This window comes from Vigna unguiculata, chromosome 3 (assembly GCF_004118075.2).
Source record: "Vigna unguiculata cultivar IT97K-499-35 chromosome 3, ASM411807v1, whole genome shotgun sequence".
Lineage (NCBI taxonomy): Eukaryota > Viridiplantae > Streptophyta > Magnoliopsida > Fabales > Fabaceae > Vigna > Vigna unguiculata.
In genome coordinates, this window is record NC_040281.1 from 58,467,322 (window position 1) to 58,609,740 (window position 142,419).

At 31.3% G+C, this 142,419-nt stretch overlaps 17 protein-coding genes across 29 annotated transcripts in view; 8 read left to right on the top strand and 9 right to left on the bottom strand.

The window, feature by feature from the left end:
- The first annotated feature begins 3,397 nt into the window (after positions 1–3,397).
- On the top strand, positions 3,398–8,449 carry LOC114177464 (CBL-interacting serine/threonine-protein kinase 21). The gene is made up of 15 exons (XM_028062829.1): positions 3,398–3,705; positions 3,792–3,854; positions 3,953–4,024; positions 4,117–4,224; positions 4,307–4,378; positions 4,469–4,522; positions 4,606–4,731; positions 4,829–4,918; positions 5,008–5,133; positions 5,224–5,331; positions 5,415–5,534; positions 5,677–5,742; positions 7,807–7,881; positions 7,954–8,063; positions 8,152–8,449. Exons 1-15 carry the CDS (start codon positions 3,418–3,420, stop codon positions 8,207–8,209), a joined length of 1,536 nt encoding a protein of 511 aa, XP_027918630.1. The 5' UTR covers positions 3,398–3,417; the 3' UTR covers positions 8,210–8,449.
- A 631-nt stretch (positions 8,450–9,080) lies between these two features.
- On the top strand, positions 9,081–10,041 carry LOC114176520 (pathogenesis-related protein PR-1-like). The gene has a single exon (XM_028061586.1). It carries the CDS (start codon positions 9,189–9,191, stop codon positions 9,774–9,776), a length of 588 nt encoding a protein of 195 aa, XP_027917387.1. The 5' UTR covers positions 9,081–9,188; the 3' UTR covers positions 9,777–10,041.
- Positions 10,042–17,848: 7,807 nt separating this feature from the next.
- LOC114176791 (pathogenesis-related protein PR-1) lies at positions 17,849–18,666 on the bottom strand. Its single transcript, XM_028061952.1, has one exon. It carries the CDS (start codon positions 18,575–18,577, stop codon positions 18,071–18,073), a length of 507 nt encoding a protein of 168 aa, XP_027917753.1. The 5' UTR covers positions 18,578–18,666; the 3' UTR covers positions 17,849–18,070.
- An 11,413-nt stretch (positions 18,667–30,079) lies between these two features.
- Positions 30,080–32,272, top strand: LOC114179701 (flavonoid 3-O-glucosyltransferase-like). The gene is made up of 2 exons (XM_028066116.1): positions 30,080–30,988; positions 31,106–32,272. Exons 1-2 carry the CDS (start codon positions 30,493–30,495, stop codon positions 32,083–32,085), a joined length of 1,476 nt encoding a protein of 491 aa, XP_027921917.1. The 5' UTR covers positions 30,080–30,492; the 3' UTR covers positions 32,086–32,272.
- Positions 32,273–34,833: 2,561 nt separating this feature from the next.
- On the bottom strand, positions 34,834–36,449 carry LOC114178935 (transcription factor MYB36). The gene is made up of 3 exons (XM_028065087.1): positions 36,111–36,449; positions 35,884–36,013; positions 34,834–35,701 (listed from the first exon to the last, which is right to left on the bottom strand). The coding sequence occupies exons 1-3, from the start codon at positions 36,244–36,246 to the stop codon at positions 34,882–34,884; spliced, it is 1,086 nt and encodes a 361-aa protein (XP_027920888.1). The 5' UTR covers positions 36,247–36,449; the 3' UTR covers positions 34,834–34,881.
- A 5,057-nt stretch (positions 36,450–41,506) lies between these two features.
- LOC114179807 lies at positions 41,507–48,296 on the bottom strand. The gene is made up of 9 exons (XM_028066269.1): positions 45,246–48,296; positions 45,025–45,129; positions 44,760–44,912; positions 44,279–44,442; positions 44,000–44,147; positions 43,800–43,922; positions 43,624–43,711; positions 41,994–42,495; positions 41,507–41,897 (listed from the first exon to the last, which is right to left on the bottom strand). Exons 1-8 carry the CDS (start codon positions 47,667–47,669, stop codon positions 42,329–42,331), a joined length of 3,372 nt encoding a protein of 1,123 aa, XP_027922070.1. The 5' UTR covers positions 47,670–48,296; the 3' UTR covers positions 41,507–41,897; positions 41,994–42,328.
- A 1,736-nt stretch (positions 48,297–50,032) lies between these two features.
- Positions 50,033–61,695, bottom strand: LOC114178303 (FGGY carbohydrate kinase domain-containing protein). 5 transcript variants are annotated; one of them, XM_028064134.1, is made up of 16 exons: positions 61,420–61,692; positions 61,213–61,280; positions 60,406–60,485; positions 59,241–59,345; positions 58,965–59,143; positions 57,755–57,837; positions 57,476–57,660; positions 56,341–56,402; positions 56,031–56,133; positions 55,825–55,944; positions 55,127–55,246; positions 54,405–54,525; positions 54,158–54,314; positions 52,378–52,450; positions 51,109–51,236; positions 50,404–50,526 (listed from the first exon to the last, which is right to left on the bottom strand). In XM_028064134.1, exons 5-16 carry the CDS (start codon positions 59,067–59,069, stop codon positions 50,404–50,406), a joined length of 1,380 nt encoding a protein of 459 aa, XP_027919935.1. In that variant the 5' UTR covers positions 59,070–59,143; positions 59,241–59,345; positions 60,406–60,485; positions 61,213–61,280; positions 61,420–61,692. The 5 variants fall into 5 exon arrangements, with proteins under 5 accessions (XP_027919932.1, XP_027919931.1, XP_027919935.1 ...); XM_028064132.1 differs by having other exon boundaries at positions 59,241–59,358; XM_028064130.1 differs by lacking the exon at positions 61,213–61,280 and having other exon boundaries at positions 50,066–50,526; positions 59,241–59,358; positions 61,420–61,695.
- Positions 61,696–65,847: 4,152 nt separating this feature from the next.
- On the top strand, positions 65,848–75,776 carry LOC114179514 (bifunctional dethiobiotin synthetase/7,8-diamino-pelargonic acid aminotransferase, mitochondrial). 3 transcript variants are annotated; one of them, XM_028065878.1, is made up of 14 exons: positions 65,857–66,638; positions 67,734–67,904; positions 68,782–69,043; positions 69,485–69,565; positions 70,105–70,225; positions 70,855–71,003; positions 71,861–71,955; positions 72,507–72,622; positions 72,705–72,842; positions 73,232–73,365; positions 73,469–73,600; positions 73,895–74,029; positions 74,697–74,809; positions 75,353–75,776. In XM_028065878.1, exons 1-14 carry the CDS (start codon positions 66,004–66,006, stop codon positions 75,531–75,533), a joined length of 2,463 nt encoding a protein of 820 aa, XP_027921679.1. In that variant the 5' UTR covers positions 65,857–66,003; the 3' UTR covers positions 75,534–75,776. The 3 variants fall into 3 exon arrangements, with proteins under 3 accessions (XP_027921682.1, XP_027921679.1, XP_027921680.1); XM_028065879.1 differs by having other exon boundaries at positions 65,858–66,638; positions 69,491–69,565; XM_028065881.1 differs by lacking the exons at positions 74,697–74,809; positions 75,353–75,776 and having other exon boundaries at positions 65,848–66,638; positions 73,684–74,020.
- A 1,796-nt stretch (positions 75,777–77,572) lies between these two features.
- LOC114177356 (calmodulin-binding protein 60 B) lies at positions 77,573–84,660 on the top strand. 7 transcript variants are annotated; one of them, XM_028062664.1, is made up of 10 exons: positions 77,573–77,857; positions 77,959–78,018; positions 78,202–78,338; positions 79,577–79,652; positions 80,845–80,903; positions 81,930–82,423; positions 82,532–82,692; positions 82,769–82,972; positions 83,216–83,450; positions 83,705–84,660. In XM_028062664.1, exons 3-10 carry the CDS (start codon positions 78,241–78,243, stop codon positions 84,283–84,285), a joined length of 1,908 nt encoding a protein of 635 aa, XP_027918465.1. In that variant the 5' UTR covers positions 77,573–77,857; positions 77,959–78,018; positions 78,202–78,240; the 3' UTR covers positions 84,286–84,660. The 7 variants fall into 7 exon arrangements, with proteins under 7 accessions (XP_027918465.1, XP_027918463.1, XP_027918466.1 ...); XM_028062662.1 differs by having other exon boundaries at positions 78,193–78,338; positions 83,705–84,285; XM_028062665.1 differs by having other exon boundaries at positions 77,605–77,807; positions 77,925–78,018; positions 78,193–78,338; positions 83,705–84,285.
- Positions 84,661–85,299: 639 nt separating this feature from the next.
- On the bottom strand, positions 85,300–86,715 carry LOC114178587 (xyloglucan endotransglucosylase/hydrolase protein 22-like). Its single transcript, XM_028064587.1, has 3 exons — positions 86,245–86,715; positions 85,959–86,152; positions 85,300–85,861 (listed from the first exon to the last, which is right to left on the bottom strand). Exons 1-3 carry the CDS (start codon positions 86,653–86,655, stop codon positions 85,462–85,464), a joined length of 1,005 nt encoding a protein of 334 aa, XP_027920388.1. The 5' UTR covers positions 86,656–86,715; the 3' UTR covers positions 85,300–85,461.
- A 729-nt stretch (positions 86,716–87,444) lies between these two features.
- On the top strand, positions 87,445–88,899 carry LOC114178588 (xyloglucan endotransglucosylase/hydrolase protein 22-like). The gene is made up of 3 exons (XM_028064588.1): positions 87,445–87,814; positions 87,918–88,111; positions 88,262–88,899. The coding sequence occupies exons 1-3, from the start codon at positions 87,539–87,541 to the stop codon at positions 88,665–88,667; spliced, it is 876 nt and encodes a 291-aa protein (XP_027920389.1). The 5' UTR covers positions 87,445–87,538; the 3' UTR covers positions 88,668–88,899.
- A 3,108-nt stretch (positions 88,900–92,007) lies between these two features.
- Positions 92,008–93,314, bottom strand: LOC114178589 (probable xyloglucan endotransglucosylase/hydrolase protein 23). The gene is made up of 3 exons (XM_028064589.1): positions 92,987–93,314; positions 92,676–92,869; positions 92,008–92,593 (listed from the first exon to the last, which is right to left on the bottom strand). Exons 1-3 carry the CDS (start codon positions 93,251–93,253, stop codon positions 92,191–92,193), a joined length of 864 nt encoding a protein of 287 aa, XP_027920390.1. The 5' UTR covers positions 93,254–93,314; the 3' UTR covers positions 92,008–92,190.
- A 1,892-nt stretch (positions 93,315–95,206) lies between these two features.
- Positions 95,207–96,431, bottom strand: LOC114175582 (probable xyloglucan endotransglucosylase/hydrolase protein 23). Its single transcript, XM_028060337.1, has 3 exons — positions 96,103–96,431; positions 95,826–96,019; positions 95,207–95,735 (listed from the first exon to the last, which is right to left on the bottom strand). Exons 1-3 carry the CDS (start codon positions 96,364–96,366, stop codon positions 95,345–95,347), a joined length of 849 nt encoding a protein of 282 aa, XP_027916138.1. The 5' UTR covers positions 96,367–96,431; the 3' UTR covers positions 95,207–95,344.
- A 5,004-nt stretch (positions 96,432–101,435) lies between these two features.
- LOC114176427 (probable xyloglucan endotransglucosylase/hydrolase protein 23) lies at positions 101,436–102,782 on the top strand. The gene is made up of 3 exons (XM_028061469.1): positions 101,436–101,783; positions 101,889–102,082; positions 102,191–102,782. Exons 1-3 carry the CDS (start codon positions 101,499–101,501, stop codon positions 102,588–102,590), a joined length of 879 nt encoding a protein of 292 aa, XP_027917270.1. The 5' UTR covers positions 101,436–101,498; the 3' UTR covers positions 102,591–102,782.
- Positions 102,783–108,317: 5,535 nt separating this feature from the next.
- On the top strand, positions 108,318–109,436 carry LOC114177106 (CASP-like protein 2C1). The gene is made up of 3 exons (XM_028062355.1): positions 108,318–108,717; positions 108,800–108,932; positions 109,021–109,436. Exons 1-3 carry the CDS (start codon positions 108,560–108,562, stop codon positions 109,273–109,275), a joined length of 546 nt encoding a protein of 181 aa, XP_027918156.1. The 5' UTR covers positions 108,318–108,559; the 3' UTR covers positions 109,276–109,436.
- A 10,553-nt stretch (positions 109,437–119,989) lies between these two features.
- LOC114177376 (zinc finger protein 2) lies at positions 119,990–121,207 on the bottom strand. Its single transcript, XM_028062695.1, has one exon. It carries the CDS (start codon positions 120,872–120,874, stop codon positions 120,377–120,379), a length of 498 nt encoding a protein of 165 aa, XP_027918496.1. The 5' UTR covers positions 120,875–121,207; the 3' UTR covers positions 119,990–120,376.
- Positions 121,208–138,568: 17,361 nt separating this feature from the next.
- Positions 138,569–142,419, bottom strand: part of LOC114177559 (4-coumarate--CoA ligase 1-like) — a 4,960-nt gene continuing 1,109 nt past the window's right edge. The window contains exons 2-5 of the mRNA XM_028062953.1: positions 141,304–141,499; positions 139,311–139,524; positions 138,986–139,088; positions 138,569–138,905 (exon numbers count right to left, since the gene is read on the bottom strand). Of these exons, the coding sequence (XP_027918754.1) occupies positions 138,780–138,905; positions 138,986–139,088; positions 139,311–139,524; positions 141,304–141,499 (639 nt within the window). The 3' untranslated portion in view covers positions 138,569–138,779. The remainder of the gene's footprint in view (positions 138,906–138,985; positions 139,089–139,310; positions 139,525–141,303; positions 141,500–142,419) is intronic.

Below are 142,419 nucleotides of genomic sequence, written 5' to 3' on the forward strand. Positions count from 1 at the left end.
ACACTACTGTTGTTTTGATATTTGTAATTTAAATTAGTATACTTTATAATATTTATAATACTAGACAAAATTATTCATTTTTTAATATTATTTTTAATCCAAATATTAATTATAATTGTAGAATCGGACTACTTTAAATATATATATATATATATATATATATATATATATATATATATATATATATATATATATATATATATATATATATTCACAATTCACACATTTTATTGGTTCTATGATCCACACATATTATTCGTGTGACGCAGGGGTTAATGACGCAAAGTAAATGCGTATGTGGTTTTAAAAAAATAAAGCTTTACGTAAAGTAAACATTTCAATTAAACTAAAATTACCATATTATCCGGAAGGCACAGGATCTATCGCTAAACCTAAAACACAGGTTGCTACTTTTGCACCCCTTTTTTTTCTTGCATCTCCTAATTTATAATATACCTGTTCTACCCTTGAGTCGATAATAAAGTGAACCCATAATTTTTTCCTCCCCGAACCTTAAGCTTGTGTCGCAGTTAGGAATGACAACGGGTCGGATCGGGTAAGATAGTGCCTACCCGCAAAAGAATATCCGTCTGTTATCTGTCTGTTTATCCGTCGGGTACCAATTTAAAAAATATTCATAGATTTTTTAAAATTCGTGGATACCCGTAGATACCTGCATACCCACAAATATTTAAATATATATATATATATATATATATATTATAAATTTTTTAATATAAAATTATAAAAATAAAATAAAGTATAATTAAATTAAATTAAATTTTAATTAAATTTAACCTAATAAAATATAATTTTAATTTTAATTTTAGTTAAATATAATTTAATAAAATATAAATTAAATTTTAATTTTAATATTTTATGGGTAACGGATACCCGCGAGTACGGATAGTGTGATACCCCGTACCCGACATGTTTATAAATATCCGCTACCCGCTATTTATAGATAATAAATATTCGTAGATATTAACTATCCGTCACGGATTTTATCAGTAAATATCTGCGAGCGCGAATATTTTTGCCATCGCAGCTCCTCCCTCACCTTATCACCTTATGCATCCCTGCACCTATGTCTTGCATCCCCTTTTTCCATCATATCGGATACTTCATTCTCCTTCTCACTCACCATTCACCATGTTTTGTAGCATCTCCAATGACTTTCATTTTTGTTAGAAGGGGACTCCACTAAAACATTGAGATAAAATGAAATGAAGTCTTAATCATGCATTATTGTATTCCAGAACAAGTCTTCCAAAAAATAGCTTTCAGAATTTTTATTTTTTATATTTTGGAAATTATTTTCAAATATGAAAATACATTAATATATTCCAGAATTCAAAAAAATAAATGTTGGAATGGGTAATCGGAATGTATTTATGAATTTATAAATGTTTTCTGGAATTTGGATTAGTTGTTTCAGAATTTATAATATATTTCGGAATAAATACTCTGAAAGGTAATTTCGAATTTAGAAATACTTTCCGGAATACTTAATTTATAAATTTCTTTTTTATATTTTAGATTAGATATTTTTCAAATTTAAAAATACCTTTTAACATTCAATTCAAAAAATATTAAAAATAATGAGGTGGAGGGATTGTTATTATATTTTTGACGAGGAGTAATTTAGAGAGTATCATTTCTAATGGGAGTGTAAAAGAAAAATATGGAGGTACATGAAAAAACTGTCTAAAACACATCATTAAAAGTTTAATATGAGACCAGGTAGGCTAAAGGCTCAAATAAGTAAAGTCTGAGAAAAAAATCTAAAAAAATTGTTTTAGATTTTTAAGAAAAAAAAATCTAAAAAAATTTTGTTAGTACTAATTGTTTTAGGTGTTTTAGGTCTAAACAAATCTCATTCTTAAATTTATTTAGTTTTTTCAAATCCTAGAGTAGTCCTTGTATGAAACTTAAGTTATCCTGTATTAATATTAGCACATAATAGAATTCAAATAATAATAAAAAGAGTGAAAAGACAATTTATTGAATCGATTAAAATAATAAAACAAACAGAAGATATTCATTAATTTTTGGGAAAATTGTATTTATTTCTTTTGATATAATGATAAATCACTCACACCATTTATATATTTACATGTTTTGTGTACACCCATCTTCTTCACATTCTTAATAAATAACATTCTCTTTTTTTTATTTGTATATTTTTAATCAATTGGCACTCCGTTCTCTTAATTTATTTGAAATAACATTCTTAAATTTAAAAAAACATTGTGAAATTAAAAAATAAAAGTTTGAAAATGTAAAATTAAAGATTCTTTTTGTAAAAAAGAAAACGAATGATTGAATGATGGATGAACTGCTATCATACTTATTAAGTTTTTCTTAAATAGGATTCATATATTATGGAAGGATTCAAGCACTGAAAAAATTGATCTCATCTTGTGTAAAATTAATCTTGTCAATCGACTCGAAAATCCTTACAAGATAAGAAAAATGTCATCATGCTAATTTAAAAATAAATATTAGCTGTCCTTGTGCTACTACTAAATTAACAATCACTTTTCTTATTTTATTTATACTTATATTTGCATTAAAATCATATCTAAATGTAATATATTTTGTATCAATTTATTTATTTTATATTAAAATAGTGTTTTCTAAAAAAATATAATACATATTGTCATATATAATAATTAGCTAATTAATTTTTATGCTGTTTATACTTTAAAACTTTAATTTTAAAGTTTTATAATTTTATTTAAATTTTATTCATTGATATTTTTAAATAAAATAAAAATGTGTGTTAGATATATATATATTTTTTTTTTAATTTTAAGATGGTTAAGGTCTATCTCTTTATTAAGATACTAAGATATTATTAAGATATAATTAATTAAGATATCAAGATATTATTAAATGTAAAATAGATGTCATTTTTAATTATAACGGATTAAGGTCTATCTCTTGATATTTTTTTAGCTATAAATTGCAATTTTTCTTTATACTTATAATGAAAAACTAAAAGAAGAAAGTAATTAATTGATAACAAACTAATTTAATGAGGAACTAACAAAAAAAAGAGCATTTCATAAGTCAATAATTTATCGGTAGCGATATTGTCATGACTAAGAGGACGTCAACCTAAGGAAATGAATAATAATTCAATATCAGCACCTCTCCAAATATATGGTTCTTAATTTTTGAGGTCACTACCAAACTTAGAGGGACAATGTTTTTCTCTTGATTTTTTTTGTTTTCGGTATTTAACTACCATTCAAATCACGTTCGTTACTCTAAACAACTAGCCAACCTACTCCCGCGCACACTTCTACCTTCCTTTCCAAGTTTCTACGGAACCACAATTTTTCTGTAATTAACTTCTCCATTAAAACTCATATACTTCGCCATTTTTTGTGGTTCTACAAGAACCAGCTAATGGCGGAAGATATTTTTCAAACAATATCATTTTCCAATAAATTGGACTCAAGTCAGCAAAATGATATAGCAGGCATTCAGGGAGAAAAAAATTCAAAAGAACCAGTGTCCTTGGCAAGGGGAGCAATGGGGTTTGAAAAAAAAATTGGGAAGTATCAGCTTGTTAGGACCATTGGAGAAGGTAGCTTCTCTAAGGTTAAGCTAGCTGTCAATGGCAACAATGGTCAGAAGGTTGCGATCAAGGTCATTGATAAGCATATGATCTTAGAAAACAATCTTAAGACTCAGGCAAAGCCTCACCCTAGTACTTTCCCTTTATCAACTAACAACCGTTTATTTAACTTTCTTAATCAAGGATATGATATATGTTTCAGGTTAAAAGAGAGATCAGAACAATGAAACTTCTGCATCATCCCAATATAGTTAGCATTCACGAGGTGTATATCATGCATATATATATACAATCTGTCGACAGAAAATTTTAGTGAAGTTTATTTAATTAATCCCTTTATTTCCAATGAACTTCTTGAAACAGGTTATTGGCACGAAAACGAAGATATACATCGTGATGGAATATGTTACAGGAGGACAACTACTAGACAAGTTGGTGAGAATCAACATCCACAAATTGAAAAACTGATACTATATATATGTGTACTTTATTTTCTGCAATTTTCAACTGTGATAATTGATTTGCAGTCCTATGGAGAGAAGTTGGATGAACGTGAGGCAAGAAAACTGTTCCAGCAACTCATTGATGCCTTGGAGTACTGCCATAACAAAGGGGTTTATCATCGAGATCTCAAGGTAAGTTCGCATCAACCTGCATTTTTGTTTCTTTGAAATGGAGTGTTGAAACGTATAAATGAACGTTGACATGCTATTGTAGCCAGAAAATTTGCTTCTTGACAGCAAGGGAAATCTCAAAGTGTCTGATTTTGGATTAAGTGCATTACAAAAGGTAGCATTAATTGTTCCTTTGAATCTTATCCTTATTAGTTCCATCGCAAGTACTTTTTGACTGATTCCAATTTTGATACATGATCATTAGTGTAATGATGTCTTGACCACGCGGTGTGGATCCCCATGTTATGTAGCACCTGAGGTAAGGTTTAATCTCTTTCCTCGGAACATCAGAAGAAAAGGTCTGGCACGTGTGTATTGATTCTAGAACTCCTACACGTGCAGCTTCTACTGAGCAAGGGGTATAATGGAGCAGCTGCTGATGTCTGGTCGTGTGGGGTGATCCTTTTTGAATTACTTGCAGGCTATTTACCATTTAATGACCAGAACTTGATGAACTTATATGGAAAGGTATGGTAAACAGTCAAAGTAATAAAAATTACAGAACACCTTGTTTCTGATACAAACATTACACATTTTCTAATGACTTAATTTCTTTTGTGAAAAGATATGGAAGTCAGAATATAAATGTCCCACATGGTTTACTCGGAGTCAAAAGAAACTAATTGCCAAAATACTTGAACCACGTGCTGCAAAGGTAAAAATTCAGGAACTACTACGACACTGTACTTAAAAAGTGTAATTAGTAGATAATATGGTTTCTTACCATTCCTGTGTCTCATTCAGCGGATAACTATATCAGATATTATTGAAGATCCGTGGTTTCAAAAAGATTACAAGCCTGTTTGTGCATCTGAATTTGATCAGAACATTAACTTGGAGGATGTTGATGTGGCTTTCAATTCAATTCAGGTAATTTGTTGGCAACTAGCACGTTAGAAAATGTTGTAGAAAAACTCACTTGGAGTGACGCACCAAATTGTGTAATAATCTGTGCTACAGGAAAATGTCAGAGAGACGACGGTATCTAAGTCCTCAAGTTTCATTAATGCGTTTCAACTAATAGCTATGTCTCAGGATCTTGATCTATCGGGTCTTTTTGTAGAACAGGTAATCTGGAAGAGGATTCAACTTATTTGTAAAACTTATTATTAAGCCATTAAAAATGCTAATGTTGTGAGTTTCTGGTTTAGGAGGAAAAAAAGCAGACAAAAAGGATGGGATCCAAACACACTATCAATGAAACGATGGAAAAAATAGAAGCTGCTGCAACCGATGCAAGACTGTCGGTAGAGAAAATTAGCAACTTTAAGGTATAATATAAACGATGCTACTCGGATTCTTTAATGCATTCATGAAGTGTGGTACTTTGATTCTGAAATGAATGCTTGTTAAAGTGTTCCTTCTCTTTTGGAAATGTTACCAAACAAAACCAATTTTCAATCCTGATGCCAGATAAAATTGCAACCGAAACAGACAATGGCCACGACCAGGTGTTCCAGATCATACTTATCAGCTCAGGTAATTTATTCATAGATAATGATACGGTGATTACCATTTTTTTATTTTCATTATTTTTTTTTATGTATTTTAATAAAAATTATTGATTAACATATTATTATTTTTTTAGAAAGAATTTTGAAATCCGTTAAATTACGTCAGAAAATAAAAAATGATAATAAAAAAATAAAAATCATATTATAATTTTCTTTTATTTATTTTATGACTTCAATGGAAATAAGAGTATAAGAAAATTAGACTCGTATAAATCAAATTAAATTATGCATCTTAATTTTTTATATTTTTGTATGAGTTATTGCAAAAGAAGCTCAGAGCTCTCAAAATGGATCGAACCTGCGAGTCAACCCAACTTATTATGGATTCGGATCGTGTTGGGTTGAAATTTTTTTACAAATTTTAATATGGGTTAATTTTTGACCCGGCTCATTTAGAATCCGACTCACTTGGGTTGAACCCGTGGTGAGCCGGGTTGGCTCACCAACCTGTAGATAAAAGGGTCACACAAGTATTTTTTATTTGTTTTATTAAGTTGGGCTTTACAGTTGGGTCATGTTAGGTTGTTTTTTTTATCCAACACATAAATAATTTGTATTTTTTTATATTTTGGTTTGTATTTGGATGGTATTAAAGTTTATTTAGATTTTAATTAGAATTACAATTTAGTTTTGACTGAAAAAAATAAAAAAAAATTATACTTTTTTTTAATTAAGTGAACCCGTGAGCCAACCCGTTTAACTCGTCAATCCGTGATGGACCGGACCGGGTTCAAATTTGGTTGGTTCAATAAAAAGTGAGCCGGGTTGAGTTAGCTCACTAAATCATCAACCCGTAATAGGTCGAACTGAATTACCCGTTTTAACAGCTCTCAAGAAGCGAATCAATTTTAGCCTATCCTTTTGACAAAGGGTGGTCGAAGGATTGAAATGAATTCAGCCCAAATTTATATAAATGGATTAGAATTAAATCCAAATCTATATTTAAAAAATAAAGTAAAACTTTTATAAACCTAAATCTAAATAAATAAATTGAATTTTAAATTTAAATATATATATTTTTAAAATAAAATATTTCAGATATTTCAAAATTAATTTCAAATTTATAATAATTTAAAATTAATATATATATATATATATATAATATTATATTATATTTTAATATAAAGATGTATAAATAAATATAAAACTAACATGTGTTTCTTAAATATTAAGATATATTTAGTTAGGTTGATTCAACAACTTTTATGTATATGTTCCTCTAAAAAAACATGAAATAAAATATTATAATATCTCTATGTTAATGTATTTCTTATCTTTGCATTAAATTAAAGACATGAAACACGTGACGTGATATGAAACATAATATAATATATGAACATATTATCTTTAGAGTTAATAATTATGAAATTGAATCATCTTTGCTATAAAGATGTTTTACATTAAATATAATTATTATTATTTTTATATCTTCTTGTTGCTGTGTTGAATAAAGTTTGTAGTGTACTAATTTTAATACATAATTGATGTATAATATTCTTAATTCCTAATTTTTATATGTAATTTTAAATTGTTTTGAAAGGAAATACCAATTTTAAAATCTGTAAACATTCAAAGTATTGTCATTAAAAAAAAATATGAATTATAATTTAATTATTTAGAAAAAATGATTTTTCATCTAAATATAAGTTTGGATTAGTTTGTATCCAATTATTCAGATGTATGGGTACATACATCCCTAACATAGTTTGGTACACCATTAAATATAGGCCTGAAAAATTAGAGGAATGAGCAATTTTCCTTATTAAAATTTGTTACCACTAAAAAAATTAATAAATTTTGATGAATTTATTTTTATTTTTTCTAAATTCAAAGTCATCATAAAGAATTTAAAAAGTGAAAGCAACAATTAGTTGCTTTGAATTGAACAGAATACCGACGTGTTTTTTAAAAGAAAAATGAGTAAAAACTAATTTTATCAGAAATAGGTCATAATCTCCCTAATTTCCTTTCTTTTTTGTTCATTGTTAAAGAAAGCTCAATTGTTGTGTATATTTGTGAGAATTATCAGGTGATTGAAGTTGCTCCAACTCACTGTGTTGTAGAAATATCAAAATCTACTGGAGATATAAGAACGTACAACAAAGTAAGAAAATTTCTTCTTGGCTGAATATGCAAGCTCATGAATTTGGTTACTGATTTTAATTTTGATTATCAGTTTTGTGAAAGTTTATCAAATCTGGTGAAGCAAAAACCCGGTGTGCCATCACAGAGCGAAGATTCTGTAGATCAATGTGCCTCTGAGAGAAAAAAACACGACGCTGGATGGTAGTTATTAGCTTATAACTCAATGGTGATTATACTGTCCACTGCCACCATATGCTGATTATTGGCCATTTTCAATTATCAATTTCAGCTATGAAGAGCCAAAAAGTGAAGATAGAAAACTTTTTCGTGGCTACGAATCTTCTTGAAGGTGGAGTGAATCCATGTCTCCCTGTTTTGGTGAGTTCATGGAAGTTCAACAAGAAGGATGAAACAAAGTGTTTCATTTATAGATGGAAGCAATAAGTACTTTTTTTTCTTCTTTTCTCCTTTTCATCTATCTTCTTGTTGGAAGCAAATTTCCTTTTCGGTTTTCTTTTCTTTTGTTCTTCTTCATTCATCTTCATTATATAAAATAACGAAAAATGCATATTGGCATTTCCAGAGCACATCCTGTAAAACTAATTCACTTGCTATAATTAATTCAAAGAACTAAAACCAAAATGGCCACTTATGAAAATCACTTATGAAAATCATTAGTATACTTAACAATTTTTCATATAAAAATTATAACAAATATGACAATGTCACATTGCAACAGACACAGCATAAACAATGCCACATCGCTGTTCTGGTTTGTGAGCTGCTAGTTTTTTTACAGCAGAGAGAGATGTGGAGAACCGATTTAGGAGCTCACTCGTGACAAAAATTTCCTTGAAGAATGTAAAACTATCAGCTTTTTACATTAGACATGTGGAAGTGCTTTGGGGCTTGAGTTGTGACACGTGTCACGTGGTTAATTCTAGAACATACCATGGTGGGCACTAACGTCGTATAATAAGGACAAGAGAACTCACGGGCAGAACAGAAACCTGGCTCACGGGGGAACCTACAATCATCGATCACACAGCATAATCTTTGTCTACATTTCTCACTCCCACACTTCACTTGCGTTTAGCTAACGCTCGATATCTCAACAATCTACAGCATCTAGAAGTTGTAGTTAATAGTAAAATATTAAGCAATCACTTAAACAATCGGCGATTATTCCTCACGGCACCTAAATGGCAAGTGATATAATATAACCCCTTCCAACACTAGCTAAACTCCAACCACATTGTTAAACCAAGTTCACTCTATAAATTAAGCTGCATAGCTAAAAATTTGTGCCACACACCAACCCAAGTGATGATAATGAAAACCCGTTTGGTCCTGTTCTTGCTTCTAGCTCTTGTCACCTTCATCAGCAATGCTAACACTCTCCCAATCAGTCCTCAATTGAGCCAACAGAAAAGGCCTGATAATGAAACCATATACAGGGTGTCGAAGCAACTATGCTGGGGTTGCATGGCGGAGTCGGTAGAGTTCTTGTTCAGGCACAACTTGGTGAGAGCAAGCAAGTGGGAGCTTCCACTGACGTGGGACTTTGAGCTGGAGCAGTACGCGAGGTGGTGGGCCGGTGAAAGGAAAGCAGATTGTAAACTGGAACATTCTTTTCCGGAAAATGGTTTCAAGCTTGGAGAGAACATTTTCTGGGGTGGTGGCTCGGCGTGGACACCTTCTGATGCTGTGAGAGTGTGGGCTGATGAAGAGAAGTACTACACGTATGCCACTAATTCCTGTGTTCCGGGTCAGATGTGTGGCCATTACACTCAGATAGTGTGGAAGAGCACCAGAAGAATCGGATGTGCACGGGTTGTATGCGACGATGGAGATGTCTTCATGACTTGTAATTATGATCCCGTGGGCAATTATGTTGGAGAGCGACCCTATTAAATTATATAAACTATGTGTGCTTGTATATTAGATTTATATAAACTATGTGTGTGCATGATTATGCATGTAGCTAGAATGAAAAAACAGTGGTAGATTATGTATTGCTGAACTGCTTGCTATTGTGAGTGTGAATTGAGTATAAATTGTACTAGTATATATACATGAGTGGGATAATTTTGTGGAATTGATTAAATTAATCATTAAGCAGTACTTGGGGCAATAATAAATCAAAGTACAAAAGAAGTGAGTGTTGCTTCTTGTTAAATTTGGAGTAAAAAGTGACATAAAATATTTATCCTGCCATGTGATCTGCTTCTGATTTGTCAACTATGGCAGCTTGAGTTGTCTGATATGCATGGCTTACTTGACTGCATTTTCCAGTGCTTTTAGTTTATCGGGACACCCAACACACAACCCATTATTTATATAACCTTAACCGCTCACTTTATTAATACCAATTGAAGTTGTTAAAAGTTATTAATACCAATTTCATTTTAATTTTGTACGCAAGTTTATGTCCAACTCAATCAATCTTGGTTGTTAAACATTCTCTGTTCAATCACTGAGTTAATAAAAAGTTAATTATATAAGTGGAATCAGTGTTTGAGCAGCAAATGTGAGAAAATATGACACAGTAAAAGAAACACGCCATTTTAGTCGTAAAAGATCCACGCATCATTAGCAATGTCATCCACCGGTTAACAGGGGTGGGTAAACTCACCGGTACATTTTTTGTTTTTTAAATCGGTCTATATGCCATGGTTTTTGCATAAATCAAATATATCAAAATGCAGTAGTAATTTTACAATTTAAATGAACTTTTATGTTTCGATTGTCTTAATAACTTAATAACAGAGACAAAAAAAAGTTTAATGTTTCGATTTTTCGAGAACAAGTCTAATGACTCTCAAATTTATAAAAAAAAATTTAATATTTTATTTTTGTTTAATTTGAACTCAAAGGTTTAAATTTCAATTCTTTCAAAATCAAAGTATTCGAGAATAGTTTAAGTATGAGTCTAAAGTTTCACATTAGATATAGTAGACAAAGTTAAATACTATATAAAAATAAAAATCCATCACACAATTGTCTTAAAATTTTATGATAAAAATAGTATCAAATGTCTTATATGTGTAAGATTAATGTCATATATATATAAAACTACCAGAATGACTAATAACATAACTATAATTAAAAAGGATCACCATTCTCTTAAAGTTTTTGAATTAAAAATGATGTCAAATATTTTATATATATAAAACAAATGTTTTATATATATATATATATATATATATATATATATATATATATATATATATATATATATATAAACCCAACCGAATAAAACCTATTCTTATTCAATTTCTTTTTGCCCAAGACCTATAAATTGGTTTAATTTAGGTTTAATTATGTTTTTGTCCCCATTTTGGAGTCAAAATCTCAAAATGGTACCCAAAATTTTAAAAGTCTCAAAATGGTCTCCTTTTTTGTTGAAACGTCTCACATTTGCCCTTCCCGTTAAGTCAAGGTTGACGCCGTTAGAAGGAGTGTCACGTGTCAGTTCCTCAATTTTTTGAATTTTTTGATTAATTTTTTTTGAATTTTTTTTTTATTTTTAATTTTTTTTTGAATTTTTTTTAAAAAATCAAAAAAATTACCACGTGTCAAGCTGTCATCGTGCCACGTGGCAGTGACAGTGACATGTGTCAGTATTACGCCATGTGTCATTTTGTTAGTCTCAATTTGGTCCCTTTATTTTAATTTGTCTCAATTTAGTCTCAATTTTTGTAAAAATGAGCAATTTTGTCCTCCTTCAAATTGAAACAAAATTTAATTTTATATAAATGTTATACAAATATTTTTATTCAAATTGATATTTTTATTATATATTTTTAACATAGCTAAGTTTAGTTAAAATTATGTTTCACATTCAACTTTACTTAAAATTGTTTTCAAATTTTAGATTTATATGTGTTTTATTGTAACATGAACTAGGTAATTTATGATTTTTTTTCCATTAACATTATTTTCTATTAACAACTTTTAAACCATTTTAAATAAAGTTCAATGTAAAATATTAATTAAATGAACTTAATTTGGTTAAAAATATTTACTTGAAATATCAATTTTGATGAAAATATTTGTGTACATTTATACAGAAATTAAATTTGATTTCAATTTGGAGAGGGACAAAATTGCTGAATTTTTACAAAAATTGGGACTAAATTGAGACAAATTAAAATAAAGGGACCAAATTGAGACTAACAAAATGACACGTGGCGTAATACTGACACGTGTCACTATCACTGCCACGTGGCACGATGACAGCTTGACACGTGGTAATTTTTTGATTTTTTTAAAAAAATTAAAAAAAATTAAAAAAAATAATAAAAAATTCAAAAAATCGAGGAACTGACACGTGGCATTCTCTCTAACGGCGTCAACCTTTGACTTAACGGGAAGGGCAAACGTGAGACATTTCAAAAAAATGACCATTTTGAGACTTTTAAAAATTTAGATACCATTTTAAAATTTTGACTCCAAAATGAAGAACAAAAGCATAATTAAACCTTTAATTTACAAATGACATTTTTTTAATTATTTTATACGCTAAATTGTCTCGATTCACGTAGAATCGAGACATGACGAGAGCATATACTTTGATTTTATTAATAACCGAGATAGATTAGACTTTAGGTCCGATTTTCGAAGTAACTGAGGCCTAAAGAACGTTATTGGATAAAAATTTTCAAATTTGGTGCAGAGTTGACCACTCTTTTGCAGTTTTCTCTTGGACTTACTCCTTTTTCTTCTTCTTTGAGAAACAATGCCATCCACCACCACTTCTGCGTTGCCTCATTCCGCCACCACTTCCGCCAGTGTGGTCGCGCTGCGCTTATTGTCTGTCGCTGAACCCCGTGCCTTGGATGGTATTTTTTTTGCATTTTTCTTTCTTTTTGTTTTCATTTTGAGTACATTCTTCTTTTGCGTTTTTGTTGCAGTCTAACGAGGTGCATATATATATATATATATATATATATATATATATATATATATATATATATATATATATATATATTTAATTTGTTTCTTATTTTATTTTAAAAAGATGTTGACATGTTTAATTATATTTTATCTATAATAATATATAAAGAAGTATTTATATTTTATAATATCAATTTTATTCTTTATAATATAACTATTTATTAAATTTTTAAAAAATATTTATTTTTAAAAAATTGTTTTTTTTAATTCATCAATAATTAATTTTTCTATTCATTTTATTTTATTTTTAATAATTAATAAATATAAATTTATTTTATATATTAATTTAATAATATTAAATTATTATCAGTTATTAATACATTATCATTTATAGTTAATAAAAAAATGTGTAATAACATTTGTGTGTACAAAGGTCTATAATAATAAAAAAAGTTTTACCTTCATTTGAATCCTTCATAATAGATGTTTGCTTTGATGGTTGATTTTGAAAGTTAAAATGAAATTATTGATATTTTAAAATGGTAAAATATATAAAGAACCTGTTACTATCTAATGATATTTATTTACTTACAAAATTAACTTTGATTTTGTACCCGACTGCAGTAATTGAAACATGTTTGTATACAACAAATTTGTAAATAATGAAATGTATAGTTTTATTATAAATCAAAGGTTAAATAATTATTAGATTACATCTATGGTATAAAATTCTGGAAATTGGACTGACCTCTTTGTAGCATGTTATTAATTTATTTATAAATTAAAAATATAATTATGCATATGAAATTGGTCGGCATGACATGGTGTGCACTATCTAGTATAATTTATCAACCAGCATGCTCCGAAATATTATTTAACTCAAGAAACCTACTTGTTAAATTGACAGGAAGCATTAAAACATTTCATAATAAGCATCATAGAACATTCTTAAATTTTTTATGCGTTAGTACATTGCATGGGTTGTTGGGCATGCGTTGATGAGATAGTTAAAGATTTAAGTGAGTTCAAGTCTTATATTAATTAAATATAAAAAAGTTGAATATTATATAAAAATGAAGACATAAATTTATTGTTTGAAGGTGGTGTCGATTTTTATGTGTAAGTTGAACTTATGTTTCATTGATATTATATCTTTTTCAGTGGTGGATCTTGAACAATAATTTTGGGAGAACCAAAATAATATACTCAAAATTTATATATTTAATTATTGTCACTAACACAATAAAAACGAATAAATAATTTAGTATAAATGTACTTACAAAAGAAATTACACATATACAAAGGATTATCTTTCGTTTTTTTAAATTTTTGAACTCATCAATAATTGAACTAAAACTAACATTTTAAACTATTTATTTTTCAATGTAAATATAAACATGTTTCAAAGAATTAGTATAAAACACATTCTTCTAATTGAACAATATAATCATTTGTATCATGATTCAGGATACGTAAAGATAAGATATTGAATTCGTATTGTTTTCATCGTCGCGGATAACTTTCTTTTAATCACTTTTAAAAAATACAAATATTATTTTATTCTTCATCAATATACCTACTTCTTTTTGAAGTTTAAGACTAAGAAATTATTTATCATAATTTAATTAAAAAAAATAAAATAAAAGTTACTAAAAGAAAAATCAATAACAATCAAGTCCCAATTAAAATATGGTTATGAAAAAACACATAGTATAATCATTTTTCTCCCATACCCATGCCCCAATGAAGCTCCACCGCTGATCTTCTCGATGATCCTGATTCCTATCCTAAAAGACCCATCGAAAGGTATGTATGCTCAATAACTTATTTTGTTAGATCTTAATGTGTTGATCTTTGTGTGTGGTATTGAGCACTCATCATAAGATTTTGGACCGAATGTGGTGTCAAACTTTATGTGTGGGTTGATTCATATTACATTGGTATTATATCTTTTCGGTGATCCTCTTTCAACAGATTTATCTAAAGGTAGGTATGCTTAGGAATGACAAAAATATTTGTGCTCGTGGATATCTGCGGATAAAATCGATAACGGATAGTTGGTATCCACAGGTATTTGCTACCCGCGGGTAGTAGGTAGCGAATATTTTAATATCCGCTTATAAACGGGTCGGGTACGGGTATCATATTATTCTTACCTATGGGTACCTGTTACCCGTAAAAATTAAAATTAAAATTATGTTTTCTTAAGTTATATTTAATTAAAATTAAAATTTAATTTATATTTTATTAGATTAAATTAAATTTATATTTAATTTAATTTATATTTTATTTTACATTTTATTTACGGGTATCTGCGGGTCTTAAAATACTTGCGGGTATTTTTTAAAAGGGTACCTGCGCGGGTAGCAGGGCAAGTAACGGGCATAATTTTTTATTGCGGATCAGGTTGCGGATAGGCACTATCTATGCCCGACCCGACCTGTTGCCATCCCTAGGTATGTTTAACAATTTATTTTGTTAGACCTTCGCTGGGTTGACCTGTGTCAATCCTTATGTAGGTTGATCTTATGTGTGAGTTGAGTTGAGCACCTATTACCTTAAAGTTTTGTGTTGAAGATGATGTTAATCCTTATATGTCGGTTGAACACTTATCTTAAGGTTTTGCACCGAATTTTATATATGAGTTGATCTTATATTTTATTAATATTATATCTCTTTGGTGATTTTTTATGAAAAGATCTGTAAAAAAGTAAGTACATATGGTCAATATATAACTTATTTTGTTGGACCTTTATTAACACTACCAATGCTTCCTCGGTTAAACCCACAACTTGTGGGTCTGTTCACTTGAGGGTAATTATTATTCACGCGGAAGAGAGATGACTGATTTTTAGGTGATTTCACTTGTTCACTTTGAGAGAGGAAAAAAGGAAGGAATAGTGGGATTCCTTTATTTTCTTGTCTTATCTCTTCTGCAAAGATTTGATGGTGATATTGTCCAAATTACAATTATGTCCTCCATTAACTTTTTCGTTTTTTGTAATTAAAGTTAATTCACGCAAATATTTTATACTGTACACATTTGAAATTGTCACGAAAATTTCTTCTCAATAATAGTAAAGAAACTACAAGTAATATTAATTTTAAATTTTTTTATTAAAATATGTTATTTTAATTTATTCATTTTAATATTTTTGTAAAACAAATATAACTCATCTAATTATAATTTTACATTATTTCTAAAATCAAGGACAATTTGGTAATCATATTTTTCTTTTCACTAAACTTAATCTTTAATCTATCACATAAATCAAATCACTTACGAATTTTCAAAAGTTTTACTTCTAAATCCACTCACTTTTACCTTTAAATCATTTTTAAGTGAACAATACAAAAATTACTGTCTAATCTACTTAAATTCATTCATTCTCCTCCTCAATTCGATCTTCAAAATTAAACATATACAGTATCTTGTCTAAACAACTCAATAGAGAAAGGTCTGATAGTGAGAACATATACAGTGTGTGAACCCAACGATGTTGGGGTTGCACTGCAATGTCACAAGAGTTCTTGTACATTAACAACTTGGTCAGAGCAACCAAATGGAAATATTCTTTCCAAAACATGGTTTCATGCATGGACAACACTTGTTTTTCAATTTACTTGTTTTTACGCATTGTGTTACTTGAAGAAACACTTAAATCCCAGCATTGGAGTCAAGGTTGGAATAAAGTATTTATCCTTCCATGTGAAGTGTATCTGATTGTCAACTCTGCCAGCTCGAGGTGCTCGGAGTTTCTTTTTTTTTTTTTTTAATGAAATTTAATTTAAATAAGATACCAAAATGATATTTCAAAACTTAGGAAACTAAAAAATAACAAGACACGATGCAGAGGTGTATTTTATCATAAAATCTTTATAACTACGCAAAATTGGGCCTATTCGTGTAAGGAATTAAGTACTCATGTGACAAATAACTAAAATCTAAACTACCACTATTATGCTTTTCACATACTAATACTCATACTCTCTAGTCTTTAAGCATATATATAAATTTATTTGATGGTTTTGAAAAAAATGACACTCATCACCTCCTTAATTATAGCTAAAGTTAACATATTTAGTATTAAATAAAAAAATTTAAAAAATAAAAATTAGTTTTAAAACATTAAAAATATTTTTTTTATTAAAAAAACCGAATGATGCAATTATTATATATTTACAGTATAAAAAATATAATCGCTCAGTTATAAATTATCTTATGAAAATATAAAAAGTCATATCATTCAGGAAAATATTATTTTAATATAAAAATAAATAGTTATAAAATACATACTTAAATTTATTAAATAATTATTTTAAAGAAAATTAGTGGGTAGGCATTATTTTATTGAAAACATAACTTCCTGAATGTCATTTATTAAAAGTATTTATATATAAACTTTTGGAAGGTAATTACAATTTTTTATTTAATAAAATCATTTTCTTCTTTAAACGTATGAGTTCATTAGAGTTGGGAGAATTTATTTTATATTCTTAATTAATTTAAATAATTTATGTTTATTAAATGTATTTTTTTAATTGATAAGGGATAAGACTATCTTTTAAAACTTAAAAAAAGAAGGATTTAGTTAATTTATACAGTTCTTACTTTAAAAAATTGTAAAACGTTTTTGGGGTATCTTAACCTAAATTTTCTCATTTGATGAAGCATATGCTTCTTTGGTTTTTTAATCAACTTTTATGTCAACTCATTAACAATCGGTTTAGTCCAACACTAACGGTATTCAAACATTATATATACTAAATTGCTAACTAATTCAATTGAAAATAGATTAAATTAAAACCACTACAACAAGTCACAACTTTATCTTCCATTTTTATCTGTGCTTACCACCACTACCACCACTTGGCCTTTACCTTCCATTCTTTCTATTTTGATAATTTGATTTAATTTTTTGTATCAAAAATTACATTAGCAACATTCTTTGAAAGGAAATAATGAGACCAACCAGACACAAGCTTATGATGATCATAGTACGACACAAATCTAGCTAGAAGCAAAAAAAAAAAAAAACTTAAAATGCTACGTGGGACTCGCTTAAATAAAAACAAAATCCGAAAAAGAAACGAAAAGAAAACATATTACTATGAGACATTTAGATTTGATATTAGACAAGCAATAAAAACAAGGATACAGAGTAGCTAGCTACACGATTGAAGACACGAGAGACAGAGCCACAATTAAACCCACATGGCAAACAGACAACACTAATATGCCAGAGGAGAACATGGGCAAGATCCTAATACATTATTGACTTGTCTCAGAGCTTATAATTACAGAATTTTCAGTAAGGTTTTTCTCCATAGTAATTACCGGGAGGGTCGTAGTTGCAGGTCATGAAAGTGCCCTTCCCTCCAGAGCAAACAACGCTAGCACAACCAACCTTCCTAGTAGTGTTCCACACAATCTGGGTATAATGTCCACACATCTGTCCATCCGCACAAGAATTGTGCCAATAATTGTACCATTGACGCTCCTCAACCCATGCAGTAACAGCTTGTGCTGGCTTCCACCCCGTGCCACTGCCCCAGAATATGTTCTCACCGTAAGGTCCATTCGAATGCTCCAGCGCACAATCACTGCGCCTCTGGTTTGCGTACCACTGGGCGTAGCGTACCAGTTTGTAGTCCCACACCAAGGGACGCTGCCTCACCGACGCACGTGCTGCATTCTGGGGGATCAGAAACTGGTTTGCGAAGCTTCTGGGTTGGTTTTGGGTTGGCACAACAATGGCATGGGTGGTTGTGGTTAGCAACAGGAACAAAGCTAGTGTGGAAAAACAATGTTCCATTTTGATGTTGTGTTGGAGATTTGAGGATGTTCTGTGGGTAGGAGGAAGGGGTGTTATATAAAGTGGTGGGGGCTGAGATTAGAGTTTGAGAGTGGTTATGTTGTCAACTGTTTTGGCCTTGGTGGCATCCATGTTCGACCATGATTGCAATTTTTAATTCTTGGTTAAAGGAAATGTAGTTAATTGAAACCATAGTCAGTTACTCTGTTTTTTCATTCCCTAGATTTTCATTGGCCAGCTATTCATTAGTTTCCACGTTTGTAGGCCAAAGACGTTGAGTTGAGTTGAGATTCCCTTCTTTTTGCACATGGGATACTTTTATGGTCCGAGTGATTGGATAATGTGTACCAATTTTATTAACCTTTCAAGCAAATTGAGCTCCACTATTGGGAACGACTTTCGATTTGAAAATAATAATGATCTCATTCAAACCATAGAATAAAGGGCTTGACTAGAATTTTGGTTCTTCATTATTTTTTTTTTTCAATTTAACGAATCGATTTAAATTTCCCGTGGCTTTATCATTTTTGACATAAATAATTTGGCCTGACATGTGATATGATATGTTAGTCACATGATTAGTTAAAGGGACTCATTTTGACATGTGTGATTATATTACATAAGTTACGTTTTGCTATCTAATTGCATTATTTAATCTATTTTAATCTTGTATATATGTAATAATATTGATGAATTTTGATGCATTAGTAAGTATAATTTTCTTTTAAAGAAATTCAAAAGAAAAATATAAGTATATACGTAGGGGGAATTTAAAGTATTTCAAAGTACAAGTCGTTAAAATTTTAGATATGAAAAAAAATGTTGTAAAAAAACTAAAGCAAATAAATCTTAGATTAAATCATTTCAAAAACAAATTTCATATAAAATCTATACATAATACAAAGATTATTTTTAGATGAAATAATAATTTAGGAGCATGTAAGGACACAACAAAAATGTAATAAGATCTTAAGAAAATACTTTAACGATCCATGATGAATAAAGAAGTAGTACAGTGTATAGATATGTGCCTAGTTTGTTAGAAAGCTAAGATAAAACATCAAATATCAACAGAAATACTACAATCTTTGGATATACCAGAATGAAAATAGGATAGTAAATAATTGAATTTTGTAGTTAGCTTACCACGAACTATTCAAAAGTTTAATTCCACATGGGTTATTGTTGATAGGCCAACAAAGTCTACTAACATTTTACCCATTAACATTATGTAGTCATTGGAGAAACTAACTAAATTATACATAAGAGAAATTGTAAGATTGGATGAAGTTCTAACTAGCATTGTATATGATAGAGATCTTATGCTTACTTCAAAATTTTGTGAATGTATGCATCAAGTCTTGGAAACTAAACTCCATCTTAGCTTGGTTTATCATCATGATGGACAATGACAAAGAATCATTCGATCTTTGAAAGATTTATTAAGAGCTTGTTGTACTAGAGGATTCTAGTAGTTAGGATCAATACTTGCTCTTGATTAAGTTCACTTATAATAACAGTTCCCATTCTAGCATAAATATGACGTCTTACGAGGCATTGTATAAGAAAAAACGTAGAACTCTTTATGTTGGTTTTATATGAAAAAAAAAATCTTAGATCCTGATATAATTCAATAAATCACATAGAAAATCAAAATGATTAGAGATGAATATATATATATATATATATATATATATATATATATATATATATATATAATAAATAAAACTATGTCATGACTTTTAGGGCATAAATTGTTTAAGGAATTTTGTGTTCTTATATAAATAAATGGGTTAATCTTTTTATACCAATGGTATCAGAGTTTTTCAATGAATCCAGTGTTTTGAGTTCGAACCTCCTCCTCTGAAGGAGGGCGATTATAAAAGAATTTTGTGTCATTGTACAAACGGGTTAACCTTTTCATAACTAGGATTGACACTCCTCACATAATATATCTAATAGGTCTCGTTAATGTCACTGATCTCTAACTAGAAAATGTTATAATTATGGTTATAATTCTTATAAGATACTAATGTAGAATAAAGTTATGAAATATATTTAATGAATAATTAAAATTTTATACGTAATTTATAAATTGAATCATTGGATTATAAATTAAAAAAAAACTAAAATAAAAGTTTTACTTATAATCTAATCAAAATTAACTCAAGTTATTAACTACAAAATAATGTAATAAAAACATCACAACTTTCATTTTAAATTAACAAAATAATCATTTTAACTTCCTTTAAAAACATAAATAAAAGACGGACTAAATTTAATCTTTTGAAAGATAAGAGATCAAACTCAATACTATCTATAAATGATCAATTTAATAATTTATTTTGTAAAATATTTAATTATAGTATTTATATGAGATCTGTAAGCCCCCATTTTCTTTCAGTTTGTGAGTTTTGGGCCTGGCCTTTTCGTAGGCCTAAGGCCAGCCTTGTAGGGAACCCCTGCCTTCTACCAGCTCATTCACTCTCACTTGTCCCTTTTGCAGAAATGATTTCCCCCCTCACTCTCCCTTGAACTCCAGTTAAGGCTCTGCTAGGGCATAAGTTCCCTTTCCTTCCAACTAGCTACTCTACTTAATACTCTCGGGTAAGTTGAACCTTGACTTCATCCTTCCTCTTTCCAGTTAAAAGACTCTGGGTTCGTCTTAGGTTTTCCCTAATACCCTTTATGTAGGTTTCAGTTCTGTAAGTTGCTCCGGAACTCGTTTGCTCTTGCTCTGGTTGTTGTTCTCTGTGTTAGTACCCAAAAAGGTAAGGGAAGCTAGAAACTTGGTGTTTTAAATTCTTTTTTTTTGCTTATTTCTAAACTGTCTTTGGGTCTGTGATGCTGGAATGATGTATGATGGTTGTGTATGAATGTTTGGTGCGTGAGTATGTTGGTTGAGCGAGGAGTTGCATGTGCTAACAGGTGAGAAACATGCTAATCTCGCCCAGGCGAGTGACCTTCGCCTAAGCGAGAGTAGCAGGGACTCACCCCTGGTTTTCAGTTCGTGTTGTCGCCTAGGCGACTGGTTTTATAATTGAGCGAGGTGCAGTCTCGCCTAGGCGAGACGCTGTCGCCTGAGCGAGAACCCGCTGGAACCTTGCAATGGCCACTGTTGCGCTCTCGCCTAGGCGGGGAGGGGTCGCCTGAGCGAAAGGAACCCTTTCGCCTGGGCGAGGACCTTTAGCTTGGGCGAGATGTTGCGATAGGGACTGGTGTGTTGGCTGATGTGACTCTATATTTGAGTTAATTATTTTCTTTGCTCATAGTATTTGGCCATGCTTGGTGTGTATGCCTGAATGGGTTTGGAATGAAAGAGCTGTTAGGTAATAAGCTATGATTTTGTTGGATTGAATGCTGGTATGCATGTGATAAGTATGAAATGAGAAACATGATATATTTGTTGGTGAAATTTCATGAGAATTGGGTGATTGTAAGGCATGTGGAATGTGTTGGGGAGGGAGTTTCATGGGAAACTCTTGGTGACATATATATATATATATATATATATATATATATATATATATATATATATATATATATATATATGCCTAGTGTATACCTTGATATAGGAGATGTCTAAATAAAGGAGGGTATCCTGAACTCTAATAATTGTTCACGTTCACGTAGAGCAGAATGGTTAATGTGGTGAGAGTAGCAGGAGGTCCTAGTCTTGGGACGGTTTGGGCCCAAGATAATAGAGGATTAACCTTGTGTGTGGTTGGATGAATACCCCTTGCGTCTAGACTCTGCAGAGTTTAGAAACTGGCACAGGCGCATACTTCCTTTAGAATCCTATATCAAGTGTATGATCCGGATACCGAGTCGTAGTAACTTGCATTTGTCTGCTCTCTTATGATTGAAATGTTTATGAGTCGATTGTTGATAATCTGCCTGGTCTTGTACATGTTGTATAATATGTTAAATGTTATTTTCACTAGCTTACCCTTTCGTTCTCTATGTTCTTGTTCTGGCTATCTCTTTTGCGATGATCACCTCTTGGTGGGAGCAGATGGGAAGCACGCTGAAGGTCAGTGGCGGAACTTGGACTAAAATTATAGGGGGGCCAAATTAGATTTGTCATATATAATTTTTTTTAGAAGAAAAACTATTCATTTTTTTCTCTTCATTTCCTCTTCTTATAACAAACACATATAATAGTAGAATTCAAAAAATATTACTATCATTCGCTATTATATCATGATATCAATTCATGAATACCATTTTAGATAAGACATTCGTATCTCATCAATTTGATTTGGTGGTATTGTCAAATTTGATGTCGTTTTTTCCAGATCACGTTCTATTGAATTGTTAAATTCATTATATGTAACTCTGATAACTTTAGATATTTGTTTTATATTGTCTTAAATTCTTGGTTCTTATTAAATTTCTCAAGCTTAGTTAACGTAAATGCATTTCTTTTTCATCTTCATCACAAACCTTTCTCTTTGAAAAAAATGAATCAATTTTTTTACTTTTTATCATAATCTTTCTAATATAAATTTATGACCTCTTACCTATTTAGAAAAAATAAAATTTATATTCACAAATCACAATTATCACAATGCAAAACATAACAAAACTCATACTACTTTAATTAAATAAGCAATACTGTATAAATTCAAAACTTAAAAAAAATACCATAGGTAGCGAAAAACACAAAATCCCTAAATTTCATAATTAAGGATTATAATAATTTAGGAAAAATTATAATTAGGGTTCATACCAATTTCATAAAAGAATCCCTAAAATCATAATTAGGGGTTATATTAATTTGGGATAAACTTAATTTGGAAGAAATATCCTAAAAAGAATCATAAACTAACATACATAAATCATAATAAGATACTAACCTTGATTTGTGATAGATCATGCAAGAATGTATACATGAATCTCAATCTATGTGTTTCCAACCTCTATTTCCCAATCTTTGTATTTATCTCTCTTCACAGACTTTCATGATAATTTACATGATGAAAAGATCTTATAGTCAGAAAAAAACCCTAATCTCTTTTATAAATTAATGTCTCTATTAAAATTTTATATTTTATCTTTTATTATAATTTTCCATAATATAATTTTAATATAAATAATATATAATATAATTTTATAAAATATATAAATATATATAAAAAAAATTCAAAAAAGAAAAAAATGGGGGAGTCGTGGCTCCCCCTTGTCACGTCCTAGTTCCGCCAGTGCTGAAGGTGGACCTGATGGTAACAATGGTGCGACATAGAGGGTCCTAACACCTCTGGCTTTCAACAGAGCATTTTAAGGCATCCGTGTTTTTTTTTGTTTTCCGAGCTCTAGAGCTTTTCTTTTGTGTACTGCTGAACCCCTGTAATGTATGTTTTGTTAGAGGCATGTGTGATAGACATGCCTCCTTTCCTTTAAGAACTTTTTGAATGACTGTAATGGTAGTTCTTTATGTGTACTGTTTCATCTGATAACTCTGCAAGATCAACATATTCAAATATTAATAAATTGTAATGAAAATATTAAATGTTTAATATCTATTATATATTTATTGCGCATTTGGAATAAACTGAATGTATCATATTTTAAACACAAACATGTAATCTAATCAAACTCTTAAGTTAAAATAAAGTCATTGTATGTGTAATTGTCGGTAATTGTTTTGCGGTGACTATTTTACGAGTATGCGGTTGTGGTTTAGTTGAAGGATGTTTTACAAGTAATTTTCTTTTTTTGGGTTGGTTATTTAGTTTACGAAGTTTTGTTCAAGTCTTTATATAAATGATTATTATTACAGTTGTCTGGATGATTTTGTATGATTTGGAGAATTAGAAAATATAGTAAATTTTAGGTTTCAATTATTTATATTTTTAATATTTTTTAAAATTAAAGAGTTGATGTGTATGAGAGAAAATAAATTTGAGAAACATATGAATAATTGTCTTTGATTTTTTGGTATCGAAAGATTTCAATATTCAAATTAGGGAAGATATGGTGGTTTTATTTATAGATATAACGTGACCATTCTCATTTGTAAATGGACTTAAGGTAAATATTGATGGTATAACTAGGGATTGTCATGATTTAATTATGCAGCAGTATTTTTAGAGAAAGTAGGGGAGGAAATGGGATAGTTTTCAACTTTTTTTAGGATGCAAACTTTTATTTATGTTGAATTTATAGGAATTATTTATGCTTTGGAGCATGAATGAACGAAGAACTTTCGAAGGTTTTGATTAGAAAATGATTTTACTTTAGTTTATCATGATTTATTCAACCTAACAAGTGATTTTTTAGAATATTAGAAAGATGATGATAGTGCTTGATTTTTTATTTTTTATTTTACTAATTTTTTTTGTAATAATAAATAATTAATGAGTGTCAAAGTTCATGCTAATAGTTTATTGGAAATAATATGTACTTGTTTCGGTCTCGAATATCAGGGAGACGAAAACCAAGAACAAACTACCTTTATGGCTCTTACACCGATAGATATACGTTTTCCATTTTTTGGAGTTCAGTAGTTATGGTTCCAAAAAAAATCTACCTATCTCTTCCTCTCTTCTCTTTTTGTATAGAGCTTCTACCTACCTGATATGTAAGAAGACGTGTTAGCGTGACAAAATATCAGCAACTGATTCCTATTTTTCCGCTGGATATTAAATCCCTTCCTTTTACGAACGAACTAACCATCTCAGCCCAAATCTTGCTCGGCCCAAATTCTGGTTGGCCAAAATCCTACTCAGCCCAAATCCTGCTCGGCCCAATTCTTGCTTGGCCCAAATCCTGCTCGGCACAAATCCTGCTCGGTCCAATTCCGGCTCGACCCAATTCCTGCTTGGCCCAATTCCTGCTTGGCCCAATTTTTGCTTGACCCAAATCCTACTCGTATTCCTTACTCGTTACCTCGGTCCATGACTAAAACTCGTCGCTCTATAAAAAATATTTATCGAGTCAAAATCGAAATGAGCATGTTGAGGTGGATCATTTACACGTTAACTAACTAAACTAATATCCATCCAATAATTCAGCCTAAATTGAGGAAGTTATTTTAACTACTTTTGCGTGAAAGTAATAATAAGCTAAACAATATGACACGAAAAATGTGGAAGGGTGTGTGATAGATGAGTGCTATTTTACACCACATGTATTTGCAATTCCAATGATCTAGGATAAAGAAAGAATTCAGTATTTAACAAGGGATTAGATTAGGAAAATAAGTATAATATTTTATAAAAGAGCACAAGACTTTCGTAAAGCAGAGAATTGTCGTGTGTGTTCATGGACATTTACGCCTTGATCTTCGGACTCTCAATTCCCGCCAGAGTTATCGGAAAAGAAAAAAAAAACCTAATCATTGTTACTGTTACTTGTGAATTAATCAACTAACATTCCCCATCCTCCGGGAATGGAACATGGATTTGAACAAATAATTTTAACTAGTATAACTCAAATATTAACTCTTTAATTAAAGATAAAAATATTTCTGTTACTTTGATCGTAATTTTTAATTTATCTTTATTATTTTTAATAAAAAACGTATTTATAGGAATTGATTATCAAGACTCAACGTAAGTACCTATATAAAGATTCACGAGTCCCGAGAAAAAAGGATTAGCATAATTTATGCAAGTTACCAATGTCTTTGACTAACGTTTCAGCATTAAAAACGCGCGCCTAAAGGTGAAATTATTATTTATTGTTTTGGTAAGAAGAAAATAAAACGTAGTATAACATAAAATAAAGTACTTTTTGGAGATACTTAGTTTAAAAAGAAAAAAATAGGAAAACATAATCACTGGTTGAAAACAAGATCGAGAGACAACTCTTTACAAAAAACATGTTATTTTAGTTCTACCTGAATAAATTCTTTAACACATAATTAATAATTAGTTTTTCATTCATTGTGATTTTTTTATCTTTTAATTAATTTTAAAAATAAAACATATATTACATTAGAAAATTAATTATAGTCGATTCTACATTAATTTCATACATAACTAAACACACATTAAATAAGTAATTGAGGAGAGATATATTATATGTGAAATATAATTGAATAAAATGAACTTATTTATAATATAAAATTAGTTTATGTTTATATAAATTTGAATAACTTTTATCCAGTTTTCTCAAAGTTTTGTTTTTAATTTATATGAATTAATATTAATTTCTAAAAGTAATTTTGTATACTGTAAATACTTATAGAGTATTTTATTCAAATATATCTTTTGTATTTTTAAGTAAAGTCAAATTCTTTGTTAGATTTTAATGATTGATAAATACTTTTCTCACTTTCTTATTTTTTCCATCATTTTTAATTTACAACCAAAACGAACTATGCACAAACTAAAATAATATAAAAGGTGAATAAAATTTCATTTTCTAAAAATTAAAAATTAGTGCTACCGAGATTAACTAAAAATATTTTCTACACACATAGACAACAAGAAAAACCTACTACAAAGAAAAAACTAACTAAATACATGAAAGAAAATTCTTTTAAGAGATTTGTCATTAACCCTATCAATTATCAAGAAAAGTTTTTATAATTTTTTAGAAGTTGATATTTTGAAATATTTAATTTTACCTTTCGTTCACCTATCTCTATCATATTTTCATGTAATTTGAATTAATTTATCGTCCTTTTTAGTGTTAAAATATTTCATAAAGAAAGTTTCATTCCACATTAAGAATTAGAAAATGCCTCAAAACTACTATGAGGTGAATCTAGATATTATGAATACTCCAAACTATTTATGAGTGACATCTTTAAAAGAAGATATACCAAGAAATCATATTATAATGGCTCCATAAGAGCATAAACATCTAAATTCTTGATAAAAAAATCATTTAGAACATATATTTTATCATGATTCACCATCATTAGTACCACAATCTCCACCAAAAACTTCATTACATGCCCTACACCGAGTCTACTAGAGGCTTCACAGGCTATACCACCATATAAATTACTAAATTACTGAAATCAAGTCAAAATAATTTCAATTGGTTTTAATTTAAATAATTACGATGAATATTAACTGAAAATAATATTAATAAATGTCAATCAATTAATTCTATTAATATTAAGCGAAGAAATCTTGATAAATTTTGACAAAAAATCATATAAACTAAAATAGACTACAAATTTATTAAAGAAAGTTAATATTTTTTAAATTATTAATATTTTTTGCATTTAATGATAGCCAATTTTTGTAATCAAATAACAAAATTTATCATTTGAATTATTTTGTTTGAATAAATATTTAAAAGTATCAAATTTAAAATGGATTAGTTCAAATATTAACATATTTGAATGTAGGATAGTGTTAAAACTTAAAACTTAAAACTGAAATTCTACTGAAAATTACTTTCGAAAACTTAAGACTTTCTCAGTAGTTGTTTTTAGAACAATAAAGCCAGAAAAATATCTCTATTTTGCACATAGAAAATAATTTCTTCGATAGAAAAATATTTCATATGAACAATTTCATAAAACATCCAAGAAAATAAATAAAGATTGTGAAGATCACCGGAAGGGTAAATAGTAGGGTTTTAGAGTTTGTAATTTATTTAGATAAAAGGGTGTGTTTGGTAAAGGAAAGGAGAGTGTAAATAGAAATTAGATGTCTGTAAATAGCAAAAGCCTTGACATATATTGTTTAGGTTGGTAAAATTTGAGTACCTAGGCTCCTTCCAAATATTTATTATCGATTAAATGATATTGAATATGAATAAAAATACGACAATGTTATTTTTAATTGTTAAAACAGTTCAGTGCTCTCCTTTCTCTTTCTCAAATGTATATCAATGGTTAGGTGTTAAGGGAGAAACATTTAATAACAAGATATAACATTAATTAATTTAATTTATATAAGTTATTGATATCATTCTTAATCTAAAATATTTTAAAATGTTTATAAATTTTTATCTTTTTAATGTAAGACTTTGATTTATACTTGAATTTTCAAACGTTAAAAAAATAAGTATTTTTCTTAAAGATTATAAAATTAAAAATTAATATTATATTATTATTAAATTTCAAAGAAGACCCTTAAAACATTGTGATCCATGGCCAACTCATAAAAATAAGTTAGCCTAATGACCATTACAAGGTAACGCAAATTAACTGAGTGACGGTTCTGTTGAAAAATTTATCATATTTGAATCAATAGGCCTGGTATGTATGTCTCTATAGTTTACCACAAGTTAGTGACCGTTAACCTATAAAGAATTATCTACACTTTTTAAAAGTAAGTTGACTCCATTACACTTTTTAAAAGTAAGTTGACTCCATTAAAATGGATCAAAAAGATTAACTTGAAAATTAAATAAAATTAAGAATATAACTGAAAATTGTAAAAAAACAAAAACATATACTTTAAAGCACATTTTATTATTTTTTGTTTTTATATAAAGGACGCGTGTCTTTCACGGCGTAATTTTGTATTTCAAATAATCATATTTCATGGAATGTTATATATTAAAAAAATTGTATTCTCGTAGACGTGAGTAATTTGCAATTTAAAAAATAAATTAAATGTTATTTAATTAAAATTGATAAAAATATAAGAATGTAATAAAAGCAGATGATTTATGGACAGAATAATTTCTATTTTATTGGAAATTGAGATATCCACCCCTCCTTATATAGAAATCACTAAAAAAAATCGATAGTGTAGTTTTCTAAAATTAAAAATTCCTTTTTACATTGGGAATAAAGATTCTCAGGAATACATATTTTCAGGAGCTTCTAAAAAATATGAAAATATATTTTCTTATTCACATTTTCAAAAAAGAAAGCATATACCTCGAGTAATTCACTACCAAAGGGGAAAACTGAGATAGTGCTTTTCTTGTAATTACTTTTTGAATCTTCTATTACAATTTTGTAATGTTGGTCATAATTTGAATATTTTTTTATCACACAATCTTATTTATTTTATTTGATACTTCCATCTTTCATTTATTTGAGTTTCAAGGTATTGAGGGGTGCAAGGGTGTACGCACAAACAAATTAAAAAGAAATGGAGTAAAAGAACAAAAGCAAGAGTGATTATTCATATTTAATACCGCACATATATTACATTGATTTTACTATCGAATTCATTAAATAGAATTACTAAAGATGATAATGATACTTTAAAATACTAACTGTTATAATCTTAATAAAAAAATAATTATAGTTATTTGATATTTATCTGTAACAATGGTCAACAAATCCATGAACCAATTACAACACAGTAGGCCTGAGATGCTAAATGAAATATTCTTGGAGAGTATAGAAGAGCAAAAGGGAAGGCCCAAATTAATGTTCATTCAGTGTTGATGATTATTCTTTTTTACAAATTAGAAAACTTAAATGTATGCCATACAAATATTATGGTAATGTATGGCTGATATATATAGGAAGTTTTAAGATTGAAAAACATCCTCTTCACTTATGAAGAAAACAGACGAATGAGATAAATTCCCGCCGTTTTATTACCATTGTTATTTTTGTGGAAGCTAAGATTAGGGTTTTTCAGTTACATGCGGAGCTACGAATTGAATACACGAAGGAAAGGCAAGTCGGTGGTTCAACACAACCAACCCAAGTCACTAACCGGAAAACAAACATACATTTACCGGCCGTTGTACCTCACTGTCAACAGGTAGTCTCCGCCGGAGCACATGCCGTGCACAAGAAAAACTTGTTCATTATCGTCTTCAAACATTCATGCATGCATGCAAGCAGTTGAGTTAGTTACCATGTTCCAACAAACCACGTGCATGTCTCTCTCTCTGTTCCCTAACCTTTTGCAGGCAACCTAACCAATGGCTTATAAATCTAGCTACAAAAAATCGTCAAAAGGAGAAGAAAAAGAGAACAGAAATATTAAAGGTAGAATAAGCGAATCATAGTGTCGAAATCAGACCCGGCCAGAATGGCTGTTTGCCCTACCGACGACAGGCATGTGGCCGTTTTGGCATTTCCCTATGGAACACACGCCGCTCCGCTTCTGAGCCTGGTGCGTAGGGCGGCGGCGGAGTCACCGGAAGTGTCGTTCTCCTTCTTCAGCACCAAAAGATCCAATGCCTCCGTCTTCGCCGGGCTCGACGAGGAGCAGCTTTTGAACATAAGGCCTTACGACATTGAAGATGGGTTGCCGGAGGATTTTGTGCCCTCGGGGAACCCCCAAGACCCCGTTGCCTATTTCGTTAAGGCCATGCCCGCTAACTATAGGACTGCCATGGATGAAGCCGTGGCGAAAACCGGGAGACAGATCACTTGCTTGGTTTCTGACGCTTTCTTTTGGTTTTGTGCTGACATGGCTGAAGAATTGCATGCCAAGTGGATTCCTCTGTGGACTGCAGGGCCTCACCCTCTCCTTGCTCATATTTCCTCCCATCAAATCAGGGAAAAGCTTGGCCCAGATGGAGGTATGTATATATGACGTTCTTCCCCCCTAAAAAAATCTTCTTTTTCTGATAAACATTTTAGGAAAGATTGAATTGATTCAGGAGACTAACTAGAAATATGTTTTTGTTGTTTTGCAGTCCGAGAAAACAAAGAAATCGATTTCCTTACTGGTTTCAATGGGTTGAAGGCAGGTGATTTGCCTGAAGGATTGGTGGAAGTGCCAGAAGAACCATTTTCAATGATGTTAGACAAAATGGGAGATGCTTTGCCCCGAGCAACCGCAGTTGCCATAAACTCGTTCAGTGCAGTACACAGTCCTATTGCGCAGGAGCTAGAAAGCAGGTTCCACATGCTTCTGAACGTTGGTCCATTCATTCTGACAACACCACAATCTGTTACTCTAGATGATGAAGGGTGCTTACCCTGGTTGAACTCGCAAGAGGAGAGGTCAGTGGTGTACATAAGCTTCGGAAGTGTGATAATGCCTCCACCAGATGAGTTGACTGCATTGGCAGAGGCGCTAGAAGAAGGTAGGTATCCGTTTATTTGGGCGTTTAGAGGTAACCCTGATAAACAATTACCAGATGGGTTCATGGAAAGGACAAGAATGCAAGGGAAGGTTGTAGGGTGGGCCCCCCAAATGCAGATCCTTAAGCATGCAGCGGTTGGTGTCTGCATCACACATGGTGGATGGAATTCAATTTTGGATTGCATAGTTGGTGGTGTGCCTATGATTTGTAGGCCATTTTTTGGAGACCAGTCGTTGAACACTGCTACACTTGAGCATGTATGGGAAATTGGTGTGGGGCTTGAAAACAATGTTTTCACTAAAGAAGAAACTGTAAGAGTTCTGGAAATAGTAATGTCAAGTGAGCAAGGGATGATGATGCGGGAGAAGGTATTGCAACTCAAGGATTCGGCAATGGAGGCCGCGGGACCTGAAGGTGACTCTACCAAGAATTTCTGCACTTTTGCAGATATTCTTTCAGGTTTACACCATGGCAAATCGCACCATCCACATGGTTTAAAAGGTATCCGCCACAAAATTGCAGGTGCATTTGCTGCAGCACATCACAAATTACGTCGCCACCACCATCACCACCATCAAAAGCACTAAGGTTTTAGAAGTTTTTTTCACCCACAATTGCATCGTTGAAATCTATTAAAACTAGTTGGAACCTTGGATTTTGATTTCCATATGGTAGCTAAAGGAATATACACTTGGCTCTAGGTGTAGATTTTCTAAAGGTTCCTCGTTATTCCTCAACTGCAAATGTAAACATTAATGAAGACTTCCATTTTCTCCGGACACTCTGATCTTAAATTAGATAATATTACTTATATATGATATTTCAAACTACACAACTTTAGAGTGATTCTTAAATTTTCCGTCTAAAAATTGAGAAAAATCTATTAGTGGATAGGGGAGGAAATGTATAGCTATAGTTGATTAAGATGCTATTAAAATGAATATTCATTTTTATAAATATATCTACAGAAATAATTTGTAATCTACAACTTATTAAAAATGTATGTTTTCTATAGATTAATCTAGATCTCTCTTGTTATAAATAAAGCAAGTAGGAGTTCTCTCTTCTAAATCTTTTCTTTCTCTCACAAAGTAACATTTAGAGCTTGATAAGCCTTAGAATCTGAGAAAATAATACTTCATTCTTACATTTTAAAAGTATTACTTATAACAAAATCATTATAGATAAAGGAGAACGGTGTGGAGGATGCCTCTTTCTAAAGAAATATCATCTTAATTAAATATAATGCTATTAAATATAAAGGTATAATTTTAATTATTCTTCTTATAGAATTATTATTAATCTCCTGTTGGCAATACATAGAAAATATGTCTGTCAAGTTTGATTGAGAAAATGAAAAAGGTGTATATTAAAAAAACAGTGAATATAGTAAAACAGAAAAAGAAATGTAATGGTTAGTGTTGTCTCAAGTGAAATAAATAAAAAAAACTTTATTCCTCAATTTGATTAATTTATTTGAAAAGTAGAAAAAATTTAATGGAGAAAACTTAAGTATAATTGTTTCCATAATTTTATACTGTTTTCTATTAGAATGTTTTACATATAATTCATACAATATATACATAACCGGTAAAAATATGTTTGATATACACATTAAAGTTATTGTGTATGGGCAATCTTTTCCTCATTTTCTTTGGGTGGGCTTCTGCGTCTGCACCTCTTGTCTTGGGCCTAGTCTGCGTCTATTTTTTTTTCTTAAAAAAAAAGCGTTGAACTTCCTTACTGCTGAGAAAGATCCCCCCAACGCTATTCTATATATCAAGCAGAAGGAAATTTAATTTTGTCAAAATTAAGAGTCCGGTTTTTTCTGAGTTTTTTTTTTATGTCTTCTGCTAAACATTAAAAATACATTGTTTTGATATTTAAAAGATAATTTTAAATATATTTTAAAATTTTAAAATTAATGGTCATCAATGTATTTTGAAGATACAATACAAGAACAACAAAGAAAAACCAGTAAAAAATCCAAATTCTAAAATTAGCTATAGATACATTTTCTAAGGAGAGAGAGAAACATATAACCACAATAAAATAAAGAAAGTAATAAAATAATTTTATAAAAAATAGAATTGCCAATATATTTGAGTTTGAATTTAAATAAATGGATAATAATTTTTAATTTATGTAATTACTACATTTAAATGTTGTCTTATTCTTAAAACTATAATCTAATTTTAAATTTATATGGATCTTACAAATTATAGTTGGCGAGATAGTGATGTAGTGTTCACATTTCTCTGCATCTAATATCAGTAAAACTATACATATAATTTTAATCATAGTTAATGTACTATCTACTTGCTCCACTGAATACAATTTATATTTTATCAGTTAAAAATAAAATAATAGTATAAAACCATTAAAAATCTCCTTGTAATCAAACAAGCGAGAAAATTTTTTTTTTTTATTCAGCATAATGTAATTTTATTCCTTTAATAACAAGAGTAAGAAAGAACTACATATTTACTTACAAAGCTCTCAAGGTTGAGAAGATTGTAAATGATCATCATAAAATTGTCATAGATTACAAATAAAATAAAATTATAATATATAAATAAATTAAATTAGATTTAAATTTTATTCTTTTAAACTATATAAAAGTCATTTAGAGTTTATTTTAATAAAGTTTGGTAGACCTTGTGTCAATTATCGAATTATTTTTATTCCCATGATCGAGATAAGATAACTAGTTTTTGACACAGAAATTTTTATTAAAGATTTCACATAACATAGAGGAAAACTATAATATAAACTTTTGAGAAAATTGGGTGGTTCGAATCCATGAAAATATCGTTTTTGTTACTACAAGTTTTGACTAAGAGTACATGGAACCTTATTTCACATCCCAATTAACTTGGCCTCTCTTGTGTAAGAGCTAACGAAGCCAATGGAATCTTGTTATCTTTGAAATTTCTATGAGAAATCACATTATGCTAATCTTAACTGTGCAAAACAAACAGAAGAAAGTGATCCCCTTTTTACAACCCTAAAACATTTGGTATATATATATATATATTAAATTACCAGTATAACACAGCAAGAAGTACAGTGAAGTTCTTGTTATACTCTGGCAGAGTCAAAGGAATATAAATGGGATCAAATGCATTAGAATCTCAGTTAGCACCAAACTAATAATGGAACAATGTTTTAAAGTTTAAGAAATATATATTTATATCAAGGACAACGTTGGTTATTGTTTAGAACAAACTAGTAGTTTCTACATTACTCAGACATTGATCGGATTTACATTATTATATTCACGATGTTGTTTACAAGACCTGCTACTACTCATGCTCCTCGTTCCACACCTTATGACTAACACAACAAATTAGCATAACTAGAAAGTTAAATCCTTGTAGTCACTACAGACTGTAACCCAGTTCATAATCTTGGAACATCCCTTGTGTTAAAAGGGCTGGAGTAGTAGATGATTCCCAGGAATTTGAGGATGCTGATCTGGTATCAGAATCATTGGACCACCAAATCAGGCTGTCCTTGGAGCCATTCATCTCTCTGAAACAATCAAATTCAGCCATCTGATGATCTTCCTGAGGCACATAACCCATTGTTCTGTTGTTGAGAATGTCATCTAGTTCAGTTTGCAGTGCACCAAGTTGCTGAAATCCAACATTATTAGTCTGTTCAACAGCCTCAGCTCTCGGTGCAAGACTCGAGTGCATTGGATTATTATTGCTCTCAGAAGCAACAAAGGGAAGTCCACTGTTACTTGAAGGAATATTGTCCAAAAGATGAAGCTGTGGGCTGTGGATCTTTGCAGCATCATGTTGAGGTTTGTAGATGAACTCATCTTTTTGTCCTTGTTCAACATGGGGTGAAGACAAAGCATCTTGCACCACAGGGTTAGAGCCCTCATTCAAAGATTGCAGACTCTGGATCACCTTTTCTTGGAAAGGATGCAACCTAGGCCACAACGCAGGGTTATTATAGAAAGAGAAAGGGTTTTGAAGGCTTTGAAGTTGCATGTGCAGTTGGAGTCTTTCAAGTGCCGAGCTGCTTAGGGCATTTGAATAAGTGTTCTCCTCTATTCCATTATTTGTGTCCTTTGCGTTGAAGTTAGATTGTTTGCGCCTCCCGAGCAGTTTCTTCTTCAATCTAGTGTTCCAATAGTTCTTGATGTCGTTATCTGTCCTTCCAGGTAACTGAGCAGCAATTATGGACCACCTATACATACAGATTATGTTGGAACATGTTTGGTTATAATTTCTAGGAATAACCAAAGAAATAACATGTGGAGCTAGCTAGACATATTCCAGTGACAAAGAAAAAAGACAAACAGTTATGTTGAGAAAAACCAGCACAGGCGCGAAGATAGAGATTGGGGGGGTTTTGAGAGAGAGAATGACCTGCTACCAATGCTAATGTAAAGGTTGCAGATGATGTTGTCTTCTTCTTCAGTAAATCCACCATGTTTGATATTAGGTCTCAAGTAATTTAACCACCTAAGTCTACAACTCTTTCCACATCTCTTGAGCCCTGCGAATTATTTGTATCCATCAATAACATCCATCACTCTCGGTCTCAATAAACTCTCAAGAGAAAATAAATAAACATATATAAGAAAGGAGTGTACCAATTTTCTGAGGAAGAGCAATCCAATTGCCACCAGTTCCGTTGTTTTCAATGTAGGCCTTAAGTGCAGCATCCTCTTCAGGAGACCATGGTCCTTTCTTGACGTTGGCCTTGTCACAGCATGGAGCTCTACCCATGATGTTGTTCTGTTGTTGTCTCTCTCCAATTAGGTTTCTCTTTATGTTTTTTGATGAAGCAAATATGAAGTTTGCTAGCTATAGGATTGTTGGGAAACTACGGCGAAGGAAGGTTGTGATTTATAGGTAGCCAGGTATGGCTGATGTGAATCTTAAAAGGACAAAAAGTCTTACACACCTCACCCCCTCCATTCCCTCACTAGCTATTTTCAACTCCATTTTTTTTCTTCTAGGGTTTTTTCATCTCTCTCTTTCTCTGTCTTCCTTTTTGGATTAGTTCGGTCACCCGCGTTTAATTATGCATGCAACTGGACAAACGTAACATAAATTTCCTCTTCCTTTTCATAAAAAATTGCACTGCTTTTTCATACCTCTATTACTTTAATACTTCAACCCAATGCTACAAGTATTTGATCAATAGAAGTCTCCATCCTCTTAGTTTGTCGGCATTATCCTTCAAAATGTTCCATGTCAAGCCTTCCCAACACATCTTTTTTTGTATTCAGGGAAATGCACTGCTACCTTCCTATTGCTAAATTATTATTTCTTAAAAAAATTACCCCTGCGTAATTCATTATTTAACTCAGGAATTCTCGTGGAAAGGACACACATATCGCTTTGATTCAGTCAATAACGTGATCAAGTAAAAAACAAATACATTTTCAGAGAAAACATGTAAAAGTTTAACTTCTGGTTTATTATGTTCGCAGGTAAGTACGTATGCCGAATCAAAAAGGGCAAAAAGTAAAACAGAACTCTTTTTTTTCATTTTGGGAAAATGTCATATTTCTCATGAAGATGGAATATTTTCCTTCGTAAGTGAGACATGAATTTCAGATATATATTCCATGATGGTTGCTTCTAAATCGAAATTGAAAAAATATTGCGACAAATATAGGCTCATCTTCATGGGATTGTACGGACATGAAACTAGGTCATAATTAGGCAGTGATATAACTTTTTCTTATAAGGTCTGAACATAAGCACTGTAGAGTTTAAAGCGATTGAAGTGTTTGTCAAAGCAATATATAGATGTTGACGAGCTGATGATGAAAGTTAGAAAAAATAGTCAATGTCTTGAAATGTGCCCTTGCTTTGCGTTCACCACAAAATCATAACCGACTCGTTCTTATTATTTCAAACCACACACCAATAGAAACTGGTATTTCCGTCGTATTGGCTAGTAATTTCTAACTCAAGTTCGTGTTATTCCACTCTCAAGTGCTTCTCCTCTCTCGGCGTCAAAAACACAGTTATTTAGCTTCAATTCTCCTCATCACACGTAAATTAGAGGTCTAAGTTACTTGGCAATGTTCTATATCATAACCCTTCATCGATCGGGTGTACCTTTCTTCATAGGGGTGTAGATTATATTCATTTCTTACCAGATATATATACTTAAAATTTTCTAACTTTCAAGAATAAATATTGTGTTAGGAATCAAGTGTAAGTCTAAGTCTCACATTAACTAAAAATGAAAAAGTAGAGCACTATATAAGAATAAAGATCCATAAACCTATTATCTTAAGGTTTTTGATTGAAAGTAATGTCAATATCTTATGTAGTTGGACTCAGGTCTCATTGGTGTTTGTTCTTCCCAGTGAAACCCCCTCTATGATATTAAGATTAATTTTATAAAGGCTATTTTTTATTTTTGTTCTTCAATTTTTTTAATCTAGAGATGACTTAGGCATTAGATTAAAAGAAAATAAAAGTGAGAAAGCAACAAAATTTGAAATAATTTCAATATATGTCAATATGTTATATATCTAGCAACAGAAATTTATTTTTAAGGTAAATGATACGTTATTTGTTAAAAATAAATAAAGTATATTATTATTTTTTATTTCCAAGAAATTTTATAAACTCAATCTACTAATGAAATTTACTTATGCACATTTTGACTAAGAACTCCAATTATGCTAATGGAACAAAGTTTCGTGAGGAACATCAATTTAGTAGTGGAGAGAGTTTTGCTTCATATGAAGAAACTTATGGAAATAAAATAGGTCTATAAATTGTTTTATATATTTTTTTAGTTGGGAATGCTTCTCTGGTGAATATCATGATTGTCTTTAGACATATATTGTTTTGTTGCTGAATATGTTATAATTTTTTCATCTTTTTTCTTGTACGCGAGATTTGGAAATAATCCTATTATTCTTATTCAATATATTTATTTTTGCTGATAAAAAATTTGAATCGATTAAAATATTATACAAAGAGATTTAAAAACAACACACCAAGTGACAATTAACATGTGAGTAGGATGAAAATAAATTGAAGATTATAATTTACATGGGAGATTCATTAAAAGCATCTATAAAAGTTTGTGATATTTAATAATTTTTAATTAATATATAAAACTGTATAGCTTACTGGTTTATCCAAGTTAGAAGATGAAGACACGTTATAGCTCTCAAAATAGGTTATTATTATAATTCAAAGAAAGGCTCTTTCACCAGCCTTGGAGTTGGAGATCGGGTTTGATAGGGCAATAATGTAGCTATGAGATTATAAAAGTAAGAAAATGAAAAAGTCAAACATTTGTTAAATTAATTGCTATATTTTTTTTTGTAGTCCTTTTTTTAATTTTTGGCTATATAGGAATTAGTTGGGTTAATATCAAACAAAATCGCATTTAATTTAATTTTTCTTCTTTGTTCCTGTTTGACAAGTTGGGTAGGAGACGTTAAAAGACAATATAGGAAACTGTATGAAAACAAGAAAAGATGTAAAACCAAACAGAAAGGTCATTGCAATTCAATATTTTTGAGAAGAAAGAAGCACTCATTGACCTTGGTTTTCTAATTTAATACTTCATCTAGTCATTTTTTTAATCACTAAGAAGGAAAATAAAGGTCGAGAACCGCACTCACTTAGAAATATAACAAGGAGAAACCATCAAATTCAAAAAGCACTTATAGCTCCCAAAATTTATAAATATTCATATCTTTATCATCAAATAGTCTCGGATCTTTGGGACCAACAAAACATGTTTCTCTTTGTCTTTCTCCTTAATTAAGAATCTTTAAATTGACGCTCTGTTTCTTTTTCAAGAAAAAGGTGAAGCCAAAGAACAGTACATTTCATCATCCAGAAGACCAATCTATTGTAACAACTGCTGAGTACAGTTTTCGTATGAGGTTAAAAATGGAAGACCAATCGAAAATTATCTTTCTAATTATGAAAATTACTTTATTCTACTTAATATAAAACTACTTAAATTTTAATACTTGAACAAGTTTTAAGGGCACTTTCAAGCATCCACGCCCACCCCATCAGAAAAACACGATTTATTCCAAATTGAATTGTTCGATTTTGCTTTTGGCAGATGATTATAGCTTTTATGTTGATCCGAGGAAATATAAGTTTGCTATCATGACACCTGTGATTCACTTAGTGTTTTAATTAGTAGAGTTAAGATAAGCGTGAGATCGAAAAAAGTGGTTTTAGTATAAAAATAAGCATCGATTGGCACAAAGATCACAGTGTTGTATATGTCGTCACTAGGGTTGACAAAGATGCTGTTAGTAGACTTGGACGCTAAACATTTATTTATACCAACACAATTCTTCTTTAAAATCACACTAATCACAATTGCAGAGCTACGTATACGTGTTATACTTTGCTAATAAACAAGTATAAATCATTAAATAAAATTCAAACTGCTATTATCCCCGTTTCATGCACTTTCTGTAAAATATTACTTACACAACACACGTTAATGCAATAGTTACGTTACCGAGTTCTTCCCTTTCTCGAGTCACGCCCTTAGGTTAATTGTTTTATAGTAATGCTTCTAAACCCATATGCTTGGATCATATATATAATCAGAATTTTACAACTTCGGAGTTTTAGAGTTTATGCATATTGTTACCAACTTTTAAATTTTGTATTTGATTAAAAAAAATAAAAGGACATGGAGTGTAATAAGAAGTTACTATGATTTACTGAGTAGGTTAAAAGCACTGTAGACTGAACAGCAATGTGAATTATTGAGCATGAGAAAGATTTGAGTTGTGTGGTATTTATTTATAGAGATGTTGTAACTAATTAAAAAGGTGGTGATTTAACTAAATTTGATTTTGTTGTGAAATGAAATTGTTACGTAATGCTTTTGGTGGTGATTCATGGGGTAGAATAGAGACAAGTGTAAGAAGTGAGGGTAGTTTGACTTTTATGGAGAAGTCTAAGGCGTGTGTTAGGTGGTGAATGGGAGTAGATGTTGATGCTGTCACACAAATTGACCTTCTGGATTTTCTTCGCATTCAGAGTTGGTGCTACCACCATTTTTCTTTTCTTAAAACTTCATTCTATAATCATTCGAAACCCATTATCATCATCCTTTAAATTCAAACCATATATATCAGATTTGGTATAGGTACAGGGAATTAATGGAGTCAACCATGTTAAATTTCTGATTTTGTCATTTACTTCAAGCTTTATCAACATAAACATGTTCTCAACCAGTTCTATCTTATTCCTGAATATCCCCAATATCCTCATAAATGCAAATAACGTTATTTACTCAGCCTAAAAAATGTCATTTACTCATAAACTTAAATTGAAAATTTAATTAGTTTAAGTAAAGAATTTAGTTATTTTTATTTAATTTAATTGTCTTTTTTAAACTCCACTGATATTTGCCATTAACATAATAACATTTGGTAATTCAAAAGAATACTTAACGTGAAATGAGTTTGTGATAGAAATTTGTAATTGCTTTTAATTCAGCAACTAATGCCACAACTTACAAATTCAGAGTTCAGATCAATTCACTGTTTACTTAACTTATTTTAGAATATTTCATCGTCGTTATTTTGCCTCTTGTTGTTGACTTGTGCTGAATGAGAAAGTTCACCTAATTTGATTTGTCAAATTTTAATGTTCATTCTGTTTATCAAATTATTCAAGTAATTTAAATTAAATAAAATTAAGCAACAGAATAAATTAAATTAAATAATAAATTTATACATTAAACACAAAATGTAAACTTAATTAGTATTATATGAGAAACTAATTATTTTCAATCAAACAAGTGATTAGTACGTTGAATCTAAGATCAAATATTAGGATTTGTGTGAAACGAAGTCTTGAAATATTGGTGAACATGTCCATAGTAAGTTTTTCAATTGAATCGCTACAGAAATATGTTGTGCTTTATAATTCATACAGAGATATCAACCCAACTGCAGAGTGAAACTCATTTTACATGTTAAACAGAAATATGCAGCAAAAATTAGTCTCACAAAAAAAATAGTCCCAAAATAAAAAGGGTATTATAGTAAAGAGCGAGGCCCAATACATGTTCTTCCTAGACATTAGCACACAATCTGCAAAAAAAAAAAAAAAACATTTGACATTATTCATATAAAAGAAGTTAACTTTATTTATGTCATTAAGTATGCACATTCATGTCATTAAGAATATATGATATCAATATAATAAGCAATTCAAACAAAAACATCGACGAGAACTTGAATTTGTTCCATCAAAATGGGAAGCAGAATTCGTCATTATCCTCTCCATGTGAAAGCACAGGAGACATGTTGGTGGTTGATTTATATACACATCCCTCCAGAAGGCATGGTTCCTTAGTGATAGTAAAGCCACAACAATTGCTTCCATCACCATCATCACCTGTAAAACTGCAAAAACCAAGTAGAGAAATGAAAAATTACACGTTAAGAGAAGAAAATATTTTTGTGTCTGTCTGGTATCCACATATTAATAAAATAACTCACACTGTGACATATTGATGTTCCACCACATGTAGCATTTTTCAGAACACCATGCTGCTTCTGGGAGAGAAACCATGTTATATAGTGCAAGTTACTGCACCAAGGAAAATATCATTAAAGGTAACATTACAAAAGACTTTCTAGACTAAACCAAGGCATGATATCTCGATACAAGCTATGCAAGCTTGAATACTCCTTTCAATTATTTTTCCCCTTTATAAAGCTATGCATGATGGTGCCTTGAACTGGAAGAACCATGCTTCACCTTATTTCCCTTTAACCAATTCTAGGCTACATACAACTTGAGAAGTTCAATTAACTGACTCAAGATCAATTGACTATTTCACATTCATTGAAGCAGCCATAGTCCTTAGCTTCTTTGAAATTTCTGAAAATGATGGTCTTTCTGCAGGATCAGAAGCCCAACAACTTTCCATTAGAGACTTCCACTCAGGATCACACCATGATGGGATTTGAGGACGTAAACTGTTGTTCACGATACCACCTGCAAAACAAAGTACAACAAAGGTGAAACTTGATATATGGGCAATTCTACCAGAATATTCAGAATCCCATTGGTGCTAGATATGCCCAAAGATCAAGACACTCCGTCCTTTTGTCTAGGAATAGCTAAGTTTTGATTCATTTTCCAGTCAACCTGTCTGTTACCTAGAACTTTGTAGCAAGGATACCTCAGGTCAAGTTATACACAACCTGTTACCTTCCAGTTCTAAAAAATTAAGTTCCTTACCAATAGTAGAATGATATTACAGCAGTACATCAGGTATAATTCAAGTAAGCACCAGAGCTTAAAAAATTTTAGTCATAAACTGACCAAAATATCATCACTGGCACCTGAACTTCAATTTTACAAATAATATATAACAATGTTTTCTTTTCTGTTTTTTCTTCTTCAAGGGAATGTGTTCAAGATGAATTCTCAATTTCTCCAATCTCAGTATACATCTTAACAAGGATTCAACAACAGCATTGGAAGTCATATACTATGGTTCTCTCATCTGCCAAGCTACAACAGAAAATCAGAAAAAGAAAAAACAAAAAAAACTGTTGCGACAGAAAAGCCGGGCATTCTTGTAATGCTGAAGCCCCACTTCCCCTGGACCAAGCATGCAATAGGCAACTGACACGGGAAAAAATTTTAGAAACCCGACTGCCCCTACTGTATGGAGGAATGAGATGTGCTGTTCTGGAACAACTCAAAGATACTCAAATACTCCATACAGAGATAGACACAGAAGACAATTCAGAGAAATATTATGCAAGAGAGGAAGAGAGAAGAAGAGCAAGAATTACGAGTTAACAACTAAGTGGGACTACCAAAAACAAAATTGAAACAATTCATGTCAGTGTTATTTTATTGAAAAATTATAGTCAGATTCACTCCAACCAGAGCTGACAAATTTACTTACAGAAAGTATAAACTCAAACTTAAACACAGTTAGTTGGTGACTTCCTGAGAAAAATATAAAAGAAGAGTGTACCAATACACTTACAAGAAAATTTCTAACAATAATATAAACGGTTGGGATAATTTTGCAACATTATATAGAAGTGTGATATGTAGGAAGACACAAAGTGCCCGTATGAATTTTGCTTGTTACTTGGCTCTCACCTATTATTGAAGCACAATGCATATCAGCATAGGGTTCATCCCCTGTAAGCAACTCCCACATAACTACTCCGAATGAGTACACATCAATCTACATCACAAGCAAGTATAGATGCTGATCATCATAAAAAATGAAAAGAGTATTAGGTGTGTGAAGCCAAAACCAACTATGCCAATACCTTCTCCGACACCATATTGCTTTTCCCACTAAGAAGCTCCGGTGCCATCCATGGCAAAGTCCCACGTACTCCACCAGACACTAGAGTGTTCTGTTTAACCTTTGATAAACCCAAATCACCAATCTGAAAAAATACACAAGCCTCATCTCAGTCTCCCCTTTCAGGTTGCTTTTGTGATCAGTGTGTATTCTTATTAGTACCTTGCAGACAGGGCGTTGAGGATCTCTCATATTGACCAATAGATTCTCACATTTCAAATCAAAATGCACAATGTTTTTTCCATGCAAATACTCCATCCCAAATGCAGCATCCATGGCTATAATGAGTCTCTTACGACGATCAATTGTTCTGTTAAATTGCTCAGAATAAACAGCATAAGTAATACACTACAGATCCATTCCAATGGGAGGCTGAACGTTTTGAATGCCTCAAAACATTAAATATTGATGAAATATAAACCAACGAATGCATCAAATTACCTATCTTTCTTATGCAAGAACTGTTTCAAAGATCCATTAATCATGAATTCTGTGACTGTTGCTAAAGAACTGTCAGGGCCATCACGAACAATGCCATAAAAGGAGACAACATTTGGATGATGCAATGAACTCAACATCAATGCCTCCTTCCAGAAATCTGTAATCTGGGGAAGAACCAGAATGAAATCACTATATAGAGTTGGGTACCAAATAAACGTTTCAATATGTGCAATGAGTGAATTTCTATGTAGAACAATGGAGTGACCCTTGACATGAATCCCAAAAGCAATTCTATACTCTATATTATGCACATCTAATACATTCAAATATTTCTTGTAGAGCAAATTTCAGCCTTTTCAAGGAACTCGTTTTCGGGCAACAGATTGAAAAATTGTGACAGAGATTAGAAAATTCTTATTCTACAAGGTTTAAATCTACAGTTACTTAAACGAAGGGAAAAACCATCAAACACTAATAATACCAATCTTGCTCTTTCAGATGGCCTTCCAGCAAAACAACTGGCTTTTATTCTCTTAATGGCAACGTCAGAGCCTTTCCATTTCCCATGATAAACAGCTCCATAGGTTCCAGAACCAAGCTCGCGGATCTCCTCCAAATCATCATTTTTAATAGTCTGAAAAATTATCAGCATACTATCAAACCCTAGGAAGTGGGAAAAAGAAGCCAGAAAAGACCTCAAAACATGAAACGATGAGAACATGACAAACGTGAGTAAGAAAGAAAACCTGCAATCCCCTGGCAATTGCTTCTTCCTCAGCCTTCGTAGGCTCAATTTTAGAAGTATCTACATGGTCAGTTTCAGAGTTCAATTCTAAATCACCATGAGCATTCTACAAGACAAATAAATACACATCATAAAATGAAGCAACACAACCAAACCTCAATAAAAGAGAACAAATTTACTTTAAGTTTTTGAAAGAAGAAATTAAAATCACTCCATTGTTACCGCTGGCTCTACTTCATTTATTGTTTTCTCCTTGGCATCTAAATTTTGATTATGAGAATTGGCTGGATCATCCTTAGCTGCAGCTTTCACCTCTTCAGCAACTTCTAATGCAGCCTTTTTCACTGAAGCAATCAACTCAGGCAACAAGTTTAATTGATTACCTAAATGCTTATAATCTTGTGGAACAGAATGGTCCTCATCAGCCAGTTTCTCAACATGCCCGCAGTCTCCTTCAGGTTTAGACTTTGAATTATTAGAATCAACAGAAGCAGTAGCTGGACATGCATTCTCAGCAACTTTATTTTGCTCTGAACAAGATACAGTCTGCGTGTCAGGGCTTTTAACCTTGTCCTCAATTTTTACCACTATTCCGTCTCCAAGCAAAGTAATTGATTCAAAAGTCTTTGCAGTAATTGATTCAAAGGCCTTTGCTTTAGCCAAATGGGTGTCATTTCTTAAAGTTTCCTGATTATGAATCATATTAAAAGATGATTTTGGAACCTGCAAAGGTTCCAAGCAGGCACCAGTACTCACGTCCTGTGGAGGGTGAATGGTATCTACAGTAACTGGGGGCTGATTCTCTGGACCAAGGAGTGTTGGATTCAACTTCAGAGCATGTGCAGGCGAATATTCTGGGATGCCTTTACAATCATGTCCTGTCAATTTCTGTGAGGAATCAACCCATTGATTTTGAGTATCTGCTCCAACGTAAAACCCTGGACTGCCTTCTCCCCTGACTAATGCCGCATTTATCATACCATTCACCGGCGGGGGTGAGGTATTTGCCTCATAAGGTGGTCCCATATGAACAGGAATTGGTGTATTCCTCCATAAACCAGGTGGATGTCCACGGGGCACAGCATAATTACTGTCTACTCCATAAGGAGAAGGTGGGTTTCCATACCGCACATTGCATTCTTCTAGTTGTACGTGTGGTAATGCAGTCATGGTTTGGTCAGGGAAAATTTCAGTACCCAATTCAGGTCCAACCGGTTGATGAAGATAATTGGACGACAGGGCATGTCCATCGGTCACACTACCATGCCCAAGAGAGAAATTTGCAACTGGAACATCACTCACTCTTCCAGATACAGATAAATGTCCTCTTGATTCTTCAACCCGAGCAGTTGTTGGATGCTGAAAACCCCAACCTCTCTCATGATTTTGAGTATCATTATAAACAGACCTGTGATCACTATTAGGTTCATTGGGATACATTGCGGGATGTAACTTTGCATCAACATTCATGGGGAAAGCATCCCTATTTGGCAGGGGGCATTCTCCACAATGATTAGCAACCGGTAGAAATCCATTACTTATATTAGAATGCTCCAGATGTGGATGACCTCTGTGAAAACCCATGCGACACTGCTCACATATGTTGTTCCCATCAACAACATGGGAACCATGAACAACATTGCCTGGAAAACTTGTCTTTTCAGAATGTGCTGCTCCAGTCGGCCCCCAAAAAACATTATCAGCATACTGCTGTTGATTATCATACATAGGATGGTGGTTTACATGATGTCGAGCATACTCTTCCGGCCCTCGATCAATGCACTTCTCCGGTAACTCTGGAAATGGCATTCGGTACCTACCAGACGGCGAAGATGGAAATTCAACTAATGATCTGGAGTCGTGGAGACCATGGTGCCTAGGAGAGTAATAAGCAGGATTCCAAGGAGAATCCATTTCAGTATACCTTGGGCCCACATTTTGCGGGTGCTGGATCGAGAGATGATGCATATTATACGGTGGCATAGATAGGTCCCCACTTCTGTGAGAATGAATCCCACTTTCCACACTCATTGGATTAAAAAACTGTTCAGCAGCCACATGGATATCCTCAACAGGGCTCATCATTGGATACTCTCCTTGTTGCAACCTCCTAAAGTCAGCAACATCGTTTAAACTATTCAATGCATCAACATACCTCCTCTCAGAATCATCCCCATCAATGAAATGTGAGGAACCATCCTGCTCGGACTGTGAAAACAAAAATATCCTGAGCCTAGTGAATCCATCCCCTGAACCCAACTTGTCATACTCTTCCATCATGTTAACCACATCATCGTCATTGACAACAGAAACCAGAGCATCAAGGTCCTCGTCAGGCTGCTGGTACTTCAACACAGCAGCCCCATCATACAACTCTCTCATCTTCACCATCAACTCCTCGTAGCTAATATCTCTACAAACACTCACAATTCGTGTCTCGCCACCTACGTAACGCAGCTTCCCATCTTGGGGACGGGGCATTATGCTCCCCAGAAAGCTGCACAAGAACTTAACACGCCGGTTATCTTCGCCGAAGCCTGAACCGGCAGCTGGCGATCGAATTGGACTATCCATGACGAAGAATTCTTGCCCTTGATCAATTTCACTCTCACACTCGTTCAAGCATTGAACCCCTTTATTACACATGAGCACCACTCACATCATCACAACTCACAACACATCTTACAACTCCAAACTTTCACAGCCTTAAACAGGGTAGCCCCACCCAATAGGTGAGTCAATAATTTGGAATTAAGTTGAAGATTAGGATAAATAGATAAATAAATAAATGATAAATAATAAATAACAGAAGGCGGATCACATTTCTAGAAACAGAGCCTCGAGGCGATGGCAGAAATAGAATTAAAAGAATCTAAGCAAAAACAAGAATCCAAGGCCGCGACTTGTGCAGATCCGAATTCAGAGAGAACCATCAGCAATACCTGAGACGGCGAATAAGGCGATAAACAGATAGAAAAATTGGAAATTTGGGAGTGAAAGCGTGACCCAGTGGAAAATAATTGATGGGCTTGAACAGGGTGATGGCTCTCTCAGACACTATATTTTGCGGTTTTTGAAGTTTGGAGATTTCGAAAGAGGTGAGGTCAGGGGTGGAATTGAGACGACAAAGAGAGAGATTGAGGAGCAAGGAAGGTGGAATTGAAAGGGTGGACGAAGGAGAAGAAGGAGAAGGAGAAGGTGGTGATGAGAAGGAACGCCATGGGCATATTGGAGGAAGAGAGTGGGGGCAGAGGTTGAAGGTTGCAATTGCAAGATGCGATGGGTGATTGCCATGTAGAGTCCCACGTGGCACTCTCTCTTAACGGTATTTCTTGGCATATTATTTATCTCCCTCGCATATGCCCTTTCTTTCTACGCTCTCTTCTGTATGTGACCACCACACACCTTCAATTTCTTTTTTCTCATTTCTCATTTATTTTATTTTATTCTCCTTTGTCGATTCACTCAATTTCTTGACACCACCCACAAATTATGTAACTATACGTTTTCATGATTTCTTTTTCCCTCTAATTAATGAATTTAGAAGTCGTGGAAGTAAGAGTGGATGTCATCACTTTGGTTTTCTTTTGATGAATGGATTATTTTTTATTTATACTAGTGTAAACACAGGCGCGATGTGTGTACGTATTTTTTGAATTATATTAATAATTGATGATATTGTAATGTTATTAATTTAAAATAAAATAAAAGTATATTTATAAAAAATAAAATAAAATGTACGGAGAAAATAAGAGAAAAATAACTGTTGATGAATAGTAAGAGAAAAAAAGAAAAAGGAGATAAGTAAATAATTTTATAAAAACTTGTAAAAGTAACCGTTAATTTTTAAAAATTTAATAAATAATTAAATTATAAAGGGTAAAGTTGGAATTATGAAATGTGGACACAAAAGAGGGAATCCCCTTTATATATAGTTATAGATACTTATAAATAGTTTCCAGTTTTTATTTAAAGAACTAGAAAATCATAAATTCACTATATTTATTTAGAATTTAGAATACGGATTCTATTACATATATTAGGAGGTAAATGTCTCAAATCTTAAGAATAAAACATTATAAAATACATGAATCACTTTGTTGTAGATTGATTCAGTTTCAAAAGATATGGTTTCTACAAACCAAATAAAGATTAGATTTGAGTTAAACCTAATTATCTTGAATAGGACAAATCGCAAAGAAGTTTGCCTAGGGTTCAAAGTTTATTCTGGTCTAGATTATTATTTTAGGAACGGTTGACTTCCTTATTTTCGTTTTGCGTCTTCGTTCGTTCTTTGGAGATTAGGAGCGTTCTTGGGTATTAGGTTCTTCTTCTTTTTAGTTCTCTTCCTACATTTTGTTCTTAGGATGACGTGATGATGCTTAGATCTCTTTTAATCTTTATTAATTGGTCACGTGATGAATAGAGCTTCTTTGTTGGATGCTTTTTTACCTTCTTCCTGCTTTAGTCCACCAGGGTGCTTTTCTTTTTAGATTCCCAGCAAGATCGAATCTCTATAGTACACCAGATTAAATGATTTATGTAAAGGAGAGTGATTACAACAACTGAAACATTGGCGTAGTTGTAGGTCACTCTTGTTTGGGCAACAAAGAAGCAAAGAAACATAACAAATCTCGAGTTTCAAAATGTATTTTCGTTGAAACTGATTTTTCTACAAGAGTATTAATTCCTTCTGTGATTATCTTTCAAAGAAGATAATTTTATTATGAGATTGCAACAAAATTTAAAAAACACTTGATAACAATTTAGCCATTTCATACTTTTTGGAAGGTTTAGAACCAGATCTTCAGAGTGTTAAAAGAAAAGACCTAAAATTAGTTTCCCTACGTTTCCACTGTGCATCTGTTGCACATTGAAAATTAGGGCTTGTCAAAACATTGTCATTAAACGAATGTGGCACAACGCAAGGAGCAAATAGGGCGGGTCGAATAGTGTAAAACTTAATTCATCTCGATATGATTTGTAGTATTCAAATGTAAAATCATGTCTGAGTTGTGAAACCATGATGAGGGTTCCAAGAATTCTAAAAAATCTTAAGTCATATGGTACATTACACAGAACTATAATGTTAGTAAAGTATCAAACTGACTATATTTGTACAGTAACCTACCAGCTATCAGTGTCAGAAAATTTCTGTTAGAATTTTAACGTCGATATCGGGGATTATTTCTCGTTGTATTTCAGAATTTTTCAATGTTTAACCTACCACAAAAATACAACCATGAAAATAATCGTCTAACTGGTAATATTGTGGCCATAATTTCTTTCTATATCCTAAAACATTCATTCTTGAGGCATGAATAAAAAAACTTCACAAGGAGCATCTCAATTGGCGGTTTGAATAAAATATTCTGCAATGCTATGATAAGGCTTGGGCAATCATGGAACGATAAGAGAGCTGCTGTTCATAAAGGCCACGGAAGATCTTGTATTTGGCATCATGGTACTTTTTGACCTTCGGATCCTTAGATGGATGAATGACCTGCAAAAATTCATGAAAACTGTTAGCCTTTCAAGAAAAAACTAAGAGCATCGGTTTTATTTCGTTTACAAAAACACCTATAGACAGCAAGGAATGAGAGTAGAAAATCTGGTCATAGGTATCCTTTTTCTTCTTTTTTTTTTCTAACAAGAAACTAGGAAGCATAACACCCAAACTGTGTAATAAATATTAAATTCCGTAACAGTTTCACAACGAACTAATCTATTGTATGTACAGAGCCTGCGGTAAACTATTAACATTTTTTTATACCATGGAGATAATATATTAAATTTGAACTAATACTACGTTATTTTTTCTATTATATGTACAGAGCCTGCGGTAAACTATTAAATTTGAACTAATACTACGTTATTTTTTCTAATTTAACAACAAATTTCAGTTCCTAACACTTCCAACTTTAGTATCAAATCGGCAAATGTTGATGACACCATTCAGAACTATATGAAAAGTACTAGCACTACTTGTAATTTAATGCAATTGACCTTGATTTATAATCTGAAATTAAAAAAAAAAAATGTAATTTTTCTATTTTTCAGTATTTCAAAACTGAAAAACCCACACCTCGCCTGGTGCATTCATGGCTTTCATGGCCTCCTTAAGGTTAAGACATTTCCTTGTAGCGACAGCACCCAGAATAGCCGCACCTAAGAGCACAGATTCACTTTCCCTCGGAAGAATTATGGGGCAACCTGGGAAAATTACAAACAAGATTCACTAAAAACTAACATACCGATGTCTATAAAAAGGATTCATTATTACTAAGAAAACTTAACATCAAATAAAGTTTTAACTATCATCATCTATGTCATTCCTTATCATTTATAGGAGCGTACAATCCCCAAACTACTGTCACTGACAGTTTGTGATATTGGCATCGGCTTCAAAATTCTGAATTGGGTAGACCAACCAAAGTATAGATTGGTTCAAATTCATCCTAACCGCAGGATTTGGTTTAAAAAAATTAAGGTTCAGTTCAGTCCAACTTAAACCCACTACGTAGACATGTATTGGACATAAAATCATGTTCAAACACTTAGATGTTACATATATCACACAAGATTGAAGGTATTGATTCATTATCATGTTTTCCTATGGTTGAATTTATTGCATTTCTTTTTATTATTTTACTATAGTTATGTTACAAAATCAGACCAACCCCAGATAATAACTAAGAAGTAAGTAATAGAATAGTAAACAAAACAATGAAGTATATTTACGAGGAGGGGGAAATTGCGGAAGGAAGAAACTCTGCCACTGCAAAGCTAAGCTTACATTATTTACAAATGTCATAATTCCCCAAAAGAAGATACTCCTTCTCACCCACGTACACCTATTTATTATCAGCCTCCCTTCAAACTAACTTTCCTTTTTTTTCTTTCTCTCCCTGCCATCTTAGTAATTTCTTACACTCTACCTCTATTCCTTCCTCCTAGTACAACTTTCCAAACTAAGGGCCCATGACACAGCTGATGGTTTGGACCCCATGAATTGTATAGGTCCTAAACTAGTAATCAGTGAATAAGATAAAATTTGAAATATCACAGCTATTACAATTGTTACTTTAGCTTTTAGTTTCTATTCACTAGAAACACCAACACCACCACATATTTGAAAACAAACCAAACACTGAACTGTCTATTGGTTTGTAGAATACATAGAAGAGCAAAGTATGCTCTTTTTTTTCTGGGTTGGTCATCAACCAAACCTTAAACTACCAAAACTTAGTTAACAATTTAAATTGAAGTACACCTCGTATAGAATAAGATCCATAGTATGTAACACAAGAATAAAAGTATCTGAGCTTGTGCAAATATGCTCCTCATCACATACCAATAATATCAGCATGTTCTTGCATGAAGACAGAATTCTTTGAAAGGCCACCACACGCAAGTAGTGTGTTGATCTGCAGGCAATGGCAGAACAATTATGGTAATAATAATACTCATCAACTCTGCACCAATAGACAGGAGTAATGACTTGGGAACATAACAAGGATATACAACAATTATACAAATAATTTGTAGCTACTTGTAAGAATACTACTAAAATGATCTTAATAACCAAATCATACATATGATCCTTAAACGTCGGACAGTTGATCAATTGTCTCACAGACCAAAGGTTTGGAAGTTATACACAAGGTTGTAGACAGTTAGTGGTTAAGGTGGAAAGCCTAGTGGAAGTCCTGAGTAGCATCCACCAGGCATAGTGAAATGAGAATGATAATTTTAGGAGAGGTTGGCTAGAGGAGAGAGTGTGAATGATAGAGATGTGTTTTGTTAGGGAGTTTGTCCCTAGGAAAGTGTTAACAGTAGCTATTCTACATTTCTGTTCTTTTTCTTCTTCTGTAATCCCATTATGCTTTGAGGTACATATAAAATATAACAAATATATTTTGGCTTTTATAATAATTTTCGGGTTCCCATAAAATGGGATACACAAAATTGAGCACCAAAGATTAACTTCCTTGCCTCCACTATAATCTGAGCACTAAGCGACAAAAAATTGTAGATCTGAGGATTTCTCTCACATAGCAGAATAGGTTTTATAACTGTAAATTAGAATCAATTCTCTTGCTCATGCTTAAAAGCTTAAGAATTTCAATAAAGTATTTTTTTTAAACTGAAGGTATCGGTATCGGTACTATTAAACCTTAAGCCCCCAGTAAAGTAGAATATGATTTTATTTGTCTCTAAACTTGTCGATGAGAACAGTGAGCAACATACTTGTGGTAAAATCATGATGCGGTTGAATATTTTCAACTCAACCACAGAAATGGGTGTGGTAAATTCCTTTCCCAAGTTTCACAACAGACATATATGACCTGATTACCTAAATATGACCTCTCCTTCAAAAAAAGGCTAAATGTTGTAGTGTATAATTATGCATAGAATATTTCCTTATTCAACATGTAATTTTAATTGGGATTTCTTCTAATTTTTCTCTTACGGTTACTTCGTAAAGATTTGTAGCCTAAAATATTCAGGTTAGAATTTTTTCCATGTCAATATATGCTGTACTTATACCCACTGTTGTAAATTACACTATACTTTTTTTCAGTTCTCTTTTGAAGTCTAACCCCCAACACACCGCCTCCATATAATTGATAGTTATGGAACACTGGGTGTTGGATTTGAGTGCACTAGTATGCACCTACTGACAGTGTTCAAGACCTACCATTTGCTTTACACTTAAGAATTACAGAAAAGAATAACCATCAGATTTCAAAAATACAGAGGAAACAAAAATATAGTCATCTCTTGCTTGTTAACTTCATCATCAGTTTTCTTTCTTTCTTTGGGCTCTAATATGCACATGCTCACCTTAAAGGACGCGTGATGCAAGCAAAACAACATTATAGCAAGGTGTATCTTCGTGGATGTGAGAATGTGATAAGAATCATCAGAGAATCGTACTACAAAAACTAGTTATTGTAGTTGAATGCAAGGCCTTATAAACCCCACACTAGAATTTTATGCTTAAAATGAGACTCAAGTCGCATACCTTGCAATCTGATTCTAACAGTATAAACATGAAATGGACGTTATAAACAGACCAACCCCAAAAACAAGCGATAACCTCAAAAAAGTCATAGCACTGTAATCCTTACTTTGTGACCATTAGCATTGCAATGCTCTACAATGTGACGTGTGCCATATGCAATGCCCTGCACAGCTGCCAGGTAAAGGAGAGCCAACTGTTTCTCACTTGTGTCAAGTGTCAAACCATAGATGACACCTTTTGCTTTTGGATCTGCAATGGGAGACCTGGGACATAATATATATGCATATCAACCTACCATTTTAGAAGCCACTATGGCATGACAGGTGGGAAAGCCGTTGTTTGTCACCAAATACCTATTCCCATGGAAGTCAGGAAGCACGTGTACATCTTCAGTCAAGGAAGCAACAAAGGATAGGTTCTGCTCAACTATCATTGTTTCCAACATCTTGTTCAGAAGCTCAAACACTGAAATATCTGGAATATTAATGCATAAAAAGTTAGTCTTGAGACATCTCTCAAAGTCAAACTTGTTAATATAAATATGGTTTAATTATTCTTTTGGTTTTTTTTTTTGTCAAAAAGTGTCAAGTCGATTCTCTAATTCTTTTTCGTTTTAATTTGACTCTAACTTTTTTACAAGTGATTCAATTTGGTCATTTCCATTAGTACTGTACATACAATATTACATTAGCAGATATTTTTAGTAAGTCTTTACGAGAGCCTAGAATTGATTATATTTGTAACAAGCTTGGTACATACGATTTGTATGTTCCAGCTTGAGGGAGAGTGTTAGATATTGTTTGATATTGTTTAGATATTGTTTGATATTGTTAAAATATTGTTAGATATTGTTAATCACAATATCAAACAATATTTACTCTATTTATTTTTAATTACTCTTTTTAGTTGTATCTCTCTATTATAAATAGATATGTGTGGTTTATATATAAAGGAGATTAATCTCAAACCCTATTTTCTCTATATTCAACAAAAACAATGACCAAAAAAATAATTAAACCTATAAATATTTAGTATGTTACAACCAAATTAAGAAAAAAAAAAAAAAAAAACTTACCTTGGGAAGCAGCTCGATTTGCAAGGCGTGTAGAAGCAGCATGACTTTCGATTATATGATCCAATAATGCACCAGTAGCACTCTGCCCACCTTCAGTTAGCCAATATTCTGGTACCATTGCTGAAATTTCGGAAAAAGAAAAAAAGCACCACAACATAGAAGTGGCAACAGAAGCAATGGTGAGTACTTAAATAAAAAAGAATAAGGATAAAATTAAACTGGATATCCTTCAGGTGATCCTGTCAAATGTAGACTAACTTAATGCTTACTTTTTAGACCAATATCAATGTTCCACAAAAAGGAACTAGTCACAAGTATCCAATCGATATCTTTACAAAGACAAATAAGTAGTTTTAACATGAATACAGCCACAAAAAGTATAATAGCGATAATAGAATGAGACAAGCATTAAACCCAAATGAATAAATTTCATATCCATGTTACGACCAGAGTAAATTTTAACAATGAACTTTCAACCATAACCAAGAAATTTACAATTTTATTATTAAAAAAAAAAAGGAAATTCTCAACCATATTAGAATTAAAAATGTTTAAACTCCATGAATTGCCACTGTAGACACCCCAATAGATAATCAACAAACCATGATTGTTTCAAATGTGTCCAATCCAAAAGAAAAAGATACAATGTCATCCACAATTGAGATTTAATTCATAATTAGAGAAATTGTATAGACTACCTGACCAAAATGGACCCCAAACCCCTGGAATGAACAATTTCTTCTGGGATACTGCCATATGGCATGTAGAAGTTCCACAAACTAACACCATACGATTGCAAATAGCTTCCTTGTCATGTTCTAAGGATACAAAAATTCTTTTAGTTAAGAAACACAGCTGCTCTACCCAAAACTTAAATCACAAAAGTAAAGTATGGGATGACAACCTTCAGCTTCTGATGGTGGCACACTTTCAATTACCCCCACGCCACCGGCATGAGCATCTATGAGTGATGTCCCAACAGGAATTCCCGGTTCCAGACCCAATTCCTGAAATTTACAATCCATTAAAAGTATTAAAAAAACAGCCAAGCCAAAGAAGCTTGTTACATCAACCTGAACCAATCCCTGTAGATGGAGGAAGATTGTGTTCACTTTTCCAACTAAGCACTGTATGTTAGCTTTGTCAGTGAACCTCAAGGAAGCACCAGTTCAAATTTCAAAAAAATACAAAAAATTAAATACATAAGTTATTGCCTTTGCTGCAGTTGGAGTAAGACCAGAACCCAGAGGATGGCCAGGGAAAGCAACACTTCGTCCTGTCATTAAGATTCACTATCAAGTTAGGCAGTGAGAAGACAGAAGCAGCAATGAATGGACAAACATAGATGATCAATCATAAACGTACTGACACCAGTTTTCATCAGATATCAACTGATCAAGCATGAACATGAGAACTCTTTCATAAATGAGCAATCAACAACATTCAAATTTAATCATAAATATTCCCGTTGATCCAACATTGTTTCTTCATATTGAACTACCAAAGGGAGAAAAGAATTGAGTTCAATATAAGCTATGGTGGACACTGACACAGCTTGCAGTTGCACAAAATGACAAGATTATTTCCTCAAAATTTAAAAATTGCTAGACATGTACCAAATAGTTGATATAAATATAATCCTGGTCTAAGGTTAGTAATTGTACGAAAACTTTATATTTAAACTTTAGACAGAAAAAATCATTTACAGATAGGGAAAACAAAATTATGTTGCACTTACTCCAGAGGATGAGAATCCATTTACTCAAGAAAAAAAGTTTCATTTAACTCACTCTGTTTATAATATTTTCTGAATATTGAATTTATCAATCCATCTATTAAATTAAAAATTCTTATTAAGTACATCAAAAGACTTTAAAATTTTATACAAATTAAAAATTAGTTAATTCATAAATAAATTTTATTCCAATGTATTGTGTACTTTTTAAAGTATAAGTAAACATTGACTTTGAAATTATATACCAATTAATTTTATCTATAAACTGGCATGGATGATCATTAAGATAAATTAAATAATTTAATCTATATTTATTAAACTCATGTTAGATAAAATTGAGCAAAATGTCCAAAACTTACACCTATAGTAAGTGAACTCCTTCCTTCCTCTAAATTTTCATATGCTTTCACCAAATAGGCTAAACTTTTTGAGATAGTGAGTTGTCTCTATTTACACATTATCAAGTCCTCTGTGTGTGGGTGGGTGTGGGTCTTCAAGACCAAAAAGAACATGCAGCGTAGACATGTGATATAAAATCATTTTACGCACTTTGGTCAAGCAACTTAATCTTGAGATTTGATTCTTGAGAAGGCCAATGTTAATAAAATGAATACCTATCTTAGCATGATGTCCTTCAATAAGATCACCCAAACCAATTTCCTCCCAAAAGTGATCATCCCATCCACAAGCTTCCATATCTCGAGAGTGGTTATCATTGACATGATGCATGTGTGCATGACCCAGATAAGTCCATTTACAAACAGTGGTGCATAGACTGCGAGTATCATCCCCGGTAGCCCTAAAAAATTCTAAAAATTAATCCAAGTGAAGAACCACTAGACTCAAATAAAAACTGATCTTCGACATAGAGAAGATTCAACCACACAGATTACCTGTATGACAACCAATCACTCAAGTCCATCCACCTGAAAACCATTGACCAAGATTCTTGCAAATTTTCTTTAACCCACAGAAGCTGAAAAGTTAGATTATATTAGTAATAAATAAAATTTATTAGAAAATTATATTTCTAACTGTTGGCCATCCATTAATATATTTAAACATTGGTTGAGTGGTTTTTTATGTGTCTTGCAATATCCATAATGAGATCAATGAATATTAGACATCACATGGTGAGTGTAGTTGAATGGTGTAGTCTTTAATTGAATGGAATCGTGATAGGTGGAACACCTTCAACTCTTAATGAGAAAGTGTTATTTAAATGGACATGTCTCTGGATGAAAAGTCCTAAACGGACCAGTGGAGCCCCACAAGAAAAGGAAGGTCCACTCTCTACTTTCTCTAAATATAAATGTCTTGGAGCAAATGGTAGACTTATGATCCACGTACACTTAGCAATGAAGTTTAGAAAGAGGTAGGAAGGATCATATCTTACGAATCTAGGAAATCTAAGGCATTCAAGTGAACTCATGTTGATGAAAAGATAGCATCACGAGAAAAATACTATAGACCTTTCATAATATTTTTGGTGTCCTACGTCACGTAACTATGTTCCAATTAACAACTTATGATGTGAGAAAATACAACAAAGATTTAATAAAGCCATAATTGAATCAATAACGAATTTAAATTATAAAAGAAATAATATATTATATGAACAAGCTGGATTTTGCACAACTAAACAGTTTAGTCGTTTCAACTTTCAAAAGATAAATTATATGCAATACAACTTTTTCCAGACAAGCTTATTTAAACATTAAAGTCCAAAAGTTAAAACAAGAACTCAATTATACAAGTTTATGTAAGGGAACTAACAAAACAAAAAGTTTGAAGAGCAAAAAAAAACCGTTAAAGATAATCTTATAAATTTTGTCTGGCAGGTGACCCACTCAAATTAATTATGATGTTCCTAAACTTAATCCAGTATGGAATACAAAGAACCTATCCCAGTTTCAGATGTGCCATTTAACATTTTCAGAAATCATTGCCATCAACAGATATGCATTCATTCCCATAGTCTGCAGTTAATTTCTTTTTACAGCAAGACACCATGTAAGCCAAAGAATGCTTACAATAAAACTTACTACAGTATATTGTGTACAATGACCAATACTGAGATTATGGAACTGGTTCAGATAGTACCTTTGGAGGTTCCATTTCTGGTGAAACAGCTCCACCACAATACTCCAATACAGGTGATTTAGAGGAATTGATCCTTTCGGCTTGTTCTACGGCTCTATGATCCATCCATACAATAACATTTCTTCTTGAATCACCACTCAAAGAAACCGAAACAGGTGAGCTATCAGAATCCACTGCAACTGTTGTAATACATGAACAGTGTTACATCCAAAATTAAACAAAATAATCTGTGCTGTAAAAGGGAGAGGGAGCAACAATTTCGAAACTATATCATACCAAGAGAACAAGTAGCTGCAAATCCCAGACCCTGTACTTCTGTTGGTGCAACTTTAGCTTTAGAGCAAGCTGCTTTTACAGCTGCACAAACTGCAAGCCATATATCTGTAGAGGATTGCTGTTTAGAACAAAAAGATGAATCTACATTATAAAATATATATACATTAAATCATTGAAAATGGAAACCACCTATTCATATCCAACTCAACAGGAACTAGGTGTAAACTTATAAATCATCTCATCCCTTCCCCATTTCCAAAATCAACATAACATATAAGCAGCTCCTCCAAGAGAAATGAAGTGAAAGATGAAGACGATTGATTATAACTTAGAGAGACAAGGTTCCCGCGTAAACTCAAGTGATCCAGAAACTTTAGTATAAAATATAGCCTCAAGAGCACCGAACACCAGACACACAAATTTGGGACTGTTAATACACATCCTTGTAAATGGCCAATAAGTAAGAGTAAATAAATCCTGAGCACTTTCCCTTAGATTTTCACAACCAACTAAGCAAGGTAGGGAAGAGAATTCCTGCCCTATATTTATGAAGCAAATATGCCATGCTATTTCTTTCAAAGGATGTAATTGATTACTGTTAAATATATGATTTGAAACAATGAAATTTATTGAACATTGATTGTCACCTTGACAGATAGAAGGTCAGTTCCGGAAAATACCTACCAGGTTTATCATTATTTACTTTGTCAGCTTCAGCTACCACCTGGCTAATACATTTACTAAGTCTCTCAAGGGGTCTTATGTTGATGACATTTGTAATAAGTTTGCCTCATATGATATAAATATACTCCAACCAAAGCGGGAGTGTTAAATATGATTTGATTATGTTAGAGATATGATCTGATTACATGAAATAGGAAGATATGATATGATTTAATAGGGAAATATCTTACCTAATATTTCTCATTATTAGATATTGATTTTGTTGTGTATCTTTTTCATTATATATAAGAATACCCATGTGTGTACCCAAAACAAGGTATTCGTTGTATCCTTTTCTATCTCTTCTCAACATGGCAACATAGTGGTACCATCTTCTGTGACTTGTTTTGTCACTAGTCCTTTTAAAAACTACTATTACACTGGCTTCAACCTTCAGGTAATCATTTGGATCAATTGAGTCTATTTTCCGAAAAAAAATTACCTCAACACAGGCACCATCTTTCCATATCTGAATCGGGCTGCTTGACAAACCAAGAAGCTTTCCTTTCTTGTCAAAAAGACCTGTAATAGCAATACCATCACCAGTAAAAGGGCCGGGTCATTTATACTATCTTGTCATCATATCAAATGACTTAATATTTTATTACCATACGCATACTGCTTGCAGCACAAAACTACATAAGCATGGCGGACTTAACAAAAGCTACCACTTTTATTCAAAATGATGAAGGAGAACATGTAAATTGGTAGCTAATCGTATGAAAAGATGCAAACAACAGGAAAATGAAAAGGCAGAAGTGACATAACTTTCAAAAAATACAACAACAACAACAACAACAGCAAAAGCCCTGCCAAATCGGTGAGGTCATCTACATGAATAACTTCCAAAAAGGAATAATTCAAAATTGAAAATGGTTAATTTGCATGGAATCCTGGGTTCCAACCTCGATAGAGCTGTACACAAATAAAATGAGGATTATGTTATTTAAGATCAAAAGTTCTGGACTGAATGACCATTTGAAGTAACAGAACTAGCCCACTTCTAGAGAACTAGACAAGCTTTTTCATAAATACTTTTTAAGAGAGAAAAACAGAAAGAACAAAATTAAATGAGTTTCTCTATAACCTAAAATTAAATTACGTACAAACTAAAAATTAAAATTTCGAGAAGTTATAAAAGAGCTTACATACATAAACTAATTTTAAGTTATGAAAAAGCTAATTTCATTTTTTCTTTGACAAAATTTCAACCAAGTGAACGCGTTAAAGAAAAGGACAATAAGAGTACAGGGTTCAAGTGCTCATTGCTCCTAATGCTAGTTTCATCCTCAGTAGCGACCCGTCACTGTTTAGCAACTGAACACATAGAATAGTGCACGTTGAAAAGAAGAACATCGTCAAACATCCAACCAATGCGTAAAAATGTTAAAATTCACAATTTATTTCAACAGAAATTCCCAAGATAAAATTTGCGATGAGTGTGGTGGAAGCGAACCTGCACGAGCGCTGCCGGTGCCGACGTCGACGCCGAGGAATACCGTACGAGAAGGCTTGTCGGGAGTGGAAGAAACGGCCATTTCTAAGGGTTGATATTGTGTATCGGAGAAAACCCCTCCTGTGTCGGACATCATAGATAGCTTTATCTTTGTCTATGTTTATCTTTGTTCTGATTTGCCTTCTTTCCCTGTCAGATATTTCGAATATCAGTTGTCAGCATTCATGGATCATCACTGATTCTGATTACGAGTAATCTCCTCCATGGTATGGTCGCAGATTGGACAGGAGTAAAAAACACGTACCTGGACCAAAAAAGTCTAAAATAACCTTTGTCAATTTTTTATTAAAATTTTTTAACTTAAAAACCAATTTGATTTATTTATCAGATTTAAATACTTTTTTGTCGGGTTTTATCGTCCCATATTTGTTTGTGTTTAATTAAGTTTTACTTTTCATTAATTGTGATCAATTTAGTAATTTTTTTACAACTAAGTTTAAAGTTTATCTAGCTAATGTTTGTGAAGCACGTCTTATGGGTTCTTAGTTTTTCTTTTTCTTTATAATTTTTAAAAAATATTACTCTTGTATCAAGTTAACTTCACATGTCACTTTATGAGTTTATTATTTCTTTTTTTTCAATTTGTTTCTATATTTTCTATTTTTGTTCAATAATTTTCTATATTTGTTAATTTTATTCAATTTAATTTGAGCGTTAAAATTGAATAATTTTATATGATTTTTAAATTAAGATTAAATTTAATTTTTAATATGTATTATACTAGTATTTTTTATTGAAATTAATATTTTTATTAATTATTTTTAAAATTCAATTATAAATTTTTTAGATTTAATTATAAATTGAATATAATTATTTTATTCAATTGTTAAATATAATACAATTATTTAAAATATAGTTAGAATATAATTATTAAATGTTTAGAAAAATATACTTATATTTCTAAAATTGACATTTAAGTCTAAAATATTTAATACTTTTATTGTATTTTAGATATTAAAATCTAAAATATTTATATTTATATTTTAATTTTGGAAATATTAAAATATTTTAAAAGATATCAAAACTTTTAAAAAGTAAAAAAAAAAACTCAATAAAAAATACTTAAATTTATAAGAAATTTTAAATTTAATTAAACCTAAAACTATATATTATAAATCTAAAGAATATTTCAATCTAAAAATAGAAAGGAGAAGAAAGATGAAAAAAGTAAAAACAATTTAAAAAACAGTAAGGGAGAGAATTTTTTCATTTATTTAATTTTAATGTATATATTTGTGTATGTTTGTTGACTATTTGCATAAAATAGAGTTGAGATATTTGGTATAGTTTGTCATGTCTTTGAGAAACGTAATAGTAAAGTGTTTATGTAAAAACTAATATATTATCATAGATTATTTTATTTCATATTTTGCATGGTGATATATCAGATTAGGGTGTTAACGGGTAAGTAAGGTATCAGTAGTAGTTTCTTATATTTTATTCACCACATAAATATTTGTCTTATATTTGTCGACATAAATCTGTAGTGTGTATCAATTATGTGGCTATTCGCATATTGTTTGAATATTTATCGGCATCCGTGAGTATTTACAAAAAATAAAATAAAATATTTAACATTATATTTTATCCATAAATTTAAATAAAATACAATACATAATATTTATAAATTTCAAATAAATTTCAAATAATTCATTTAAATAGTGTAGAATGACAATTTACAAAGAAATGAAATAAAATACAATACACAACATTCATAAATTTTATACAAAGTCAAAATAATCAATTTAAATAGTGTTAAATGATAATTTACAAAAAAATGAAGATTTTTTTTAAAAACAAATCGATAAAAAATAACTCATTCAAAATCAATTTATTAATATTTTAATCATATTTTTTTAATTTAAATTATAGTATAATGAGTACATGTATCCGCGAGTACGGATACTATGATATCTATATGCCCAGTTATCATGCAGGTATAAAAGATACTCATACCCGTTACTTATAGATATTCATTTATAATATCGATTTTTTATCTATTGTGAATTTTATTCATAGATACCCATAAATACGATTTTTCGCAATAAACGATAATAACTTATGTTCACTCTTTACCAATTAATAATTTTATCTACATAATTTAAATTAACAATTTATATATCTTATTCTAAAAATACACACATTATTGTCACTAAATTAAATTATCTTTCGAGTAATAGTTCTCCAAACAAACATATAAACAATGTAATACATTTACACTTTCAATCCATAATCACACAAATGTAAATAAACAATTATATAACACCACTTTTAAAACATTCAAATTAAAGGAGGGAAACATTGATTAAGTAAACTTTTCTTAGTTGAAGTACATTTCCGAAATAAAAAAGATGCCATTGATCTCTCAAGTGTTCAAGTACTTTTAATTGCTCTTCATATTTGACGTCTTATATCGAAATTCTCATGGTTTAATACCATAACAATTTAGAAACTTTAAAGGATTAATGTGTTGTAAAGAAACAATGTTTTTCTAAAGAATATGCACCTAGATTTGCACAATTTTGATAGGGTAATTATGCACCTTAACAATGAAGGAAAAACTTGTTACAATTACTTAAGTATGTTAAGAAAAAAATAGCTCTATAATTAATATATGAAACCTTGTAATACCTTTAATATTGTGAATATACTAGTTTTTCTACCCATACAATGCACAAGATTTTTTTTAGATGTAATATTTTTGGTAATGGTAATGGGTTTTGGGATATTCAATTATCTATATGATGAAAATATCATGTCTTTAAAAAATTGTAAAGTGTATAAATAAACTAAATCAATTAAGAACGTAATGAAAGACGTAAAGTTCATATTATATTTCATTTTATGTTTGTTGTCTATTCTTTTATCTGCAACAACCAACAACAAAAAGATGACTCGTACACTTTTTTGTTCAACTTGTTTTCAACGTTAAGAATTGAAGAAGAAACAAAGATAAAAATAAATTAATCTATGTTTATACAAACGAATCCGTTAAAATAAGAATAAAAAATAATAAATTACATATCTATAATGTCTTTTTTGTTAAACAGCTTCAAAATTTCCTTTTGTACACAACATTTATTGCTTTTTAATTCAACTTTTGTTGTATCATCGTGTTCCTTGTAAGTCTTGGATTTTAGGCAATGATTTTCCTGCAGTGCAGAACAGAACATAAATAAGTTGATCTATATTTATACAAAAGAATAAGTTCAAATCGAAATCACAAATAATAAATAACATACCTATAATTTGTTCTTTGTCAAAGACTTTCAAAATTTTTTTTGTACACAACGTTGTTCGTGACATTTCCATCTTCATCCAGTATAAGTATTTTCAATCCTCTTTTTGGTTTTTACTCTATAAATAGCAACATATAGTTGGCCATGTGTGAATACAAGCAGTGGAAGATAAAGGCTGACTCTAGAAAGCGTTTGTCCTTGACTTTTATTAATCGTCATCCCAAAGCATAAGGATATCGGAAACTGTCTTCTTTGAAATTTGAAAGGCAACCCTGAATCAAATGGAACTAAATCCATTCTTGGTATAAAAATTCTGTCACCAGTGTTTTTTTTCAGTAATTACAGTTGCAGAGATTACATTCTTGTCTAAATTGTTGACTTGCAATTTTGTACTATTGCAAAGACCTTTCGCTTGATCAATATTTCTTAAGAGCAGAATTGACACACCTGTTTTCAATTTGAGTTTATAATTTGGTATACCTCAACGTTTAATATCATTATTAATATTGTGAATATATATTCACCTTTAATATTTTGAATATATGCATTTACAAAGAAGAAATTCATTGTATTTTGTTTTGATAAGACCAAAGCACACCGTAAAGACAAAAAAGAAATTCTTATATTTTTCTCACTTTTCAAAGTTTAAGCCAAGATGTTTTAAGTACAGTGTTTCAGTCCAAGAGGGGTAAAGATACTCTAAACTCTCAAGTAAAAATTTGTCAGATAATAATAGTTGCCGTAATAATAAATACGTAACTAATTATTTCGTAATTAATGTTATTTATATTATGTTTATGAATTCTTATTTAGTTGAACTTTTACCACATAAATAATTATTATAATTAATTTACTGAATGATTTATAATTAAACCTTAAAATAATAAAAAAATTCTGATACATGACAGATTTGTAATACTATTTCACGCTACATTACCGACATAACTAACCAAATTATATCATATTTAAAAAAATTAAAACCTAATTAAGACTAACCAAATAATATTTAAACCCTAAAATTTTGTAGTCTTATTATATTGTTTGTCGTAGTTCGGAGCAGGTAGTTTTTCTCTCGAAGTAATCAAGAATGGACCGTGACAAATGCTTACAAACCCAAATTTAACGGTCTGTTAGGAGTAGTTAGTTTTTATTGCCATTCCTAATTGCCTTTTTGATGCTGTTCAAACAGTGACTCATCTTCATTTCCCTCGCTTTCTTCCCTCCTTCCCACTTTGCTACTCTGACAGTGACTCTCTCACCATTCAGTCTTCACTATCCATACGCTATGTTCCGTTTCCCCTCCGTGCTCCTCTACCGCCGCCTTCACCGCCGCAAACTCTCCACCACGCCCTCGCGTCCTCCCTCCCTCCCTCTATCCCACCCGATATACCTCATTTGGGGCTCCAATACCGGCGTCGGCAAAACCCTAGTATCCGCCGGCATCGCTGCCGCCTCCCTCCTCTCCTCCGCCACCACTCCCTCCCAATTCCATTACCTCAAGCCCCTCCAAACTGGCTTCCCCGCCGACTCAGACTCCCGCTTCGTCCTCAACAAGCTCCGCCAACTCTCCCTCCGCTGCAACCCTAGCGTCCATCTCTCCGCCTCGCACCGTGTTCTCAACGTCTCCCCTGCCGTACCGGAGATAAATCCGCCGGCCGGAGAGGAAGGACGTGGCCCCTCGGAGCTGCATTGCAAGACTCTGTACGCGTGGGAAGAGGCCGTGTCGCCGCACTTGGCCGCAGAGAGGGAGGGTTTAGCTGTAAAAGACTCGGTTGTGTTGGAAACTCTGGGCAAGTGTTTCGAGGAGGTAGTGGAACGCGGGGCATGTAGGGAGAGATCGGATGTTCTGTGCGTGGTGGAGACAGCTGGTGGAGTTGCCAGTCCAGGTCCTTCTGGGACGCTTCAATGTGACTTGTATAGGTGTGTGGTTTAATCTTGTTCTTGCTAAAATCCTGTGCGGATTCAGTTTTCAGGATAAATTTTATTTACGTGTTTTAGCAGGTTGATTATTGCATATGTTTATATCAATAAAATTCACAATTAATAAATATTTTGAAAAGTTTAATGGTTATACACTCAGTGTACTGTGATAACTGTTAATCGAATTTTAGATAGTCCAGACTAAATATTTGTAGAAAGTGTGCGGTGGAGGCCTAATAAACCTTTAAAAGTGGACTTTAAGCCTAACTCAATTTCATAATATTGGCTTAATAAGGTGAGATTTGCACCATCTATATAGTATAGTTTGGGTATACTTCTAGTCAATGTGAGGTCCAACATACTCCCTCACATAGTAGAAGACATCTAGTGTGGGAATAGAAGGGTCCCAATTGTGGATCACTGGATAGATATAACAAACCTCTCCAAAATAGGTTTTGATATGCTCCATTATCATTTTAGAAAGAGGACTTTAAATTGCTTTTGTAAGGTTAGGTTATATTTAAAGTCCGCTTTCTAAGAAAAATTGTTAAAATTCAATTTAGAAATAATGATAAAAAGTGGTTTAGTATATAATAACTGGACTGTTAAGATGATTTAGTATATAATAAACAAAAATAAAAAGATAGTAGTTTGAGATGGTTGAGAGAGATTCTTTTAGTTAGTTGTGAAGATGGTGTGAAAATACTATTTCAAAGAGAAATGAAAAAAGCTATGGATAGTTTTGGACTCTGAGACTAGAGAAAATGAGAGTCTCGTCATCCAAGTTTTGTATTCTAATTTATATGAGTCAATGTGTATTTAAGTGGCTCAGGTTTTATTGGGTTTGGTAATTACAATGGCAGCTTAAGGTCGCATTTAATTTAACATAACAATTCGTGCACTGTTTCATCCTTGCTAGTACTCTTTGTAGGAGCTTTGTCACATGAATTCTATGCCGTTCTTATTTTTCTTTTGGTTATATATGTTTGTTATATATATATATATATATATATATATATATATATATATATATATATATATGCCTTTCTTATTTTTCTTTTGGTTAAATATGTTTGTTCTTTCATTTCCTGTCAGGCCATTCCGTATTCCTGCAGTTCTTGTTGGGGATGGGCGGCTAGGAGGTATTTCTGGAACAATATCAGCTTATGAAAGCTTGACTCTGCGAGGTTATGATGTTGTTGCTGTTGCTTTTGAAGATCACGGTCTTCTCAATGAGGGTCCACTGATGTCTTATATGCGAAACAAGTAAGCCTGATTATAGCAGTTACATTCCCTTTCTATTGTAACTCGAAAATCAGAGAATTTTTGTTACTCTTCCTCTTTCCCAGCTTGTTTTTGTAAAACTGAAAAATTTAGACTGAAAAGGTTAAGCACTGAGAAGTGAGCACTCGATCTCGATTTTTAAAAACATTTTTTAGTTTAAGCACTAATTTCTTTTGGGCAAACTAGTCTTCAGCAAAGACAAGGCAATGTATTGGGAATTAGTTAAACAAATCAGTCTCTACAAGAAAGGAAATGGATGTAATTTAGTTGGTTAAACAAGAAAATGGTTAGGGTTTTTGGTGAATGCATTAATGGCCTCAAGCATGCTGAACAGTTTCAGCATTATTTATATTTAAGCTTTAGTTCATTTGTGGTAGGTATTGGACGAGCACCACTAAAATATTGTTTGGACAATTTACACAACTTTACCATTCGGTAGAACATTAGAATGTATTTTCAGAAGAATTAACTTGAACTGCATGTGTTTCTTGAATAATGTTGGTGGTCATAATTTGGTAAAATCAATATTCAATTATATTTCAGAATAATATTCTTTACAAAAGTAACAACTAACACCTGCACTAATGTGGTTTGATGCTTTCAAGTTCCAACACAGAATCATTCTGCCTATCGTCAAATGTAGGTTTGAAACTGGAATATTCTGCTCTGTATTGAGCGGTATAAAAAGGCCAGCCCACCATCTAAACTTTATTTGCATACTTTCATTCTTTTAGAGTCCTTGGTAGCTACATTTACTATTTAACTTAATCAGTTAATTTTTTTTATTGACTTTTCTGCCGTGTTGCGGTATTATTGTTGCCCTATCTGCTCATATACAACTGTTGTCTTCTTCATTCAGGGTCCCTGTCCTAGTGCTACCACCCATTCCAAGAGATCTATCAAATGACTTGATTGAATGGTTTGAAAATTCTCATCATATATTTAGTAATCTTAAGGAAATAATGCTATCAGCTTATTTTGAGAGAATTAAAAAGCTGCAAGACATGCCAAGAGAAGCAATGGATATCATCTGGTGGCCTTTCACTCAACACCAACTTATTCCTGATGGAGGGGTCACAGTAATTGATTCACGCTGTGGTGAGAACTTTTCTGTCTTCAAGGTTTGTTTCTGTAAATCTTTATTTATTATTAGTTTTTTAATTTGTTAAGCTTTGCAATACAAACTTTAGTCGGTTGATGCACTAGGTTGAGCTTAACTTACTGCATCTAGATCTGTTTGGATAAACTTCTTCATGAATAATTGTAAGAAAAAAAAAATATAAGAAGGAAACGTGAGTTTATATAAACTAAAATTAGCTTATACATGTGAGAGAACAAATTAACTTGTGATGCATAAGCTTAATTTAGCTTATAGAAAAACTTATTTATTTCTTTTTTTTTTAAATTTTCCTCTCTTATAAGTGTTTTTAGAAACACTTATCCAAACAACCTCTTAGTGTTTACTTTGGAATAATTTTATTGGATTACTTCGTTCATTTTTATTTTTTATTTTTTACATATTGATGATACCTAGATTTGACATCAAATTATTTTTTTGTAAGGTTCAGAAGACAGAAGTCATAGCACCACAATTTGATGCATGTGCTAGTTGGTGGACTCAAGGACCTGATGCTATAATGCAGGTCATTCTCATAACTTTTTTAAGTTATTAATTCTGTTAATCAAACTAGTAATAATCAAATGGATGTCCCAGGCACAGCACTAAATTTACTTACGTATCTCATTATTCCCGGAGCCCAGCCGGGCGATTGGGGATGCCATGGTCAGTCCCAAAAGTTTTTTTTTTTTTTTTTAATTTTGTATGTAAAAGTACTTTTTGGCACCCTATTGGTCACCCTTCTAAAACAATTCTGCCTCTGACATTGTTCTTCCTGTCTTTTACTGTTGAATATGTATGCTTAAGAAAAAGTGTTATCTCAATCTTTTTGAATTTTAATGCCTCAAGGCTATTGACTTTGCATAGTCAATTCAAAGCCCAAATAAAAAGCAGACTTGAATAACTTTTAGTGTTAAAGAATCTTCATGACATGGATCTGCTACACAATTTAGTATATTGTTATTTGATACAATCGTGTTTGGCATATTTAAACTTTGACGCCCCTTCAAACTATCGTACCTAAAGCTTTGCTTTAATGCCATCTTTCCATTTAGGTGATTTCAGGCTGAGCTAGCTAGGGAAATGGGGTATACTGCTGCTAGATATGGGCATGTAATGTTCCCTGAGAATGTTCATGAGCCAGCCTTAAATTGTGCTGAGCTCTTGCTTAAAGGCGTGGGGAAAGGTTAGTATGTCCTTTTTTAAACTATCAAAATTCTACATCGACAAGAAATATGATTAATGCAGTTCTTATAAGGCCAGAGTTGGCCTCATTTTAAAAGATGGTTTTATGTGGTTAAATTAAACCCTAATCCCAAACTCTAATATAGTATAAAAGCCTATTTGTTATTGGGAAACCTATATTTGTTTTGTTTATGCCCTAGATGTCTACTACTAGGCATGAAGGGTTATTGTTATTAGACCACTTGTATTTATCCACACTTGAAATGTCCAGTTCTGTTCTGGGTGTGAGTGGTCATGTTAGGATCTCACATTGACTAGAGTCAAGATGTGACCAATGTAAGCCTTATAAGGCTTGAGCAATTCTTTATTTAAAAGTTGATTTTATTGGATTGAGTTACGACTTAATCCTAAATTCTGATAAAAACTAATAAACATTGCCTACTGGTTATTTGTAATATTGTATTTAACATATCTGAATTCTGATCTCAGTGCTGTTTGATACTTTAGTAAAAAAATATACGTTTCAGTTTGATAACACTGATATTTAGAGATGTTTGACAATGCTCATTGTTATCCACTGATAAGCAGCTTTCAGTTCTTTGTACAGTTGCTGACTCGTTTGTCGTGCAGGCTGGGCTTCACGAGCATATTTTTCAGACAATGGATCTACAGCAATTGAAATAGCTCTCAAGATGGCATTTCGTAAATTTTCTGTTGATCACGGGCTTATTGTGGATTGTCATGAGGATACCACAAATGAAAGGCCCACTGAGCTTATGGTTAGCTCCTTCAGTCCTTTTAATCAATCTGTCATATTTCTTTTCTCTGTGTGTGCAATTTTGACTTATGAAGATGGAATTCTGTAGGGGGGTTTGGGATTGGCAATTAATATCAGTCAAGCCTTTTTTCTTCTTGGGGAAAGCAAAGCAACTGTTTGAAAGCAAAAAACACAATGTTGTCAGGAATGTTTTATTTTGTATTGTATGCACGAAGTGTCAAAAGTTTGGACAATACAGCTAGGATGTGCAACATATCTAGCAATTTTTATTATGCATTTTTCTATAAGCACTTTAAGTAAAAAGTCTTGTTTTCAAAATTTTACCGAATTCCCTATCTGTGTTTTCAAAATCTTGTTTTATGTCTTACCTTTTTGGAGGAGGCTAATATGCATTGATTTTGTTTATTTTTTTCTTTATTGAAGATGCAAAACGAACATTTGTAGTTCAGGAACAGCTAACTGTTCAAGTTCTCGATTAAGTTATTGGGCAGTTTCTTTTTTACCACTTTTCCAACGTTTTTAATTAGTCGAGTGGTTATTTATTCCTAAACTATAAACCTAAGAATTTGTTTTCTGTAACAGGGTTCTGCTAACAAACATCCTAAAGGCATTGGTTAAGTAATTAAACAAATAGAAAGTCATCCTAGTGACACTTTCCATAAATAATTTTTCACTTTTGATTCCTTAACCAATCCCGTAATGGCACTTGTTAGAATTTGAACTTTATTTTCCATGTAGTTGTTTGTGTATTTTTACTTGTTCTTCAAACATGTAAAATATTTAATCCTTTTTATTTAATTGCATTTCTTCCTTTGAAACTCGCATGTAACTTAATACTTGTGAATCTCATTATTTCAGGTCCTTGCACTTCAGAGATCTTACCATGGTGATACACTGGGTGCCATGGAAGCACAGGCACCATCTTCTTATACAGGCTTCCTCCAGCAACCATGGTTATAGACATTGCCCTCTAGTGCATACTTGTGAAATTGAATGTTATGTGGGACTTCCCAACAGAATTTTGCTGATTTATTTAATCTTTTGAATAATGTATTTAGCAATATTTTGCAATCAAAGTAATATGCGATAGACATTTTCTAAAAGTGCTCCCATTCAATTGGTAAAATTTGAATTGGGATTTAGCCAACACGAGACTTTATAATCTCTCCATGTAAAACATTATAACAAAAAGGTGTTGGAAGATAGACCAAAAGTAGACAAAACAGTTTTGGTTTGTGAGTTTCTTTTCAGCATAAGTCAGATTAGTAATTTTTTTTCTTTCTTTGAAAAATATAGTCTTCATGCATACTATACTTTTGTTTAAAAGCCTTGTGAGAAGCAATGTTCTATTTTGTTCGTGTGTTTTGATAGTTTACTAGCTTGATGTTTTTCGTTTTTGTTTTTTGTAGCCTATTTTCCATATTACTGCCTGGGAATTGATTTTAATTTACTAATCTAGATAAATACTCATGACACCCTTCTAAGTTTGAATTCAGTTTCACAGGTACACTGGAAGAGGTCTTTTTCTGGATCCTCCTTCTGTGTTTATGCACAACAATACATGGAATATTTCCATACCTGAAGGGTATAATTGGGAGAGTTTGAAAGGTGAAAGTATCGGTAAGTTCAAAATTTAAAACTTCAATTCTTTTATTGGCCACTGTTTAGAATATAATTGTTTTCCTTGTTGGTGCTTTGACAGCCTTTTCTTCACGCGATGAAGTATTTCACAAGGGCAGGGATAAGTCCGAGCTTGCTACAGTTTATTCATCTTATATATCAGAAGTATTATCTCGATTTAAAGGGTCAAAAAATGTTGGAGCCTTGATAATGGAACCAGGCAAGATATTTGAGATTTTTCTTTAGCAGATTATAGTTCCATTTTATTTTTACTACCTTCTCCTGTACCCAATAAAGTAATTATGGTGATCTTATATTTGTCCGGTACATGAAATTTAGAAGAAAAAAGTTTCTCACTTTAGATACTTCAAGATGATAATACATCAAACTGTATATCTAAATTATGCCCACAGTAGGACAATTGTCTGTGTGAAGTGTGAATGAAATACTACATTTTAGTGGTTCTTGGTCTTTCACACAAAAGCTTATTTTTCAAGTTTCTTATATCTTTCTAAAATTGTTTCAGTGGCCCTCTAGAAATTTTAATTTAACTTATTTTAACCTTTTCTCAATATTGATCATCTCATTTGGGGCTGAACTGTTATTTAGTTATACAAGGCGCTGGTGGAATGCACATGGTTGATCCACTTTTTCAGCGTGTGCTTGTTAATGAGTGTCGGAGTAGAAAAATTCCAGTGATCTTTGATGAGGTTTTTACTGGTTTTTGGCGTTTAGGAGTGGAGGTGATTCCTCTCAATGAAGGCTATTCTCTTATTTTCAAAATTTTATTTCATATTCTTCATTAGTTCTCTTGTCTGATCAGCAGTTTATATTTTTTTCCCACAGACTGCAGCGGAGCTAATCCATTGTGTACCAGATATAGCCTGCTTTGGGAAGCTGTTGACTGGCGGAATTATACCATTGGCTGTCACCTTGGCAACAAATGCTGTTTTTGATTCATTTATTGGAGACTCCAAGGTATTGTCATTTTTTTGGAAGACTTTCTTTTATGGGTTAGGTAGACACTGGCAGTCTGAAATTGTTGTTTTATTTGGTTGTAGTACCGTGCAATGGCTTGATTATCATATTGATATTACTGACAAGTTCTATAAGCTAGGCACAAGTGGGAAGTCCCTTACTCTTTCTGATAAAATGCCTAGTTCCTATTAGTAGGCTCATAATTTTTTGTCCTACTTGTATTGTGTTCTTACAAACCAAAGTTCCTGGACAATATTTTGATGACATAATAAATTATACTCTTGCTTTGGTTAGCTCAAAGCCCTTCTGCATGGACATTCTTACTCTGCACATGCTATGGGCTGCGCTGCTGCTGTTAAGTCAATCCAATGGTTTAAAGACCCTTCTTCCAACCCTAATATCACTTCTGAAGGAAGATTACTAAGGGAGGTATGATTACTTTGATTTTCCCCCCTGAACTTATTATATTTGCTTCTTGCTCCACGTAATATAAAAACGATATGTCATCCATGTATTGTTGTAATATTTTCAAGGGTATATGTCTATGAGCGAAATACACAAATCGTATTCCTAATGCATTTCTTGTGTTCTAAAGAAAACAAGGATATGTTGTTTTTGACTTGTTATTATTATCTATCATGTATTTCTGCATTTGTGAGTGCGTCTATGTTTTTGTTAATTATAGAATTGAGCAAACAAACAAACGAGTGATATGCTAATCTTATCAAGACAGGAGGAACATAAATAAACAAAATAAATTGAAATAATCCAGTATTTAAATAAAAAATATATGTGACAAAACAGCTGATCCGTCCTTCTTGTATCACCCTGCAATTGTCCTCCAAAAATGGCCAGGGCTGGACTTAGAGCCTTGGTCTGCTCACCAGTTTTTTTAAGTTTTATTAGTTTTCATATTTTAGTTTCAATGGACATTTGACTTGGTTTTTGCAATAATTATGGGACTTGGCCAAATTAATTAGCGTTGGAATCTTTTCATATTAAATTCTTTATGCTACCGGCTTCCTTAATAAAGCTATTTTGATTATAGATTAGTGTTTAATGTTCATTTGATCAAACATTTATTGTGCATTTGCAGTTATGGGATGATAAAATGGTTCGCCGGATTTCATCACACCCTGTAATTCAAAGAGTAGTGACTTTGGGAACTTTGTGTGCTTTGGAATTAAAAGCAGAAGGCACTAGTGCCGGGTATAATATTTTCAACTTCATCCTTTCCCCCTTTTATTATTTCTGTGCACGTCATGTTCTAGAATTCCTTTGTTAGAAAAGCTTAATGAGCATCATATACGTGTCATACAAAAGTTGGTATGTTTCGGATGAAGTTGCAAGTGGCATCTGAAAGTGTAGATTCTGCTTTACTACCACTGTTGTTTTGGTAGTTATGGCATTGACTTGCCCCAAAATATTACAAGAGGTAAAAGGAAGCTCACGAAAAAAATGGGTTTGATTTTAACGTGTATAGTTTAACAAAATGTCTTGGTACTAAGATATGCCAGACTTAACGTGGCTGTGAACTACAGTCCATTGTGTTTATAGGAACTGGTCATCCATCCTTCTGTTACCTGTAGTTTCTTATTTTCAAGTTATTGTTTTGTTACTAAAACTTGTAACTTTTTATTCGTAAAATGTACAGATAAATCATTAATTTTGAGCACTTATCTAATTAGAGAGAAGGAAACAACGTGTATTTGATTCTTCACGAGGTTTTGTTCTAAATAAAGTTGTACACAGGTATGGATCGTTATATGCAAGACCACTACTTGAGAAGCTTAGGGAAGATGGTATATACATGAGGCCTCTGGGTAACGTCATTTATCTCTTGTGTGGACCCTGCACATCTCCACAAGTTTGTAATCAATTGCTGGCCAAACTTCATCGGCAGCTCGACGAATTTGACGGATTTAAGAATTGAGAATAATATGAGTTGCCAAGCGGACAAGTCTAAGATTCCTGCTACCAAGTTTAGGTAAGTTTATTCCTGTTTGGGTACGGGGATGAGTTGTAAATGCAAGGGTTGCAGCAGTTGCCTTGGTTTTTCAATTGTCAGTTGTATTTTATTCATCAATACAAAAATACCATCTTCTTCTCAACTCCCCTCTTGTCTCTATGATGTTATGAATAAAATGGTTAAGGTCAGTTTTTTTTTTTTTTTTTATCATTTTCTCAGTATTCTTGAATAAAAACAATATTTCTTTAGTTATAATTAAATTATATTAACTGAACAAAGAACCAGTATAAGTTAAACATTGCTAAAGTTATTTATTTTCTGAATGTAACAACATTATAAATTGCTTTTTTAATTAGATGTGGAATATTTAATATTATATTCAATATATTTTTTTAAACCTTTTTTAAACTTTGTTATAGGTGTGACTAATTTTCATGAGGAGATCTGAATGAAAAAGGTTTCTCAATTTCAGATTTTTTTTTTCAAAATAAATAAATACTCAGATATTATTTTGGACTATAGAAATATAAGTGGGTATCTTTTTGTTTGCAAGAATAACAATGACGCGTCGAATGATAAGATAGTTTCCATTCGCAAATAGATTTTCGCGTCGTGGTGTTTTATCATTAGATAATTATTACCAGCAAAAGAATAATGCTAGTTTTCAAATTTCGTAATCAGGACTATTTTCCAAAACTGATTTGAATATTAGACCATCTATAAATTGATGAAAAATTATTTTTGAATATTATATTCTAAACATCATGTGTGATGTGTAGTTTACCTCTCAATTGATCCTCATTTTTACGGCGGATAGATGATTTTATTTTACAATTTTTTTAAAAATTGATTTTAGATTACAAGAGAAACTTTATTTTTTTTTTGTTTTTATATTTTTCTACAAGTATTCATGAAAAATTATTCAAGTAACATCTGATTATTTAATAAAATTATCTTTTTAGAAAAGCAAATAAGCATCCAGTAGTAAATCGAAAATAGGAACAATATGAGAATTAATTGTTTATTTATTGAAATGCGTTTCACAATCTTGTAGGAGTTGGTAAACTGGCATTGACTTCCAGTCAACAGCTTTCAAACTGGCCAGCTAACTTTTCTTACACCCCCTTTTGGGAATCATCATTTCCTTTTTAATTGCAATAAACCTAAATATGTTGACTAATCTTGTTCCTCACCCCTCAATTTAGGATTTCAAATTTATTAATAAGGATTATTAATTGCAAAATCAAACTCTCCCTCAATTTATCCTTAGCAGTGGTAACACTATCAACACAGTGATGAATTATTATATTATTGTTATCCTTACAGTGCAAAAAATCAATATCCCCACGTGCTCCCCGCCAGCCGCATGTTTATTGTTTCAGTTTCCATAACAAGTTTTAATCACGCTCTTACAGGAATTAAAAAGCTTTTATTAAAATACCAAATAAATGCTTCTAATAATTTTTTTAACCAGTATCTTGAACACACTAACTAGTAACATTATAGTTTAAATAATGGAACTAGACTTTTAGTCAAATTTATTTCCACTTCCAATATTTTTTTAATTGATAAATATATATTTTTACTTTAAAAATATTATATATATATATATATATATATATATATATATATATATATATATATATATATATATATATATTCTAGCTGACTTTTCTAAGTCTAATTTCTTTTTCGTAAAATGTATAAACTTTTTATAAACAACTTCTCTTCCAAAACAAAACAAATGGAACTCCTTAATACACTTTAGATGTTGTGTTGTTGTGGCATGCTGTTAACCACAACAAAAGGAGTGATGATGTTAGGTGTTGGTCAGCCAATGACGTGATAGGAGAGTACACGCTGTCTACAGTGACGCAGCAATTGCCCTTTTCCTCTCCTCTTCTAATCGCATCACTAAACACACGGCCACGATTGAACCTTTGGTTTTCCCTTAAACGACAAGGGTCGTCTTACATAAATAACTACGAGCAATCAAAACACACAAACATGGTACTGTCTCAAACTTAACAATTCTACTAAAATTCATCAAAACCACCCAAAAAAAGGACATCGTTATTAAATAAAACATCAGGATCATCATAACCGTCAAATGGTAAGGAACATTGTTCCGCAAAGTAGGCGATTAATCCTCTCTCTTTCTCAAAGTCGCCAGAGTAGACCGTAAATGAACTGACACTGTTGGACTTGCAACTAAGGCCAAACCAAAGCTCGTTTCGTGTAATTCATTCTCTCTTTCTCTCTCACCCAAACACTCTTTTCTCTCTCAGGTACTGAAGCCTTCGTTTTCTTCTTTTATTTTTCACTCTGTTATATATCTCTTATTCAATTTTTCAGCTCCAAGAATCAATTACGTTTTCTCTCTCTCCAGTGCGTTCTCTTCGTTTTCATCTGTTTTTCGAAAATTCGCTGTTAGAGGTTGATATTTGAGGTACGCACGTGTGCAATTTGTTGGTGTTTCATGGAATTCGAGTTCAATTTGTTTTGTTCTTGTGTTCGAGATCTGTTGCGAGTTTCTTCTTTTTGGGTGCTGTAGCATCTAGGGTTTTGTTGCTTGTAAATTTTTTAGTTTAGGTGATACCGACGACTTTTTGTGGTTTTGGAGTGTTTGTAGACCGGGTGATTTAGGCTATTGTTGGAGGAGAGAGTGCAAATGCAGAAACCATCTACCGACGCAATTAGTATGGGCAAAAGGAGCCTGGAGGGTGGAGAAGATGATCAGCCTGAACGAAAAAGGCCTGCTCTCGCAAGGTAAATTAATTGCTCATTGATTTCATTCGTGTGCTTCCTTGAATTCTTATGTAAACCACCTTATAAGTTTGGGGATGGGGTATTTTAATTCTGACTTGGTCATATTTTTGGGGGGCGGGGTGAGTGCTAGTACTAATTAAACATGTAAGGTGTTTTAGTACTGATTCCCAGTTGGAAGCAAGTGAAAGGAATCTCGATGTCACTCTAATCGTACAATATGCTTACTTCGGAAAATATTTTTCATGTTGGCTAATTATATCACAGCATTCCTAATTTTCTACCCCTAACTTAATTTTGCTACTCGAGTTTGATGATTGTGGATATCTTCTTAAAGTGCTGTTGTACTTGAACTTTTTGTCATCAGTTGTCGTTTTGGGATGGAATATTACTTGTTACCAGTGTTTGAGACAGCCCGGTTTCATCTTTTCATTATAGTGGCTCATGCGTAAATTTTCTTCTTGATGGTTTTGATTCCATTTTGAGTATGATTGTGTTATATATTTAAAAGATTCTTTCTGAAATTTCCAAATCGTCCTAGTGGTCAAAACAGTTATTTGAATGGCCAAGCAACTAAGGTTTAAACAGTTAGTTAATTTGTTTTTTTATGCTTTCTGTTTTTTCTACCCTTTTTCTTTTAGAAGGAATCCTTAATATTTTTTTGTGTATCTCAGAATTTTTCTTCACTAAAATTCTTTCTTCTTTATCCAATATTCTCTTGTAAAAGGTTTTGACCTGGAAAATAGTCAATATTGTGACTTCAGAGATTGTATACATTTGCTTATGCTCTATAAATGTATATTCAATTCTTCAAAAACTGTTGAAACTTGCTTCCTTGGCCGTGGAGATTCTTGGCTTGATATTATGAAGGGCATAAGTGGGAAGTATCTCTCTCTGCACAACCTACACTCATTCTCTATAGAAATTTCAAAATTGCCCCTCACTTTTTGCTTATCTTCCATTTCAATTGTTCGTTTTTTTGTTTGCTCAAATGCACACTCAAAGCTTTTTGGGCATATAGATGAGATGATCAAACGAGTATTCAGTAACTTCTCAATAACAAATGAAAAAAAAAAAAAAATATATATATATATATATATATGTGTGTGTGTGTGTGTGTGTGTGTGTGTGTGTGTGTGTGTGTGTGTGTGTGTGTGTGTGTGTGTGTGTGTGTGTGTGCACTTTTCTAATTTGTATAATTTTTGTTAGTTTCCTATAATTTGTTGTCATATACTATGCAGTGTAATTGTTGAAGCACTTAAGGTGGACAGTTTGCAGAAGCTTTGCTCATCTTTAGAGCCTATTCTACGGAGAGTTGTAAGACAGTTGGCTTCATACTACTTTCTCTCCCTATTTTTTGTTATATACTTTTCTTTTTGACATGTTTATTTTTTGGTTGGGGGCATAGGAGCTATACATTCTACGAAGTTATTTTTCCTTTTACTCCAACTAGAAGCCATTTTGTACACATTGCAGCTATTTTTTAAATTCGTGTCATTTGATATGCTTTTTTAGAGTGGAGTATTTTTACTTGGCTGTGGACATTCTTTTACCCATTAGTAATCTTATTCTTTAATGAAAGAATTAAAATGTATGCTATTCTTGCTTGCCTAAGAAGACCTATTGCTCGTCATAGTAGCTTACTACAGTGGTGTAGTAGCAGATCGGAGTGGCCTGAGCTGCTATGGCATTTAACTAATGGAGTAGTAGTTTTCAACAGCAGACTATCTCAACATTAGAAGAGAATAATTTGTCTTATTCAGTCTCATTACATACATCTGATATATATATATATATATATATATATATATATACACACACACATATACACACACACACACACACATATATACATACATTGATTGCATAATTTAGGAAACTAGCACAGCCTATTCTAGGAAACAAATCCCTGAGGTCATGGGAATGTGCGAGTAATAAAACCAAGATGCAGCCAATATACAAAATTAAAACCAATGGGAATAAAATCTGAAACTTTCTAAAATATCTTGACTGAATAAATTCTAAAACTTCCTAAAATATCTCAACAAGTCATTGTGGCAAAACTATTGCCTTTTTGGGTGCTAGCAGTGCTACTGTAATATAGGCTTCAATAATTCATTTTTACTGTTCAAACAACGCTGGGATTTAGGGTATAATCGTGATTTCTCCCCTATTTTCTGTTGTATTTTGTTTTCTTCAGAAACATAACACTTTGAAATCCCTCTTTTTTTGCCATTCCTCAAAAGGTCACCTCCGTTTTGATTTATGCTCCTTCCTTTAAAGATCAATAACTATGTTGTTTATAGAATGACAATGTATAGTATACCACAAACATTTTGATTTCAGTGTTCCATCTTTATTCTTCTTTTTTGTTTGGTATGCCATATTAGTTGATTGAAGAATTTGACAACTTTGTATTCATAGAAGAAATTATGCTGTTAAGATTTATTTTCTTATACCTATAAGTTTCTGCATTTGGTTCTTGATTCAGTAATGCTGATGTGAACAGGTGAGTGAAGAGGTGGAGCGTGCTTTGGCAAAGTTAGGTCCTGCAAGAATTGGTGGAAGGTATAAGAAATACTTTATAAATTTTGGAAATTAATTTGAACGTGTTGTAGTTTTCATTATATCCCTTGAATTATAACTATAATCAGATAAAGGGGAAATAATAATTATCATCTCATTGTTCACTTTTTAGTTTTGAGGCCTTCTTTTCTAGCAGATTTGGATTTCTCAATATAAATTGGGTGCTTTCTATGTAACCATTTTCTTGGTTTTTGGGTGAAAAATTTATGCTCTCTGGAAGTTATCTTGTGACAGATGACTGCATTCCATAATACTGGTGTTGGTGTGCCATAAGAAAGAACATGGCTGTGTATATGATTAAACTCATTTCAGAAGTATTTTCTCTTCTGGCTGATGTTTTAAAAATAAGGAAGTTTTGTTATTTAAAACTAAGTCTGGCTGTGTTCAATTAATTCCTTTTTTATAATGCCTTGGTCCTGCAGGATTAGATGTGACAATAGTCTACTATGATGGTAGTGATAGCTTCCATTATGTGATGCATACCAGTTTATTTTTGTTTACTGGTGCCTGTATGTATGTATGTATGTATGTATGTATAACTAAAACAAGCTCCGAGTTGTAGTAAGCCTTTTGAGTAATTAAGGTACTGACGTGAATGAACTATCGTGATTTAAAATTCAGAGGTAAAGCTTCATTCTTGGGCAGAAAATAGAAATATAGTTAACAGGCTAAATTAGGTTCTTGCATATAGGCATTAATTTGCAAACAGTATGTGCATTGAGATACTGCCCAAGTTTCTTAACATAAATAACCAATGACTTATATTGCCCCTTGAAGTAGGCAGCTACTTCAAATTGGAGAATGGTTACTGTTGTGTGATTTGGTGTTTCTAATCATTAAGTTGCATGATAGTAATTTCCTTTTGCCTGTTTTCCCTTTTTAGTGCTGTACTTTGTCCATCCTTTCCAATATACGTGTAACAACTTCAATGGCACCACAACATTTGTTATATTTAAATTTTGTACCTCAGTTCGATTAGTATTTCTTTTAACAGTCTAATATTTCCAGGTCTCCACCTAAAATGATTGAAGGCCCTGAAGGTAGAAACTTGCAGCTGCAATTTAAGTCCCGGCTGTCTCTTCCCCTCTTCACAGGAGGAAAAGTAGAAGGCGAGCGGGGGGCTCCAATACATGTTGTTCTGATTGATGCCAACAGTGGAAGCGTTGTAACATCTGGACCTGAATCCTCTGTTAAGCTTGATGTTGTTGTCCTTGAAGGTGATTTTAACAATGAAGATGATGAAGATTGGACCCAAGATCATTTTGAAAGCCATGTGGTAAAAGAACGTGAAGGAAAGAGACCTTTATTAACTGGAGACTTGCAAGTGACACTCAAGGAAGGAGTTGGAACATTAGGGGAACTGACCTTTACTGATAATTCAAGCTGGATACGGAGCCGCAAATTCCGGCTTGGCCTGAAGGTTGCCTCAGGCTTTTGTGAGTCCGTACGCATTCGTGAAGCTAAGACAGTGGCTTTCAATGTTAAAGATCATAGAGGAGAATGTAGGGTTATGCTTCTGCATCTTTTAGTTTTTCTCTAGCACCAGTGCTCTCCCTTCTCCTACTGCGTAACACCATCTTTTTTATTCAATATTTTGTCCTTTTTCTCAGTATATAAGAAGCACTACCCTCCTGCATTGAATGATGAAGTGTGGAGATTGGAGAAGATAGGCAAGGATGGATCATTTCACAAGAAGCTGAATAATGCAGGAATCGTCACAGTTGAAGACTTTCTTCGGCTCGTGGTTAAAGATCAACAGAAATTGCGGAATGTGAGTTTGGGTTTTGCGTCTTAATCTTTAAGTTGGGTCTTTTTGCGGTTTATTTTCTTATATCGCTCAAATGTAGATCCTTGGAAGTGGTATGTCAAACAAGATGTGGGAGGCTCTTTTAGAGCATGCAAAAACATGTGTTCTAAGTGGGAAGCTCCATGTTTATTATCCAGAAGATGCAAGAAATGTTGGTGTTATTTTTAACAACATCTATGAGCTGCGTGGCCTTATATCAGGAGAACAATTCTTTTCTGCGGATTCTCTCACAGATACCCAGAAGGTTAGTCTGCGTCATGTGTTTCTTCCATTTATATTAATAGCCAAAAAGTTATTACTTTAAGGTTTGATGAGATTTTTTAGTTATGTTATGTACGATAGTTGGTTGTCCTTCTTCAAAAGTTGAGCATATGATCAGACTTAGCATTAAAGATTTGCTAAGGCTCAGAGTTAGCAGTTTTCTTCAAAGTTTCTGTTGTGAGTAGTATAAGCTTATGCTATCTTTAAAATGCTTTTGCAAATCCAGATTTATGTAGATTCGTTGGTGAAGAAAGCATACGAAAATTGGGAACAGGTTGTGGATTATGATGGCAAATCACTTGTTAATGGCAGCCAAAATAACAGTTCTATTGCATCTGAAAATGAACTTCGTGTTGAGTCAATCGATTATGGTAGTGGTTTAGATCATCAGCTGCAACTGCCGGGACTTCCAGTGCCTGTACCTTCTGAACAACAAATGAATTCTGGGATGTCAGTTGGGGGTAAGCATTGCTGTTTCCTTAACTCTCGAATGATATCTTCTTTTTCTGTTCCTAACCCCTCTTCCTTTTTGTTTGAACTGGGGCTGTCATATTAAGTTACTTTTGTGTCTCATCATTTTGATTTCAACTTTCAGCGATAATAATTATTGAAATGAGATATTTTCTATAATACTGTTAATAAGAAAATCTTGAGGTTGAAACCGTGCAATGATAATCTTGGGATGCAAACTTATGCTTATTCAATCTCTTTTCAGGTTATAACGATAACATGGTAACACGATATCCAACCCAGTCATTGATTTCAAACTCCAGCTCCCGGAGTCAGTTCGATAGCTCATTATACATGTCTAATGACCAATTAATCACCAATACTCACCACACCCCAAACACTAGAAACGATCATGGGACAGTTGGGTTAGCTCTAGGACCTCCTCAATCATCGACGTCAGGGTTCCATGCTGGTAGCTCTTCTATTCAGCCATCTACTCTAAACCCTTTTGATGATTGGTCAAACAACAGGGACAAGGGGGTTGATGAATTCTTTTCAGAAGAAGAAATCCGCCTCAGAAGTCACGAAATGCTAGAGAATGAAGATATGCAGCACTTGCTTCGGCTCTTCAGCATGGGAGGCCATGGGTCCATGAATGCGGAGGATGGCTATTCATTCCCAACATTTATGCCATCTCCCAATATACCAAACTATGATGAGGACCGTTCTCGCCCAGGCAGAGCTGTTGTGGGATGGTTGAAGATCAAGGCAGCAATGAGGTGGGGGTTCTTTATCAGGAAGATAGCAGCTGAGAAGCGGGCACAGATAGAGGAGTTAGATGAATAGGTTGTTTGGACAATGGTTGCAGGCTTAACAGTTAGCCTTAAGATCATACTGATATTCTGCAGATTTAGTAGTCTTTATCAGTGCCAACCAAGTTGTGCAGTCCATGGTGTTCATATTTAATTTATGCACCTCTGTATCTGATTTGACCGCACGTCTGTCCCGGTATCTTGTACAGTTTGTTGATGCTTAGGAAAAACCGTGATTGTCATTTGTTTTTCACTTTTATGTTTATGCTCTTGACTTTCTATTGGCTTTGGGTTTTTAGGGATGATGTATTTACGCAACACCTCATATTTGAGACGATAACTAAGACTGATCATTGTATATTTTTGAGCAACTTGATTTCTGATTGTATTATCACAAGTTATTATCTTATTGTGCTGTTGCATTGGGTACTCCTTTTATTTTAATTCTTACAGTACATCCACTGGGATGTATTACCTTAGTTATGCATGTTTATCGTTTCATCTAACCATATCCGTATCCAGTCTTTGATTCGTTGCACCGGTAGCAGAACTGGTTATCCCAGCCAAAAGGTTTTGGGTAGTACGTAGATCCAATATAAATAGAGGCCTGTACATTAATTTGGCAATGGAAACTATTTCTATCATGAAAAAGTATATTTTAATTTAACAACTTAACAGTTGAAACCAATTTAATTATATATACTTAGTCACTCTGGTGATGGTTTATAATTTCATTAAAGTTAATTTTGCTTACTTTATAAACAAAATTTTCATTAATATTTCATTTCAATAAAAATTTATATTTGGGATTAATTCAGTCAAACATTCTAATTATATTAACTATTCAGAACTAAATTTATCATTGTTCTTACTATATAACCTATCGGGAGTGCAATTTGATGGCTTTTGTAAGTCGATTAAATTCAACATGTATTTCTAAAATTACGTAGAAGTACAAAAGATTATTTATATTCGTATTAACCTTTTTATTGAATGAAAACAATTTTTAGCTACCATGATACGAACTCTAAAAGGTGCAAGAAAAAAGTATCATAGAAAAGAACGTATTTTATTATAAAAATGGCTGCTAACACTGTGCTGACCATCAGGGGAACGAACGAATGAAAGAATTTAAGTATAATAGCTACATAAATACACAAATATCCTAGAAGAACATAAGATAAAAGTAGTGCATCGCTTTGTGTTTCTCTCAAGAGATGTTGCATTCGGGAGGAAAACCCTGTGGGAAACGCTTCGCATCTGTGCAATAGTTGTATATCATGTAGTTCCTCTGCACCCATTTCAACCTCTGTTGACCTGCAGAGTCCAGCTCCTGTGAAAGCCACGATGAACCACCGGTGGATTCAGAAGCACTCGAACCACAAGACGATGCTCCAGAAGACCAAATGCAAGCTTGAGCATTGAAGTTTCTGTAGGAAGCTGTGAATGGAGCTTGTGTCCAATCCGTCTTCACAAGTCCACCTCTTGTTGCCCAGTCATCAGCATTCCACAAACTGGAATATATCCTCATGGGCTGATTCTTCGGGAAGGGTACCCCAATGGCCTCTGAGTTCTTGAACTCTCTAATGGGAGTGCCATCAACGGAGAATCTGAATAATGAGCATAAGAAATCATGTTAAGGATAGGATAGAGAAAAAAGGAAACAAAGTGGTGGTGAATGAATGAGTGAACAAGATGAAAACTTACATAATCCGCTGGGGGTTCCACGTGATAGAGTAAGTATGGAAATCGGCGGTTGGATCAAACCATAGATAGAATTGTTGTTCCCTGTTCCCTTTGCCTTGGCTGAAAACGTTTGTGTGAAGAATGTATGGGTCACCGCTTAGATTCCCCAGAAATTCATAGTCTATCTCATCCCAAGTTGATCCTTTTGAAGATAACTGCAAACAGAAAGGCAAACTTATATCATTAACTCTGAGTTGTTATTTCTATTATTGCTGCATGATACAACAAAGTAAAATGAAGAACTTACATAATAGGCGGTGACAGTGCCAGCAGAGTTTCCAGGGACAAGCTTGAGCTGCATGTCAATCTTCCCAAAGAGATATTCATTCTTTGATTGGAATCCCGACCCAGATGCTTGATCCAGTGTCAGAGTGAGCAACTCTCCATTGTTCAGTATCTTGGCGCGGCCATCTCCCCAAGTGAGATCAAAGTCTTTGTTGAAGTCACCAGCAAAGGCAACCATCACTAGGAGGGGGAATAGAAGCATGTAAGAAGAAGTTAAAGCCATCTCCAGAAAGCAGTGGCAGTGTCTAGTGAGTGAAAGTTCTTCAGCAATTGGTAGTGATTGAATGGATAAGTATGTGTATGAAAAATGGTTGATGATGGTATTTATAACTGTGTTGGTTGGTGAGGTGAGGACAATTGTGAGGCAGTGCATGCGAAATTGCCATTAGTAAAGCAAAGCTGGACACAGTTGGCTAGCTTTTGTGAATAAAAAAGTTTACAGATGGTGCTCGCTATTATCCAGAAACAAAGATTAGATATGGTTGGAAGAGACGCGGTTGGTCCCTCTCCATTATGTTTGGGACATGGTTAAGTTTTAGTAGTTGAGAAATCGAGAGAGAGAGAATAGGTTAAGGTAACTCTGACACATTGCATTTGATTTGACAGAGTTAGCTGCACAAACCGTATCTCATTTTGTTTCCTCTGAAGAGAGACACCGCCAAGTGACAGCCAAGGCAAACGCTTTTACAGCTAAACTTATAATAACAACAGTGTCCTAAACTTTAAGGACCCTATACTCCTCCACCGCCATCTGATATATACAAACAAAAGAGTACATAAAAAAATGAAGAATGAGTGGCTGAGTATGGTTCCTTGAAGATGTGCGTGTGTTGGGTTAAGGGTCAGAAACGTGTTGAGTTATGGCATTAAGTGAAGTGTTTGACCCTATCTTATCAGTAACATCTTATCATTTTACACTTACTTTGTCAACTCTCGAAAAAAGCAACGTAAACCCGCGTGATCCCCTGCCTCAGTCCTACCCTCTACCGCCACCAATATTACCTTCTCATCTTATTATTAAATTAATCAAATACGACACAAGTTGCTTTCATAACAACCTTTTCACAGCTTTCTTCTTACCATAATACAACTATCTATCCACATGTCCTTTTCCTCTCCCACTTGCTCCAAATCTTACTTTCACTCACTATATATACCTTCTTCTCTCTTCCATCGTCTCATCACACCGCAAACATCAACACTTCATTTCATTAATTCCCACTAAACATTGCAAACTCACCTTGTTCATTTCTCAAATGGCTTGTACCAATTCTCCTTGCCTACCACTTCTTCTTCTTCTCGTAAGTGCTTACTTTGTTCTCTGTGCTGCTGCCAACTTCAACCAAGATTTTCAAATTACGTGGGGTGATGGTCGAGCCAAAATTCTCAATAACGCCAATCTTCTCACTCTGTCCCTTGACAGAGCCTCTGGCTCTGGCTTCCAGTCCAAGAACGAATACCTGTTTGGAAAGATCGACATGCAGCTCAAGCTGGTTCCTGGAAACTCTGCTGGCACTGTCACTGCTTATTATGTAAGTTCGATTTCTTAAATCGTGGAGACTGCATTTGCATCATTTGTTCTTACCGAACAATGACAGAGACTTATAATATTGTTTTTTTTTTTGCTCTTTTCAGTTGTCTTCAAAGGGGACAACATGGGATGAGATTGACTTCGAGTTCCTTGGCAATCTGAGTGGTGATCCTTACATAGTTCATACTAATGTGTACACACAAGGCAAGGGTAACAGAGAGCAACAATTCTATCTCTGGTTTGACCCAACTGCAGATTTCCACACATATTCGATTCTCTGGAATCCCCAACGCATTGTGTAAGCACTCAGCACCCAATCCAATCTTCTACAAGCCGATCAAAAAGAAAAGCACAATCTTCTTCACATATAAAATTGCAAGCTACTACAATTCGATGCACACCATTTGTTCAGTCAATAATTTCTGTTTGCTATAATTGTGTGTTGCAGATTTTCTGTGGATGGAACCCCCATCAGAGAGTACAAGAATTTGGAATCAATTGGGGTTCCTTTTCCGAAGAGCCAACCCATGAGGATATACTCGAGCCTTTGGAACGCTGATGATTGGGCCACAAGGGGTGGACTCATAAAAACTGATTGGTCGAAAGCTCCTTTCACTGCTTCCTACAGGAACTTCAATGCCAATGCTTGTGTTTGGAATTCAGGAAAGTCCTCATGCAAATCAAATTCTCCTTCTTCTGCTGCTCCTGCCACTAATGCATGGCTATCACAAGAGCTGGATTCAACTGCCCAAAAGAGGATGAACTGGGTGCAGAAGAATTACATGATTTACAATTACTGCACGGATAGGAAGAGATTTCCTCAAGCCCTTCCACTTGAATGCACACACTCCTAGAACTGGACTTCGATCTTCCAATACCCACAACAAGTCCTACAAAAAACCATTCTTTTATTTTTTCTTCTTCTTAATATCTCTCTGTTTCTTCGCCGTTTGTGCTCTTTTATGATGTAAAAATACCTACAATAAAATAACGGTTCTCTTATTTGGATGTAACATTTACATTACTTTTGCCCTCATATATGTATATATACAGTGAGCGTGAACTCTCTTCATTTCTGTATCATTAGTTTATAGTTTTTAAAGGAGTTGCTTGTACCGTAAAAAGGAGTTACATAATAAGTTAAGTTCACGTTTTGATTAGATGATAAATTTGGAGTTTAAATTAAAGTATTCTCAAGTGAAATGATTTTACATATATAATTTATGATTTTACTTCTTTTCACACTGTTATGAATGTACACAAATTTTGCGAAGAGTTGGTATTCAACTTTTAATTGCTTCTACATAAATAGGATAGATCATGAATTTGAGTAACACTATACAATTTCACAAAATACTATGATTCTTCCATTCTAAATAAATTTACCTTGTGTTTGGATGGAGCATTTCAACAATGTTCAGAATTGAAATGCTTTGCATTTGAATTGCTTGCAATTAAATTTCCTTCATTTTCTAAATAACTTGTTTGGATAAAGAAATTAAAATACCTTACATTTCAATTTCTTGTTTGGAAAAAACAATTGAATTTGGGAACGGGTTCGACGACTCAGATGGACTGAGCTAACCCACCCGACTACCCAACCAAATTGGTCTGACCCGACGACGCAGACGGGTCAGGCCGACCGGAAAACCTAGACAGGCTGGGTCGACTCGATGATCCAGACAAGCTTGACGGCCTATACCTGCCGGTCATGTCTGTCAAGTTCATCAACCTGGCCCTGACACGACCTAGCCTAACTCGGCCCGTCTGGGTCATTGGCCCGGCTTGGCCCCACTAGGTCATCAAATCGACTAAACCCATCTGGGTTGTCGGGTCTGTTTGTGTCATCGGACTCAACCCAACCTGGTTTGTCTGGGTCGTTAGGCTAGCTCGACACATCTTAGTCGTCAGGCTCGCCCGGACGGTGTGGGTTGTCAAGCTTGACCAACCTGTTTGAGTTGTCAAGCTCGCCCAACCCGTATGTGACATCAGGTTACCCGATCCGTCTAGGTCATTGGGCTCGCCCGACCCATCTGGGTTGTTGGGCCTGCTTGACCCGTTTGTGTCATCAAGTTGGTATGACCCGTCTGGATCGTATGGCCAGCCTAGCTTGTCATGGTTGTGAGGTTGAGTGAAAAGAATTTCAAATTCCACCTTTTTTTAGGGTATTTGAATTTCTTCTAATTTAGCTAATTGAAATACTTCAAAAAAATGCATGCATTTTAAATGCTTTTTAATTTCTCTATCCAAACAAAGCATTTCATTACAAAGAATTTCAAATTCTTCAAATAAATGAATCACCCTCTTGAATTGCTTCATCCAAACACACCCTTAGTGTTATGAACAATTGACTCGAGTCATAAACATATGAGAGGGATAATATCATTTCCAATTTTAAAATCTTTAAGATAATGAGTTCTTAAACTTTTTTACTTATTATTTACCTCACTTATTTCCATTTAATGAGACAAACTCCTCACTCCATACTTAAATTTCTATTAGTTAAACATTTTATCTCATCATATTTAATGGTTGATCAAATATTTTGACTTAAAATGTTATCCTGATTACATGAATTATGTCACTCTATCTTTCTGAAAAAACTTTTTTTTTCAAATATATAGGTATTTAAACAAATTTAAGAACTAGGTATTTGATTATTGACTCATTCGCTTTTAACCTATTTCTTTGTGTTACAAATCCAATTGATCCTTAGTGTTCTTATAAATTATCTCCACCAAATTTGTCACAACATAGTCAACAATGCCATGCTCCTCCTAAATCAATTTTTTTTTTCAATATTTCCACTAAATATATGTGATAAGGGTATAGACGAAAAGGCTATCATTTAAGAGTGAAAAGAAGAAGTCGCAACAGGAACCAGTGCTCCAGTAAAACAATATTATTAAAAGAATATAACAACTATAAGGGAAGAATAAATAAAAAAACATAACTTAAAGAAATTGAAGATGATACTTGAAATAATTATTATTTTACTTTTATAAATTATTGTTTATACCTGAAACATGCTACTAAGCATATAAACTTGTTGATTACTATATTTTTGGAACGAAATGAGTGACAAAATCCTTGTGCATAATTATTTTGATTGCATTGTGTACAAAATATGTTTTATTTTAGTTATCCAACTATGACCAAATCTTTGTCTATGAACCAACAATATTATAAATCCTAAAAATACTAAAGAAAGAAAGTTCTTAAACTTAAATGGTTATAAAACATCATTCATACGTGAACATAGAACTTTTGAAAACAAAACTTTATTTTCATACATCAACTGAAATAGGAAATAGACTATTATATTTGTTCCGATGAAAAAAATGATTATCGGTTGTACCTTTTTGACAATAAAAACAATTAAAAAATAAAAAGTTCATCAAACAAATGTACATAACGCGTCTCTTCATGGTAATTTGATTAAGGAGATGTACATGAAATTTCCTTCAAATTTTGAAAATAGTGATCCAAATTTAGTTTGTAGGTTAAAAATATTGTTGAAGTGCTATGTTGTGCGGTCTTATTTAGATTACTTACTTTTTATATTGTAGAGGGGCATTTTTATGTTCTAACTACGTGGATGACTTAACTATTAGAGGGAATAATATTTCATCTATGAGAATTTTTAAAACTTACTTAGGTGTATGCTTTCATATGATTGGGAGTGCTATCTTACGAGGAGATTTATCTTTATGTGTGAAAATATGAGTTGGAAATCATTGAAGACACATTAATTTAAGTGTCAAGTCTCCAAAATTTTCAATGGAACATTATAAACTAGCATGGACTACTTGTACACTTTTTGAAGATCTAAAATCCTATGGATAGAAGATTGATGAGACAATTAGTCTATTTGTCTATGACTAGACTTGATATTGTTTCTTATGTTCACGTTATCTCAGTTACAACCTTAAAGGTTATTAAATATTTGAAGAAACATTTGAGGCAAGTATTCTATATTCTACTTTTGCGTGATAGTAAACTAAAATTATAGGATGATGTGATTTGGATTAGAAGGGTTGTCTAGTTACGACGTTCTTTAACCCGTTGAGTGGTACTTCTTGATTGTTCTCGCTTCTGGTTAATTTGTCGCCCGTTTTCAAGTCAGTTGACAATTATCACGTAGAAGAGATCCATAAAAGAGTTCACAAAAGAATATTAACTAGGACAAACGTGTTACTGCAGAATTTGCAGAGTGTAAAGGATTGGAGAAAAGTATTATTGATGCTTCTTTCCTATAAGTTCTTCGTGTAACAGAATTGTCAAGAATCAAAGAATCAACGTTCATACAAGTGAAAATGAATTCAATAGGCTTAGGAAGAATGAAGAACTGTGCAGTGGTATTTGTTTGCAGCAGGATTATGATTGTTGGCACTCTGGGGGAAGGCCTTGAGGAAATCTGTTGGTGTCAGTGCAATAATTGTAAATCATGTAATTCTTCTGAACCCAACTCAGTCTATCTTGGTTTGATGAATCCAACTCTTGGGAATACCAGGCATTGGAGGAGCCAGAGTTGGAAGTGCAAGAAGAAGATGATGATGATGATGATCCCGAAGGGACACAGGCATCTGCCTTGAAATTCCTGTAAGAAGCTGTGAAAGGAGCTTGGCTCCAATCAGTCTTCACAAGACCACCTCTTGTTGCCCAGTCATCGGCATTCCAGAGGCTAGAGTATATCCTCATTGGTTGATTCTTAGGGAATGCAACTCCTTTTGATTCCATGTTCTTGAATTCTCTTATAGGAGTCCCATCTACTGAGAAGCTGAAACATGTGTAAACCACCATACATTCAGTAACATATATAATGAGAAACTGAAATATAACATTGTCTGAGAAATGCTTACATTATGCGCTGAGGATTCCAGAGAATGGAATAGGTATGGAAATCAGCTGTTGGGTCAAACCAGAGATAGAACTGTTGCTCCCTGTTGCCTTTTCCCTGACTGAACACATTGGTGTGAAGGATGTACGGCTCACCACTCACATTCCCCAAGAATTCAAAGTCGATCTCGTCCCAGTTTGACCCTTTTGATGATAACTGTATTGCATCACACAAAACCAAGTTAGAATAAAAAAGTTCCAAAGTTTAAGAGGACTAGCATTGAGGAAGGAATGCATAAGCACAAAGCTTCAACATTTGGTTGTTTGTACTTACATAATATGCAGTAACAGTTCCTGCAGAGTTTCCAGGTACAAGCTGGAGTTGCATATCAATCTTGCCAAAGAGATATTCGTTTTTGGACTGAAAGCCTGAGCCAGAGGCTTTGTCAAGAGAAAGAGTGAGAAGGTCGCCGTTGTTCAGTATCTTGGCTCGGCCATCTCCCCATGTTATGTCAAAATCCTGATAGAAGTTGGAAGCAGAAGCTGCAGTGGAATAGGACAATAGCAATGCACAAAGAATGATTATTGTTGAAGACGACATGGCTGATCTGAGTATGAGAATGAGGGAAGAATGAAGGGATGTCTGTGGCAGAGAAGAGAAGTGGGATTGGTATTTATAACTTGAAAGATGTGGAAGCAACAGAGGAAGGTGCAAGCATTAAAATATTATTATTGGCCTTCAATAGTTGAGACAGAACATTAAAGTATTAGAAATGGGGTGTCATACTCGTTTTGTGCGACAAAGTGTAGTGGTTTGGTTGCATCCTAGGACGCGCTTTTGGTTTTATGACCAGTCACCAGCTTGCAAAGTTGGTGGGTTTCCAAGGAATGTTCACAGCACCGCCACCCCCAAGCCCTTGCCTTGGGTTATAAAGTAAATTCAGATTATGTTAATCACTTCGCCTTCTTAATTTTTTATGCAGAACCATCAATTGCTTCTTCTTTATTTGAAGAAAAAATAAAGGTTATAGATTGTTATTCTATCACATAATTTATATCTTAATAAATAATCATTAAACTCTTTTCTTAAAAATGACGGAAGTGTTTAAAGTACCTTTAACGTCATTATAACTTTTAACTAGCTGAATTAATTAATTTTTGTTCTAAATTCTAGATTTTCTAGTGATTCTTCTATGTGTTAAAAGTCGGGGATAACAAGTTCAGATGAAATTATTTAAGATATAATTAATTTATTAATATCAACATATGAAATAATTAATTTTAGGATCAAATATACTTTTGTTGCTTAACTTTCGAAAAAAATTAGAATTAGCCTTTCTTTTAAATTTTGATCCAATTTAATTTTCCAATTTTAGAATGGTGTATCTCACGATAGTTTCTTAGATAATGTTGAAGCAAAAATGTGTCAAACAGCATAAACAACTCTAATATTATTATGAAATACATTTGAAACAATTTAACAAAATGAGGTTAAAGACTAAATCATCTAAAGTTGAGGGACTAAATTAGATCAAAGTTTTACAGAGGGACTAATTTTAATTTTCACTAGAAGTCGAGATATCAAAACATATTTAATAATAAATAATTTTAGATATTAAAATATTATTTCTTTTTTAGTATAAGAAATTTTGTTAAGTTAGCGTCAATACTACAAAAGATTTTGGAAGAATAAGAAAATATTATTTGTTGTGCAGCTCTAACAATCTTAAGTGGTGGAGCGTGTACGGGAAGAACAATAATAGACTATGAATATTGAGTTGCATGCTGACTTAAATATCCTGTTATTTTGATTTGTCTAACCGAACATTTGTATTGAATTGAAATTGTGTTGTGAATGATGACAGTAAGATATTGAGAGGGTGGGTTATATTGGGTTTAAATACCCTTTGATGTGAGACTTTTAATTTATGTGTATGGGTGCAATGCGAGCCGGCCCAGCTTTCACTTAGCCGCAAAAGGCGAGTCGGGCTAGCTTGCCCCGCATTTTCAATATGGGCTGAAAAGTTTGGCCCATCCCGTATAAGTGCGAGTCCGCGGGCCCACCTGTCTTTTTAAAAAAAAAATTTATGATAAAACTTTCAATGTTCAACAAATTCAGAAATTTTAATAAGTTCACAAATTAAGCAAAAATTTTGAGAAATTTGATGATAAATTGATAATTCAATATTTTCACTACATTCACATTCGTATTTTGACATACAAATGTGAATGTAATGAAAGTTTGATATTCGTATTTTGACATTCATATTAAAAATTTGATTGGAAAAGATAAATATTATATATTTTTTAATATGCTAAAATTTGAATAATCTGTATATTTGTTTTAGAAGTTGGAGTCTGATATCTCAATAGTATTTTATTGTTTAGAAGTTAGAGTCCAAACCAAGGTAATTTCAGTATATGTTTTACTTTTGATGTGAGTGTTTTAGTATATGTTTTTCTCACTATCGAACATTTTATACTAATTAATTATATTTTAGCATGACTTTAATAAAGATTTAACATTTGTAAATAGACTATGTACATGAGAAGCTTTTTTTTATGCAAATATTTAAGAAAACTTAGTAAGATAACAATGATTTTACAATGAATCAAAGAATTTATCATGATGGAAAGTACACAGAAAAAAATAAAAAAGAAAGTGGAGCATGGAAAAGATAGATAACAAAAATTAGGCAGTTTTGCATTCTGTAGGAAGGCCCTGCGGAAATCTTTTGGCATCAGTGCAATAGTTGTAGATCATGTAATTCTTCTGTACCCACTTCATCTTCTCCTGGTTAGTGGAATCCAATTCTTCTGAGAGCCAAGCACTGGGAGAAGAGGCAGAGTTTGAGCAAGAAGAAGTTCCAGAGGACACAGTGCAAGCATTGGCATTGAAGTTTCTGTATGAAGCCGTGAATGGAGCTTGGCTCCAATCGGTTTTAACAAGCCCTCCCCTTGTGGCCCAATCATCTGCATTCCAGAGGCTTGAGTATATCCTCATTGCTTGGTTTTTGGGGAATGGAACACCCTTTGACTCCATGTTCTTGAACTCCCTTATTGGAGCTCCATCCACCGAGAAGCTGAAATCCAACAAAATTAACAAATACACTCAACATCATGTTGCTTCTATCACAAGTTTGAAACCAAAGAAAAAACAGAACAAAACTTACACAATACGTTGTGGGTTCCAGAGGATGGAATAGGTGTGAAAATCTGCAGTTGGGTCAAACCAGAGGTAAAATTGCTGCTCCCTGTTTCCCTTGCCTTGGCTAAACACGTTGGTGTGGAGAATGTATGGGTCACCGCTCAAATTCCCCAAGAATTCGAAGTCAATCTCATCCCACGTTGCTCCTTTCGAAGATAACTGAAATTAAGCACCACAATTCCATTAGCATTTCTGAGAAGTTAAAACTTGTAAACAATATGAATGATAAATTATAGGCTTACATAATAGGCAGTGACGGTGCCTGCAGAGTTGCCTGGGACTAGTTTGAGTTGCATGTCAATTTTGCCAAAAAGGTATTCATTTTTGGACTGAAAGCCCGAGCCAGAGGCTTTGTCAAGAGACAGAGTGAGAAGGTCGCCATTGTTTAGTATGTTGGCACGACCATCTCCCCAGGTTATCTCAAAATCTTGATAGAAATTGGATGCAGAGGCAATCACAAAATACCCAACAATGCATGTTAACAGTACAAGTGTTGAAAATGCCATGCAGAATTGTTTTGTATGAAATTGTTTTTGGTTATTTGTGAGAATGTTGGGTGATAGTGCAGAGAATGGTATTTATAGGAGAAAGAAAAGAAAGATTGGTAGATAAGAGGAAAGTGAGAAGGTAGGTTGTGAATTTTGAATTAGTTGTAGACAGCTGGTGAAGAATGAAAAAGTAGTAAGGAGTTGTTTGTTGCAAATGGCCACACTAATCATTTTACGCGTTTCTGCATGAAATCTATATAAGGCGACACCGCCATACACGGTACATGGTTTCTATTGTTTAATATTTTAGAGTATGTTCTTTCCTTAATACAAACATTTTCATTCCCACGCTAAATCTTATATGAATTCTGTATTCTAAGGCTACGAGTAGTGGATTATAACTGCATAATCTAAATAAATTTGCAATTGACTGTGCACCTGAAACCAATTTCAATTATATAATCAACGTATTATCTGAGAAGTTATTGTTGGCAGTGACTTAATTCATAAAACTGAAAAATAAAATAAAAATGAATAGCAGCCGAAACTAAACTAAATTTGGTATTTTGTTTACTTTAATTTTTTTAACAGAAAACTTTGATACGTGTAACCACAAAAAAATTAAGAGATGAATTTTACTAATAGAAAATGACATATATTTATATCACCTTTCCTCATTATTTTTAACCTGACGCTCCATTATAAAGAAAAAATAAATGAAAAAAAGGTCCCACTCTTTTAGTGGTTTATGGATTATTTTGTTTTAAGAAAAAATAAAATGTTTTCTATTCTATTATTTTTTTTTGTTGAATAGAAACAGGGCTGTTAAACAAACCCAGTCTCCGGTTCAACCTACCTAACAATTTTATAGAGGGTTTGTTGAATTCATTTTTTTAGTCTAAGGGTGAGGTCACTTCAACTAACTTTAAAAGATTTTAAAAGAAAATTTAAATAAATTAAAATAAAAATAAATATACATTTTAAAATTTAACTTATATTTTAGGTATAATAAATTGATATAAATAAATTTTAATGGAGGTATGTATTTAAACAATATTACTTCAATTTTAATATTTTTTAAATAGAATTATTATTTTATGAAAATAAATTGGTTCTTAAATTTATAAATCAATCCTGCTTAAATCAAATTTAAATTGCGGGTGAAATAAATTAAATAAAACTACTTGATTCAATTGAAATTATAATCTTACCTCAACTTGATCTATTTTAATATTCCTTTTTTACCAAATCTATTTTGACAGTACTCCATTCCCAAAACACTGACCATGATTTTTTATTTTGACAACTATAGAGAATTCAAACAGCGCTACCGCAATCTCAAAACACCCAACTAATGTGAAGAACTAGGCCAAAAAATACATCTGAAATTAATTAAATTTAAATTATTCTAATATAAGTTACTATCAAACAATAATATATTTTTAATTTCATATATTATATTATATTATATAGTTTAATTCAAATAATTCTATGAAATATTTAGTTTTTTTTATACTATTTAATTTAGTTTATTATCAATAGATATTTTTTGAACAGTTCTGTCATGAGAATATTCTAGAGAAAGAGTTGAATGCTAATTTCCAAATTAATGTGGGGTACTTGACATCATTGAAGAGCTGGATACAGATGGCTGGTGAAGATCATTTAAATGTTGGACAGTGAAATGGGTATTCTACCAACTCACACCGAAAAACCTAATAAAGGGTTAGATTTTTGCATTTGAAACTATTAACGCTGGTGGAAATTATAATTATTAAACATACTTTGTTAATATGCTTAACTTATAAGAAGGAAGAATACATAAAAAAAAAAACATATAAAAGGTGTTTTGGTGAAAATAACTCAAAGAGAGTTTGCTCACTGATTTATTAATAAAAGTTCAAGATATATAATATCTTTATCACCCCGTCAAGGTGGGCATGAAGATTGTAAAGTCTCAATTTGAAAGTAGTAATTCGGAAAGTAGAAAGATGTAATGACTTAGTAAATATGGATAAGACTATCAACAAGTTTTTGTCGAATAATGTGACAATCAAGTTCTATATACTTGGTTCTCTCATGAAAAGTGAGATTCTTAGCAATGTGAATAGCAAAAGTGTTGTCATAAAAGGCAGTGTAGAAAGTGGGTAAAAAAAAATGCAAATCCTGAAGGAGGTATTGAGTCTATTGTAGTTCACATGCTAGGGATGCCAATGCGCGATACTCAACCTCAGAAGAACATCGTGAAACAGTGGTTTGTTTCTTAGATTTCCAAACAACCAAAGAGGTGTCTAAGAAAACGCAATATCCAGAAACATAGAGCGTCGGGTAGTGACACATGTTGTCCAATCAGAATCACAATAAAAAAACGCCTGAATTTTAAGAGAGGTATTTGATTTATACAAAAGGTCATAGGCAAGAGCATGTTTTAAGTATCGAATGGTCCCGAAAGTCTCCTGCATATGTGGTTCACACGAAAAAAAAACAAACTAGATGAGTTGTTGGACAACAAAACTAATATTAAGCCTGATATTAGTCAAGTAAAGTAATCGTCCAATCAGATACTGAAAGGAAGAAGGATTTGATAGAAAAGCTCCCTAGTTGGCATGAAGTTTGATAGAAGGATCACATGACATTGGTGCAGGTTTACATCCAAGCATTAATGCCTCTAAAATGAGGTCCAAACAATATTTCCTTTGGTTCAAAACTAATTCATCAAGAGAACGAGTAACTTCAAGGCCAAACAAATATTTGAGAGGGTCGAGATCTTTAATATGAAATGTAGAATTAAGATGAACTTTTACAACATTAATTCCAACTATGTTATTACCAGTGAGAACCATATCATCGACATAAACCAATAAAACAGTAATAACAGAAACATATTTCTTCACAAAGAGAAAGTGGCCAACAAAACTTTGTGTGTAGCCAAGATGAAGTAGCTCTGAAGTTAATTCCTTACTCCAATTACGATTAGCTTGTTTTAAATCATATAGAGACTTGTTAAGCTTACAAACCAAACAAGATTTGGCTGGGGAAGAGAAAAACCAGGTGGAGGCTTCATATAGATCTCTTCATGTAAATCTTCATGGAGGTAAGCATTGTCAACATCTAACTGATGAATAAACCAACCACTAGTAGTGGCCAAAGCTAAAAGTTTGCATACAGTAGTAAAAGTTTGACAACATGGGAGAAGGTTTCAAAATAATCAAGTCCCTCAGTTTGAGTAAAATCCTTAGTCACCAACCGTGCATTAAACTTATCAATTGTGCCATTTGGTTTATGTTTGAGTTTGTAAACCTAGTGGCAGCCAATTGGCTTGATGCTAGAAGGAGCAGAAACTAAAGTCCAAGTCTGATTTTTGTGAAGAGCATGTAACTCAGCATCCATAGCCTGTTTCCAGCAATCATATTGAGTAGCTTCTTTAAAGGAGAAAGGTTCAGCTTTGACAGAAATATTATGACAAAAGACAGTATGATCAGGAGAACAATTATCATAAGAAACAAATAAATGCATTGGATAAGGTGTGGAAAAAGTAGAGCATGAAGTTGAAGCAACATCACAATAATATTTATCTAAGTATTGAGACCTATTTTTCACTCTATGAAAAATTTTAAGATCAAAATCCTTAACTTAAGCATTATTAGAAACAAAGAAACAATATTCGAAACATGACAAACATGACATGGTCCACAGTAAAGTCAATAACATATGAAACAATTAGAATCAATAACTTCCTAAGTTCTAAACACAACCTTAAAAGACAATGTTTGATTTGAACAATTTTGTAATATAATTGTGTAAGTATTAAAATTGATTAAAGTCAACACCAATTTTATATAAAATTAGTTTAGTAAATAAGCCTTGTAATTATTTCTATACTATAAAATAACACAAGATTTCAAATCCACTCATACACTTATATATATATATATATATATATATATTTTAAGTGTAAGAAAAAATATTTATAAATAATCTAATAATTGATAGAATGATAAATCCAAAAAATAATGATATGCTCTAAATAATTTTGATTTCAATATTAGATGAATTTTAAGTAAATTACCTTTATCTATATTTTAAGTTGTAAAAAGATGTTAACACGTTGAACACCATGTAACCATTTTCCCTCTTACAATGATTTATAATTCGATGAAAGTTTAAAGAATATTAATATTCAATCAATGTTTAATAACACTTTCATAAATTTTATTTGAGAATGAGATTAAACCGCTTCTCCAATATCAAGAAAAGTGCTCCCGGTACACGAATTACATTAAAGTATACACAACCCGTGTTGTTTACGCTTTAAAGAAAAACATTTTTTTTTCAGTAGTGTTTGACAAAAAGAAAAACAGGTTGATAATAACCATCAAATTCCTTTCGTTTTATCAATTTAAACCTCACATAACTTTTCTTAACGTACATAGGAAAAGGCGAAGTTTCGAGTGAGTTCCATCACATTAACTTAACCACGCCTAGAAATGTGTAAATGTATATATTTTAGAAGCAGATATAGTGATTATTTTATATATTTTAAAAAAAATAAAATGAGTCATTTAAAACATAAAAATGAATTAAAGTTAAAAAGCCACTGAATATATATATTTTGTAGCATATAGATTCTGGGAAGAATATGTTGAGAATCTGAGAAGTTGCTCGATGGATAGAAACCGAAGGGTACATCTTCTAGAAGTTATGTGCATGTCAGAGAATGAAATATGAACCAACCCCTCCCACCGCTGACTGGGCAAGCCATAAAGGTTACGTGGAAAGTACCAGAAACTACATTATACAATTCTCAACTTGTAGCACTTTGGATAATACTAAATCCTTAGAATAAACAATACCATCGCAAGACATGAACCCAGGTTTGGTTTGGTGGAACAAACCTAGAAACTCATAGCCTCTGCGCCGAATGTGTAAAAAAAAAAGAAGCACCACGTAATGGACCACTACAAACTATGATCATTGTGCTCATTAAACTTACTGCTCTACAGCTGTTGAGTTCCCACATCATCCCACCAACCAACTTTCATTATTCAAACACATCCCAAGCTTCCACAAGTATAAATTGGATGAGGGAACCAATTTGTCTACTCATCATTTGTGTCTTACATACTATTACATTAATCACAAGCTCTACAATGGTTGTTTTGTCTCATGTTATGACAATGGTTGGGTTTGCCCTAGCCTTCCTAATCTCTGTGCCTTCCATGGTTGCCCATGCTGGGAACCTGTACCAAGATGTTGATGTCACTTGGGGAGATGGCAGAGGTAAGATTCTGAACAATGGTCAGCTTCTTACTCTGTCCCTTGACTCTGCCTCTGGCTCTGGCTTTCAGTCCAAGAACCAGTTTCTCTATGGGAAGATTGACATGCAAATCAAACTTGTCCCTGGAAATTCCGCTGGCACAGTCACCGCTTATTACGTCAGTTTCGTTAACCAATCTTATTTATCTGCTTCAATAATCCAAAATAATACACAACATGCGCGTTCATGTACCTAATTCTAACTTTTCTGATGCATGATGCAGTTGCGTTCAGAAGGGTCATCTTGGGATGAGATAGATTTTGAGTTCCTGGGAAATCTGAGCGGTGATCCCTACATAGTTCATACTAATGTGTACACACAAGGCAAGGGTAACAGAGAGCAGCAATTCTATCTCTGGTTTGACCCAACTGCGGATTTTCACACCTATTCCTTTCTCTGGAATCCTGCACACGTTGTGTAAGTTCGTAAAATCTAAAACATGCATGCTAGAATTAATATAAACCTTGCATGGAAATTGAACATTATGTATTGAACTCAATTCATGGATTCTTTTGCACTTTTCAGATTCTATGTTGATGGTAGACCAATTAGGGAGTTCAAGAACTTGGAGGGTGCGGGTGTTGAATACCCAAAGAAGCAACCAATGAGGTTATATTCAAGTCTGTGGAACGCTGATAATTGGGCAACAAGAGGAGGGCTTGTGAAGACCGATTGGAGCCAAGCACCATTCACTGCATCATTCAGGAACTTGAGAGTGAATGGATGCGTTTGGTCCAATGGGGCTTCTTCATGCAACTCTGTTTCTTCTGATAAAACTTGGCTTTCTCAACAGCTTGATGCCACAAACCAGAAGATGCTAAAATGGGTGCAGAAGAATTACATGATTTACAATTACTGCACAGACATAAAACGATTCCCTCAGGGTCTCCCTCTGGAATGCACAGTTCGCACCAAGTCATCATAAGAAGAATACAATTCATCACTATTCATCACTGCTCTTGTATATGTGTGTGCATTCTTTTTTGTTTTTCCCACTATACGACATATCGTGTCTGTGTCATTCTTTCTGCAATTAATTTGAACTCAGAGGACGTGCTATGTAATCATTTTTATTAAAATAGAATAAATAAATAAAGTGGGTGTTTATTTTTAGCAATAAAAGCATTTTGGGACATTATAGCCCCGAACATGGACACATCTTTTTCTGGGAGTTTTAAACTGTGATTGGCTACATTACAAACCTCTCTGCTGGATCAAAACTTAGACCACCTGAACCAACACTCGTCTTACTTTTAGTGTTAGTGAATCATAATTATAAACACTTGTGTTTTTTTTTTTTATAAATACATGAGTTCTCTTTCGGAGGTTAATTAGATTCCAAATATTCTGTAGAAGACTACTTTTAAATTATATTTATCAAATAAAATTATAAATGTTGGAATTGATCGATAACTAACTTTTGAAATACATCAGAGAAAGTTTGTTTTGTAATTGTAAAGACATTGGTATAATAACGCATTTATTATTGTTTTCATAAATATGATTATAGAAAATGTGCTTATTTCCCAACAATAATACAAACTGTAGTAGTTTAATAGTTGAACATTGGCAACAGTTTTTATATAAATAACAACCTTATTCTACTTCCACACCAAACCTAGAGTGTCTAAAAATGGGACAATATGTTAAAAGTTACCTTTTGAAACATTTTTACTACTTCAAGAAAGCTAATATGAGAAGGAAAATCTGTTGCGTCAAGAAATAAAATATAGATAACCTTCGTGAATATCGGAAAAAATTCCAGAAATATTTTTATGTTCAATTTCAGTTTCATATTCTCCCTTAGTATAAAAGCTAAGACTAGTAATATTGTGTTAAGATTACTCTGTAGGTAATTGATCTCAAGTTGATAGTGTTGTTGTAAGTTACTAAAAGAACTACTTAACGTGTATTGTTGTTAATGAATATTATTCAATTAAAAGGATTGGAAGTACTTTTCTAAGTTATAAAAGCGAACCAGTATAAACATTTTTTATGATAATTCTCACTTTTTCTTCTTTGCGTGTTTACATTTTTCGTATTGAAAGCAAAGTTTTTGGAAATTATGAGTTTTTAAGAAAAGTTTTTGAATAAATACACATAATTCTCTGATCATGATACTATGTTTAGGTTTTCCAGTTATAATATTTAGAATTCAGAAAAACTGCTTACGATAAAAGGTGATATTTTATATGTTTTGGCTGATCTGTTTGGTTATTCTTGAAAAGAAAAATCTCTTTTTTTGCAACTTTAGTTCTAATAATACAATTATAGTTATAATACTTAGAATTGAGTGAATTTACTTATTTACAGCTTTAGTTCTAATAATAGAGTTATAGTTATAATATTTAAAATTGAGTGAATTTGTTTAGGATGAAAGGTGTTTTTCCGTATGAAGGCTTATCTGTTTTGTTAGTTTTGATTTTTTTTTCTCTTTTTTCCAACTGTAGTTTTCACAAGTCCAAATGAGTTGAGTATGTTTATTTGTTGATTATGTTTAAGTATCATTTAAGTCTTAGTGTTAACATAAATTTTATTATGGTTTCTATTTATATTGGTGAGAAGGACCTCACTCAGTACTAATATCGTCGTCTTTTTACATGTCACATACAATTTTGCGATTTTATTTTTCTTTTATTTAATTATTTAACTCTTTTTTTTTGTTTTTTAAAGTTTTTTTCATGTATCAAATATTGTAGTGCTAATAGCTAGTAAAGGTTAAAAATTTAACCAGTACTTATCAGTTAATATCATGTTACACTTTCATTAAATTCTTGTCGATCGGAAGGAATTTGAAATAAGAAACTGAATTTTAACTATTGATCCATGAGAGTTAAATAAGAAAAGGTTAAATAACTGAAAGAGATCAGAATCACATATAAGATAAAATTTAAAGAATAAAAAGAAAAATAACTCAACAATAATATGACATTTATATTTTCATGTAAGTGCTTATACTACATTAATTATTATTTGTGTGAAATAAACACACAGGATGAGAAAGAAAATGCTTTTATAAATATACTCCTCTCTCCTTTTTTTTTTCAAACTATATAAATTCATTTCTTATTTAAAGTTAAATTTTACTTTATAAATAAATTCTAGTTGTATCCTAATAAACTATATTAACATAGAACTATTAAATAAATAAATATAGTTAACTTTGGAATTTAAATAAATTAAATCATTAAGCCAATGATTTTCCCATTGTAAAATAAAGTGGAATGTATCTTAGAATCGAGTTTAGAATTTGTTGTTATTTAAACAATACTATTTTAGATAACTCATTCCATTAACTTATATTAAATGCAATTAAAAAAGAGAGCTTATATTAAGGAAGAAATTATTTTATAATAAAATATCTGGAATCGATTATTACGTAAAAAAACTGACTAATAAAATTAAATAAACTTAAAGAAATCGTAATAAATGATTCCGATAATTTCATACTTTCAATGGGCCAGTTTATATCGAGGAGAGCTTAAGTGTACTGGGCCTGAGTATTTTATTAAAATTTACATTGATTTAATTAAAAGAATTGTTATCCACACCTTCAGTTTTATTAATATCTTCTTCTTTTTTTCTAAAAATGTCTCTTGTAATGAATCTTTTCTTTTTTTCTAAAAATGTCTCTTTTCTTTAGAAAGTACTGTTTAATGTGGATTAAAAATTTAATATTTTATAAATATCTAGCGATGTTGAAATTTCAACCGAATACGAAAATAACTTTGAAAGTGTTAAAATTTAAAATTTTTAAATAGATTAAATACGTTTTTAGTTATTAACTTTTAACAATAAATTAGAATTTGTCTTTAAATTTTGATAAAATTTGATCCTAAAATTTAAAAATAAATAAATATAACTTTCATAATTTAACTGTGTTATTTTTTCTAGATGTTAAATGTGTTTCGTTTAAGTTGTTTATATAATTTTTACAAATTATAACTTAAATATAAGTCTAAAATACTATTTAACAAATCTAAACAAATTAAAATCATTAGCTTAATAAAATTATATTTATTTATTTTAAAGTTTGAGATAAAAATATATTAAAATTTATGATAAAAATGAATTTTAATTTTTTATTCAAATTTAAAGACTAAAAAAGATATTTAATTTCTTAAAAATATTTTATGAAAGTTCATTTTCAAAAAAAAAAATGGACAGAAGTGTTGCATTATTTAAGATGATTCATAATTGTGATGTCGTAATCACAAATTGGGGTTTGGATGAATTTTTTACAATTTTTTTAAAATTTAAATACATTAAATCTGAATGGCTTTTAAATTTTAAAATATTTTATTTTTTATACAAAAATTGATTTTTTTAAATTTTATTTTTTATTTAAACAACATATTTTAATCATTACTAAATATAAAAGATACCAAATGCATAAAATACTATAAAAAGAATATAAGTATTGTGAGTCCGACCATTATCACAAACATGACAAATAATCCTTATAGACTCCAATTTAAAAAGTTTTGGTTGACATTTATCATAAAATACTTTTCTCGACATTAATTGAGAAAAGTTAGATAAACATCAATTCATAAATAATTCTAATTAAGATTGATGGATAAATAATATTAATTAAAAAACAATCATAATTAATATTAACTAAAAATTCTTATTTACATAAATTAAAAATAGTTTTGTTATTTTCAATTAAAAACTTCTTGATGGCATTAATTAAAAATTTATCTTATTAAAAATCCTTATTAACGTACCTCTCAATTAAAGTTGGTTAAAAAATAATTAAAAATTATATTAGTAAAAAAAATTAACTGAAATTAATTAAAACAAAAATTGTGTTTGCTATTAGGTCAAAGATATGTTAATAATAATTATAATAAAAAAGTCTATCTAATATCAGCTGAAAAATAATAATAATATTGATCTATGTAAAAAAGTTATAATAACTATAACAATTAAAAAAATCATTATAATCAACTTTAAAATGAAAAGACGTTGACAAGCACTAGTGAAAAAAAATGAGATCGAATCTACATTATGACGACCACTCAAACAATTCTGGCCTCTCTTACATTGATTTTTGCCGAATTTATTCAAAATTATCAAAATAAGTATTTTTTTTAATATTATGATTTTGACTAAATCTTCATTAAGATATATTGTAAAGACGTCAGTCATCATGACTCTGTTTTTTTAACAATGAAGTCCAACTTAAGAAATGACACCTTGAGTTTTTTATTTTTTAAGTTGTTACTTAAACGTCATTTATTTTTCTTATATATTAATTATAAAATTGTAATTGGTATTTGGAAAAATAAAATAAAATGTATAAATTAAAATTATTATATGACTAATTATTTTTTATGATTTATAATTTTAATTATAATATTTTATCTTTAAAAAAATGTTTAGATGTTTAATTTTGTTAAGATATAACTAGTTGTCTTTGAGATATCAATTTAGAATAATCTTTTAACTTATATTTTGGTTAAATATATGATCAAATTGATATTAAATATTATTCGATAAACGTAAATAATATCTTGCATAGAAACACAGAGTGAGTGTTCTAGATTTTCGGGTAGTTTTTCTGTAACACGTAAGAAACCTAGAAAAGTAAATTACACTTAAGCACAACCTTTGAAAAAAAACAGAATTAAATTGAAGTTGTTGTAATATTAAAAAACTCATTGAATAACGTCTTCTTCTTGAAAGCACTCACTTTAGTAATTTCGAATAAAAATTTATCTATATTGGTTAAAAAAAAAAGCATTTACGCACCACCTATTAGCAGAGATATTGACATTTGACTGCACTTTTTCATGAATCGAACTTTTGAATTAACAAGTGAATCGCACTTGTTGATTCACTTGAAAGATTTGTTATTATTTATCCTACAACTTCTTCACAATATTATAATTTATTTATTTTTTAACGTTTAATATATGTGTAAGAAAAATATTAATCAAAATCAAAAGCAAGTTTTGAGAGAAAAAAAAAGAAATATAGGAAAAACAGGGAGCTTAGGTGTAGTTGTGAGAAGGATTCACTGCAGTTATAGCCACTTAAATTAGTTACACGTGTCCCGCGTCTGTTTCATATTAATTCACCAAGTGGCAACCTTAGGCCACTTTCATTTCCGTTTTCCATAAATTCACCACGTCCATGCACCACATTAAGCGTATCAGAGATTTTAATGAGACAACAAAAGTTCTATATTTATGACTCGGTGAAAATTGGTTGGATCATTATGCGCTAACAAGTAAAAAGGAAAATTATACATTTACTCATATTTTGTATAAATTATTATTTTCTCATATAAAAAAATAATATATTAATTAATAATTCACACTAAATTATAAAAAAAATAAAAAAATAAAAATCATATTATCATTGTCTCTGTCTTACCAAATAAATACCAATTTTGTATAGTTTCCTCACTTATATAACTAATCTTCTTCATGTTCAAAACTAGTTTATGACAAATTAAACATCTCTTTCGAGTAACTAATTTTCTCCAAAGGAAGAAAAAAATGGTTAAAATTAACCTTCTTGGTAGTAAGAAAACCTCAGACTCTTGAGTCTCCATCACTTTAATTTTTCCATGGGCAGCCAGAAAGAATACCTTAAAACCATACAACTGCAATGTGAGTGTGTATGAGTGGTTTTAAAAACCACTTATTTGGGTCACAATAAGTACACAAAAAGATAGCAATCCACCTACTAATCTAGTTGTGATAAGATGGGTAATAATAAAAGTTAGGTAATCGTTGATGGGGTCGATACACACCACACTCGTGTATACTTCTGAGCCAGAATTGTGAGGTCAACATGTAAACTACAATTCCATAAATAAGCTCAGAGTGGAGAAAAAGTTAAGAGCACAGGACAGAATCGATTCATCTCATCCAAAAAAAAATGAAGTTGCGAATCGCGAGAGGAGAAGTGTGTCTAAGGTTATCAGCAATACTGTTTTTGGTATTAACTACATGCTTGGTTGCTTTTGATACTCAAACCAAGGTTGTATTCTTGGGTATTCAGAAAAAAGCTACCTACAATGACTTGAATGCTCTCAAGTAAGACCCTTCTCTTCCTCTTCTTTATGTCTTTTCTCTCAATATTCTCTGAACCAGACCCAGGAATTTTGTGTTTGTATAGGATCTTGGTGTATGCTACATCTGCGGCTGCAGGTTATAATCTGCTTCAATTATGCAAACACTCAACTTGCTCCAGAGGAAACTTGAAAGGGTCGGATATGTACGTGGCTTGGATTTCTTTATTCTTGGATCAGGTAAAAAAAGATTAAATCTGCGAAATTGAATGTGTGGTGATTGGAGAAATTGTTAGAAATATGAGTTTGTGTTAAAATTTGTGAACAGATTGCTGCGTACATTACATTTGGAACAAACACTGCATCAGTTGGAGCATCGATGATAGCAGTGAAAGGGTCAGAAGCGTTTCAGTGGGTAAAGGTTTGTGACAGATTCACGAGATTCTGCATCCAAATAGGAGGAGCGTTCCTCTGTGGCTATGTAGCGTCCATCTTGATGGCTCTGATATCCACCATCTCAGCCTACAGAGTGTTCAGGATGTATTCCCCAAAGTGGTTCCTGCGTTTGAAGAGCACGTCATGATCATCACTGTTATTGTTATTGTTAGTATCTTCTTCTTCGTGTTCTGGAAACTTTTTTTTTTTTTAATTCAATGTATTCTGGAAAGTTTTCAACATGAAGCAAAAATATATATGACGAAACTTTGTGAAGAAAATCTCGGAGAGTTTGTTGTTAGATGCTTTTACGTTGGTGTATTTTCCTTCTCTTTTGCTTCTTGAGTTTTCCCTGTCTGTATCATCTTCTTGCTCTCTTTTACCAGATAAAGGAATGTGAGGAAAGAAACAAAAACAAGGGAAGAAAAATAGAAAGAAAAAAGAATCAATTTCATGAATAACAAGAGTGAAAAAAAAAAGTGAGCATAACCTTTTAGTGGAGTGTTTTGGTTTTCTATATTTTTAAACCTTTTTCATTTTCTATTATTATTATTATTATTATTATTTTTTATACTGTGATTCGTGGACTGAAATGAAAATAATTTAAAAAATAAAGAGAACCAAAGGAAATAAAATCATATATTATTAAAACAAAATAATTATTTAAGCTGGTAAAAGTTAAACTTTTAAACATTATTGTATAATTGGGTGGAAAAAGATTAAATATGCCACGAAGACATTGATAACCAGATATCTAAATTGTAAAAACTATAAACATATACAACTTCTATGTTGTGTAACGACATATATACATCTTGGTAGTTATTAAATAAAGATAAAGGATAAGAAATTTGAAGTACAAAAATAAAATCAAAACGGAAGGCATGATACCTAAATATAAACTGAAAATTCTACATGCAATAAAAGAAAATATTGGGTAATATATAACTTTTAAAAGTTTATAGGTCGACCCATTATTAATATTAACGTATCACTCTTTTAGAAAAATATGCAAACATTACTAGAAATTCTCATATTACATGAGATATTTTTTTAAAATTTGTTAAAAAAGTTTACAAGAATTTATTTTTTCTGTCATTATTTTTAAAAATTTTAATTGGAGGTAGTTCTTTTGTAGATAATCATTTCCTACAAAATTATAAAATTTATAACTATTTTTTATAAAATTTGTTACAAAAAGTATTTATACAAAATATTTTGCAAGAAAATTGGTAACAATTTCTTGTAATTTTTTTTTGTCAACAAAATTTGTAAGTATTTCTTAAAAAAAATTCAAAATAAAATTGACAAAAAATATGAGTTTATTTAGTAGTGAAAGATAATAACAATTTATCTCCTTTTTCATTATTAATAACACTGAAAGAACAAAAATAATAGGAAAAACAGACGCACACTTAATTAGATATTTGAGGGCTCTTTAAATCAAGAAAGTGCAGAAAAATTCCTCCATATTTATTCAAGAAGACAAAATAAAAAATAGAAAAAAGTGTGGACAAAGATGAGAAGTTTATATTTTTCATCTTTAGTTTATATTTTTGGTGAACATATGGTTTTGATATTAAAGTTGTCGTACGGTACATGGAATCTATTAATAGTTTGTGAGAAAATTGGGGCAGAATGGTGAATGGAGTGTGCGAGAAGAGTGAGATATGGTGGCCACCATTTTTATTGATCTACAAAGAGAGTTTGGTGTCATGTTTCATTGTCATATTCATGATCGACCCAAACTAAGTGGTTACTCTCGCATTTAATAATAACAAATTAAAGATATCTTTTAATAATCTTTGCCTGACAGGGAGAGAGAGAGAAGCAAATTCAAATTTAGACTAAACACTATTTTCTTTATCTTTTTTTGGTCCACATCGAATGTGCTATCAGAGCCGTTCAGAATAATGCACACATTTAATGTTTAGTCTTATCTTTTATTTTATTTTTTTTATGAAGGAAAGCTGCATAAAATTTAAGAATATCAAGTCTTTGAATTAATTAGACATTAAAAATCTCATTTTAGAAATTTCGAGTCTTTTTTTTGTAACATATTCATTTCCTTTTTATAGAGATGTCAAAATGGATAATTTGGTCTGACCCGGCTCGACCTTACAGGTTGATGATTTAGTGAGTCAATTCAACTCAGTTCACTTTTTAGTGAGTCAAAAAAGTTCGAATCCGACCCGGTCCATCACGGGTTGACAGATTAAACGGGTTGACTCACGAGTTCATTTAATTAAAAAAAATATTAGTTTTATTTATTTTTTTAGTCAAAACTAAATTGTAATTCTAATTAAAATCTAAATAAACTTTAATACAATCCAAATACAAACAAAAATAAAAAAAATACAAATTATTTATGTGTTGGATAAAAAAATAACTTAAGATGACCCAAATGTAAAGCCCAACTTAATAAAAATAAATAAAAACACTTGTGTGACCCTTTTATCTGTGGGTTGGTGAGCCAACTTGGCTTATCACGGGTCCAACCCGGATGAGCCGGGTCAAAAATCAACCCGTATTGAAATTTGTAAAAAAATTTCAATCCAACCCGGCCCGAACTCGTGGTGAGCCAGGTTGGCTCGCGAGTTTCAACCCATTTTGACAACTTTACCTTTGTATGATTTTGGAGTTTCTATTCCTTTTTATTCTAAATCTCGTTCTTCTTATAATGATATATCTAGTTTTCTTTTTCTTATTGTTTTTATGTTTATAAATTATCTAACATAATAATAGGAAAGATTTATAAATCTGGTTTATAAATAAGATTTAGTCATGATTAATTGGTCTAAAATTTATTCTTCAAAAAGTTAAGAGATTTCTAAATGTGATAAATCAAGTGGAAAATAAAGTATATTGTTAGATTAGTCTATGAATTCACTTATAGTTGTATACTTTTGGCAAAATTGAGGCACTCAAGGTTTTTAAAGCATAAATGTATAAATATTGGTAGTTTCTCTATTATTATTTTTTAAGTGCAAAATTCTTTATATGTTAAAATCATGAAAGCTACTTTTTTATTGAGCATTCTTTGGAGATTGACTTATACGTGTTTGATTGAAAAGTGATTATGTATGATTGTGTAAAACTTTTTCTTTTTTCTACTTGGTCTATTAAAGGGGATAGAATAAATGCATGGAGATATGAAACAAATAGAGTTTAAGTGTGTTTTCATATTTTTAGAGAGGAAAATTATTACATGAATAAATTGGTTTCTTTAGGATTAGAAAATAAAATTACTATAAATAATATGATAATATGATGTTATGTCATATATGATTGTTTTGATTTTTTTTCATCATAGTTAGCTAGACTTGTTTACAGTGGCGGAACTTGGACTAAAATTGTAAGGGGGTCAAATTAGATTTGTTATATATAATTTTTCTTTAGAAAAAAAAACTATTCATTTTTTTCTCTTCATTTCTTCTCCTTAAAACAAACACGCATAATAGTAAAATTCAAAAAAATATTACTATCATTCGCTATTATATCATGCTATTATATCATGATATCAATTCATGAATACCATTTTAGATCAGTCATTCGTATCTCATCAATTTGATTTGGTGGTATTGTTAAATTTGATGTCGTTTTTCCCATATCACGTTCTAATGAATTTTTAAATTCATTATATGTAACTCTGAGAACTTTAGAGAATTCTTGGTTCTTATTAAATTTCTCAAGTTTAGTTAACGTAAATGCATTTCTTTTTCATCTTCATCACAAATCTTCCTCTTTGAAAAAAAGGAATCAATTTTTTTACTTTTTATCATAATCTTTCTAATATAAATTTATCACCTCTCACCTATTTAGAAAAAAATAAAATTTATATTCACAAATCACAATTATCACAATGCAAAACATAACAAAACTCATATTACTTTAATTAAATAAGCAATATTGTATAAATTCAAAACTTAAAAAAAAATTACCATAAGTAGCGAAAAACACAAAATCCCTAAATTTCATAATCAAAGGTTATAATAATTTAGGAAAAATTATAATTAGGGTTCATACCAATTTCATAAAAGAATCCCTAAAATCATAATTAGGGTTTATATTAATTTGGGATAAACTTAATTTGGAAGAAACATCCTAAAAAGAATCATAAACTAATTAACATACATAAATCATAATAAGATACTAACCTTGATTTGTGAGAGATCATGCAAGAATGTATACAAGAATCTCAATCTATGTGTTTCCAACCTCTATTTCTCAATCTATCTATCTCTTTATATTTATCTCTCTTCACATACTTTCATGATAATTTACATGGTGGAAAGATCTTATAGTAGAAAAAAAAAAACCCTAATCTCTTTTTATAAATTAATGTTTTTATTAAATTTTTTTACTTTATCTTTTATTATAATTTTCCATAATATAATCTTAATATAAATAATATATAATATAATTTTAAAAAATATATAAATATATATAAAAAAAAGAAAAAATGGGGGAGCCGTGGCTCCCCTTGTCATATCTTAATTCCGTCATTGCTTGTTTAGTTTCTCTGAAAGAAGTTTGTCATTTTTTTTTACATGTTTAACTCTATGTTTGCATGTTTTTTTGTCATTATCTTTACTTTTAATAATGTTTTTCTAGTAAATAATTGATGTGCTTTAACATATCATCCCTAACTAAGATGTCATGATAAATAGTGATATCTATGGTGAATTTTATATTTTTAAAAAGAAGACTTCTTTTTTATTTCCGTTTTAGTCCATTATTTTTAATCTTGTATCACATTTCAAACTTATTTTGAAAAATGGAAGAAAATTTTATTTTAATATATGACATTATAACGGTTAGTTGTTTCTATTTTACAATGACCATATTAACATTAAAATTATATTTATTAAAAATAAAATAAAATAAAATATATTAGAATAGGTGAAAGAATAACCATTAATAAATAAAAAAAGAAGAAGCAGATATAATCGATTTTATAAAAAATTTGTAAAAATAATGGTTAATTTTTAAAAATTTAATAAATTACTATATTTAAAGGATAAATTTAGTATTTTAAAATATGAACACAAAAAAATAAATTTCTTTTATATATTGTTATAGATACCGTCTAATTGTTTAATAAAACAATAAAAAGCCCAAGAGAAATATCCCCAAACTATATTTAGTTGGGTCCAGATGTTTTTCTTTTTTTGGTTATGAAGTATTTTTGAATATTTCTTTATACACCTAAAATAAAATTCACCCTGAATCCCATTCTATATTTAGGAGTATCTAAAATGTAAAAATTGGATGTCTGATGAGTTTTTTTATTCCATAAAATATATACAATTTATTTTCGTAAATGATCTAGATGACTTCAAAATAGAAAAACTAGTACTGTAGCATATAATTCTGTTTGGGATATTTGGACCTAACTTCATGACTTAAGGGGCTGCTACTTACTGCACCTCCACTTATCTTATTTCTTCCTGCACCCCCATAAATTATATTATTCCCATTTTATCAGTTATTAAAGGATTAATTATGTTTTTGGTGTCTCAAGTTTCACTAAATTTTGAAATTAGTCTCTCTTCAAAAATTTTAATCAATTTAGTCATTCATTTTTAGATATGTGTGAATCTAGTTCTTTGAACCAAGATTTGTTAAGTTGATTTGACGTTTCAAAAACGTTTTATGATAATATTTGAATTAATATTGAAATATTGAAGAAAAAATATATCAAGCGTTGTAAATAATTCAAATACTATGGTGAATTGTGCTTGAAATATTATATAAACTTAACACAATTTGATTAAAAAGATTAAATTCACACATTTCTAAAGATAAATAACTAAATTGGTCAAAAATTTCGAAGAGGGACTAATTTTAAATTTCTGTGAATATTTGAAGGAGAAAAACATATTTAACCTTTTATTAAAATATATTAAAAATCTCAAAACCCTAATTTTACGTTCCCTTCCCTTGCACCGTGAAATGCTCTGCACCTCTCTCCCAGCGCTTTATTTTCTTCTTTTAAACAAAGCCGTGTAGAATTGAGGACAAAATCCCTATGATGGGAGGTGAAAGATTGAAGAGAAAATAACTACGGAAAAAAATTTGTTTGGGTTATTTAAAATAAAAAACTTAGAAAATGAGTGTTTCAGATTCGAATTATAAAATAGAAATCGAAATAAATATTCTGAAAAATATTTTCGAATTTGAAAAAAACTTCAAAAATCTTGTTTGAAATTTATTTATTATTCCAAAAAAAAAACCTTTGTCATTTAATCTTAAGTTTTATAATTTTATTTAATGGACATAATTTGTCCCTCTTAGGAAACAAAAAATTGATAATAGTTTTATTTGTATATATTTTTTTAAATCAATCGGTTGATTCACTTTTCGGTCATAGTTAATTTATTTGTTGGTTTTAATTGATATATTAAATTCATGATAATTAGAAAACTAAAGAGATAATAATGGTTGTAGATTGAATATTATAATAAGGAGGTGAGCATAGAGATTAATAATAGGTTTTTGACGGTTTAAGATTGTAAGTGATGATGGATGCAGAGTGCAAGAGCAGTGTGTATTAAACGAAAAAGGCAAAAACCGATGGAGAGGAAACCAAATCTTACAGGAAACGGAAGCAAAAAGAAAAAGGATAACCCAAATTCAGAAAGAGGAACATAATCCAGATTATGATCACATGAAGGAACATGGTTCATGCAAACTAAATGATAATGACACACTAATGAAATTTAGTGGAATCACTTTGACACATTGCTTTAATTTGTTACTTGTTGGATACAGCTTTCTTTGCTCCAACACCACATTTGTGAAAGCCAATCTTTTATCAGTGTCCGTTACGTGTCAAATTGTTTCCTCCTTCTTTTTCACCCAACAGGGTTGATTTCCAGTAAAAATCCCTCGGAAACAAACACTGTCGCTCAAATCAAAACATTATGCGACTTGGTAATTTAATTTAATTTAATTTAATTTTACCGTTGAATCTATAAACTCTTAGATTTTTTTTGTACTGTATGAAAGTTTTGGAAGAGTGGAGCATGGCGCAGACACCAGATTTGGAGAAAAAGAGTTTCTAATTTGATAGATAAATACATGAGAAAAAAAAAGTATAATGAAAGATGAGCATGTTGACAGGAACGTTGAAAGAGAAAGTTTGTGTAGTAAGTGATTTAAAAAGGCTAAAGTCCAGAAGGCACTTGAAGGAGCAGCTTAACTGGAAGAAGAAAGAGAGTGAATTTGTTGCTTGATTTTAGGTGAACCGGTTAAAAAAAAGAAACACATCACAAACCGGACCTCTACCTTAAACAATGAAACGATGATAAGTGGTTGATTAAGCAAGTAACAAAGAACATGGCCCACCATAAGGACTCCTAGTCAAGGATCTATGGACCACAATGGAGAGATATAGATATAGATAATGATAATGATGATTATTATGTATATATATATAATATATGTTATGTTTGTGTGCTATATACTTAGGAGCATGAACACGAGGATTACATTAGAACCTTAAAGAGACACCTAACATGGCCCCTCACAACTCTATAACTTGGAATCATGGCCGACCGTATCCAACCCACTTACCTAGTTTTCAAAAGTACTTGGCAACAATCCCTGTCTGCTTTACTAATCATCCATCTAACTTCTACATTTGACATTTTAAGTCCCTCCACATATCTTTGCACCTTCATTGCAATTCCATTTTCCTTTGCCATTATAAATAACTAATTATTACACCATTCAACCAAGTCTTTCTTTTCCATAACTAATCAACATTTTCTCCAACCTTCTTAATCATGTTCCATTATTTTAACCTAATAATAATAATAATCTTTTATTTTAACTCTTCAAAATCGGTACACCACTTCATTCAATGTTTGACAGAAAAAAAAATAAAAATATCATCTTTTTACTAGCTGTTCCTGGTTTGAACAAGATTAGATACTCCACACCTTATTTATAAGCGTTCCCTGTCTTTGTTCAGACAATGAAAAGTAATATTTTTCCTATGCGTTGATTCTATAAAATTATTATTATCTCTTTTAAACTTCAAGTGAGTTGGTTGGCTTAACTCATTTCAGAGACCTGTTACTTGAGTCCTTCCATGTCGTGGTAGTACATTTTTAAGGCAGTGTTAAAAAAAATATTATGCAAAGTCATTTGATGACTATTTTTTATTCATTTACGTGTGATTACTGATGAATCATTTTGTAAAATGTGACAAACGGTGAAGAATGTTCCTTAAGCTTGATTTAACTAATTCGATGATAAAAAAGAGAATTCTTTCAACTCAGTCATGCACCACCTTAAGTGTTGATCACCATTTTGTTGTGGCTCAACTCCAAAAGTCATATTCTGGATCCTTCCCTGACCGCCTTACTGGAGCTCAGCCGAGAATTTTGGGATTCAACTACATCATTTTTAATTCTCGAAGAAATAGCTGCAAAATCATAATAAATCATTAATTTTTTATTTTTCTTCTTTTTAGTACCTCATTTTGTAATTATAAGTTAAAATAAATTGTCTACTTACAAAATATGATCAATTAAAATATGATAAGTGTCAAATTTATATGAAAATTTTAACATAAACATCAATGAGATGAAGATGGGAATGAGAACGAGAATATGACAAATATATACATACACACATACACATTTTTATTACCATATCTAATTGAAAAATCTAGATAATATTCATACGCATACAAATTTCAATTTAAAATGAAAATAAATTTGAAGAATATCCATGATCACAAATTTATTTGTCATCTCTAAATGTAGATACTCATAGTACCTATTTTAACACATTGTGATTCCTAACCAGATGAGAAATTTGTAAATACAAAATCATTTTCGATGCGTCTTTATGATTTTGAAGCGATTAATTTAGTTAATGAACTCCTGAAAGTATTTTTCTAAACTTATATAGCTTATCACAAAGTTTTGAAATGATCTAGAACATTTTTTCCAAATTAATTGAAGATGGAGATAATTCTTATATAAAACAGCTAGTTTTAGATTAACATTAATTTTAGTACATTAAAATAGAAGTTGATGTCTTGTTACATATTTTTAATTCATTATAGTTTTAACATATTAAAATATGAATAGTTTGAAATATTTCAGTTAAATTAACATATTACAATAATGTTTTGATTGATTAAAACATTTTCTTTACAAATTCATCGATTTTAAATAACAATTTAATAAATAAAATTATTTTCAATTAATTAAAATAAAACTTAACATTTCAAATAAAGCTTAAACAATTCAAGAAACAAGAGGAATAGTAAAACTGGGAGATAAATATATATGACGCGATTGAGAAATCAGTGAAAAATTAAATCGTTGTATAATTTCATTGTATAATATAAGATTTCTATTAAGTATGGACTCTTATATATAAAAAAAAAATCAAATAAGGACGTAAAATAATAAAATATTAAGCATTTCATATATATTGAGACGAATTCGTAATGTTTCATCTTCTGGTAGTCCACGTGAATACTTTAAATACTCCTAATCTTATAAACTTGATTAAGAAAATGGATTCTACCAAAAGTTACTAATTAGATTTATTGGTATAAAAAATGACAATATATTATTTTGACAGTGATACATAATATTGGATATATTGATCTTGAGTCAAATATTGGATTTGAGTTTAATTTGTATATTTAATATTTAAAGTGTGGTAAGTGACTTCTTTATGTTTATTTATTTTTTTTGTTAAAAATGGAGACTGTGATTTTATTTTTCTTTGAACGCTCAATTTGTACGGCATAAGCAGAACCACAAATAAATTGAAAGCAATGCAATAATGCAACCTGCACTCCATCGTGATGTAACGGAAGCACGTCCAGTGCACAATTGTTGAAGCACCAACTCTGCAACTTATGCGCACCAAAAAAATACGATTTCAATATGCACATAACTAATTCACTTCATAATTGTTTTGTACCAATTTTCAACGCATTAAATTAAACTCCACCCTAACTCCCCAAAATAAACACCAATTATTCGTTTATCTCCAACATAAGAAGCCCGTGATAGAGAGAGCCGTAGACTACTGCATGTGTTTGGTGAAGGACCAGACCAGAGACAATGATCATTGTTTAGAACATCATCTACATATGTCTCTTCTATCTCACTACTTTAACAGGTATATATATCTCAATTACTTTTTTTTTTCTTTCTAGTTTCAAACATGTTCATTAGTTCAGGTTCATTTCAATGTCAGAAGAAACTAAGAACCTTGTTACAGTCATTTGTTTTTCCCTTTCTTGTTAAGCCCTTGTTTAATTAAGTAAAGCTTGATGGCGAAGCCAAGGAAAATGATACACTTTCGTTTTTCAGAATCAAGAACTGTTGCACTTCAGAACTATAGATGACTTTCTGAAGGAGACATTTGGTAGTATCAAATAATTAAATGCACATAGAACTTTTAAGGAACTTATTTATTATACACATTGAAAACTTTGATTTTCCACCAACAATAACATGTGAAAATGAAATACTTTTCAAACTGTATTCTCGTGTTAAGAGTCCAGAAACTGCAGGAAAGTGTTATTGCCTGCATAAAATCTCAAGGAAACTGAGTGTATCTATCTACGCAGTATTGCAACATAACTATTTATGTGCATCTGCAACTCTTTCATGTTAGAGAAATATTAACAAAAGAACAAACAATGCGGCATGGAAGCATGGAAATCCCTAAAAACATTGCATGGAATTTTAGACTATGGAAAATGGTAGCCTGGTTTGTTTCTGATAATTAGTTACACTACTAGTCTGGTGCAGTGTTTGAATTTCACGACCATTTTTTCTTTATGAAACTTATTTTAATGTTAAAAATATGTGAAAAAATTGAATAATAGATATACTGGCATTCTTACAGTACAAAAAAAGGTACAAAAGTAAACCATAAAGATAGCCACAGTCACGAATATAGTAACCTATGTAACCTGAAATAAAGCTTCCTTTACCTTGTAAAGAAAAAAATGGGCACTGGCACGTCCTGATCTTCTAAAAAGTGTCACTTCAAATTGTTACACGATTGATTCCCCCACAGACCCCTAACTAGATAGCCCCTCTCTATAGCTAACTCCGCGTATAACTGGGGCATTGTTTAATTTGCTACATTCATAATCAGAAATTAATTCAGAACGGTTCATAATATTCATCTTATCACTCATAGTCACAGAAGCAAGATGTTATAGATGACAGAGCTTCACATGTTGAAATTTCAAAGTTTCAAAGCCTCAACGACAAGTCAAGTTGCCCAATATCCTCCTGAACATGCTCGGAAGCGTAACCCCTGGACCAAGAACCCACCCCTTCATTGGGTCCAAAGCTGTATTCTTTTCTTCCGGCGAGCCTCACATAAGTTTGTCCTTGGTTATCCACAACGTTAACCCCAAGAGCACGACCAAGATGGTGCGAAGGAGTGAAGTTTGATCTTTGCTCCGGTGCTCCGTAAGACTGCATGGTCGAACTCATTTCCCTGCTCTTCTTGGCAAGAGTCCTCTCGAGCTTGTGAGCATTTTGGTGACCCCCTAGCGCTTGAGAGCTGTAGAACTTTCTCTGGCAATAGTTGCATGAGAATATCCTGGGTTCAATGGGACTTATAGGGGAAGGAGAAGATGAGGAAGAGGAAGAAGGTTCAAGAAGAAGATCAAGATTGAGGTGATTGATCTGATCATCTGGCTGAGTTAGGTGAAGAGAAGAATTGGGGTGGAAATTCATGGCCATAGAAGATAGTGGCAGTAAGTGTAGTGTGGGAAAGAAAGCAATAGAGAGGAAAGGATATAGGGTGCGAAGTGGGGGGGGTGAGAGAGGATGTTTATGTAATATAAGAGGGTGAAAGGTTCACTGTTCCTGCAGACAGAAATAGTAGTATATTGAGTGAAAGAGTGAGGGTATTGAGTGAGATAGAGGGACATGTATCTGCAAGATCAATGGAGAATCAAAGAGGTTGTCGCCTTCATTAATGGCAGAGTTTGGATCCTTTGTCGGTCGATGGCCAAAAAATAATGTTATGGGGTACCCCGTATGAAACCCACCAAGAAGATTAATCAGGTTTTTTTGTATTTTAACTTTGTTTCTGTCTCTTGAAAATGAGTGAACGTTTGCAATAAGCATGTATGTAATGAGAAAATTGTTGTAAGTAGCGTTGTTGTTGTTGTTGTGGTGACCCCTTGTCAACAAGGAGTTTAAACTCAAATCATGCAGTGTTCCATCAATGTTCCAATTTTGGAATTACAAAATGGGGAAGATAAACCATCTTGACTCGACTAAACAATGAACATGATTGGAGACTATTTTTACGTTTTTGTCTTAAATCAAGAGCGTGCTATATATACCTATGCCACTATCTGTCCATTCAGGATTGGACACTCAACCCATTTTAACGAAATCAATTAACCACTATTCAACCATTCGTATGAATTACTTACTATCATCCACTCTATAAATTTTTGTACAATAATCTACCTAGTAATTAATATAGAACCAATGCATATCTGTCTGCCCATATGTACATATAATAATCAGTACAAAGCCTACTCAATTTGGTTTTATTCAATCAATAATGGCAGACCAACCAATAATCCATTTTTTCTCATCATGTTAATTGAATTTACACGATGTGGATTATTACCTTTCGTCCCAATGCAAAGCACGCAATGACATGAGCATTGCCAGATATACCCCTCCCCCAAAAAATAATATTTTCAACTCTGTCACTCAGGTGTATGTATTAATTATAAATTTTATTTTATTTTATTTTCCTACAACTCTACGTTTCACCCTGCACCGTACACCCTCACTTTGAATAGAATCATGAAATAAATAAAAAGGCAGGGTGACTTGTGCACAATATTCCTACATGTCGATATGTAGTGAATTTCGTACTGTTCCCTTTTGAAATCCATCTCTCTGATTCTCTGTGTCGTTACAGCACAACAACTACTACTACTACTACTAACAGTGACAGTTCCAGAACTGATTCGTATTGAATGCTATGCCTTCAATTTCATCAACTATGGTCAATAGCCAGAATGGAGAAAGAAACAGATGGTTGTAGCTCTGTACTCTGTCTTTGGAACGGTGCCCTTATTAATTATGACCAAACCTCCTCTTCTATCTGTCTTTCTCTCTCCATTATTCTGGCTCAGTGATTTTACAAATGTGTTGACTGGGCCAAGCACATGGGTGACGGAGTTATAAAATATGTAATTTCTTTGTGCAAGAGCAAAAAGGTTAATTATTTATAAAATTGTTGAGTAGCAGAGAAATAAAAATGGAAGCGTTCAACCCAGAGAGGTATTTGTAATGGCACAAAATCCCCATCACGGAATAGGGTTTGAATAGTTTAATGGTAAAACATGATTGAGGGATCATAATCTTGTCATCGGCTATGATTGCGGAAGGGGTTGTCTGCAAATCGCAGACACAGAATGAACCAAGAAACTACGTCCTGTTACCGTATCAGTCACTTGGTCTTAAGATTCCAAAGCTAAGTAAACATTAATTCTTGTGCAAAACTAAACAATATCCACTCATTCAAATGGGATGTTTCCCTTCCTACTTCAACAAACCTACATTAATCATAACTAGGTTCCATGTATACACAGACTAATCTTAATTAAACTCACTCGAAAATACAATTATAAGGGATTGTCTGGTAGACATGTTACATAACTGCACTCATTTCTGAATGTTCACCTGTTTAAATTAAGACACATACCATGATACCATGACCGTGATAACAAACCACTGTTATTGAGATGATGTCTACTGTACCAAAAAATGTGTGCTTCTCATTTTTTTTATCACTTCATGCGCGCTACCCACCATAACATAGCTTTTTGGGATTAATTATCTTGGATATTAGTTTATGACCGGACTTAGAATTTATAAATGCTACTAAAATTATATATATACATTATCTTAATGAATATTTAACTTATATATTTCTTTCAATATTCACAATACCAAAGGTTTGAAACTCATGTGAGTATTTCTAGTTTCTCAAACTAAAAGAGTTAAATGAATTTGTGTGTATTGTAAGTTTTGAACTGATAGACTAATCAGATCAGTCTTAAAGTTTTATTTTTAGTTTAATCAGTCTTTCCGTTTCAAATATTAGGTCGTTTTGGCTTATTCAAATGAGTTTATTAACAGAAATTACGAATGTATTTCCACGATTTCTTTTATAAATACTTTTGGTGGAGAAAGATAAAAATTTGCATTAATTTATCTGTATATTAAAATAATTTATGTGTTACAAAGTAATGTTATTTTTTAAAGAATTGTGATTAAAATAACATTACTTTATAAAAGAAAAAAGTCACTACTTTAGTATACATTTAGCATAAAAATAAAATTGATAAAAATACATAATTAAAAATGAAAAAACATGATAGTAAAATGTAGAACAAATAAACATAGTTAGTAAAATTTACGAAACGGTTATAATTTAGAGGTGAAATATAAAATTAAGATAAATACATTAAATTAAAATTAAGATGAATATCAAAATATTAAAAATTAGATAAAGTGAGGGATTTCTCGAGAAACTTAGAGAGAAAAGAAATCAGCGAAGAAAAACATTGTTTGGGTTATGGCCCATTTGATTTACACAACATAAATCTAAAAATGCATCACTATATACTAACTCTCAAAAACAAAAGACTATGTATATACTTGATGTAGTGAAATTGAATTTTATCAACTCTAGATTTTAAATTTATTCATAGAATAAATAAATATAAAAAGGATTTCTGACTTTGGCGTGGGCCTTATACAACTACTCCACTCTTCCAAAAACAACTCAATAGGAAAGTCTATCCACAAGATTGAGGTCGTAATTAATATCTCGAAGCCGATACTTAATAAATTGCACATTAATCTATGTTCTTAGTTCTTTTTAAAGTAATCAAATAAAAAAAATTGTCTATATTATTTATAGTACAATTTATAAATATGCATATATATGATCTGGTAATTTATTTAAGTTTTATTGCAACATAAAATGACAAAAAAAGCATATTGTATGATCCATAAAAGGGCTTTGTGTAAAAAAATAATTAGAGTAATAAAATAATACATGTAATTGAACTAATTCTTTTGGATTTTTTTTATAAAATTATATTTTTATCATTTTATTATCTCATGAAGGTATTTAAGATTTATTTATTTCAATGCAAATAATTAAAAATTTACAAAGAGGATGAAATGAAAAAAAAAAGGAATTAATCTTGAAACAAATTTAAGTTTTAAGAGAACATTAATTTTTTGGTAAAATTTTATTTTATTTTTTGTTGAAGTAGAGAACATTAATTTGTTATGTATAGTCCCTCTTTGCTTTCTTTCCAAGAATGACGTATTGAAAAAAAAATATATAACAACTCGATTAATTGCCTATAGACTAATTGTTTTTAAATAAATATAATATTATTAATAGTGCAGGAGATTGATGAAAGAAAAAAGCAATGAATTATAAAGGTTGTGTTCTTTTGTGAAGGATAATTAGAATGAGAGGGAGTGGGAGAAATCGGAAGGATTAGATAGTGAAGTTAGTATCGTTTTAGAAGTGAATTTAGAATAAATGAGAGAATGGAGTTTGCAAAAGTTTGTGATTGGATTAACTGAAGTGACATATTAAAAACACTTTTAATCAATAAAAAAGTTAGATTACCAAAATATCCGTATTATTATGTGTAATATAAAATTATATATAAATAGTTTAGAAATATTTTTTTGTAAATTTTATTGAATGATTGAAAATATAAAAAAATTATTTATAAAAAATAATAATATAATATATTTTGCATGAAAATAAATTTAATATATAAAATAAAAAATAATTTATTTACATGAAGAGTTTTTTTATTTTTTAATAGTAATTTTAAAAATAATAAATTTTTATTATAACAATAATAAATTATTATTTGCGTTATTAAATTTTATTATTAAATTTTATTATGTTGTTTTTTGTAATAAGAAGGACGAATATAAATTAAAAGGATAATTTGATTAATCTTTTAGTGTCACCTCTAATCTCATTATTGATAATGAAATTAAATATTTCTCTAATTATTTCCTCTCATATCCTTGTATCAATTAAAACAAAATAAAGTACTTACTTACCGATCATTGTTTCCATATCCTTATAAATAATACATTCATGGAAAATAACAAGGTGGAAGTCTGAACGGGAGATTTTTCTTTTCAAGAGAAAAAGAACATCACTTTGAATTAACAATATTTTTTTCACCTAACAACAGATAAATATTCAGAAGTATTTCCCACCTTGAGTTTATTTAGTGGCATTTCTTCATAGATAAGCATAGTAAAGTAGGTGTTTGACACCACCATCTTCTGAATGAAAGCTTTACTGTTCACTTTCTCTTGGCTATGGTGTCTGCACTGCACCATTGCCTGTCGGAGACATTGGTATCTCACGCACTTTAGCTTTAATCAGGAGAATCAGGACACAGATTGTTACAATCTCATCAATTCCCTTTAATAAACTTCTGGATCCGCATATTTTTCCCATTTCAAAACGACAAATCGGAAATGTTCATGAAATCTATACTTTTTTCTGTGTATCAAGATATTTCAATCAAAAGCAAGGGATTAGTGATCCTTCATAATGTCTGATATATAGATATATAGATATAACCCAAACCAGTACAACTTCTCTCAGCCAAACCTTTACAAAAAGTGTTCTTAATCTCTTTGTTTTTGTTGCATATTCATTGACTGCTTTTACACACCCTTTCGAAAAACTTAATCAACACCATCTAAATTATATAACTTTTTCTTTTCAATTTTTTTTTAAAAAAAATCCGTTTTCAATAAGCCCATGTTGGTAATGATTATAGATTTGAAGTGGGTGACAGAGACATGGGAGAACTGCAAAGCCTAGTGACAAACATTGATAAGATGGAAGCAAAGTCTTCTGTCTCACGCTTGGATATGGAATATATGCGAAAGACAGACTCAGATAATAAGAGGTTGTGACAAGCACGTTGGTTGTTTTTTCTGGTTTCTATGTAAACCAAACTCGATCATATGTGAATAATGATTGATGCAGTTAGTAAGAATTGAGCTTATTCTGACGTGAATTTGAATACTCCAACTTATATATATGATGATGACTTTGTTAATGATCAATAATAACTTGAAAGTGCTATGATCTTAAGGAGTTTTTAAGAACAAGATCAATATTTGAGCATTGAAACATTTTTGTGCCTCCCTCCATGTGGATAATGATCTCTACTGTGGATCTTCTCTTTTTTTTTTTTCTGAATTAGTGATAAACATTTCTTTTGTCGTACAAATTTCAGCTTTAGACTTTAGTTATGGCTTATATAGTTGTGACTTGTTATGACATGATCGATCATTAAAGCTCCAAAATGAACATGTCTCATCACTTGCAAGTTGCAACTCCTCGGGTCTACGCATTTTCTTTTTGATGCTTCATTTTGTCGCTTTGCCTATTGCGATATTCAACTAGGGTGATGAAGCCATTTTAGCTAGGTCGCGCACTCTTCTTTTTTAGTCTAAATATGGAATTGGAGAGTGCAATATGAAAATCTATCAAGTCACGGGGCTAGAGTCAAAGGTTAACTATGTGACAATTTCACACACATTAACGTAAGACTCCAAATATTTGTGATTTGGATCCTCTTCTTTCTTCAATCAAAAACACTTCATTGTGAGATTGAGTAGACGAATCAAAAACACTTCAATATAAACAAACCAGAGTTTGCATGTTGGGTAGATCTCACAGTGTATAAGCAGCATACAATAATAGATTTACACCACAAAAGACTCAAATCTAAATAACTCCCGTAGAGCATAATTTTCAATAAAGTCATGAGCAATCATTTCCTTTTCATTATTCTTTCTCATAAATCCAAAATACAATCACTTTCTTTGAAAAGAGATTGTCTAAAGAACTTAACAACATAATAACAAATAACAAAGTTGTTGTAGGTTATATGAAAAACAAACTTTGTAAAAAAATATTTGGCAAAATATAATAATCCGACTTGTTCTAGACAAATCAATTGAGGTTTTGTTTCTCAGATTGAAATTATTTGGGCAAAAACTAATCTAGAATTCATTTTGAATTAAACATTTAATTTCCTTAATTCAGCTTGAGCTTCATAATGTAAACTTGGATAATGAAGATAAAAGATTTCATTCCCTCTGACTCCTGCAAAAACGTGGAACCCAGTAGGTTTATGTGAACCAAAATGCTTCTAATGCATCTAGTGACGACAAACCCAGAAATCTTTTTTGTTATATGTAATGATGATATTGAATTGGATTTATCCAGAGATGATAGAGTACTAGATTTTTTTTGGTGCAGTTCAAAGTAGAAATATGGCTAGTCAACGAATATATATTTACACTTTGAAATTACCTTTCTCTTCTTTAAAGGAGTTATTGCTTGAGTTTTGTCTCTTATAGGATGGAATATATGGTGCTGTGTCCTTTTTATTTGGTGGGAAGAGGTGGATTTAGGTGATTTACAAGCTACAAAAGCTTTCAATTCAGATATATTCGTTATTCAAGTTCCTTTTGGAAGAAAAGGGAAACCTGATTTTGTACCTATCATCTTGGAATACGAAAGCAATCTCTGTATCAAACCAATACCCAAATTATATATATATATATATATATATATATATATATATATATATATATATATATATATATATTATCTTTAATAACAATCTCAGGATATACGTAATTTAGAAAATCATTAGCCCAACCAAGAGTTGGAGAATGCTTTTAAAACTTTATTTTATTTTAATTATATATCTCATCATGTTATGTTACTTTTAAGACTCTTTTTTTTTTTTATTTCTAGAAAATACTCACGTTTCTACACATTATACTCAAAATTTATAACAATACTCATTTTTAAAATGAAAAATTAGGTATATTCCTATATTTTTAATTTATTTTAATTAAAAATATAACGTAGTTATCATGTTAATTAATATTTTTAATAATTGATAAAAACAATATTTTTATAATTTATTATGATTATTAATATTCATAATTTATAATGTAACTATATATAATTTAAATGTATGTATATATTTTATAAAATAAAGTAAGATTTTTAAAAAAAAAAAAAATTTATTTGAAGAGTAAATTTCTTATAAATTTTTGTCATAATATTATCTGCATAATTAAATAATTATTAAATATATATTACTAAATATGGAAAAGAAGATTATACTGAAAAGTACATTATTATAAAAGAAGATGTGGTTGGTCTTTAATAAAGAATTGAATGTGCAGATTATCCAATTGATCTGAAGAATCAATTTAAGATAAGATAAACATTAACATTAATAAGTAGTTGCATAAAAAAATAAAGTAAGAAGTAGCCCATGGATCTCTACTCATTAAATTATAAACAATTCTGTACAAATTTGATATGAGCATAATTATAACTTTTGTGTCTCAAAATAATTACAATTAAACTATTTCCACCCATTTTAATAGTAACAATAAATTTTATTTTTTAAAACAATTTTTTAAAATATATTTAATATTTCAGTAAATAAATCATTTGAATTTGTTAAAAAAGCAAAATATTAGTGTAATTTTTATGAGACAAATTAGAAACAATGATTAACAATTCATTAATAATTAAGAAAATTATTGAAATTAGAATTAAAAATAAAATAAAATTGTATCCATGACTGCATTTTTAATTTATTTATTTAAAATGTTAAATATAGAGTAATTGTGTGAGAGAGATATTTACATTATCTTATAGGTTTTTATAGAACACAATTCAATACATTTATTTTTTACTTACAATGATATTATTTTGATGGTTATACATAAAATTTAAATAAATTAAACAGTCATGGTATTACAAAATAATCTCATTCACGAATTATTTAGCATCGAATTCACTCCGTCAGTATATTTTTTTTTCTTCTCTATTGAAATTTGAAATATTAGAATAAACGTTGTGAAGTTATATTAAATATGATATATTATAAATAATTTTGTTAATATAAATATTTGATCTACGAGCATATCGACACACACAAATTTCATTGCAGATACAACACGATTCATCGTTTTCGTACATCCATGAATCCAATTGTAAATTCACCACCAACATGATGCTAATAATGATCATTCCATCAAATTTCTCATTGCAAGGATCATTCTTTAACAATAAAGAATTTATCTTTTCTGATGTGGAAGATCAGATTCAGACTAAGCTACAACCACATAGCATACTAAGAAAAAATCCTACCGAACCATATAACGTGAAAACTCCAAATACAAAGAGAAACCACGACTATGGAGAATAATCATTATGTACAAATTTATACAACACACAAAAAGTACTCTCAACACTTTGACCTCAACACACTCACACTATCCAGAGCAAGAATTTAGCTACATCTCTCACAACACTCTACTACAAGAGAATAAAAAAAGTCAAACACTAGTTCAAAAGTTTAAAATATTTTTGACTTCGGACAACAAATATCATGGACTTAGAGTCCATTATATAGTCACTAAGACTCACACCTAGATTATACTAGACCTTGGACTTTTCAAAATATCTTATTTTCATCGACAAGTTATATGAATAAAATTAGGGAGTCAATCTATTTACATAATATATTAATCTTGTTTTAAAATAAAAGATTGTTTAAAAGAAATATTATTTTAATAAGAATGAATATATTAAGACGAAGCAGAATAGTGTCCGGTAAATATGAGAACATATTTTTCACATTCCATTAACGTGAGTAAGGACAAAATGTATACACGAGCCGATCCCTCATGTTTGCAATAAGGGTACAAATCGTATTCCTCAACTGTGCAAGCATGGAGGACTCTGTACAAGTAACAGGATCCAACTGTTCGACGACCAAAACGACAAAGACATTTAACTTTTCTTTTTCATTCGAATAAAGTAATATATTGGTATTGACAACATGAATCCGAGATTAAGTACCAGGAAACATCCTTAATTAGTAACACAGTAAAAGAATGGATAAGCTTCGACTTTGTTCATAACGAGTAGTGAGTTGATGAAATTATTTAAGCTTCGTAAGCCATGGAAACTCTTACATTTGTATGAAATCTGAAATGTTTAATTTTGGTTTTTAGACAAATATGTGTGTGACACACACATCCATTACCTTTATGCGAAAGGTATATCTTTTAAAGGTGTAATAATAGGAGGAGGCATTCATGTGTCTCCATTACCCTCACTCTATTTTTGACTAATTGAAGAGACTTTATGTGTATATTTTGGATTTAAATGGATGGTGTTTTTAGAAGGAGCAAAAGAAGGTGTAAGTGGCAAAATGATTAGGAAAAAAGTGTGGAGTGGTGGAGCATGTGTAGGTGTTTGTGGTAAGAGGTGTAGGTATTAGGGTATGTAAGGTGGAGAAAGAGGTGGTGGTTGTGGTGATAGAATTAAAGGGAGATAAGGACTAAGATGTGTGATGAATGAAGAATATGTGGTGAAGTGAAGATGGAAATAGGAGTAATTGTAAACATATATAATTGGTGGTAAACATAAGAGTGATGTTAGTTGACCAAAACAGACTCAGTCATCTTATAACATATTGGAAGATGATGTGTTACCACTTAGTCTATCTTCCAATAACTGCAAGTGCCTATTGCAAATTTATTTCAAATCTATACACAAATTTTAGTCCATTTATAAATTCATTCAACTTTTTTTAGACATAAAGTTTTTATATATTCACCCAATTTTAGATTCTTTAAGTAATGTATTGGTGCAATGAGTATTAACGATTAAAATATGTATCCAATTTAATGAAAACAAAAAGGTTTAATTATCAATTTAGTATTTTTTTTTATGACATTAATTCGTTTTTCTTTCTATATTTGTATTTGTCTCCATTGAGTTTATATATATATATATATATATATATATATATATATATATATATATATATATATATATATATATATATATATATATATATATATATATATATATATTAAATTAAATTGAGTTCTAATTATTTTTAGGTTAAAACATTTCATTGGTTCCCATGTTTCTAAGAAAATTGCAAGTAGGTCTCCTTTTTTTTTCTGTCTCAATTAGATCCTTATTTTAGATAACTCGTTGCAATTAGATTTTTTTCGTTAGTAGTACACTAACCACGTTAATTATGTGTCACGTGTCACCATGTGGTTGTTTTGATTTATTTTTTTGTTTTTTTAATTTTTTTATATTTTTTTTATAATTTTTAAAAAAAATATAAATTCTCACATGTCAAACTCATATTGTGCCACGTGACAGAGATAGTGTGATGTTGTGGTCGTGACAACGTCACATGGATGTGAAAAGTCTCAATTTAGTCCCTCTATTTGTTATCTTGTCTCAATTTTTTTTAAAATTGAATCAATTTCATCCTTATACCAAACTTAATTTTCATATAAATTTTACAATGGTATTTTTATTATAATTTATATTTTTAGCAAAATTAAGTTTATTTAAATGTATTTTTTGCATTTGAAATTTATTTAAATTTTGTTTTAAATAGTTATATATCTATAATTTATATATAAATGTTAGAGTTGCTTTAAAAATAACAACTTTATAAATTCAAATATAAAATTTTAAAACAATTTTATAACAATTTAAAATAAATATATTTATTTATAATTTTACAATTCAATTTATAAAGTTGTTATTTTTAAATCAACTATAACATTTGTCTATAAATTATTGATATATAAATATTTGAAATAATATTTAAATAAAGTTTAATTTAAAATAAAAACTTAATTTTGTTAGAAATATCATCGTGACATTTATAACAAGGTTAAATTTTGTCTCAATTTTAATATGGATGAAATTGCTTCCATTTTAAAGAAATTGGTACCAAATTGAGACAAAATAACAAATACATGAATTAAATTGAGAAATTTCACATTCAATAATGATGTGTGGCACTATACTGTCACATCACATTGTGTCTACCATGTGACACACCATCAGCTTGACACGTGACAATTTATTATTATTATTATTATTTAAATAATAAAATAAAAAAATTTAAAAAAAAAATCACATTGTGACATGTGACACATACATAGTTAACTCTGTTATTGTACTACTAACAGAAATGACTTAATTGCAAAAAATTCTTCAAAGTAGGAACCTAATTGAGACATAGAAAAATAATGAAACCTATTTGAGATTTTCCTACGAAAATGGAGACCAATGGAATGATTTAACCTTATTTTTAAAATAGACTCGATCTGATCTCTTCCGAAAATTGGTATTAACACCGTTTTTATGTCATCTATTAGTGTTAGCGTGAGTGTCTTATATATTCAACTCAGTTCTTATATATTTTTTTAAATGGTTAAATATGTTTTTGTCTCTTAACTTTCAGTCAAAATTGGAATTAGTCTCTATTTGAAACTTTAGATCAATTTAGACCTCCCATCTTTAGAACTGCATAAATTTAATCTCTTTAACCAAATTTTATTAAGTTTATTTGACGTCTAAAACATGTATTTTCATGTTAGTATTTAAGTTGTTTACATTGTTTGACATGTTTCAAACATGTTTCTTAACTAACATTAAAACAAAAATAAAAATATATCAAACGTAAGATAATATTTTTTATAAAATTGTAAATGTAAATTTCTTAGTAATTTTTAAATTTTAATATTTAAAAAAATGTTAAAAATCTAGAATAACATACTTGAGAAAATCTATACAATTATTCATTTAATAATGAAACATTTTTATTACTGAATTTTTAGTCCTATAAAATTCATTTATTATTTTTTATATAATAAATGAACATTTTATATATTATTTTATGATATAAATAATTAAGTGGTATATTTGTATCAACTTTTCTTTTCTACTATAGTGTAAACATGCAGTTTGTATTAAAAAATTTAATATTACAAGTGATTTTTCTTACTAACATATCAATATCAAGTAGTTTATTATTAAACTTTTAAAATAATGAAAGCTACCTTTTTAACACTTCAATTATTTTTTATAGTTTATTTGACCGGACAAATAGTCATGATTTATTAAAAATGACAAATTAGAAAAATCAAATAATGGTTATGTTTCTCTCAAGTCCGGTCATTATTTGACAAATTAAATGTTTGAATAGAGATTAGGGAGGTCAACGGGAGTGGGTAGGGTATGATAGTAGCTTTCTTGTATTTTACTTATTAGATAAATATTCGTCCTGTATCCGAATTTATATTCGTTTGAGTGCGCGTATTTTCTTAATATCTATGAATATCCACGGGTACCCGCAGGTATTTAAGAAAAGAAAAATTTAATATTTAACAACAAATTTTAATCATAAATTCAACATAAAAATACAATGTATAACATTTAGAAATTTCAAACAAAGTGCAAATAACTCATTTAAATATTGTTGAATGACAGGTTACAAATAAATGGAGATTTTTTAAAATCAATTGATAAAAATAATCCATTCAAAATTGATGTGTTAATGTTTTAATCATTTTTTGTATTTTTTTAATTTAGATTATAGTATAGAGGGTACATGTATCTACGGGTATGAATACTATGATATCATCACCCGCTTTGTTAATATGCGAGTATAAACAATACTTGTATCTGTTATCCGCAGGTAACCATTTTTAATATTTATTTCTTACCCATTGTGGATTTTACCTGCAGATACCTGCGAGTATGAATTTTTTTTATATCTCTGATAGAGACGGATTGGTCTGACCCAACAATTGAGACAAACATATTAGGTCGGATCGATGTCAAATACCTAAACCAAAATTTTAATAATACATTTTTACTATTAAGACGAAAATCCATATATCAATCTTAACCCACATTACTTTTATGAAATTTTTGATCTTGTAACTTTCTTTGAAGAAAACCTTTTGGCGTTGTAAACTTTTTGATCCCGACCCACGTGCTCGAAGTTAAATTGTGCATGTTAAGCCATATTGACAAGTATAATATCAACATTTAAAAAGATAATAATTACGCATTTTGAAAATTGTATAGCTACTAATTAAAAGCTTATATTTTACTTTCTGTTCAGTTTTTCCTTTCGTTGCTTTTTTCTCCGTCTTCCAAAAAAAATAATATATTTTAAAATCTCAAAATTAATATACATAATGAGTTCTAAAAGCATAGTAAACAATAAACAAAACTCAAAAGAAAATATCGACAGGATGATGAGTTATTCTCATCTCCAAAATAAAAATTTATTTTCATATTACTTACATGTACATCTGATACAAATATGTATTCAAGTTAATGAAAAAAAAAATTATTAATTAAAAAAGATTTAACTTGAAATATGGATTTCATATATACAAATATGTATTATTTTTAGTATTGAGAATTTAAAAGAAAAAATCTATAATTAGATATAAGATACTAACATATGATTGACAAATAACTGTATGAAATTGAATAAAATAATTATTCTTTTAAATTTTAATATACATTTAATTTCCACTAAACTATATAAGAGAAATGTTGAAAACTAATATTTTCATGTAGTGCTGACTATGACAGATATCTCTGTTGTTAATTCTTAATCAATTACTTGATGATTATAACTGCTATTTTTTAATATTTAATTATTATTATTATTTTAAATAAAATATTTTTTAATCAAATGTCATACTATTTCATAAACATTCGTAATCTCTTTCTATTATAATACTTTAATAAATGTATATATATATATATATATATATATATATATATATATAGCCGATGAACTAGGAATTTTTTAAGAGTGACACACTCAAAAGTTAGGCATTTTTTTTGAACTGTGTTGTGTTATGATCGAGACCTTTTATAGTTTGATTTAGAATCATTTATTCCTGTACTTCCTTTTTTTTTTTCTACGTGTAACTTCATAAAGTCCTTAATCTTCAAAATATCCATCATTAAAATTAGGTTTTAAACCCTTAACTCTATCGCCCCTAACATCTCATTCCTTCACCTTCATAAACCGAGTTTCCACTGTTTCTAGTGCTTTCACATTCAAACTCGTGCATCATCCACATTCAAGTTTTTTACTTTTCTTCTCACATTCAAGTTTTCTGATTGAGAATGCATTGGGTGTTGTCATTGGAGAAGGTTTTTTTTTTTTTTTTTAAGATTTGTATTGAATTTCGAATATTAAGACAAATATAGTTAATATGGTTAGTGAATATCATAATTTACTCACTAAACGTGCAAATGAGAGTACCAATCAGGACGAACCAGAATAATTTTACCTGACGTTTGGAGATTATTTTAATATGAATAGATTTTATTTATTGTCTAAATTAAATGTATTGTATTTGTTAGTAACAATGTTTGTTTAATATTATAAAGAGTAATTTGAATATATAGTATGTTTAAATGCATTTTGGATTCATCAATCCAGAATATATTTTCAGATTCAAAATATACATTTTTAATTGTATAATTTGATTAATAAAACAAATTTCGGATTGTTCAATTTAAAATGTATATTTGGATCCACAAATATAATCTTGACTGTGAAATCCAAAATGATTTTTTCTATTGCATTTTAGATTAAGAAATCTAGGATTAATTACTAGTATACATTTTGGTTGAGGGTGGGATGTGTCGATCTAGTCTCTGCTTTTAAAATAGTATCAATTACTTCTCAACTTTTAAAAAAGTGTCTCAATTGAGTCTTTTTCAGACCAAAATTACTAATGTTATTAATGGCATGTCACGCGTTAATATGTCATTTTTTAAATTTTTTTATAAATTTTTTAATTTCTTTTTTTACAAAAAATAAAATAAAGATGTCATGTGTCACATTCCTGGTGTGACACGTGACGTTATCAGTGCCAACTAGCAAGACAATGCCACGTGTGAGTACCACTATCAAATGTTATTATCTTGATTTCAATTTAATCTTCATATATATATCTCATTGATTCAATTTGACCATTCTTACTTATGTGTCTCTCATTCAAATCTGACCCTTTTTTTAATAATTAAAATATTTTTTAATCCATAGGGTCACAATCAAATGTCATTGTCTTGATTTCAATTTAACCTTCATATATGTCTCATTGATTCAATTTGATCATTACCTATGTGTCGCTGATTCAATTCTGACCCAATTTTTTTCAATAATTAAAATATTCTTTTAATCAATTTTCTGTAAGATTAAATCTAATTAGGTATAACATTCAAACAAATAATAAATTTGATCTCAAATTAGAGAGAGACAATATTGTTCTATTTTGAAAAAAATAATAATAATAAAACGAATGACATTTGGTAGTGACACTCACAAGTAACACGGTCTTGTTATGTGGCATTAATAATGTCACATGTTACACAAGGGACTTGACACGTGACAAAGTAATTCAAATAAAAATATCACATATTGACATGTGGCACGCCATTAACGGCGTTAGTAATTTTTGTCTGAAAAGAACCTAATTGAAATATTTTTTCAAAAGTTGAATGTAATTGACAGTTTTTTAAAAGCGAGAATCAAATTGATACACCCCTTATTAGAATGAATATCATCCGAGTAATCAAACCAAAAATTAAAATGACTTTTACTAATCAAGAAAAACATTTTGGATTGCATAATAATATTCTGGATTGGACAATCTAAAAATTATCCATTTGAATATCAAATTTGGGTTATCACGTAGGAGTGTAGGAAGAGAAAAAGGAAATGCAGTAAGAAATTGTCTTCATTAAGGAAGGAAAGACCCGTTCTTGTTCCATCTTAACCGAATACAGGTATGAGAACCGCACAATTTTTTCCTGCATAGTTATTTCTTCTTGCACCCCCATAAAATATGAAAAGTCGTGCCTCATTAAAGGTGATTCTTTCCTAATTAAGTAATCTAGAATATATTTTCGCATTTGAAAATATATTTTAGATTGAGCAACTCAAAATGTATTTAAAAAAATATATATTATATTTAAATTACTCGTAATATTATTAAAAGAGTCTTTACTAATAAATACGATATAATAGATTTATACAAAATATATATATTTATATTAAAATAATTCTTAAAATTTAGGTAAAATTATTCGGATTGGTCTCCACTTAATCGATATTCTCATCTGACATGTTTAACGAATGAATTATGATATTGATATTAAAATATTTAAATTACTCTTAATAATAATAATAAAAGATTGATTTTACTGATAAATATAATGAATCTAAGCAATAAAAAAAAATATTTATATTTTATTATGATTGTTATAATACTAATAATAATATTAAATTACATAATTTAAAAGTATTTTCAAATTCAGAAACATATTTCTAATTATATAATCCAAAATGCATATTCAGAACCATCAATACACTTCAAATTATACAATCCAAAATATATATTTTTTATTATGTTATGGATTACACAATTTATAATATATTTTCTAATTTAAAAATATGTATTTAGATTGTATAATTGGGAATGCAATAAAAAAATTACAAAATCTCCTCTAATAACAAAACACCCAATCCATCCCTCAATCTGTGAAACGATGACAAATTGGGGTGCTATACTTTTCTTGTGAAGAGAATTAGAAAGCTTGAATGTGGAGGGTGCACGAGGGTGTGAAGGGGATAGGGTTAAGGGTTTAAACCTATTTTTAATGAACGGTATTATGGGAATTAAGGGTTTTATGGAGGTGCAGGAAGAAAACAGGGTGGTGCAGTAAGAAATGACAAGAAAATCATTCAGTACAGGCCCAATTCTCAAGCTCGAAACACTTGCATCTATAGACTACTCAAACTCTGATAAAGCATTCACCAACTCAATCTCCATTTATCCATCTATAATTGAGTCAATAATCATATACCGTAATGTAAATACAAAAATATTTAGTAATGAATAATCTATAATGGAAATTATTTGAGGTTATTATAGAAATATAAAAATAGTGGAAAAGGTAGTGTATTATGAAATCTTAATTTTTTTTCTCATTCCTCACAAAGGACAATAACTATTGGATTTAGAATAATAGAAAATACAAGCAAGAGAAACAAAAAGAAGAAACATTACTATACCAAATAAAGTTATAAGATCGTACAAACATAGAGTTCATCAACCACATGCATATAGTACCGATCACCACCGTATATTGAATAGTTGTATAATGGATCCTTGGGCCTTTCTATTTGGACTGCTACCTTTTGTTCATCGATAAAAGATAAAAGAAAAACAATATCTAACCTCATTCTTTTTTTCTTTTCACTTAAATAACTATTTTAATGTTGAAAATTAGTTTCTCCATCGTTTATTTTGTAATGTTGCGTACTTTCTGTCATTATTACTCTTGATAACTTTATGAACTCATTTTTATATGTTAAGACTTCATGCATTCAACTATTCCAAGTTCAAATCAAATTATAAAAAATCTTAACACAGGTGGTGTTATTTTCCCCGCAATGAATTCTTTTACATTCAGCAGTAATTTTACAACATGCATACAACATCATACGTTACACATGAATAAACTTATAAAACACAACGATTTGTATTGAACACATGTTGAAAACGAGATGTGAAAATGGGAACAAAAACCGCAAAAGAAAGACTTGTGGTGTGTCACAAGGACCTAATTTGCCACCACCAGACCTTCGTTCACTCTTGCAGTTAATACCTTCCTCAGAATTTTGCCTGAGGCTGCTTTAGGAATAGAGTCTGTGAAGAAAACCCTACCAATTCTCTTGTAAAACACCACCTGCCACAAAAACATTCTTATTACAACCAAAACAAATATAAGTCACATAAATACTTCATTCACATGTTCGGTAAGAGAACCTGTTGTGAAATGTATTTCTTGATCTCATCTTCAGTGATCTCAGAACCTTTTGATCTTACGACAAATGCAACAGGAATTTCTCCGGCAGCTTCATCTTTCATGCTGAAACCAACACCCGTTCATATTACTTACAACTATATATATTTTCTGAAAATAATTCTTGTTAGATCTTAATGGCAAGATTAATCGAGGAATTACAATACAAGTGAAACCTGAATTGATATTATTCTCGATCTAAAATCTTAAAATAATGAGTTTATAGGTCTTAATGGTTTATCGTGAAGACGCGTTTAAGTTTTGAAAGTTACTAGGTAACGAACTTACGGCACAACGGCAGCTTCAGAGATGTCTGGATGAGAAATTAACAATGCTTCGAGCTCAGCAGGAGCTACTTGGAAGCCTTTGTATTTGATCAATTCCTTTAACCTATCAACAATGAAGAGTTCGTCATCATCGTCGATGTAACCAATATCACCTGTGTGGAGCCATCCATCTTTGTCTATGGTTCTCTCTGTAGCCTCTGGGTCGTTCAGATATCCTGACAAACCACAAATTCAACATGCTAAGAAAAAGTAATGGCATTTTTGTAAAACATTACAACCTTATATTCACCTACCTCAAAGTATCTATTTTCATGCCAAAGTTGATGTAATGTGGAGCAGAATAAGTGGATTACACGTTGTACATGATTAAAATAATTGTGACTAGTTTTTGTTGTTGTTGAAAAGTAATTGTGACCAGTTGGACCTTGTAATTTCGTCTCTGTGTGAAAATGTGGTAAACGGGGTAGGTGAAGATGTGGACTTCCACACTTCCAAAACATATCTGCCATCACTTTCCATTTCATCTTTCACCAATAATTTTTCTAACCTATCATAACCTATCATCTTCTTCGCTCAAATTCTTTCATATTGATATGGTTTTTTATGTGATTGTTTAAATATAAGTGACATCTTTTAATTATTTTTATAGTAAAAAGTAGTTTAATAATCTAACCTCAAAAGGTAAATATTATCGTTAGAATTCTTAAGTTTATGTAATATTATAAAACTACAATTTTTAAATAAATAACTTGTAAATACCTTAAGAGAGTTGTTCTGAGCACGCAAAGGAAATTAAATAAAAATTTATAGAGATTATTTCTTTACATAGTAAAACATATTTAGAGTTTCCCCAAAATTTTCAAAACCTCTTAAACGCACGCACAATTTACTAGCTTGAAGACAAATTCAAATCAGGAAATTAATTTACTTCTACCAAAATACGTTGTGCCTGTAACAGAGTAAACAACACGAAATAGGAAGCAGCAGGTTGAAAAATGATTGAACGAAAAATTAAAGTATTGAAAAAACTAGCATGCAAGAGAGTGAGTGGGCACGTGAATACACAGTCTCCTTGAACGGAGTGGAAGAACCAGAATAATGATGTCACTGTCAGAGTTCCCAATTACAGATCAAAAATTAGAATGGACAGTATAATTTAATAACTAAATTTTGAAACTTTTTTTTATAATCTAAAATAATATTTTTTAAGTGATTTTAAAATATAAAAAATTAAAAAAGAATTTAAAAGATATTATCTTAAATTATAAAATAAAAATAAAATTATCAAAATTTAATTGTTAAAAACTTATTTTTTATTAGTAATTAAGCACTCTAAAATCATTTTCAGGGTTTGGCAGCTGATAAAGCTACTTTTACGTGAGGTGTTGAACTCTGGAGTTTCCACTTTGAAATTTTGTGGCCATATATAAATAAGATAATCATGGTGCTTATAGCAACCAATTTGGCCACCCAATCTTTTCTTCCACCCAACTCAACCACTCCACTCACAGGACTTTAAAAAATTGAAACAAAAGATAATATATTTAACAAAATGCTTTTTAATTTAAAAAAAAAACTTTAGCAAATATATTTAGCATTAGAAAGATCCAATTTTACACCCATTGAAAATGTAAAAATCTATACCAAATCTTTAACCATTTCTACCAACTGGCATAAAAAACTTTGTTTAAACCAATAGGTATCGAATATGAGCGTCGACGAAGTTGGTCTTTCTGGGTTTACTATTAGGACTAATTGTTGGAAAGTCTTTCTCAGATTTCTATTACGACTAATAGTTGCTAAGTCTCGATCATTTGACAAAATATAACGAGAATTTATAATATGCAAATCTTATAATTATTTCTTAATACTGATTAATGTTTCACTATGTTAACATGGTTTTTTATTCATACTCTCTTTATATGATTTATATGAGAGTGCGCATCAACGATGACTCTGTTTAGAAGTAAAAATATAAGTATATGCAGAAATACCTTTCATAACCTTTGTGCCTCTTATGCAAATTTCACCGGTTTTGTTCCTTGGAAGGGAAACACCAGTTTCTGTGTCCACGATTTTCATCTCAGCGTTTCTCACAACGGTTCCGCATGCACCAGGTTTTACCTTTGAGGGTTCTTTTGCAAATGCCATGCTAATCGCAAGTGGTCCTGCTTCTGTCATCCCATACCCCTGTACGTAAAAAATCATAACTATCTCATTTTATTTTCCTTCTCCCTTTCAAGTAAAGCCTTCATTTTCGTTTCTTCTATGTATGGCTTCATTTCAACGCCAGAATAGAATAACAGTAATACGGTACCACCATGATGAAGACAACACGCCGCACACAACTTTCTATGTTCATTAAAACCTTAAAGTACAATTTCTTTTTCATATATCTACGCGTGCGAGTGTTCAAACCAAACAATGTTTTATTTAAATCAGAAACTGAGTTTAAATTTCACATCAAAGTATGTACAAACTAAAAATCTTTTGTTTCAATGTTTTTATTAAAATTATTTATACCCAAAATATACCACTAAAAGCTTTTACTGCTTTTGACTATTGGAAAAAAATAGTATTTTAAAAGAAGGCCAAGCTTTAATTGTTTGAAAAAATTATATATTTTGTAGTTACAACTATCTTTTAAATAGCAAATATAGTTTACAAATAGAATAAAATAAAGAAAAATGATTTTTCCATAAAAAATGTAAACAAAAAATTATTTTTCGAAAAGCTAGAAAGAATAAACAGCTTAATCGCGATACATAATGACGCTTTGCACAAAGAATATCTTTCCGAGTGCAAGGGTGATCTTTAAAATTTATTTATGAGATTCCCACGTGTATTTGTAATCCGAAAATGAATATTTATGGGGAAAGAGAGATCTGGAATAAATGGAGAAAAATTAAAGTGTTTTGCAGTTACTACCGTCATAAAGAAGAGATCGAAGAAAGTGCCATTGTTTCAGTGGCTTACGTCACTAAAATCTCTCTTATTGTCAACGAAATTGTTTTTTTGTACTGTGACGTGAAGAGAATCAGAAGTAGAATTTTGAAAAAAAAAAAAACGTTTTCAGAAGTAGAATTTTGAAAAAAAAAACGTTTTAATTT

Excerpts from the sequence above, each read along its gene's own strand:
- LOC114177464 (XM_028062829.1), top strand. The coding sequence starts at position 3,418 with ATGGCGGAAGATATTTTTCAAACAATATCATTTTCCAATAAATTGGAC. Across the intron at positions 4,379-4,468 it reads GATTAAGTGCATTACAAAAG|TGTAATGATGTCTTGACCAC; the intron begins GTAGCATTAATT and ends CATGATCATTAG. Across the intron at positions 4,919-5,007 it reads TTGAACCACGTGCTGCAAAG|CGGATAACTATATCAGATAT; the intron begins GTAAAAATTCAG and ends TGTCTCATTCAG.
- LOC114176520 (XM_028061586.1), top strand. The coding sequence starts at position 9,189 with ATGATAATGAAAACCCGTTTGGTCCTGTTCTTGCTTCTAGCTCTTGTC.
- LOC114176791 (XM_028061952.1), bottom strand. The coding sequence starts at position 18,577 with ATGGAACATTGTTTTTCCACACTAGCTTTGTTCCTGTTGCTAACCACA.
- LOC114179701 (XM_028066116.1), top strand. The coding sequence starts at position 30,493 with ATGGCTGTTTGCCCTACCGACGACAGGCATGTGGCCGTTTTGGCATTT. Across the intron at positions 30,989-31,105 it reads AAAGCTTGGCCCAGATGGAG|TCCGAGAAAACAAAGAAATC; the intron begins GTATGTATATAT and ends GTTGTTTTGCAG.
- LOC114178935 (XM_028065087.1), bottom strand. The coding sequence starts at position 36,246 with ATGGGTAGAGCTCCATGCTGTGACAAGGCCAACGTCAAGAAAGGACCA. Across the intron at positions 36,014-36,110 it reads TGCTCTTCCTCAGAAAATTG|GGCTCAAGAGATGTGGAAAG; the intron begins GTACACTCCTTT and ends AATAATTCGCAG. Across the intron at positions 35,702-35,883 it reads TACATTAGCATTGGTAGCAG|GTGGTCCATAATTGCTGCTC; the intron begins GTCATTCTCTCT and ends CTGTATGTATAG.
- LOC114179807 (XM_028066269.1), bottom strand. The coding sequence starts at position 47,669 with ATGTGTAATAAAGGGGTTCAATGCTTGAACGAGTGTGAGAGTGAAATT. Across the intron at positions 44,913-45,024 it reads CAATTGCCAGGGGATTGCAG|ACTATTAAAAATGATGATTT; the intron begins GTTTTCTTTCTT and ends ATAATTTTTCAG. Across the intron at positions 42,496-43,623 it reads GCATTGTGCTTCAATAATAG|GTGGTATCGTGAACAACAGT; the intron begins GTGAGAGCCAAG and ends TTTGTTTTGCAG.
- LOC114178303 (XM_028064130.1), bottom strand. The coding sequence starts at position 61,555 with ATGATGTCCGACACAGGAGGGGTTTTCTCCGATACACAATATCAACCC. Across the intron at positions 56,134-56,340 it reads TTACTCCAACTGCAGCAAAG|GAATTGGGTCTGGAACCGGG; the intron begins GCAATAACTTAT and ends TGTAAATTTCAG. Across the intron at positions 50,527-51,108 it reads CCATGAATGCACCAGGCGAG|GTCATTCATCCATCTAAGGA; the intron begins GTGTGGGTTTTT and ends GAATTTTTGCAG.
- LOC114179514 (XM_028065878.1), top strand. The coding sequence starts at position 66,004 with ATGTTCCGTTTCCCCTCCGTGCTCCTCTACCGCCGCCTTCACCGCCGC. Across the intron at positions 72,843-73,231 it reads AGCCTTGATAATGGAACCAG|TTATACAAGGCGCTGGTGGA; the intron begins GCAAGATATTTG and ends ACTGTTATTTAG. Across the intron at positions 73,601-73,894 it reads CATTTATTGGAGACTCCAAG|CTCAAAGCCCTTCTGCATGG; the intron begins GTATTGTCATTT and ends TGCTTTGGTTAG.
- LOC114177356 (XM_028062664.1), top strand. The coding sequence starts at position 78,241 with ATGCAGAAACCATCTACCGACGCAATTAGTATGGGCAAAAGGAGCCTG. Across the intron at positions 79,653-80,844 it reads AGCCTATTCTACGGAGAGTT|GTGAGTGAAGAGGTGGAGCG; the intron begins GTAAGACAGTTG and ends TGATGTGAACAG. Across the intron at positions 82,973-83,215 it reads CTCTCACAGATACCCAGAAG|ATTTATGTAGATTCGTTGGT; the intron begins GTTAGTCTGCGT and ends TTGCAAATCCAG.
- LOC114178587 (XM_028064587.1), bottom strand. The coding sequence starts at position 86,655 with ATGCACTGCCTCACAATTGTCCTCACCTCACCAACCAACACAGTTATA. Across the intron at positions 86,153-86,244 it reads GCACTGTCACCGCCTATTAT|TTATCTTCAAAAGGATCAAC; the intron begins GTAAGTTCTTCA and ends TTCTGTTTGCAG. Across the intron at positions 85,862-85,958 it reads TGGAACCCCCAGCGGATTAT|ATTCTCCGTTGATGGCACTC; the intron begins GTAAGTTTTCAT and ends CTCATTATTCAG.
- LOC114178588 (XM_028064588.1), top strand. The coding sequence starts at position 87,539 with ATGGCTTGTACCAATTCTCCTTGCCTACCACTTCTTCTTCTTCTCGTA. Across the intron at positions 87,815-87,917 it reads GCACTGTCACTGCTTATTAT|TTGTCTTCAAAGGGGACAAC; the intron begins GTAAGTTCGATT and ends TGCTCTTTTCAG. Across the intron at positions 88,112-88,261 it reads TGGAATCCCCAACGCATTGT|ATTTTCTGTGGATGGAACCC; the intron begins GTAAGCACTCAG and ends TGTGTGTTGCAG.
- LOC114178589 (XM_028064589.1), bottom strand. The coding sequence starts at position 93,253 with ATGTCGTCTTCAACAATAATCATTCTTTGTGCATTGCTATTGTCCTAT. Across the intron at positions 92,870-92,986 it reads GAACTGTTACTGCATATTAT|TTATCATCAAAAGGGTCAAA; the intron begins GTAAGTACAAAC and ends GATGCAATACAG. Across the intron at positions 92,594-92,675 it reads TGGAATCCTCAGCGCATAAT|CTTCTCAGTAGATGGGACTC; the intron begins GTAAGCATTTCT and ends CACATGTTTCAG.
- LOC114175582 (XM_028060337.1), bottom strand. The coding sequence starts at position 96,366 with ATGGCATTTTCAACACTTGTACTGTTAACATGCATTGTTGGGTATTTT. Across the intron at positions 96,020-96,102 it reads GCACCGTCACTGCCTATTAT|TTATCTTCGAAAGGAGCAAC; the intron begins GTAAGCCTATAA and ends GCTTAATTTCAG. Across the intron at positions 95,736-95,825 it reads TGGAACCCACAACGTATTGT|CTTCTCGGTGGATGGAGCTC; the intron begins GTAAGTTTTGTT and ends GTTGGATTTCAG.
- LOC114176427 (XM_028061469.1), top strand. The coding sequence starts at position 101,499 with ATGGTTGTTTTGTCTCATGTTATGACAATGGTTGGGTTTGCCCTAGCC. Across the intron at positions 101,784-101,888 it reads GCACAGTCACCGCTTATTAC|TTGCGTTCAGAAGGGTCATC; the intron begins GTCAGTTTCGTT and ends TGCATGATGCAG. Across the intron at positions 102,083-102,190 it reads TGGAATCCTGCACACGTTGT|ATTCTATGTTGATGGTAGAC; the intron begins GTAAGTTCGTAA and ends TGCACTTTTCAG.
- LOC114177106 (XM_028062355.1), top strand. The coding sequence starts at position 108,560 with ATGAAGTTGCGAATCGCGAGAGGAGAAGTGTGTCTAAGGTTATCAGCA. Across the intron at positions 108,718-108,799 it reads AATGACTTGAATGCTCTCAA|GATCTTGGTGTATGCTACAT; the intron begins GTAAGACCCTTC and ends GTGTTTGTATAG. Across the intron at positions 108,933-109,020 it reads TTTCTTTATTCTTGGATCAG|ATTGCTGCGTACATTACATT; the intron begins GTAAAAAAAGAT and ends ATTTGTGAACAG.
- LOC114177376 (XM_028062695.1), bottom strand. The coding sequence starts at position 120,874 with ATGGCCATGAATTTCCACCCCAATTCTTCTCTTCACCTAACTCAGCCA.